We start from the raw sequence: 144179 nt of genomic DNA, 5'->3' as shown, positions 1-144179 counted from the left end.
TGTCCTTCCTCCGACAAGTTTCCCTCCAGCCCTCCACCAGCCGCCACTCTCTCTCCCTCAAGTGTAAGTTGTCTCAGCTTCCCCTTGACACTTGAGTGTTAAGTCATTAGCATAGATGCAGTATACCATGTCACTGCCATCCCACAGAGTCAGAGTGTTGACATACAAAGAAAGGAGACTGTGTACACAGAGTGACTAAATGAACACATCACCATCATCACTGGCGAGAGCAACAGTGACTTCCTCCGACAATTATCACTTTCTATTCATATCTCTCAAGTTTATCACTTTCGGATAAGCTGTGATTACTTTTGCAACCATAGCCTCGACAATCTTTTTTTTCTCTCTGTCTTTTCTTTTTTAGTGTGAATTTTTTTTCAAGTACAAAATGGTTATTGGTTTTGTGAATACAGTCAAAATTAAGTTCATAAAAAGTATTTTCTCATAAAAATCAATACTTGTGACTTTTTGAGCAAGGAACACACATACAAAATAGGTTTCTAATATTTATGTCACTACTGAAATAAACAAGAAAAGACACAAATTCAACAAAAACAAATATCTCCAATTGGGAACAGAACTTTTCTAAATCATAAATGCCAGTCGTTAACTGGTAAGTCCTCCATGTATCTTGTAAAGATGAGTTCCTCATAAATGTACCTAGATAAGTTTTTCAATGTTTTTCTTTGTTTTTTTTAAAAATAGATTTTAACTAATTTCTTCCCTTGGCATTTATGTCAACTGTCGCTTCAAGGAGACATCACTCTCCATACTTTAGAAAATGAAATACACCAGGAAAATACAGTCAAATAAACAATCAAATACAAATTCCAGGTAGTAATGCAACTTCTTCATGAGCAATACACAGGTAATATAACAAGAGATACCACACAAAAATCACAAAATAAAAAGCTTGAAGGTAACTTTCAGGGGATGATGTGTGATTTCAAAAAGAGAAATCTCACTGGCTGTATGGCAGTTCATACTTTATAATCTCTGATCTTGACATACACAATCCATCAGGGGCTTGTGTGAAATCTCAGGTCAATCTCCCTCCCAGAAGTTCCGAGGACCAGTGCATCTCTCATAATCTAAAAGCTAAGCCCCTTGTTGTCAAGGATACCAAGGCATTCTGAGTAATTACCATAGATGACAGGACTGGAAATGATAGGTGCAGAGGTGTTACAGACAGATTTTCACTAGCTCGATCATAAGTGGTATAACCGCATCACATGCAGTTCCCTGTTTACTCATGCCTCATTGCAATTCCATGCACAGTTGAACCTCTATTATCCGGCCTCCCTTTATCCGGATCTCTCTATTATACAGACGCAATCTCGCCATGATTTTTTAAAAAAAATATTATAATTACGGGAGGAAAGGGGGATTCCCAACTCCATGAGAACTCCTACACAAACACACATGAATTACATATACTTGATACATTTCTTAATAATTATTTAGGTAAATCATCCCAAGAATTTATAAAAGAAAATAATTTCATTCTTGCAAACACAAACCTCTATTTTGGGGTCTGTTACTGAGTGTAACAATGAAAAGGTTGCAGTATACACATTACTACATGTGGTACTACAATGGGCTACATCAGTACATGTGTATGTATATGTACATGTATAAAGCATTGAGTATCCCATATCCGGCCAAATCCCTTATCCGGATGAGCCCCGGCCCCGACTTGTCCGGATACGAGAGGTTCAACTGTACCTTCATACAGCTTGTCATAGTGCACTGCAGGACAAGTTCACCTATGTGGATTGAAAGAGTGTAGCAACATAAATAGAACAACATATTGTTGAAATTTTGAGGAAAATAAGACAATCCGTTCAAATATTATGAATTTTTGAAGTTTTACTGCTGCTGGATGTGAAGACTGATACAGTTTGTGATGTCACATGCGTAGAACAATACAAAGAAAATATGAAGAGAATTCCACAAAACTTCAATACAGTAGCTTTGATAGGTACACGTTCCCTCAAGTTGTTATAGAAGTATGTTAAGGTTAATATCATTCCCCTGCCTTCTGAAGGAGACAAGTCAAGGGCTCTTTGATTACATGAGAAAAGTGAAAAAATATTGAATTTTTTATATATTTTTTCCTTTATGAACAATATGTCAAGGTGAACTTGTCCCTGAAGGCAAAATTAGCCATGGCATGGTGGGAAGATGCTGATATTTACGCAAATTTGGGTGAATCACCAAAACATCTGTCCATCATATGCCTCATACTTCTGAATTTGATCATCCCTTGTATGCCCAATCATTTAACATTATGATTTATTCCAATGAAGTTGTTACAGCTTCCTAAAGTCATTATATTCACAAACCAGAAAATGGGACATTTATATCACATTAGTGGGACTATACTTCAAGTGAAGGCTCAGTTGAGTCGCAATGGATAATGCAAATCCCCTCCCTGAAATTCAAGCAACACTCTCCCCACTCCTTTTCCTCATTGTCCCATTCCTGTATGAAATCTTGCTCAAGTTACACAGCTCAAAACAGTGATAATTCTGGAAATAGCAAATACTGCAGCTACAAGGCATCGTATCATTTTATGTGACACAGACAAGGCATGAATCATGAAGCTATCGATTTTGCACTGGCACTTGCCGCAGGCATGCATGGTGAAGGCTTGGAATACGTAACTTCACATTCCCCTTTGTCTAGCAACATTTCTTCTTATCACTCGACATCGATGATGGAGATAATGACATCGACTGGCTCTTGCAGAATTGAAAATTTGGTTCTGATTTGTTCTTCCTGTGCCATTTTTTCTTCTATACGGTATTGTGCCATGTTCCTTATTCAAGTTTCACTTGGTGAAATGTTTGCAAATCTAAAGCACTTTTAGAAAGGTTACATTTATCTTCCCTCCCCGATGAGAATTTATAACTAGAGTTACAGAAAGTATTTGGAATAGCCATCACTGGACACATTGAGGGTCTCTTGCTGGTCTGTTGAGAGTTTAGTCATTTTTTTTTTTTTTAAATAGAAATGCTGACTGTTTTGCAAGCAACTGTGGCTTTGCCAGTTCTGTTTTTAATTCATCCACTGCATTTTGCAAAACTAGTAGCATTAAAGTGTGCCAATACTCTGAGTATTATGTTTGCTATATTTGTAGAACATACTTGAGACATGCCCTATGGAAAGTATTAGAATTTTATGTCGCTCCAATTTTTATTTAAAGGGTATACAAAAAATTTGACTTAAAATTCTTTAAATCAAATGATCGCGCTATTGATGTTTTTTTCCATATGTCTTGAATAACAGTGGTGTGTGATGTTTGCGCGCAATGAGCTAACTGATTGTACATATAATCTTGATACGCGTATAGCTAGAACGCGCACACATCAGTAATGGCGCTTTTGGAGCAGAACTTAAATGCTCAGAGCACAAGTGCTAAATTGTTATAGAGATATGATCTGATTTATCGAAATATGTATACTTTCAGGGGCTATCACAGGTGAATTATGGCTGTTTTTTAATTTAATCTAATTTCATTTATTTTTTTAATTCTCATTTTTCTTCCAACAAAACATACCAAAGAATAAATCAGGAATTATATCATAAGCATATTATACATATTAGAACGTGCAAAAAATAAATGACAGTTGACACATAGAGATATTCATACCGGCAAAATACAAAGTTTTGTTTAGAGGGGGAAAAGTATTCGAGCTGTACAACAATTTGATTTCCAGCACATTGCTACACTTTAATTTCTCTGGTTGAAATGCCAAGGGAAAGTGGTTTAAATGCTTGCAGAAACATCGAAAGAGGGTTAGCAGACAAAATGACTGCTCTACAGTGAGCAGTGAGAAGTGAAATTCAATTCAACACAGAGTCATCCTGTCTGGTAAACGCTTTAAACTGAATTGCAAGATATGATTGTTTGAAGGTCATTGCATGCACACAAGACTTTGTCAAATTGAATCCATTTCCCTCAGGATGATTCCAACAGGGTGAGGAAGCTGTGAATACAGACAATGATCTCTGAGCTTGTTTGGGATTTTGTGAGGCTTCAGTAATATCCATGTAATTAGAATATATATACTCAAAAAATCTTATGTCTCTAAGTTTCTTTTCCCTTGATTTGAATGGAAAATACACACCACACACTCAAAAAGATAACATATAACGTTACACTGGTTAGTCCAGAACTAGCTCACCCGAGTATCGCAAATTCACCTTCCATGCATTCTTGCAGACTCTTACCATGGAGCTACCAAAAAGATGGAGTAACAACGAAGGCCACCAATATTACGTAACCCAACTACGAGCGGTCAGTTCTGACAGACTTCAAAGCACCGCACTCGCTGGGACGGCTTAACTCGTCCCGCAGGGGATACTTTGGCAAACGATGCTCCGAGCCGCAAAAATGACGTCATACTCACCGACATTGCACATACAATATAGTGCTGTATCGAGTCGAAAACTCGACTTGCAACAACATATGGCTGCGCAAAACTTTGCTGAAGACCACGCGCATGCGCATAATATCCACAGGCAAAACAGAGGAGATACCGAGTGCAGTGCACTTTGAACGAACTGAATTGGCCCATGAACAGCGAAGGTACTGTGCAGTGTATTGTCGTCATGCTTTGTGACTGTGGCGAGTACATACCTTAAGAATAAAATTCTTAATAAAAATCCCTCACATTTCTCCACATATTTCAATATCTGTCCGTAAAGCTGACATTTGAAACTACAATCTTACGTAAGTGTTGACTGCGTACAATTGCGTACATTTTATCTATACCGTTGTGAAGCCAGCTGTTATTTGTCTTTGTGTTTGTTCGGGACAGCGTGACGGCCATTATTGATCGTGTCGAGAGTGCAGTGTTTGTTTACATGCCGGTCGTATCATATCGTGATTTACATACTAAACGACGGTATGACATGTTAAAAAATTTGTTACACTGCAGATTCACTATTTGTAGCTATAATTAATTCAGAATCATGTTAAATCGACTATCCTCGAAGTCGACGGGGCAGTTGCAGTTTGTGTAGTCCCATGCATTGACGTTCCATGGTGGAACCATGGAGCTAGGTAGCTCCATGGTAAGAACCAGTTTGCGAACGCGCTGCGGATGACGTCATTGTGCGTACGCACTGTCTCATCTGTCATCGCTCTCGCTCACGGGGGCTTAGCGAGGATTACTTTTTACGAGTCGGCTTCGAGCATCACTTCAAAAGGACCCCAACCGTTGTTACTCCATCTTTTTGGTAGCTCCATGCTCTTACCTTAGAACATTACAAACTTGGAGGGTGGGGGGGGGGGCCAGCTTTGAGAGCTGGGGGCATGGCGACCATTTGCATATTCTACCACACTGGTATAAATACCTCCCATGTACACTTTATTGAGAAAGCTTGGCAACACAGTTTGAAAAAAAGCAAGACTTTAATAAAGCACTATCATTTTCTGGGGGCATTTCATGAACATTTTGTGCGACGACTTTGTCTGACAAATTTGCTCTTAGCCAATCAGATGCAAGTATTTCGGTAGCTTTTAACAGTTTGTCAGACAAAATATCTGACAAAATGCTTCATGAAATGCCCCCCCCCCCCCCCCCCCCCGATTCTAGAGAAAATATTTTTGAGTATTCCTTAATTTGGAGGATTTGGGCCCCCTGGGGTCTCTAACCCCGCGTTCACATTGGTCCCCGCGACGCGGGGACAGCCACAAGAGATCTTATCTTTTTTACGACTGACCGTTCACATTGGTATCTCATCTGTCCCCGAGCTGTGGGGGCATTTTGGGGCTTGGAGCGAGCTCTGCCACTTGAATCCAGGCATAGCGCATGCGCACATTTGATGACCACAGCTGGACGCTATAAATTTCGCCCCAAGGTCACTCTCCCCTCCAAATCTTGTCCCCGTACCCGACTTGCTTCGCGGGGATGAGGGGACAAGTCCCAGCGAGCGTTCACATTATGGTTTTTGAGGAGAAAGTCCCACAGCTCGGGACTTTCCCCGCGTCGCGGGGACCAATGTGAACGCGGGGTATGGGGAGCAATGGTGCCCATTCAAACTAGAATTATCACTGAAGGTGATTAATACCCCCACCCCTAGTGTTGCTTTATAGTATGTGATGTCATGAGGGCAATGACGTTAATACCAAGTTTGTGCATTTGTCGAATTGGAAACAGAATAATTTTAGTTTACTGTACAATTACAGAGTTGACACTGAGTATAAAACTTACAGGAAATGGAAACATGCTTTCCCCCAGCATCACTACACTTACAGACCATCATACACACCAAATTTGACCTTCATAGCTTGAATGGTTTATTTTAATACAAAAATGAGTGGTTACCATGGCAACACATTTTCCTTAAACTAACACACTGGTGTCTTGCAAAACTACACTTCTAGATCATGATACATACTAAATTTGACTTTAATTGCTTGAATGATAGAAAAGTTATTCGATCTGCAAGGTTTTGGTAAAATTATGGTTACCATGGCAATGCTTTGTCCAACAAACACAAAAATCATGTGTTCCACATCTATGCCTCAAGGCCATAATGCCTACCAAATTTGATTTCAATTGCTTCAAAACTGTGGAAGTTGTTCACTCCACAAGATTTCGAAGAAAACATGCGGTTACCATGGCAACGCTTTGTCAAGTACAAACACAAAGAGTGTCTTGCATAACTACACCTATAGATCATCATAGATACCAATTTTGAAATTGATTGCTTAACTACTATGGAAGTTATTCAATCCACAAGGTTTTGGTAAAATTATGGTTACCATGGCAACGCATTGTCCGACAAACACAAAAAACATGTCTTGCACATCTATACCTCAATATCATCATTTACCCTAAGTTTCATTTAAATTGCTTCAAAACTGTAAGAGGAGTTCGCGACGCAAGATTTTGCAACAGACCGCCCGCCCGACCGACCAACATCACGGTGATTCCTATATACCCCCTTCACACTATGTGTGGCGGGGGTATAACAAATTGAGATCCTGTCACCCTAGGAATGCTACCCATCAAGTTTGGTGAAAATCAATCTTTCAATTTTTTTTTTTTTTTTCAAGACGAAGATGAAAATGTACAATTTAGGCCTGTGTTTAGATCCCTCGCCCTTAGGCTTGGGGGGGGGGGGTCTGCAACGAACAACTTGAAACTACTGTAATCAGTGTACTAACTCGATAGTACAAACTTTATATAATAGCTCTATCACTTCTGGTTCTAGAGGAGAAGATTTTTAAAGATTCCTTAATTTGGGGGTTGCCCAGCAGTAGCACTCTCACAAATACTATTTGTACAGAAGGAAACAAATCTCCAAAAAATCATACCCTACAACTTGGATTGTTTGCAAACTGTTAATTGCACTTTACACATAAATATACTGTATTCATGGTTGAACAAGCTTTGTATGAATGAAGACATACAGGGTACTTGATCGAAGACATGGTAAATGGCACGAATTAGCAAAACTTACCTGCAGTGAATGAGAGTAACATCTATAGTCCCACATCTTCACCAAAAGGCTGACAGAGCGGTAACATAGTCCCATAATGATCAAGGATATTAAACGTTAAAGCTGAAAATCTTCTTCTTCTTCTTCTTCCTCCAATGTTGCACATGAGGTCCTTGGAGTGTACTTGCACAACGTAAAAAAGGCTCTCGTTGATAAACACAGTCCCAGTGATACAAATTAAAAGAGGTTCAGGACTACATATTGTTTGAATTAAAGCCTGGTGGATGATCTTAAGTGAAGGTCAAAAATGATTCAAGAGTTGAGCAGTGATGGCATCAAGGCCTGCAGATATGTGTGGATCAAGTTTCTATAATAGCTTGGTAACATCATGGACAGATACTTGGATTGTGCTGCATTGGAGGAAATGAGCTGCACCCAAAATCTGGAAGGTTGTCAGAGTCTAGGCTACGGTCAAATACTTAGTAAAATTCATTGTTCAGTAAGTTGGCCCTGTCCTTGTCTCTAGAGAAGAAGAATCCTGCTGGTCCTAGAAGAGGAGCCACTCTATAGTTGTCACAACATGTGCAAAAGATTTCACTCATGCGCTACAGATGTTATGGCATATGCGACAGATGTCTCCACATGTGCTAAAGATGTTGAGCATGCGCTAGACATTTCACGGCATATGCTAGATATTTCACGACACAGGCTAGAGATTTCACAGCATGCGCTAGAGATGTCTTGGCATATACTAGACATGTCTCAGCATGTGATAGAGATGTCACGCATGCGCTAGAGATGTCACGGCATTTGCTATAGATGTCACGGCATGTGCTAGAGATGTCACGGCATGTGCTGCAAGTGTCACACCAAGTGCTACAACTAGATGATGTCACGGCATGTTCTAGAGATGTCAAGCTATGAGCTAGAGATGTCAAGGCACGTGTTAGAGATGTCTCGTATGTGCTAGAGATGTCACTGCATGTTACAAAGATGTCACAACATGTGTTAGAGATGTCAAGGCATGTGCTAGAAATGGAACTCCAGAATCGTGTTGGATCAGATTCAAGGTCAGGACATATGAATCTACTGATGTAAGTTTCAAAGGCTTGTGACCGACTGGTCAGTTCATTTTGAACTGATCCTAGAGAACATAGGGGACGGGATTCAAGTGAATTCCCTATTTCATTGATGCATAATGAAGATTCCCTGGGATAAACTTTCCGTTTGACTGGTGTTTGATCCTTTGGTTGGACATCTGAATTAATAAACACAATATCATGATCACTGATTCCTGGAATTGGATAGCATTTGTTGATGTATGAAGGATGATTTGTCAAGAAGAGATCAAGTGTGTTTTCAAAACAAGTTGGGAAGGTTACTACTTGATCTAGTCCAGTTTCGAACATGGAGGTAATCATTCTCCTGCTAATGGGCTGTAGGTCATATTGGCACTGATCTCTAGAGGTGTAGACAGAACGCCAGTCAATGTCCGGGAGGTTAAAGTCACCACCAATCCACAAAACAGACTTCCTGTGGTCCCTACAGATTTGCTCGATATTCTTGCAGAGACAGTCTGCATAGACTTTATTTGACTTCGGTGGACGGTAAGCACTTCCCACGATGAGCGATTCTTGAGAGTGAGGCCTTTGCTGGTTAGTTGTGGTAAATTTGATCTCAACAAATATAATCTCGCAATCTTCAGCTGACAGAAGGAGCTCTGCTTCAAGACTTGAGGATACAGCAATCGCAACTCCTCCATGAGTGTCTGTTGTCCTATCCCTCCGAAACAGTACATAATTTAGGTTTGGAGGAAAAATTTGTTGACTTGTGACATAAGGATTAAGCCATGTTTCTGTAAGGATGACGACACTTGGCTTAGCAGTTTCAAGAATGATTCCAAGTTCCTTCAGCTTATTCCTGATACTACAGCAGTTAATAATCAGAATATTAATGCCAGTCTGCTGGAGGGGTGGTCTGCATCTCTGCTCTGCATTCGTAGAGGGAGCAGTTTCCTCATTTGGAGATGAATAGGCCAAGGGTTGGCAAACTGGACTTTCTGCACTGGAGCTACATGTATCTGGGTTCCTTGAGTCATTGTCAGAGCTGCCAACATAGGTTGATTCAAAGAGACCTGATGAACGGTGTGGGATACCACATGAGGGACACTGCCAAGACACATTTGAATTGCATGGAGCACTGGAGACTGGAGAGCAAATGTTCAAACAACTCTTGTGAAACCAAGTATCACATTCATCACAAGCTAGGAGTGGGCTTTTCCATGTTGCAACCTCCTTGCAGCTACCACAATGATAGCTGTAGTCAGCTAGTGTTAGCATGGTGACTTTGTGTCAGCCTTTGATGGGTCAATGTTCATACTATTACTAAGAAATCCAATATGGCTGCCAGCACTATCTTTTAACAAAATCTTATTTTCCAGCATATCATGTCAATATCACCAACGCATGTAGTATATTAGTATCACCAACGCATGAAGTATGCACGATGCAAAACACAAATGCTGAAGGATTGAATGTGGATGACAATGCATAGCATATTCATGTTGCATGAACTCCACACACTGACGTATCACTTTCACTTTTAACGTACCAGGAACAATCCATGCACAGGACAGGGCGTGATTCTTGGCATACAATGATGGTAAGATAAGGCTCTAAATGCTGTTAGAAAGTACCAGAATTCCACATTACCAAAGATAAATCCCACCACTCTCAATGTTGAAAAGTGTCAATCCAGCACTCTCAAATGTTGCAATGTGTAAAAATCTACCAAACCAGTGAGCAAATGCAATATCCATACCATAATTCACAAAGTTTAAAAAAGGCTACATCCCCAGGTAGACACGAGTCTGCTTTTCATGTTAAGCCCCTTGACTCGATGCTGCCCCCCTACGTAGCAGGGTCCAAAGTTCATTTGTGTGGCGCTCCGACAAAATGAGTCATAAGTCGCACGGGGAGTTTTCCCGTAATGAGCCGAAAATGAAGGGGAAGCACTACTCGGGTCGAAATTTTTTTATGACGGATTTTGATTCCTTTATGTTTTATCTGTTTGCACAGAAAATTTCAGCGTGTGAAAATGAGTACAAGTGTCCCAAATCACCGTTTTTCTGAGACAATTTTTTTCGGTTACATTTTTTTCGAACGCTCGCCTTTGCGTTGCGTTTCGCACCTATTGTTCTTGCCAGATCGAGACTCCGCCTCCGTTGCTAGGGTGTATGCTAATGAGGCATTGCTCTTGACTCCTTTGAAGACAAAACAAAGCATGGTGCGCGCGGCGGCGTCGGCGGCCAAGCGGCGAGGGCTATAGAATTACGCAATAATAGTGAGCTGACCAAGGCTATTGATTGCATGACCAGCGAGTTTCGTTTGATACATGCACTCCATTTCAATGAGTGGTGATTGACATGACGCACAAATCGCACTGAAAAAAAATAATTCCAACGAACGATCACGCAAAATTTATGATACTTTATCTATGAGCTAATACAATGATCACATATCGAACTCGAAACCTTTTTTATGCGTGTGTGTACTTTTACAACGGTTATTAATTGGCCTCATTAATGAATTTGTTCAAATAATCATAACTTTCGTTCCCTGGTATGTGACTTGCTGTTTAAAGTTCATCTCTGGAGATATAGTAGGGCCTAAGTTGTCAATTATTCTCGTTTTTATAAAGTCGACAATTTGTGTGCAATTCGCCAAATGTATGTAATGCGTACTATTATTTCCCTGGTTAATGAAACTTATTGCCTTATTACTTATGATGGTTTGGGCCGTGACGGCATGGAGAGAAATAGGAAGACAAACATTATTAATGCCCAGATAGCTCGTGTTCCCTTTGGAGGATATTCTGACTCTAGTCATCTGTGTATTTTTTTAGAAGTAGGACCTATTTGAGAAAGGGACAGAAAGCTGTGTCGCTACTCAAAAGTGTGCTTCTTCATTTTGTTTTGTTTTTTTTTAATCAGAATGTTTGTAATGAAAGCTGTTTGCCGTGTATTGCGTGTAGCTGACATGTGAGAGGTCAAGTCTGCAAAGAATTGGGACAATTGAGTTGGCTAACAGCTTTGCCAAGTAGCAGCGCTAATTGCCCATTGAATTGCGTATTCTGAGGAATTTCGAATGAAAGAACTCGGACGGCAATGTTCACGCCTTGTATCCGAGTAAACCCCGCATCAACGAAGCCTTAAACAATGAAAGGTAAACTTCCTGCTATCAAGGGGTGGATAATCATGCAACTAGTATTCTTTCTTCGCCATTGATAGCAGAATCAATGACGGAATGGAGCAACAGTGTTGGAGGATCGGCATTATGTCTGCTAATTTGTAAAGGAATTTTTCAGTCTCCTTTTGTGTTCAGAACCACAGTCAGTGACGCTAACTTACTCTATCTCCTACAAGCTATCGTTACCATCTTAAAACGTGAATTTTATGAAAGGCTAAAAGTGATCACGGAATCAGTTCTTCCGCGTGACACATGCAGGCTTTTATAATAGCATACCAAGCTTAAATCGTTTACCTGTATAGAAAGGGCGGGGATACACACTTATCGCAATCATCCGGATTTGAGAGTGATACACTCTACTACTTTTCTTCATCTTTCCCCCGACAAAGACCATGGTAATTCAAAACAAACAAACAAATAAACAAACAAACAAACAAGCAGTTGATTTATATCAGAACGTAGAGATTTTTTTTTTTGTGTTTCATGTATGTATAGGTCATCTCTTGATGTATAGTAGGCATTTGTTGTCGTTTTTACAGCGTTTCCTAATAAATGCCTATAGCGAAAACCCAACAAAACTTCTATCAAGGAGGGAAGGGAACTTAAATTTAAATATCACATAGTTTACAGAAATCAGACATGTAAATAAGGCAATCATATACATCCGCACGGCCGGTTGTAATCTCTTACTATGATTATCAAACATGATCGCCTGCATTTACGTGCTTTTTTCTAATTTCTTGAACTTTGCCTCATTTTCTCTCTCTTTTTTTAAACAATTGCTCGAAACATTTAAAAATCGTAACACAGTCTGCTATCCCACAACATAATATTCCATTTGATTTGTCACTTATTGTTGGTCGGGTGACGCCAAATGTTGGAATCTCGAGCGATGATACACGGCATTTTGTTTGTTGGTTTTCGTCTCATCGCTCAAAAGAATTTTGACTACGATTACAAGACATAACTGATGGTTTACAGAAGTGATCATCAATTCAGTAAGGATTAGTCAAGTCATGAATTCACTTTACCCATCATGACTGTCTAATCGAACTACGACATTGTTTGGGTAACCGCGCCTTTTTATTCTCATAGTTCAAACTAATTCTTGACATAATCAAAACAAATAATTCTTTATTAAATTTCTCAAAATACTCAATAGACGGCCTAAGTCAAAACTTTCTACAAAGATTGCCTATACGGCAATCTTTACTAGCCTAAACAAGTTTTCTAGAGCTATCAGTTCCCCCTATGACAATGATTTCGATCGCGTTTTGAACTTGTATCGAACTACTTTCAAAACAGCTATTACCTTTGTAGTTCGATTAATAAACCAGTCTTTTGAATTCATAACCAACATTCGTAATCGTAACAATACAGTAACATAGTACTGCATGTCAATAAAAGTTGGAAAATGTAAATGCTATAATAGTAGCGCAAAAAAAAAAATGAGTAACGATTATCTTCATACATTCTAATTCCTAGTGATGTCGCTACGAAAATGACACATGGTTTGGTTCAAGCAAATAAAAGTAAAAAGGAATGGGATATACTTCTAATGATAGTACCACGCCGTACAATGCATTTCACTGTATTTTGTAACATTTGGTTACGTTTCTGTGCGCTTTACGTATACGGAAAATAAAAGGCAGATTGGTGCTATTAACATGCTAACACGCAACGCATTCAAAATGTTTTTTGAAATACACCGTATACAATATAATGTTTTAGTATACGGTTTGAAACTTTGAGTTTGCGAGTCCTTTATGAAATTATGAGCAGGGTTATTACATTATCAAGCAAAAATTAAAGTATTTAGGGATTCGGATTTGCGCAGGAGACTAACAGTGCTATATTTGGCGATCGTTCGCAACAGAGACAATCCTCTTCAATAGATATACAATGTAATTCTGTTTTCATGAATTGAAAGAGAAACGAAAAGAAGTCAACTTTTTAACTTCATTTAGCTTTCTCACCAATTGAACTTGATTTGATCTGCCATGCATGATATCGCTGTGTGCTCTATTAATTATATTAAATCATTTAATCGGCGTGCTTGTTTTTTATGCAGAATATCACAGGTAAGTTTAATTCATTGAAGTTCATAATGTTTGTACATATGGCGTGTTCGTTGTTTTCTATTTTCATTTTTATAATATATCACGTGTCCATTATCTGATTCTGACCACGAAAATATGGCGACTGTTTAAATGCGGAGCATGTACTGGAAAACTGTAATGTCTCCTGCCAGTATAGACAAACTGATTTCTAGTCTATCCCCGCTTAAAATTGAAATGAAATTGAACAAAAAAAAAAAAAAAAAACAACAAAACGAAGTTCGACTTTCAGTAGATTTCAACCGTTTTGTATAGTGCCTGATTCATGTAATGGACACAATTCTTTAGCACATAAGCAATCACACAACTTTCGTGAATAGATGTGTCTTAATGATTGCATCTCATGGAAGAAAACTCGTCTCCTTGCCTGAATTTTAGCTTCTTCCTGTTCAAGCTCGCGTGAAAGAAATAGTTGAACATCAATCGCAATCATTAAGAGAGGCACATCCTTAGAAATAAGCACAGGAGTACTGAGACACACTACGAAATAAAAACGGGCCTTTTATCGCTATTGACAACGCATGACATTGAAATGCTTTTTTTTTTCCCTTGGGGGAGGGGGGTAATACAATTGATTATTCTGAAGGTTCGTTAATCACACAATGAAATATGGTTTGCCATTAGCTTAGGTTCGTTAACAAGAAAATTAAATGCGGTTCCTTTCCGGTAGTTCCTTTACCCGAAAGTAATCAAGCAATCATTTTTTTCTTCTGATAAGGTTTGTGAATACAAAACGAAGTGAAGAAGGCCTAAGTATTAATTCCGAATATTTTTCAGTATTATTATTTATGATCCACTTCTCAAACGCAGAAAGATTGTAACTGCGCATGTGATGTAAAAAAAAAAAAATCCGCTTAAGCTACAAGTTAATTGTTTTTTTATATGCTATGCTATTAGAAAAGTGACTGAGAATCATTGTAAACCCAACGTGAAGCTGTCAAGCCTACATCAACCTTTGCTTCTGATACTTCTGATAAGCGATAATTGCTGTGCACGCAACGCCTATTAAAAGGAAATGTGCCTTTGATATGGCGGGAAATCATAATGTTACGGCTGTATACAGCTGCAGCAGAAAAAACGCGAAAGCAGTTTTTGATGCTCTGCAACATTACGACCATGTGCGTAATTTGAGGGTTTTAAGTACACGCAAAGAACACGATCTCAAAAGACGACTATCGTTAATCAACTTCATTGACTTTTTCTACCGATGCTGTCTTTTGAACCCCCGCTTAGAATAGGTTCTCAGGTTCTATTTAATAGGTATTGGTACTTGCTAAACGCATCCTCTTTAGTTTCCATTGACAACAACATGGGAGGAGAATGGAAGCGATGAACGCCCTCGCTAAAAGACGCTTCTCGTAAGACGCATTGCGTGCCCGCCTACAATAGGTTCTCAGGTTCTATTTAGGTATTGGTACTTGCTAAACGCATCCTCTTTAGTTTCCATTGACAACAACATGTATGGGAGGAGAATGGAAGCGATCAACGCCCTCCCTAAAAGACGCTTCTCGTAAGACGCATTGCGTGCCTTCTTTTCTTTCTACTGTTTCCTATTGTTTGTGAGTTAAAAATTGCGGCAAACCACAACGCAGCCGACACACAACGCGTACCGACTCATTCATGCGGCGGCAGCGGCACGGACACAAACGCGCCGAAGTTTACATTCGGGCTGCCGTATTGGTCAGAATCGTTAATGATAGACCTGTCCTGCGATTGGTTGATTATCTTACATACCCAAGCTATCGCCTTATACGGTAGTGCGTGCGATGGAGCGTAAACGCCGTCGCTAAGCAGGACAGTTGTATTGTTTCGTCCCGTGAAAGAAACAGGTTGTGAGCATGAACATAGCCTGAACTTTGAGAGCGATTTTCTCCGTTATTTAGAAAATCAACTGACGTAACAAACGTGGTTAATATTCGTTTTTATGATCTATAGGGATGTCGAAATGAGTTGTATTACATATCAGTGTAAAGCTTAGAGTCTGTAGAATTCACTTATAGGCATAACTACGATTTCATTTTTTGCGACTTTTGACTCATTCCGACGGAGCGCCACACATTTTAAGTCGAGCAATGATTCGACAAAGAGTTCCTACTCACACTGTGACTCTTCGGATCATTCATTCTTTACATTATACAGCAGTCATTTAGAATCACTCAGCAAGACTTTTATGCAGTACACACATAAATCTGACATTGACATAGTGAAGGAAGGGCTGACGGCAGATTGCAGGACAAATATGAAAATGATTTGTGGTGAATGGCCACTGTTGAAACCTGACATACCTTATGATGTACACAGCATGATAAGTGACATTACATATCATATATATATCCACAAAGAATACAGCATTTTATTGTTTAAGCATTTTTAAAACTGACAGGAGTGTGTAAGTCTCACACCATTGTAAAATTGACCATAGACATTATCATGGGGTGACATGTTGGGTTACTCCACAAGAAATGAACCAGCAGCCAGCAGCATTACATCACAAAACAAAACAAAACAAAACAAAACCAACATAACAAAACAAACCAACAAAGAAGATGAGAATAACCTTTTACCCCATCATCCATGCCCCACCCCAGAGCGACAACACACTTGCACTTCTGCTAAGATGGCGTCCCGAATCGCAGGCACAACGCCTCCGGCTCGCGTCCACCATTCATAATTCAGAGATACACTGATTGTGATCTCCTTGATAACTCATTCCGGCGACGAGCCAGCCCCCTCGAGAATCTACCCAATCATTTCCATGTATTGATTGATTCCTCGCCTTGGCGTTGCGGATGTACCCTTCCTCATAAAACCTCCAATAAAGGAGAACAACATCTCCTTCCCCCCTCCCAATTGTTAGGCATCTTATCTCCAGATGTTTATCTATTGTGGCAGAAAGAACAAAGAATCAGAGTGCATCATCTACATATATACCACTGAGGGTGAATGCATTTATGCACATTGTACTTATATAATATACATATATATATATATATATATATATATATATATATATATATATATATATATATATATTCATATCAAATGTATTGTAGGTTTACTTACGGGAAAACATACCCAATTTGATATGGGTATATTCTGAGAATGCACTGAGACAGAAATGGTTTGATGAAAATTCGAGCAACAGGGAAAGCTTACCCCCAAAATATTCAAGCACATAGTCTTGACCTCCCCTAAAGATGGCATAAGTTGTCCAAAGTGGGAGATTATTTGCTACCTCAACAGAGTGGTCTGGATTATAATGTGACTTTCACATTAATTGTGTATAACACTCCTCAATGCCTGCATGATGAAAATTATATGAAAATCAACATTGCTCGAAAGCAATGCATTCTCCATAACTGTACTGAAGATACATATGTGATATCAATTGCTATTTTTTTTCTCCATAGCAACAAAGTTGATTTCTGCAGACAAATTATGTCAGTATTCCCACCCACACAACAAGTATGATTGGGTTTAGACACATAGCAATTTAGGATTTTGTTCTTCCCTTTGAACTTATGCTCACTGCATTGCAACAAATGTTTTTCTTTGGCTGCGTTTATCATCTTTCCCCTGTTTAATGGCTTCCAAAAGCCGTTTCCAAAGCCCTTTCGAAAGCTGTTTCCAAAGCCCTTTAGAAACAGCTTCCAAAATATTTGCGTTTATCAACTCTTCGTGAACACGATAACTGGCCTGTCACTGCACAGCTGCATTGCGCAATTTGACCCGAGGAGAAGAGGTCATATAAGGCGTGCATGGTTCATAACTGCAGTACAAAGCCGTTTCAAAACAGCTTTGCATTTATCTCGCTTCAAAAGGCTTTTAGAAGCAGGTTTCTGAAAACCTGTTTAGGAAACCTGTTTCGGAAAGCACAAATTTGCGGCTTTCGAAAAGGCTTTCCGAAAGGGCTTTCAAAACAGCTTTGCGTTTATCAACTCTTAAAAGCTGTTTGAAAAACCTGTTTCTGCCAAGAAAAAGAGTTGATAAATGCACCCTTTGAGAAATATGAGCATAACAAATGTGAGTAAAAATAAAAAAATACACTGAAATTGCCACATGAAAACATTCAAATTATGTTATGGTTATGCAAAGAAAATAGTCTGATTAGTTTCAATACAATTTCCTTGCATTCTACAGGCATTTTCATAAACTATTGGAAAAGAATTTGCTTTCCTGTAGAAATGTTTCACTTCATGGTCATTAATATAAATACCATTAACCATACGATAGTGTCATGTAACTTGACAATAGTGTGATTTTCAATCACAAACTTGTGGTGATGGTCTATAGAGAGTCGGGCTTCTACTCACATACCATACCAAGGATGCTGTATATGCCCAGTTTCTGTTGAGTTTAGTCACATGAGACAAGAAACAAGAATCCCCAAAGGTGTGGCTCCAAAAAAAAAAAAAGTATCTTACTGCCAAACAAACTCTGGAGACATTACCATATAAAAAGGAGAGAAGAGAATAAAAAAAAAAAAAAATGCCTGTTGTAATCTACAATGCTCTTTGCATTTCTGTGATTTTTAGGACATGTACGAAAACATGACTTCTACCTTTAAGAAATTTACATTCTCAATTATGCTCAGTTGTGCCTACTGCATGAAAAGAAATAGATACAACACTCTTGGCAGTCTGATGTAACTGCTCCTGCAGTTGACACTGCCACTAAGCACATACAGATATAAAGTCACCCACCAGATGACAGGATATGTTGATATACTGCACTCTTTGTAATAATTTGATATTTCTGCAGGCCACTGACCCACTACGGTTTAAATGACATCATTTTAGTCGCCGTCCCGCCCACGCTGTGCCCAGTTCTCATTACGAATTCAGCTGGGCGCATCTGAAGTATATCCAGTCTGCGACGACGGGCTGCGGTGGGGGGGGGGATGTTAGCACAGGCGTTAACTTGTGACAGTGCATACATCAATATCAATAGTTGGGACTGAAGAGGAGCAGCAGGAGGAGTAGGTTGCTCCATCCTGCTGTCTGTACAATCATGGCTGCCACAAACTGGTCATAACCACTGTCAAGACAGAAGCTTACATTTTGCAGTCTTCTTCTCATCTGTCACAGATGCAATACTCAAAGTAGCTAAAATAAATGACTGCACGAGGAGTATCCTTTATTGTCATGCAGGGAAACTGAATGAAAACACTTCCTTCCATGCTACTTGGAAATTGAACCACTGCATGAGGCTGATGTGTACTCTCATGACAGTCATAAGCTCGTATCACTACAACAACCACAAAATCCTTGCATACACGTACAAGAGGTTGGATTCACAAACTATGCACAGCCTAAATATAATTAGGTGATCCGAATATCCTTCGGATCACCTTCTGTATCTGTACTGATTGTTTATTTCTGGACAAAAGTTGTGCAGAGGTTAGCTCAGAAAGTCCGGAGCCTATCAATTTCAAAATTATACCATATATGTATCATGTCGCAAAGACGACAGATCTTATAAAATCATAGTGATCAGTCGACCGTGACGTCACTATGACGTCATTATATGAAAACACATTTTCATGCATATCTCATTAATGGAATGGAATATTTCAATGAAATTTACGTCACATATATTATAAATCAAGTGAATTCTACTCATATTCTCAAAATTCATTTTAATCTCAAAACGCGCGCGTACGCGCGCGTTGAAATATTTGCATGCTCAAATCGAGCTCAAATTTTTTTTGCACACGTTTCAGACCATTTTGAGCATTTTTTGAAAAATTGCAAAAATTGGACGGACGCGTACGCGCGCGCGCATATACGCACGCACAGCTCATATGCAATAGAAATTTCCCGTTTCTTCACTTTGATCGGATGGCTGAAATGACAAGGAATATTTCTACCAAGTTTCAAGTCAATCCGACTCAATATGACGTCATACGGGCCCGTCAAAGTTGAAATTCCGCGCGCGCGTCAATGGCGATATACAGTGCAACTATGCCAAAAAACCGCCAATTTTAAATCGGATTTTACTCGTCAGGATGGACGGTGACCCCCCGTTTTCTTGACATATTCTGAAAGCTGATGAGTTGTACATGTCATTTCATGGGCTGGCTATGCTGACAAAATGATTAAAAGATATCAAATTTCTTAATAAAGTAAAAAAAGTAAATTTTCAAAATGACGTCATCAAATTTCAAGTTTACTCGAGCGTATCTCACTTATCCTTTGCCAGTTTTAACCCAAATTGGAATATGTTGTAGCTTATAAAATGTTCTTTCATAAATGTAATTACACAATTTTTATTAGATATTGACATCACCTCGAAAAAATGGATTGAAGGTAACCTTGTCAAATTTGACCAGTTTACGTGTAATCTCTATGGGAGTGCAATTTTTATGGAAATGAAAATTGACATGACTATCTTTATCGAGCACTAGCTCACTTATGCTTCGGTGAATTTCGCTAAGATTTTAATATGTTGTAGCTGAGACATAGGGCTATCGTAAGTGTGCCCTTTGTTTTTTCATACGTTGTCGGGATCACGTGAAAAAACTTGGTTGAAATTAAAGCTTATCTTCGATGTATTGAAATATTTCTTTCTTTCTGCAACTTTCTGTGCAATAACTCAAGAAAAACATACCCTATCACCACCATATTTTGCACATGTTCAGTTCATGTCACAAACATTTTTTCATAAAATAACAACTACTTGATCAGACACCATCTTGGGTATGTAAATCAGGGTCAAAGGTCATACATGTTTCATCCTGTATCTTGGTGAATACATGTCCTATCTTTCCAATATTTTGCACACGTAAAGACCATGTTACAGGGATCATTTAATAAAATAACAACATTTTGCTCAGATGCCATCTTGTCTGTGCAAAGTGGGGTCAAAGGTCATATGTACTTCTTTTTCTATCTTCGCTATGACGTGTTATCTCTATGGGAGGGAATTTTTTAGATGTGAAAATTGATATGACTCTCTTTATCGAGCACTATCTTACTTATGCTTCTGTGAATTTCTCTCAGATTTTAATATGTTGTAGCTGAGACTTTGGGCTATCGTCGGTATTCGCTCCATCTTTTCATACGACGCCGAAATCACGTCAAAAAACTTGGTTGAAATTAAAGCTTATCTTCGATGTATTGAAATATTTCTTTCTTTCTGCAACTTTCTGTGCAATAACTCAAGAAAAACATACCCTATCACCACCATATTTTGCACATGTTCAGTTCATGTCACAAACATTTTTTCATAAAATAACAACTACTTGATCAGACACCATCTTGGGTATGTAAATCAGGGTCAAAGGTCATACATGTTTCATCCTGTATCTTGGTGAATACATGTCCTATCTTTCCAATATTTTGCACACGTAAAGACCATGTTACAGGGATCATTTAATAAAATAACAACATTTTGCTCAGATGCCATCTTGTCTGTGCAAAGTGGGGTCAAAGGTCATATGTACTTCTTTTTCTATCTTCGCTATGACGTGTTATCTCTATGGGAGGGAATTTTTTAGATGTGAAAATTGATATGACTCTCTTTATCGAGCACTATCTTACTTATGCTTCTGTGAATTTCTCTCAGATTTTAATATGTTGTAGCTGAGACTTTGCAGTATCAGGACTCGTATCATTGATTAAAAAAAATCGGATCACCTTAATTTGTCAGTGATGACAAATTACAATCTCTAGTTGTAATTGAGGTGTTTCTGATTAAAACAATCAATGCTTCATCCTCAATTCTAAGGACTCGGTTAAAGCACAGATACGCAGAAATTGGCAGTCAACGATGGGGGACATCTTAATTTCTTTAACCCGTTGAGGACGAGTCCCGAGTATACTCGGGCAGGTGTCTATGGGAAATGCGTGCTGTAGCAAAATCAAACCGTCCTCAATGGGTTAAGGTCACGTACTGACTCTCGTGATAACAGTTCATGAGCAGACAATCACTAAATGCCTGTCAGGCAGGTGACACATCATATCAAAGGAGAATAAACCGAATGTCAAATAAATACAAACATTGAAGTGACCACAAAGGTCCCATAATGGTTAATAATTTCTGGCTTACTGTCGCGGTTACAATTAATCATGAATACAATGACAGCATCCTTTCCTCATGATAACAATCATTCAGTGTTGCTTTACTTTAAATATATGTTGCTATGGCACAGGGAAAAACCAATAACTAAAGCTCTGACTCAGTCAGACACATGCAAGATTAACATTCTGTAAGTACATTTCTTATCATAGTGGCCAAAATCAAGCATATTGTTCTGTCCACACCAGCTAAATCCATGACCCCCCCCCCCTCCCTGTGACTAATACTTTTTATGCACATTGGCCTGAAGCATTACTGAGACTCGTCTTGAGGTGTGAGTCAGTAAAGCGACATTCAAATCACATGAGCTCTTCTCGATATTCATGCCTCATTTTGTACTATTTTCTCTACGTTTATATTTTTGTACCTTTATATATTTCTGCACCTCACATGCAGAGAGAACAATGTACATATTTGATATTCATATTAATGTGCAAATACAAATTATATTCATAACCAGTTTCTGTTTATCCATCCTACACACCCCTTACATACAGGCTGGTGTGTTTTTCTTCAAGACATGAATATAAGGCCTTGGCAAAAATGACTTCTATTTGTGAATGTGGGTATGAGTGTGTATATGTGTGTGTGTGTGTGTGTGTGTGTGTGATAGACTTATACTTCTACCTGGGACTGATGCTGTAACAGACTAATAAGAAAGCTTGGAATGATAAAGTTGATTTCAAATATCATCTGACCTATATCAATTTACAGAAGACAATCACTAATTTGATATCTTGAGTAGACCACTATTCCAATCAAAGAGAACTGTTTGAATCTCCTTCTTTCCAACATGAAAAAATTAATTCATTAGAAGAGACTCTTTTTACATCTTCATATTAAGGTCCCATCACACTAGAGCATATCGAGCCACCGAATGCCGAACAAATTAAAAAATTTCAAGTTACATTCGCATTTGTTGCTAATACTCAAATAGTTCCTAACATGTTTGACATTGATATGCTCTAGCATGACGCTACCTTTACGGATAACTTCGGAATGGCAGCTGAGCTGACCACACATGTATCTTGACAATTTCTTGCTATTTTGGTTGTTTTCATTTCGATTGGTATACTGTGTAAATCAAAATGAAACAAGCATAATGAATGCCTGAAAGGGGTGGAAAGAAAGATGTGAAAATTACAAAAAAAAACCAACATACATGAAGCAATGCTGTTACTAATCTCAAAACAAAACAGTTGCTCTTTGAAATCCGTGGTGCCAGGAGAAAGCTTGTTGACAGTGTAGGAAACTCTAGGTATGTTTTACCACCTTCCCAAAGCAGCAAGAGAAAGCACATCATAGCTTTTCTAATACTTTCTTGGTTAGTATGCACTAACCTAGAACATATAAGGAAATGTTGCTAAAAAACAAAACAAAACAAAACAAAAAACAGGAGGGTGAAGAAATGTTAGGTGCGCTTAAATAAACAGAAGGCATTTATTTTTAAAATCAAGGATAAAAGAGTGGGAAAGGAAATGAAAAACAAAAAACAAAACCCAAGGACTTGTCTTTTCCCATACAGTGCTAAACTTGACATGTTAGATGGACCTCCTGCAGTTGGAATATTCTTCTTATAACTCAGTTTCTGATCACTGATCAAATCTGATCTCCCTGCTGTCATTTTCTACCGATCCAAAATTCATATCATTACGATCACAGTGCACAATATGTTTTAATACCAGTGATACAATCCACACTGATCTATGCTTCCAGTAGGTCCGCTTCATCGGTAAAGACAGAATCGAGTCTGAGACAAATATTACTTTAAAAAATAACAACAACAACAAACAGTTGTGACAACCACTGGAGTGCAAGAATTAATATCAAGCTTGGCTAACACCAAACACTGTCATTCATGACTTCAGCACCTCCTAGAGAGAGGGCTCTTCAACTGGATATAGTTGCATCCTCATAGCGAATGCCTCCCAGGCAGCAGCATCACCAGTAAAACACAAGCCCCAGTGGTCGCACAGCCGTCACAACCGGGCTTAATTCGCACTTAGCTCTTCCTCTCGGCTCAAGACAGGCCCGATATTGTGTTACGAACGTAACATCTTTGGTGTATGTGGGCGCAGCGTTCCGTAATCGAGATGGCTTGGGGGGGGGGGGGGGGGGAGTCTTCTCTCTTTCACTCTCTCCTTCCCCATTGGCTGTTGCCATGTAGCTGTAAAAAGTAGGGAAGTTATTTCCACGATGCTCGGCGGTAATTGAAAATGACTTGCTAAATGTGGCATGTAGGCCTAATGTGTGGGCGAGTGTGCTGATGGAACATGTACATTGTTGAGAGCGGAGGGGAAAGAATGAAGCGGACTCGAAGGGCTGCTTACAGGGAGGCCATTTCTTCTGCTGATAGCCCTCTGGAGGACGACTTGGTATGTTCTTGGAATGCACAAATTGACAAGTCTAACTTTTTACTTTCTTCAACTTTTTAAAGGGATATGCAGCTTCGGCAAGATGAGACTTACATGACATCATTATGCCAAGAGGATGACTGTGACAAAAATAATCAAAGGCGAACGTCCAGAGGACAAGTTTTACTAATGATGAAACAAAAGACCTGTTCTCACACACCAATGCTACTGCCAGGCTGTAACATATGGCTGCCCCACAGCTCTTAAAATGACCAAGGCAAAATGCAAAGTAGTGACTGTCTGAAATAGGCAAAATGGACAAGTTTTATACTTCCCTTCCTAAACTCACAACCAAAGAATGGCATACATATTATAGAAATTACAATGAATTCCCAATAACCTTCTGCAATGCTAAAAATAAAAACCAAATAAACACCAGTAGTGCATCTTGAATCCATTGAAGAGATTAAAATTTCCTCTGAAAGATTTCCTGCGGATTATGAAAGACATCAGTGTGATCACCTGGATTTATGATTGGCTTGGTCTTTCTCCCAACAAATCTATATGCAATCCATTTCTTAACACCGCAAAAGGCATGGCGTCTGCTCACACATGTACTTTTACAAATATGCAGTCCTCTTTACAAGCCATCCCACTCATCAACTGTTTACAATACCAATTTCCTTTCACTTGCAGTTAGATCTGTGAAACAATGGGATTGAAACAGGATGTATGATAAAAATGACAAGAGGAGACTAAGGCAGCTAATATAAGAAAAGATGAACTCAATAAAGATAGACACATATTTACTTATTGACGGCCAGGTATACTTATAATGTAGATTGGAAGAGAATGGAAAAATACGAACACATTACACACGAGTGACTTTTTATAAAGCTTCACATCTGATGCAGGCAGAAAAAGTCTCATGTGGCATTTGATGCCCAGCAATAATATACCAGAGAACAGTACTTCACCTATTTCTTCTGGCGACTCTTACACATGCCAGGAATGCACTCATAGCTCTCATAAAAAGCACTGTGCAAATTTATCTATTTATTTCTTTTACCGATCAATGGTCATGAAGAGAAAGATTAGAACAGAGAGGGGTATGAGGATTTGAGAGTCTACTTACAAGGTGTGGCAGTGTGTTTCTTGGCTCTCTGTGAATTTACAATATGGTGAGATCACGAGGGTATGCTTTCGATCGTCCAGTTTCGACTTGATGTACACTTCTGTGTTGCGCAGGCATCATAAACTGTTGTGTATTACAGCACCTGGTTTGCCAACTGTAGTGCATGGAAAGTCACTGCTCTGTCTCCAAAATCATGTTCTGGAGGTCAATGTGTACGTGCCAATGAAAACGTGCCATGATTTGTAAAAACTGTGACTGGAAAACATAAGTTTCGGGATCACGATCTTAAACAGGCCATCTCATTTGCATGCAATTATGATTCTAGTTGGAGTCCACATGGACTAAACCCTGCTCCCCCCCCCCCCCCAACATTTGAGATGAGCATGTTTGAGATTCTCTGCTCTTGTATGTAATGCTACACAAATCTACTGAAGAATGTAAAACTGCTAATATGGGAAGTTACAATCTCATTAAGCACATCAGTTTGACATACCACAAACCTCAGAATACTCCAGATATGGATTTCTCACTCTGGGTATCAACCAAAAGCTTTTAGACAATAATTGTCATCATTATAAGGTGCTACAATCCCAATTTGCCTTGGGCAGCTAGACTTCCTGTTGGGCTATCAAAGTGGACAGGTGCTTGCCTGCATTAAGTATGGGGTTCTAGCCCAAGTGTCCATTCAGTCAAAGTGGTAGAAATATTTTGTGCAATGCCTTGCATGATTTTAAAACAGTAAGATCTTGGTTGATTACAGTGGAAACACAAAAAAATTATTGCCTCAATCAAAGTTGTCCATGCAAATAGGTTTCATGGACTACAAAAGATTTGCAGGAAGTGCAGGAAAGGGTTCACTCCATCAAACACTTTCTCTTAAATAAATGCAGTGCTGTAAAATTACACCATTATCCATGAATAAAAAGTCATGACACAGAGCGTTATGACTAATCGATAGCTCTCATTTTAGGAATTTCTTTTTTTTTTATTTCTTTTTTTTTTTTGCGGGGGGGGGGGGGGGTAGCTACTAATTATTGCAAGGCTTCCTAAAGGCAAATCCATACTGCATGTGAATAGACAGAGGAGAAAAGTAGAATCTCCGTATGTTTTCTTAGATGCTTTCCCCTTTGAATGAGCTCTGTCGTAATGCCGCTCACGACAGCCCAACTTCACAAAAGCAAAATCATAAATGGGCTCCATGGGCATCAATACAAATTGACATTTACTCTTCCTTCGGCACAGCAGCTGTTGATGCATTCATGTTAACCTCCATAAAGACCAATTCCTAACACTGCTACTGACATTTCATGCAGCGGAGCTGAAACAGTAATAAAAGAGTTAATGGGCTTGACTGTTGAATGATGGTTGTCAGTAAGTGGAGCTGGTGCAGAAATTTAATGCTCATTATAAATCTCTCACAGGAATAAATATCCTAAAAATGCGACTGGGTTATATTATCCTGACTTGCTATACAGCTTCCACAGTGGAAAGAAACAGACCCATAATGTAACATCAAGCCAGGCAAAATCCAAACCAGCATCAACTTTTGCATTTGTATGCAGTTCTCTAGGTAATCAATCTCCGAACACAGCATGTGCACAGCTCAGTATTTCACAATCACACCAAGTGTCAGAAAGGGAGTATGAGCTTGTGTGATAACATAAATGTGTGTTTGTGTCTATGTTTGTATCTGTGTGTACTCACATGCACATAAGGTACTACACATGAACATGTTCACTTGAGTACACACTGGCCAATCACATGACACATGGATAATTGGAGCATACAATGTACGTTGCATGCAGAACAGGTTCGCTTGTCCTAGTCTCAACAAAAATGTCACTGCACAGAGCAGTGCCACTCTACAAATACAGCACTTGGTTGAAGTTTCATCAGAATTAGAAATGAATAAAGGATACTGTAAAAGTGGATATTTTCATGCGATTAACTTTTTAGCGCTCGGCTTGGTAAAAAGAGTTTCGCGTGTTTTTAATTCCGCGGAATCAAGACATTAACTACTGGAGCATACGGCAAACAAAAATATCTATTTTTGCGCCAGTTTCTGGTGTAGTGAAATGCATGAAAATTTACAGCATAGTGAACGCTATGGAATCTTAATGTTTCTATGTTTCTTGAAACAGTGATATAGGTCACAACATGCAAATTAAAAGAGGCAATGTCCTTGCCTCACTATTCTCCCATTGGTTTGAGAACACAATACATTGTATAGCTAGAAATGTCGCTATGGCGACTGGTATGCCTCCGTCATAATGCATGGTTCTCCTAATATGTGTATAGTACAATGTCTTGACAATGTGTGATGACAGTTTCACATAAATGGCAAAATATTATAATGACAGGTTTGTCACAAATGTGTTAAATGTTCACTTTCCTTGAACCAGGCTTAATTGGATTAATGGCTATATTGTCTAAGAGTGCAGGCATTTGGGGATTTGAGGATTTTTACTTAACTTTTGACCATTTCATAAGTTTAAGGATGAAGTGAAATTAAGCACTTTCACTTGACCTTTGACCTTTTGACCTATGACCTTATGGCAAGGAACTTCCAAGAGAATCTCTATTGGGTAATACATGCATACACTAAGTTTCAAGAAAAATCCTACTGGCATTGCAAAGGTAAAAGGGAAAAAGTGAAATTTTGAGGAGTTGACCTTGACCTTTGAGCCATGACCCTTACATTCCCTAGATGATCACTGCCAATCAATGCATGCATATGTACCAAGTTCCATGAAGATACCTTAAACCATTTGTGAGATTTGAAGAAAAACATGATATTTTAACATTTTCACTTGACCTCACAACCTGAAACTTTCTCTGGAGAATCTTTATTTGGTAGTTCATGTATACACTAAGTTTCAAGACAATACCTTCTGGCATTGCACAGATATGGGGGAAATAGTGAAATTTTGAGTATTTGACCTCGACCTTTTGACCTTTGACCTTGAGCATGTGTGCCCAAAACTCTGTCCACTCATACATATACATACCAAGTGTCATTAGGCTACCTCAAACAGTTTTTTAGTTACGCTGTCCACAAAATTGATTACAGACGGAAGAATGGCCAACCCGAAAACATAATGCCTCTGGCGACACTTTGTGGCGGAGGCATAAAAATCATGCTTTTGGGCAATCACCGAGCAACTTCAACTGCTTCTGTCGTGCCCTGTTTTTAGTGATTCTCTTCATGTACATTATGTCAGTTGGGAAAATCCCAGAACAGAAATTCGCAGCCAAAATTGCACAAAGAGAACTTCAGGCAATCTCATAATACATCTCCCACGGATTGCAAGGGACATTTTGAATGGAAATGTAATCTGAAAACAAACAAAATAAATCAAACCTAACCATAACACGCTAAAGGTGTGTCATTTGATATTTCACAAATGTCTTGAGGAAAATGTCATAACTCCATATCTGCTAAGACCCACAATGCATCATTTGTCTCCCCCAGAAAGACATACCCAAGGTCGTATCACCGTACCATAGCACAAACCCATTTTAGGACCTGATGATAAATCCTCATTTTATTTATTTTTTCTGGGATGGAGGGTATCAGATTTGTGCATTGCAATGTGAAGAATTCTCGTCTGGGATACGATATTCTTCCTGACATTTTCAGAAGACAAAAAGACATTTGTTGGCAGACTGGATAAAGATCCTTGTGACAGCCATATAACTTTAGATGGTACAAAATTACAGAGGAAGGCAACATTAAACACAAAACAAAAACAGACCAGAGGACACAAAACACAAACATGAACAAAAAGTCACAGATATGCATTGCACCATCCAGATACTCCACCTACACACTGTTCTGTAACTGTTATCATATTCAACAGAATTCCATTCTTGTCAAATTACACAAAAGGATCAAATTGAGTAGCTAAACCTTTAAAGTACAATTCCAAACTAAGTTTCAGGTTGGTTGTAACAATAAATAGAATAAAATCAGCTGCACTGCATGGTAGAAATTTTATCACAATCATACATGGGTCCTGTTTTATGATGAGTTATAATTGATTATATAATTGATTTCTATCATAAGTCTATGACAGCCTGTGTGGTAAGGGAATTTACAATCGATTATATCTTTTGATGAAATGGGGCCATGATATGAATTTTAAAAGTTGCATATGTTTTTGGAGAAGAGTGACACAGATCACAACCACACACATAAATCAAAAGAGGCAATCATATGTCATAACCTCACACTCTCACATTTAGTTTGTGCATACAGATGTTTAATAAAATCATGTGGTAGTCTTTAGTTCAGCAACTGGTATATCTTCTTCTCTTTAAGAAGTCATTAGTGAATGTTATTCGATGACTGCAATAATTTGATGTATGGCACACAGCATAATTCTATGATTTCACATTAAAACTAGAAATGTCGCTATGGCGACTGATGCCTCCGCCATAATGCATGATTCTCCCAATAGGCGTATAGTACAATGTCTTCACAATGTGTGATCCATGACAGTTTCACATAACTGGCAAAATATTGAAATGACAGGTTTGTCAGAAATGTCTTGAACTGGGTTTGCTTTAATTCTTTAAGAGTGCAGGTACACATATATGGGGAATTGAGAATTTTTACTTGAATTCTGACAGACCTTTTTATAAGTTTATGCATTGAGTAATTTCCAAGGTATGAAGAAAGAGTGTACTGACGGTACAAAATGGATTTTTTTATTTATTTATTTATTTATTTTTTTTGGGGGGATATAGAAACCTGGCCTTTGACGCTTAACCTTTGACCTTCTGGCTGGAAATTTCCCAGAGAATCTCCATTAGGTAATGCATAATACATGTATTAAGTTTTGAAACTAATAATGCAAGCATTGCATATACTAGTATATGAGGGAAATAGTAAAATTTTGAGGAGATGACCTTGACCTTTGACCCTGACTATTGACCCATGACCCCTAAATTCCCTAGATAATCCCTGCCAGTCAGTACACGCGTATGTACCAAGTTCCACGAAGATACATTGAACCATTTGCGAGAAAAGTGATATTGCAACATTTTCTCCTAACCTTTGACCTTTTGACCTTTGACCTTATGACATGAAACTCTCTCTGGAGAATCTCTACACAGTAGTACATGTCCACACCAAGTTTCAAGAAAATACCTTTGGGCATTGCATAGATATGGGGGAAATTGGAACATTTGTAGCATTTGACCTTGACCGTTTGACCTTTGACCTCTTGCCAATGTCACTAAAATCTATTCAACTAATTGTCCTATCATACATCATCCTTGGACCAAGTTTGGTGAAAGCTGCTTCATCCAGTTTTGAGTTATCACGTAAAAAGATAAATTTTAGGATTTGACCTTCATCTTTGACCTTTGACCTCTGTTCGATTTCACTGAAAAACTAATCAAGTAATTGTCCCATTATACATCATCCTCCAACAAAGTTTGGTGAAATTTGCTCTATCCAATCTTGAGTTATCGCGTAAACGGATACAATTTCATGATTTGACCTTGACCTTTGACCTTTAGCCGAGTTCACCCAAAATCTAATCAAATAATTGCCCCATCATACTTCATACTTGGACCAAGTTTGGTAAAATTCCAGTAAGTTATCGCGTAAACGAAAGCGGACGGACGGACGTACGGACGGACGGACAACCCGAAAACATAATGCCTCCGGCACCACTTCGTGGCGGAGGCATAAAAAGGAAATGAAGTAAAGATCAAAGCATAGGTCAATTGGAGGTTTTTTTTTAATGACATGATGACATCATAACACCACCTCTTTCAAATCAATTTGCATACTCATGTGATTTGAGATTCATATTACTAAAATATGTAAAACTTTAAAATTCCTTAACTTCCAAATTTGATGTCAGATGAAGATCAAACCTCTTTCATTCTGTTTATCTGATTTGATCATATTCAAAGCCAACTTGACTCTGGTGTGAAATTGCACTTAAGTTGACTGTGCAGGGAATGACAAACAAAGGATCTATGCAAGTATGATGATATCTATTAGATTCCTTGCTTAAAGTTTCTGAGACAATATTTAAAGGTGGGATGCCTTTAACTCAGCATACAAGTATTTGTTCAAAAACTGTTGAAATCATATCGGGTACATATTATCTGTTTGCGCCTACATATTTACTCTTGACGCTGTCTAAATCCACAGGTTTGCTGATCAAACAGTCCTGGTGGATTGTGTAACATCCGTGTGGGAGTAAGCATTACTGTTTTGGTGAAGAGGTGTGAAAGTTGAACGTACACTGCCTCTTGCCATCAAGGACTATCTAACTTACAGGAAAGTTCGTTTGAAATTAGGTTTTTTTCAAGGCATTTCTAGATGTGTTAAGAGTTGTGGAGTGTTCAGACACTAAATTAAGTCTCCTCACTCACTAGACTATCTGCAAAAGACATTCTATAAAACATCCATGTCACAAACTTGTCTTTCAGACTTCATAAGATTATGTGCTTGGTATGAAACATGTTTCTGAACACATTTACAAGTGAGCTCTCAGCCAAGTCCCAAACCCTGCACAGATCCTAAAATAGAGATCAATATACAGTGATTGAATACAGTGATGGAGAAAGAGAAAAAGAAAATATACATCGAGAGATATATATGGAAATTGGGAGATGGGGAAAGAGACAGGGAGAAAGACAGACAGACGGACATACATGTGAGTATACCTTCAGGGCATTCCAGCTCAAAAGTATTAAAGGGCTCTATCTCTTCATCGCCAGAGTGCATAATCAACATTCATCACGCTCAGTGTATGTCACTGTGGAAAGCAACAGATGTACATACAAATCACATTTATGGAGGTTGCCGTAAGACAAAAATAGAAATAAATGGATAAGGTCACTCCCATCTCCTCTGGCTAATCTGGGTATCAATGCAATGCAAACACACGTATGTCTTTCATGTTTTGATCAAGAGAAACTATATCATAACAAAAGTTGCGTCACTGAGATTTGTCAATGAATGATCACAAGATTGCAAATCATTAGCATTAAGAGCATCTCATAAATGCTTGGCTCAGATGGAGTAGTATCAACTAAAGGGCAAAACAGCCCATCCCCCCCCCCCCCACTTCCTGGAATCTGTGTTGAGGTGATGTACATGCATTTGATTCAAGAAAAATGGACAACCAGACTGACACGAAACAGGGGAATTGATTCAATTAGCAGGGCGCTGTGAACGATTCCTGCGTAATCCCAACCAACTGCTCTCCCGTACCTTTCTTTCTGCCGAATTACTACGCTGTCAGAGTACGTGCGCCGCTGCCTGCTCAACCTGTCACGAGCATTTACGGTTTAACGACTCGGCACCAACCGTAACATGATTACTAAAACATTCACGGGCTTCCACATGAATTACTGGTATGTCTTCCAAAAACCCGAGCATGCCTGGGCACAGTTTCCATGTCCATGTCTGCATTACGCCTCTCTAGCTGGATTGCTCTTTTATTCTCACGATATCAACAAATGGCAAGTATCCTTTATATCCACTCTGCTGTGTTTATGATAATCATTAGCTAATGAAGAAAATGCAAAAATGTCTTTTTCAAAAATCTGATTTCCCTGCTTGCACAGCAGGCTGGCAAAGGAGTGTATCACTCCAATTTTGCCCCTGGGCAAATTTCATACCCCACACGGCTTTTTGAAACCTTGTTCTGACAATAGGCCCGTTCACACACAAGGGAAAAAGTGCGATTTAAAAATCGATTTTCTTATCGCGATCAAAATTTCGAAATTTTTTCCAGTGTGGACAGAAAAATCTCACTAATTACCGCGATCCTTATTGCGATCCAACTCGCACTATTAGTGCGATTTTTCAGAATAATCGCGATTATTTTGCCAAGTGTCGTGTGTGTGAGCGCGATCGAGATTCGGAAATCGGTATTTTTAATCCCATCGTTCGTAGCGCGTGCGAAACTCTATTGGGACTGCGGGGTCAGTCTTCGGTCATGCAAGATTCGCGCATGCGCAGTTTGGCCACTGATCGTTCTTTCCTTGCTGCGAAGCGCGATTTTTCCCTGTGTATGAACGGTTGAAAAAAAAAATCGAAATTTGGATCGCGATTGAAATTTCGATTTTCGTTGTTTGTGAACGGGCCTAATGTCCGAACAACCTCCAGAGAACAAAATTCCTTGCCTTGGGCTATAAAACTGCAGGAGAGTGCAGAGGTATTGTCTTCACAGACATACGCCAAAAATCTTCTCCAGGTAGGTTTCTATGACAACCTACCTGTTCATGCAAGATCCAACCCAAGCGCTGGAAAGCGGATCATGTTGGCCGTGCCATTTTCTTCAGTGGTAGTGCCATGGTAGGATCCCGCATCTGAACATCTTTATTCCAGAAATGCATTTAATTGATTATCCCGATGAGTGTTTTTGGACATGGATTTGCAGTGGATGACTTTGCCTGCACTCTTCATGAAACAGTAGACGTGTTGGTTGTTATAGGTACTGCCCATCCGTTCCTGCACCTTTTCTTCTGCCTGAATTTCAATGAGTGGTTCTTCCTCTTCCCTGCTCCCATAGCCTGAAGCCATTTTCATCAAATGCTTGAGAATGTAATGCATAAAGTCCACATATCACATGCTTGGAGACTCAAAAAACACAACATCCCGCAGCACTTGTATGCACGTATTTTGCACATAGTGTACTAGTATCATTCTGCCTGGACTACTGCGCATGCATGTTGTGTGTATCAGCGAAATCTTACCTCAGAGGTGCCCTAACAGGAGGGCGGTCTGAATGTTGTCTGAGTAATGTCGGGGTAATTACTCTACGACAGCATCTTAACAGAAGTATTGTCGGGATAATGTCATGGTAATGTCAGGGTGACTACCCTAGTCAGCCTTGGGTAGAATTTTAGCATAAGTTACCATGACAACATCCAAACAACAATCAGTGTTAAGCATCAAAACAGGCAGGGTAGAAAAAAAAATTGTCCAGATGTTATTAGCGTAACTCTGGTTTGAGAAGCTCAATGAACTTTGTCTGTTAAGAAATTATGGTTGAGAGTATTTCTGTGTAGAATTTAACATCTCTCCCAAAAAAATTATCTGTCATTTTTATGCTAGTGAAGTCAAGCTTGAAATTTGCACAGACACACATACACAAACTCATTGGCTCACACACACAAAAAAAATGAATGAATAATGAATGTTTACTAGCACTCAATGCAAGGAATGAAGAGTTGTATGTTGCATTAGGCAAATGCTCCCTACCCTTACCCTCCCCACCCTCCTTTGAGTAAATGATACAGAAAACGGGAAACATGAAACCAAGAATAAAAAAAAAAAAAAAAATCGCCCATGTTCTCTTCATAGTAATACACAACAATAACGAGGTGAATTGCTGTCATGTTAACAAGGGTATGAGTGTAGGCAGATATTTTCTGCAGTGATAGTAACTATCTTAGCCATGACTTGTCTTTCCAATATGTTGCTTGCCTCACGTGCAGGCAGCATTTGACATTTGAGGTCATTAGGAAGATGATTCTCTTTAGTTTGACATCAAATAATCAGAACATAACATTCATTACATGGTAATCTGTCTGGATGCTGACACGACTACTGACACAATTTCATCACAAAATACTCTCGCCACTTACAAAGGAATAATGATAATAAAAGAGGGACTAGCATTTATCATATTTCTATCTCATCACTGCGCAAGAAAGCAAATTGATCCAACTCTGAGCCATGTAAACCTCAGGTCCCCCATTACCCCACTGATACAATTTTTTTTTTTTTAAAAGAATAATGAGGGCTTCAAAATCAGAGTAAATGTCATTCAAAGGGGGGGGGGGGGGGAGAGGAAGATATTATCAAGGACCCTGCGACATGATTACTTCAGAATAATCAGTTATTTAGAAAGTCATTCCGCCTCCTTAGGCAGGGCAATTATCGTACTCGTGAGAAGGTGGAGCGTAACAGGAGGCAAAATGCACATAATGCCCAGACATCTGACACATAAAGAAAGAGATAGAAGAGAGAATGAACAACAACTACAACAACAACAAAGAATGCTTCTCGACCAGTCGATTATGACATATGTATGGCTGATAGACGATTGTCTAATGGAACATCTACTGCCAACATGCCTCACTTCTACTGTTCACCATATTGCCCACAGACAGTTTCTCCTCAGCTCAAGCAGCAAATGTAACTAACTACAGACAGAGGAGAGTATAATGCAAATAGACCGAGGATGCAAGTACTAGTATGTACATCAAGAGGGGGCGCTGTCAATGTTCCCAGACTGTACCATGGGCCAAAAAGTAAGCTGCATCATGGGTGTAACCTCAATATCCCACAGTGTAGCCCCTCTGTTGCTCACAATCTATCAAACACACAGTGAAAATGTATTTCATCGTAATTACACTGTAAACATGAACACCTTACACCACACCACACTAGGATGGAAGAATATGTATTTTTGAAGACCTTCAAGAAATCATGGAATCACATCAAATATGAGACCACATCGCATCAAAATCGACACCAAGATCACAAAGAAGCATTCCGAGTGGTGGTTACACAGAGTAGAACTGAGCATCCGATTCTGCTTGGACGTGTTGTGAGAGTGATATCCTGTAAACCTCAGAAATATTCACAGCACGAAAATTTCATGAATTGCAGCTAGCATTTAATACACTGTGTAGACAGGTAACTTATGCCTGTATTTTACTCTCATTCATTTTTATTGTCTAACACTGTAGCAGACGAAAAACACACACACACACACACACACACACACACACACACACACACAAATAAAATGGCTGTGCGGAGTGCTGAGCCAGTTGCAAAATCCATTACCGGTAATTTAAGCCTTCATGTGCCCTATCTGTTCAACTGCTTCACCTACCAATGGACGAGACAAACCCATTGTGTTAAATGCATTGCGTAACGCCCCAGTAACATAATGCTTTGTGTCCGTTGCTGCATCCGAAAAATGGACAGGAGGTAAAATTTTTCCCAGGTGATCTGTGTCAGAGCTACAGAAAGTTACATTTAGTTACAATTCCTTGTGCAAGTCTGCATCCGTGGCGAATCCCAGCAAAATTGTGACAATTTCAAAATTACGCAGGTTTGGTGCAATATCTTGCATTTCACTACAGATCAATTATGGACAGTTACGTCTACTTTCCTGCAGATGCCTGCGTCTGTGCTGCATCCACTTATCCTTATCTATCTGTGGTGGACGTAACTCAAAGTAAGAGACTGTGTGACAAGGGCTCAACCACCATGGCCTTCTTCTTCTACTACTGTAGAAGTGAAAATTTTTGCGACGCGGAAATTTTTGTACATTTCGCGTGACCAGAAACTAGCGCGAAAACAACAGCATGAAAATATTTTTGCTTGTTATACATATTACTATGCAATATCTTGATTCTGCAGAATTCAAAACACGCGAAATTAATCTTACTTGGCAGAGCGCAAAAAAAAATATCCACTTCTACAGAAGGCATATTTCATGTGGCACAAATGTGCCAAAATGATACACTGGGCTCACTACTGCTAGTCACCTGGGACGAACCATGAGAGGTCATCAGCATCATTCATCTGTTTTCTGGTGTTGGTATGTGGGGCATACTACTACTTCATGTTTGCATCCTGCTCTTTGCAAGGAAGTAAAGTGTGATCTTTTTATGTGCACGAGATGTGACTCCCTCACACACAAGACCTCCATTCTTTATATCCCTTCCTAGGGACAGGGGTATTTTGCCTCTTACTGGAGGGGATGATATGATTACACACAACATTGCTCAGCTTGACTCCCTGGGACTCACACCTATGCCATTTGATTAGGAGGCAGATGCGCTACAAACTCAGCCACCTCACCGTCTTTAACCATCATGGCACAGTGAGGGATCACAGCCTGTGCACAAGGGGTTAAACAATGAGATGATGACTTGGGAGACATCTTCATCCAAGAAAGAATGATAAATTACTTTGAGATGGATGGAATGGGAGTGGTGTTGTTTTTGTTGTGGTCAAAAATAGAGAGACATGCATGGTGCATTTTACCAGCTTTGATATGACTTCCTAAAAACTTGGTGGTAGTTTCATTCTGAATCTAAAAGGATACAACCATCGAGACTACTGCAGAAGAAAATACCTGTAGGCTATACTCTCTTTTTATAAAGTTGCAATCATTGCTTGTTACCCAGACAACAACTACCATTGCACCAGCTGAAACACTTGAAGTTGATTTGTTGCTACTCTGTTGTGATTATAGGAATCGCTCAATAATGTTGAAATAGTCATAGAATGGATAAAAGAAACAATGTTAATGCTGACGGATGAAGATGGTGCTTTGACTTTTCATCAATTGCCACCCTCTGTACGAATGTACAGTGTATTTGAAAGAGTATAACTGGTGATCTACATTTTTCAAACATCCTGGAAAAGGAACTAGTAGGATTTGAACCTGTCATCTACTGCTTTAAAAAAAAAAAAAAAATCATGAGATACCTTACAACAATGGGTGATATAAACTAGAAAGTTTGCCTGGAGCTTGCCGGACATAGCAACAGCTAATGCATACAACATGGATTATGAGAGAAAAAAATGTATCAAGCAGGAACACATGAACCAAAATGCTCTTTTCAAGGTTGGTGGGGAAAACTGTCCAAACAACTTGAAAAGCAAATAAGCCTATTGCTCATTTTTTAATAAAAAAAAAAGAAATATAATTTCCTTTAGGGAAGGGTAAGCAAGAGTGCCTCACCTGTAGATGAAATGACAGTCTCCCTGCCTCGGTATGCTCTGGACGGTAGTACCATAGCAGGCTGGTCATCAGGTCACCTGTAAGCGACAAAACAGGAGAAAATTGCATCAGTGATACCATGTCACACTTTTCTGTGAATTCCAACCTCAGCGCCATGTTTTAGGAGAGTTTATATTCCGCAGAGCAACGGTACTTTGACACAACATTGGTTGAGGGCATCTGTTTCACTCAGTCCTGCATTGCAAAAATGAAAGAACATTTACAGGCAATCTTTCATAGCTTTGCAAAGGCTGACACAGCTTGCCCGATACCATGACATATCATTAGTGTGGTATATATGACACATTACTTCCGGATCACATTTGATAACAAAAGACAGGGGACGTACCGCACTCACCTGAGTATCGCAAATTAACTTTCGGACACTGAACAATGAATAATGATCACAATAGCTCACTTAAACCTCAGCCTCAGGTGAGCTAAAATCAGAATGGGGTAGGGGGGTTGGCTGTCAATGAGGACTTTTTCTTGGAAATGTTAAGTGAAGTTCAATATTATATTTATTTGGTTGATCATCATTTCAAACTACCAGGCCTACTCCCCATCATAACCCCATCCCCCTCCCTACCGCACCCATGAGTCAGGATACTAACAATGCTTTACAAAAGTAGGTTTAAAGGCATAATTCATCATTTCCATATGAAACAAAAAGCCAACATTAGCGCTTCAAAATAGTTCTAAAATGTGAGTTAGAGATAGAAACAACCACTGTAAAACTTTGAGTCTGTATAATCGATGTTAAGTGTTAAGTGTTGTTAAATACACAAAATGTGAACAATGGTTATAATAAAAATGCTTCCAGACTAGACTGTCTACAGTTACGGTTTATTGAGAAAAAACACTGATATCTCCTTATATTTTAGGCTTTATAGCAAAAATGTTATATGGGTCAATCCACGTCAAATCATCCAATTTTCAGAAAAGTTGTCACCCGACCCCCTCCGATTTTCTTAAAAATCGCACCAAATGTTCCCCAAAGTGTCTGACGGAAAATCCCAAAATATTTTGCCCCAAGGTCAATTGGTTGCTAAGATACAGCCTCACATAGCAACCGGTGCGCATTCCAAAAAATTAGTTAAAAGAAAATTGGGCATTTTTGATTGACTGTTTTAGCTTGGATATTTATGCAAAAGTGTTCATTATCTGGAAATTGAGAGAACTTTACAGTCTTTGCAAGAAAAACTGACTGTGACGCGAAATTGACTTTTCGTTAACGTGCACGAGGTCACCGAAAATGGTGTTAAATGTTAATTTTGAAAATTTGAATGCATATTTAGAAGCTAATATCTTCCACATTTCATCACCTTAGGTTCTAAAATATTATGCTGTTGAAGGCTTTGACTTGCTGAGTAATTTTGAAAAAAATCGGCGCATTCATGATCACCGTTTTTACGGAGAGCGCCCTCAAAGTTGACAAAAATGAAAAATGTGCCAAATTCAAGGTCACGGATCACCCTTCGTCCCACCTTGGAATAGCATCAATTTTTGTATATTGATAGACATTTACCTATATTATCTTGGGTTACCAAAGAAATTTTGCTCCCGAAATGTTCAATGGCAAATTTACCCTACCGAAAATGGTCGTAAACGGCCAAATTCCCACGTAATATCACATATTGGGTTTAGAGGACATTTCAAATGTCCACGCTTTCAAAATGAAAAGCACTAGTCCTGTGATATTTGCAGTAGGGATAGTCTGTTATACATATTTTAGTAATGTATACCACAAAACACTTTTATTACATAATAATGACCTTGAAATTTAACCCAAAATTTGATAAAAAAACAATAAATCGCTCCATTTTCCTCATTGCACTGCATGTAAATGTGTTTTGAAAAACTTTTCACAGAGCTATATTTCAAGAATTATGAAAGCTGACAGCCTACAATATTAAGGTTCTAAAGTATTTGTGCTCTTCTTTCAGATTTTGTGTCAATTTGATCATGAATGTTATACCCTTGACCTTGAAGTACTTCTAAAAATAGCTGTAAATTTGTAAACTACAAAGTACACACACGACAGGTGTTTTATGGCATGATACACTTGTGATTCTTCCACAAACACAAAAGCTATTTATAGTGTAAATGTTATATACTGGAATTAATCTATACATGCTTGCAAGATATGTTCCAATCAATTGTTTTGTTCTGACAATGACCCTCAATTTATGACCTTCAAAATCATGAGAAATGCCTATTCCTCTCCATAAAGACCTGTATTAAAGTACGTAATAATAATTGATAATTATGGACATTAAAAAATTTGTATTCTAGCCTGTGAAACACACATTAAAAGGACTGAGAGTCTTCTTTTTCGGGGAATTTGTTCTGTACCTAATGAAAACTTTCAAAATCATTTCAATTCTTATGTTTTTTCTTGTTTTTGGAATTTCTTATGTATTTCTTTGTTTTTATTTTCTGCAGCATAACCATGTTTTTTTTTTATTGGAAATTGTCACAGCCCACTTTTCTACCATAACTAGAATAGAATTAACCAATCAAAGTGAAAGATAGTAAAAATGGTCAAGTTTTTATGAGTTTCACCACAAAAAGCACTGTTTTCCATAGGAAATGCACACAAAATCACAAAATATTACCATCCCCATTTTTGATTGAAATTGAGGGTCATTGTCAGAACAGAGTAATTAATTGTAACATATCTCGCAAACACGTATAGATTAATTCCAGTATATAACATTTACATCATAAAAAGCTTCTGTGTTTGTGGAAGAATAACAAGTATATCATGCCATAAAACACCTGTTGTGTGTGTAATTTGTAGTTAACAAATTTACAGCTATTTTTAGAAGCACTTCAAGGTCAAAGATATAACATTCATGATCAAATTGACACTAAATCTGGAAGATGAGCAGAAATAGTTTAGCACCCTAATATGGTAGAATGTCAGCTTTCATAATTCTTGAAATATTGCTCTGTGAAAAGTCTTTCAAAACACATTTACATGCAGTGCAATGAGGAAAATGGAGCGATTTATTGGTTTTTATCAAATTTTGGATTAAATTTCAAGGTCATTATTATGTTATAAAAGTGTTTTGTGGTATATATTACTAAAATATGTATAACAGACTATCCCTACTGCAAATATCACAGGGCTAGTGCTTTTCATTTTGAAAGCGTGGACATTTGAAATGTCCTCTAAACCCAATATGTGATATTACGTGGGAATTTGGCCATTTACGACCATTTTCGGTGGGGTAAATTTGCCATTGAACATTTCGGGAGCAAAATTTCTTTGGTAACCCAAGATAATATAGGTAAATGTCTATCAATATACAAAAATTGATGCTATTCCTAGGTGGGACGAAGGGTGATCCGTGACCTTGAATTTGGCACATTTTTCATTTTTGTCAACTTTGAGGGCGCTCTCCGTAAAAACGGTGATCATGAATGCGCCGATTTTTTTCAAAATTACTCAGCAAGTCAAAGCCTTCAACAGCATAATATTTTAGAACCTAAGGTGATGAAATGTGGAAGATATTAGCTTCTAAATATGCATTCAAATTTTCAAAATTAACATTTAACACCATTTTCGGTGACCACGTGCACGTTAACGAAAAGTCAATTTCGCGTCACAGTCAGTTTTTCTTGCAAAGACTATAAAGTTCTCTCAATTTCCAGATAATGAACACTTTTGCATAAATATCCAAGCTAAAACAGTCAATCAAAAATGCCTAATTTTCTTTTAACTAATTTTTTGGAATGCGCACCGGTTGCTATGTGAGGCTGTATCTTAGCAACCAATTGACCTTGGGGCAAAATATTTTGGGATTTTCCGTCAGACACTTTGGGGAACATTTGGTGCGATTTTTAAGAAAATCGGAGGGGGTCGGGTGACAAGCACTGGATGATTTGACATGGATTGACCCATATGACAAGATGTTCTGTGATACAACAGACCTACACATATGCATCAAATGCGATATCTTGAACATTTTTGAAATCACTGCTCCCAAAGGTAAACTGAACCTTAAAGACACTAATGTCAAAGTCACACTGCTAGCCGACTGTTACGTCTGTCCATCCTTACAGGACAAAAGTGCCAGGTCCAAGCTGACAATACACTTATGGACGGCTAAATAAAATGCCGTATTACTTATTTCTGTACTATTCTCAATTTGGAAAGTACAACGTTCTGGCTGGATCCTGAATTATATTGTAAGCAGCTTGCATGTGACAGAGGTCACAGGAGTAATACGCCATGATATTTGCATTTTTTATTCTGCTGCATGAAATGTTACTCTAGCCCCTTTAACACACACTTAGATATGCCATTCTTACGAAGCACTGATAGTAATAGCCACAGGGCCATGTATGTCTGTGCTGTGAAAAGCTTAATAAAGAGGAATTTTAGTCTAGTTATAATTTAGTCTCATAAGAAAGAGTAAAATCATTTGAGTACAACAGTGAAAAGTTCATCACAATCAAATAAAAAATTGGGAAATTTATGAAATTGTCAGGCTTTGCTCACTTCTGCTGAAGATTTTGTACAGTTGATACGAACATGCAAATAAGTGAGCTGTAATGAGCATGTAGTGAGCAATAAATGCAGGTATGCTGCGCACAATCAAACACATCTTGTGCTGATCACTTCCACTGACATGCCTCATTGTGAACACTTTGTAGCTTGATTTACTCCCCATTTTCTTCTTGATTTACTAGAAAATGATATTCAAGCACAAACATACAAGACCAGCTGGAAATATTCATACTGACATGCCTTTCTTTGAAGCATTGATTTGCATAGATACAGCATTATCAATCTACAGTAATGTTTAAGTACAATACTCTTTTCATAACACACAAAGATATATTGTGGGATTACATGTTGTTGTGAGGCATGGGATCTGATTCTTATGATCTTTGATTAATATTAGGATGCTCTGCTGTTGCATCTGTTTGTTTGTTTGTTCGATAATTATACATATTCCCATTCACTGTAGGTTGAATGGATTAGCAAAAAGGAAACAGAATCACAAGAAATGGCTCAAAACCACGTTTAGGGGTAGACAAATAATGTGGGTGGTGATTGACCGGACAGAATAGATCAGACAAAAGACACTGCCTGTCTGCTTTAACCTTTCAAAGACTACCATCCTAGATTTCTATTGACATTGTATATCTAAACATTTTGCAAATAGGACTGGGACAGCTACTGGCAATTATCACCTACTGGTCTTGTGACTGTAAAGGTCTGTGCCCTATCCTAACCTAACTCTCTCACACTTGTATGCTTCCTTTCTTCCGAATTCTGAAGTGAGGCAAAGCAAAACACTAAACCTTTTTATTTGTTTGTTTTTCCCTGGTAGTTTTACAAAACTACCAAAGGCTGTCACAACAAAGAAGCTTAACATCATCCAGCAGCATGACTGCACTGAAAATATTTAATCAGAAGCCAAACACAAAGGTCTGAAATGAAAGATTAATTTCCTATAGTGATAAACAAGCCGGGTCATGAATAACACAGCCGAACAAAACACTGTCAATGCTGCAAACCCTCCGCCGCAGCGTGTAGCCTCCCGCTGTACGGCGGCGGCCCGTGGGGCTTTGCATATATTCATGCGACACACATCACACGGTCTGCCTACTCGAGTGAATTTTCCTGGCTGCCGACCGTGAAAATATGATGTCTCTCATCCCCAGTGGAAGCCGAGTGCATCACAGTAATGCAGCAACTCATCCTATTGTCTCTTCAATGACACCACCCTCCTCCCCCCCCCCACCCCACTGAAGGAGATTCATACTCTCCACTCAGACGACTTACTGGTTTACTGACTTCTTTTTTAGCAACAGCTGGGGATTCTCTAATTCTATGTAAGCTCTCTATACAGGCAAACTCTATTTAGTTCCCTTTCCCTCTCTTTTTTTTTTTCTTCACCAGGATTTCTAGGACAGTAATGACCTGATCTGCTAGAAACCCTCAACAATATCATCAAGGACATGAGCAACCAATGAGCTTTCATGAATTCCCCATTGTTACCATGGTGTTTACTTCTGAGGTAGCAAGGAGGCTACTAGTATTGCAGAAATCGTATTTGCTTTGGGGATTTGAATGCAAAGACAGTGATTCATGGAATACCAAAGAAAATTGATGAAGAAAGAGATCAAAATTATTGAAAGATCATGGATGAAAAACAAATCTAAAACAACAGATAACAAAAACCTTGATCAAATTCCAACAGAATTTTTTAAAGGGATGGTGCAGTTTTGGTTGAGATGGGGCTTCTGGGGGGTGTTTCACCAACGCTTGTCAGCGCTGACAACTGTCGGTGCTGACAAATTTCAGCAAAATCCTTGGTTTTGATTGGCTGAGATGCTCTGGTCACTGACTGTTACTATGGTGATTCAAGTTGTCAGCGCTGACAAACATTGATGAAACACCCCCCAGGTTTTTATTTGTGTGTGTGTGTGAGATCGAGAAACTTCTTATGAAATATGAAAAGGCATACAAATCTTTGACGTGTTTGATGAAAATTGGTCTTGAAATGGCTGAGATATCTCGAAACAAACTTCCATTTTTTATCTTTGGATATCTCCACCATCTCCAAATCAATTTGATCAATTAAACTTTGAGTTGCTCTTAGAATTGTACACTCTCTCATATTTCATAAGTGGTTTCTAATTATCTTGCAAGAAGTTAAAATCTGAATCCCCCATCTCAACTATACCATCCCTTTAAAGTTTTAGATAATCTCCTGTGAGTCTCAAATGAATTCCAGTGCCTTCCTATGGATACCTCAAAAAAAGGTAGCATTGATACATGACTGATATGGCTGGAATAACTCTTTCTCCGTATGCATATACAGTTGAACCTCTCGTATCCGGACAAGTCTGGACCGGGGCTCATCCGGATAAGGGATTTGGCCGGATATGGGAGACTCAATGCTGTATACATGTACATATACATACACATGTACTGATGTAGCCCATTGTAGTACCACATGCAGAGACTCCAACCCAAAGCACCTTCTGATCTGGAGATTCTCCCACCTGAAACCCCTAGCAAACGGGAGACTCAAAGTTGATGTTTGCGAAGCGCGAAATTCCCAGGGTGCGTTCTAGATGCTCTGTGGTGCTATCTAAGGCTTATTTTTCCAACATACGATAGAAATAAGTAAGAAATCCTATCCAACGGGAGACAGAGAGCCAGGGAGGGAGAAATTAAATTTCAAGCGGGAGAACGGGATATTCTGCAAAAATGGGTTTTCGGCGGGAGATCTCCCGTCGAAAACGTGAGAGTTGGAGTCTCTGCCACATGTAGTAATGTGTATACTGCAACCTTTTCATTGTTACACTCAGTAACAGACCCCAAAATAGAGGTTTGTGTTTGCAAGAATGAAATCATTTTCTTTTATAAATTCTTGGGACGATTTACCTAAATAATTATTAAGAAATGTATCAAGTATATGTAATTCATGTGTGTTTGTGTAGGAGTTCTCATGGAGTTGGAAATCCCAATTTCCTCCCGTAATTATAATATAAAAAAAAAAATAAAATCATGGCGGGATTGCATCCGTATAATAGAGAGATCCGGATAAAGGGAGGCCGGATAATAGAGGTTCAACTGTAACTGATTTCCCAAGTCTTTTAACGATAACTTTCTTCCACAACTCTTGTTTAAGGCATTTGAGTTATTGCCTTGCTGACTCTTCCTCCAAGAAAGAAGTCAGTTGATTTCTAATTCTTCCATGCACTGTAAAAACATCGGTGTTAGATTTAACACCATGGGTGTTAAATCTAACACTGGTCAAACTTCAATAGAGGACCACACCCACAGGTGTAGAAAATGTATTGTGATGGTGTTAAAAAGTGTTCACCTGGCACTTCGTGGTGTTAATTTGACACTGTGGCTGGTGATATTTTTGACACTGCGCTAGAGTTAATTCAATAATGACACCGCATGGTATTGATTCAATATTGGTGGTATTAATTTCAATGGTATAACACCCGACCACACCACCTGGTGTTACTGTGGTGTAAATGTGTTTTCACATTTTTTCGAAAATCAAGTACTTTATCAGAAATTCTTTATCGTCTTGTTGAAGTTCAAAATTAACAAGAAGTGCAGTAACTTAGAAACTGTTAAAAAAACAATCTTATATTTTGAAATGACACCCGGAGGTGTTAATTTAACACCAGCTCGGTGTTTCATATTTTACACTGGACTTTTTGCAGTGTGAAAAGTTACGATTATAATCATTTTGCCTGCAATGCCAATTTTGTGATTTTGAAGCTGTACGACGATCACATGGAATGTGGTCATTGACAATAGACAATTTCCGTAATGTATCCAAATTCTATGCATGCTGCATTCACAGAAGTTGCCCATAACAACAACAAAGCTTACAGGAGGCTTGCCCTGCCTAGGAACTAAGTGAATTCTTGCCTAAGGAACTTAATTGGAAGGAGCAGGTGAATGAAATGCTTCGTTACTGGACTGTATGACAAGAAGCATTATGAAATGTAATACATTACAGAAACAGTCTATTTGGCGACAGTCAGCAATTATATTTTTAATTTGTATGTCTGTTTTTCATCACAGAGTGTTCTGCATCTTTTACATTTACAATTCATTTAGAACTTTTCTTTTAATTCAAAGATGCAAATACAAATGTAAAAATCTATATCAGAGAAGCTCATAAGCTTTGGTGTTTTTTTTTTTTTTTTTTTTTTTTGGGGGGGGGGGCATTAAACCTCTAGACTTTCAAACATATCACAAATTGCATGCCAAGCAGACATGACGAACTGCTTACTGTCAGTCCAACATATCTTGTGCTGATCACTTTAAGGCAAATAAAAAATCCCCCCCCCCCAGATTTCTTCTCTCCTATCATACAAAAATTACCCCAAAAATAGCAACGAGCAATGAATGCGAGCTGGTACAAAGACATCAGTACACCCAGCTTATACTCTTCTAAAGTAGTGTCACCTATATATTGACAATTCTTTGTATGTACAGGTGTTCGTCATGCTTCCTGGCCTGTGTGAGCTGCAAAACAGGCACACGACTGAATCGCTCTCCCAACTGCGTGACATATACTTGGCTTGGATTAGCATTCACATCGCAATTGTCTTGGGGGGAGCCAGCACATGGATCAATGACGTCTTTTGGGAGGAGAGGAATAGGCAATGTTTTGAAGGAGATTTCCTCCGGTGCATTTCTCAAACAACAAAATGCCAGTTGTCTTCCTCAGCTTCAACTTCTCATTTTTCACTAACTTTGTCACAACATGTTTTTTCGTCAAGACAGCAGCAGGTGTCAACTTTGGGCTCAAACCAGCGTAAGATGCCCCCCCCCCCCCAAAAAAAAAAGAAGAAGAAAAAGAAAAGAAAGAAATTACAGCATTCCTAAACTGTATTAAAAAAAACAATGAAAATGTGACATTTCTATGCTACCTTATGCATTATTACATTTCGAATGTTTCAGTCATCTCAACTGGCATAGATCATTTTGAAATCTTGTTTTGTATATCTAACCATCAAAGACAAATATCGGCTTAATAATGATAGAAATAAAGAAAGAAATTACAGCATTCCTAAACTGTATAAAAAAAAAACAATGAAAATGTGACATTTCTATGCTACCTTATGCATTATTACATTTTGAATGTTTCAGTCATCTCAAGTGGCATAGATCATTTTGAAATCTTGTTTTGTATATCTAACCATCAAAGACAAATTTTGGTACCAAAATACCTTAAATAAAGGCTTACCATACAAAATGAAAGGATTAGATGTCATGCGGACATGCATCATACTATAGCGTACAACTGCAAGTTAATCACTGAAGTTTGAAACTTGTAAGATTACAGATGTGGTGTGAACATAACTTATGACATGTGTTACTGCTACATGAAGAATCATAAACAATATTTTCAACTAAACACTGTTCCGAGTGATGTTCATAGATTAATCTCCTGTCCACAAAGAGCATGCAAGGGGTGGAGGCAGAGGATAGGGATGCTCTCCACAGCTCTCCACCAACATCTTTGATGTATGAATGAGTGTTGGTGTGTTCTCGTTACCCCCAAGGTGGATACACATATAAATCATTCCCAAAATATTTTTTAGCCCTGTATTGGAGTGTCGTGAGTAAAAAGAGCATAAGAGTCTGGGGAAGAGATAATGAGGTCAAATTCCATTAAAACTGAGCATGGGGATGGATGGATGGACATCCAGGATGAAAGGATGGAAAAAGAGTATGAGAGAGGGAGGGAGGGCTCGTATGGTGTTTGTGCTTAATCTATTTACTGTAAAACCAGGAACATTCATGGCATGAAATTTCGGGGGGGGGGGGGGGGGAATTGTAGGGACCTACAAAGCTGCAATGTGAAACATGCAAATAACCAATTATACATCCTATGATTTTTGTGCACACAGTACGAGTAGATACTCATCACTTAAAGGCATAATTTACCATTTGCAGATGAAACAAAAACCCAGCATTAGTGCTTTAAAATAGTTCCAAAATGTGAGTTTGGGATAGAAACAACCACTGCAAAAATTTGAATTCGTATAGTCAATGTTAAGTATTGTTAAGTAGACAAAATGTAAACAATAGTTTTAATAAAAATGTTTTCACACTAAACCGTCTACAGTTATGGTTTAATGAGAAAAATACTGATATCTCCTTATATTTTAGGCTTTATTGCGAAAATTTTATATGGTAGGATGTTTTGTGATACAACAGACCTAAACATATGCATCAAATGTGATATCTTGAAAATTTTTAAAATCACTGTTCCCAAAGGTAAACAGGACCTTTAAACCAGGGAGGTGGCTTCCATCTCCTTGCTGAAACCTACAGACTGCATACTTTTGTTCAGAGTATGGATTACTTTCTGAAAAGAAAGAAGCATGATAACATGTCTACAATGTAACTAAATTCCATGTAACATGCTTACGGTTATCTGATTCTGTGACATCAGGTTTTCTTGAGAGCACAAGCTCTAAAATAACATGCCGTGCAAACAAAGAGTTGTTTTTTCACAAGAAACCAGGTTCTCACTGCACCGCAAGTGCAATTTGTCTAAAATCTTTCCTAATATAGCCCAGAAAATCTGGCAATTGATGAGAAAGGCGTGCACAACATAAACAACCTGACATGCACACTACAAATTCACTGCGTTTTAAACTCAGCTGGATGCCAGCAACAAGCTTGGAAAGAAATGCGAGACCACACAATGCAACAAAATTTTGAATAAAGTCCTCTCCATAAGCCTGATTCTGTGATCAATAAAACTGTTCACGATTTGTGCAATAGTGGGTTTCAATAATACATTAGTATTCTCTAAAAATCTTGAGGGAGTCAATAGGAATAGATTCATTTGCTTTATGAATAGCTACATGTCATTATATTCTTGGAGAAAGTTTCATGATGCACCTTACTTCTCCAAGGACATTATTTGGCTGACACTGATATTGGCTGCCATTCTGTTATGATTGGGGAGGGGACCAGTCCACAATATTACTTCTTTCCAATGTAAACAACAAAGCTTGAAACCAAAAAGGCAATGGACCTTGCTTTAACATGTACCAGTAGTGCTTAATTTGAATGCTGTATTAAAAACATGATTGCAATTATGATTCAAATCATCGTTCCTTCACACGCCTGAGGAAGGCTTTGCGGATTCTGCGGTTTTTTGAGTTTCAGAGCGAGGAAGGGGGGTTTGGTGCTTTTCAAAGTTCCAATTGATCACTCTTGAGCTGTAAGTAATGCACGCTTTTACTGCAATGCGAGTATTTGAAGAGTGCGGTCTTTCTGCGGAAATGGTTGAAAGGTCACCGTAACCTCCACCCCAAAACCCCCAAAAACATGTTTGGAGGACAATGACATTGACAAAGTCATTTCGCTACTTAATTCTGGCAAAACGTGTTTGAAAAACACCTCCATTTGAAACATAATTGGAATAATGATTCAAATCACCCTCCATTATTCCAGTTTTCATTCATACGGCAAGAATGCTTGATTTGAAATACAATTAGTAATGCCTCATTACAATCGTGTCTAAAATTAAGAACTATTGGTACATGCATGTGTGAAAACTAGGTACGAAGTCAAGTCATGCACATGCTAAAGCAATCACTCGATTGCGTTTGACACGTCAATGCCTTGCCAAGAGCATTGTTAGACAAAGGACTTACAGGTTATCTGTAGTGGATTTGCCAAAAAAATTGTCAATCATATCCAATTCATGAAAGCGCCCCCTAGATCATACTGACTAGGCAACTTTAAATGCCACTCTAAGTAGATAAGTATCCCCCACCCCCTTATGACTACTACCTCACAACTGCGTCATAAATTACACAATACCATTCAAAATAAAGTCTCAATAATTTTATGGAATTACCGGTACAAGAAATTTTATTGACATTCTTCTGTATTCTTTGACCAAGATTTAGACTTGCCTAGATCTACAAGCCTTGCCCTTTCATTCTCATTATACCTTCCCTCAATAAATATAGTAATGGTCAAATTGAATTTAACTGAGTGAGTTATCCTAAGTTGCGTTATTTTGCACAAAATCTTATTTGTAGGGAAATATCTCTCTTTCTAAACATGATAGATAGCAACTGTTGTATGTGAAACCTCTTGAACGACATCGAAATAAGGGGCACAACGATGTATGTAAATGTAGCATATTGTGACCGTCTGCCTGCGTGTCTCTTTCTGTCTGTCTGTTGGGAGCTGGTATGATGCTCTGAGAACAGAATCTTATCTCTTCCCTTTCATGTTCATCCATTATGACTACGAGGGAAAGAGGACAAGGAGTCTGACAATCCAATCACATGGTCCGCCCACTACCTCAATCTCAGCCAAGAGAATCTGGTTGGATTTGGTCCTGTGCTGGCCTACAGTGCCTCATTACCAGCAGGGCTGGGGAAAGAAAATAGGCTGATTAATGCTAATATCACACGGGCGAACCCTAAAAAAAAACAAAAACAAAACAAAACAACAACAACAACAACAACAACAACAAAAAACTAAGTCAAGTTGTAATGCAGAAAGGGCCATGTTACAATTTTAGGAAATGCAGCAGCATTTGCCATTAGGCTTCACAGAAATCCACCTTGAAAATAAGTTTGTGTGAACAGAAGGAGAAAAATTAGAGGAACAGGACAAAAAATGTTGAACAAATTCTGATGAAACTAAGAAAGTTAGGATTTTTTTTAAAGTTGTGATCTTTCAACACAAATGGGCAATTCTGTGATGTCACATATGAATTCTTCTCTCATTTGCTTTGTACTTTAAAATAAGAAATTTAATTTTCCCATCAAGTGCATTTTCAATCATACATGCATCATTAATACTTGTAAGCATTGTAAATATTTTTCTACACAACCAATCAATGATGAAATAAAAAAGAAGAAGAAATTTTAAGGAATGTTAGGGACAGGCCAAATGGAAGGTACATGCTACATCACGGAGTTGCCACTAGATACTGAATGATCACAACTTCAGAAAATCCCAACTTTCTCCATTTTGACCAGAATTTGCTCAAACTTCCATTGTCCAGCTCTCATTTCACAGCTTCTATTGACACAAACTAATTTTCAGGGTGAACTGTCAAGGCTGGGACCAAACACAAAAGTGTACTCATTAGTAACAATCACAAAAGTGTACAATATAGCACAAAAATCCTGATAGATCATCTGACTGTGTTGACCAAACAAATAAATCTTATGCATGTACAGGGAAGAGGTTTTAGCTAAAGTCAAGGAGGGAAAAAAAATAGATTGAGTCTACGAATATGAATGAATTGCTACTGGTATTAAGATAACACTCCTTCCACATCACCCCTTTCCTGTCAACACAAGGTGATGCCATAGATTCAAACCATTAATCCTGCCATTACCATCAACAATCTGTTTGTACACAATGAAGATGACATTTTTAAGCGGTGGTTCACAGATGGTTAAAGGGGAATGAAACCCAAATGCACATGAGTTTATGGAATGCAGCAACATTGCATTAGTGGAATGCATCAGCAAAGTTTAAAAAAAAAGTGGACAATCTGTTCAAAAGTCCTGAATTCTTATAATTTTGGAGCTGCCATCTCTGGATTAAAAGACTAACTACAGTTTGTGATGTTATTGCAGGACAACCATATGAACAAAATATAAAGAGGATTCCACAAAATTTCATTACAAAAAAAAAAATGAAAGTATACATTCTCTCAACTTGTTAAGCACTGACATATGTTATGGATAATATTGTTCCCCCTGCTTTCTGAAAGAGGTAGGTCCAGTGCTTTGTACTATGCTATTGAAAAAAGTTAAAATATGATGAATTTTGTTTATATTTTCTTTATGTTGTTGTCCCATGTGTGGTATCACAATGCTGTAGTCTTCTCATCTAGTGATGGTGGTACCAAAACTGTAAAAATTCATCTATTTTCAATGGATTATCCAGTTTTCTTAAAAACTCTGCTGATTGTAATGTATTCTACAAATATATTGCTGTATTCCCTCAATCAACATTTATTTTGGTTTCATTCGCCTTTAAATGCAAAAGAGTGGAGATGAAACAATACAGTTCCGGCCACAAAGCCACACACACGCCACATGGAGAATACTCATGACATGTGGTTGCATCCAAGGCAAACAAACATGATCATGTGGGGAACTGGGGGGGGGGGGTGGCTATGATGTACACTGTAGTCTAATTATCCATACGCACTCAATAACCCACTCATCTCTAAGACATATATTCTTAAGGACACCGTGGCATCGAGCACGCGACACGGTCTCATCAGCCTAGTTGCGGTCAGCAGGGCTACGGGGCAAATGGGACACTTAACTGCTCATTCAACGGGGTAAACCAGTGGAATGATTAGGTGACTGTTTTTCTTGGCTGCTATCTGGCTCGCTTTACTTCTCCCCCAGTTCCTCTCGGCTTGTGTGAATAGGGCACAGATCATTCCATGTTGCAGTGAAAATGGGCAGGGACTCCGTGCCAAAGTATATACCATGGTTTTGCTTCACAAGCTCATATCTGTTCACACAGAGCACTGAGGTTGTAACAACAGCATTGCAGTTTATTAAAAACAACTTAGACAAATATTTCACTTGAGGATATACACACAAGAGAATATCTATTCATTATTAAAGTGACATGATGCCGGAATACGCTTTAGTCTGATAACGTACAACTGTATGTTGATAAACTATCGTATCAAATGTTTGGCTTCTAGTATACAAATATACTTGGCCTTGAGAGTTTCTTGTTAAAACTATGGGCAGAGGTGACTCCAAACTAGTACTATTCACTGAGGGGCGCAGCCCCGAAGTGAATAGTACTAGTTTGGAGTCACCGAGGCCCATAATTTTAACAAGAAACTCGAAACTAGGCAAAGTATATTTGTTTTATATTTTGGATCAAAAATTTGAATAAAAAGTGAAAATCATTATAGGCTTAGCCTAACCCCGGGACGCTCCGTGTACACATTTACACTGCAACACTGCGTGTTGGGGCTGGTCGCAGTTAGGCTTAGCCGCACTGCGGCGGCAGCGCAGCGCCTGCAATACGCAACAGTGCGAGAGACCAGAAATTGAAAAACGTAGCAGCCGTGGCACCGCCAGAGTTGCCCGTCGCAATGTATCCAAGCGCTCGTATGGCCGCTGCAAACCTGAACACTAGAATTCCGGGACCGGACGTGGACGGACCACGTACACTTGATTGTAAAGAAGGGTGATTGTGACATCATTTTGCAAATAGTATATACTATTTGCAAAATGTCGTCATAAAAGTGACATCATTTTGCAAATAGTACTTCATGGAGTGTCAAACACACCAACACTCTAAAATAGTTCAAAATACCTATAATCACGTGAAGCTCTTTTAACCAATCAATGGAAGACAAATTTTTGATCCAAAATATAATAAAGAATAATAATAATGAACTGATTCCTTGTGAAGACAACAATATAGGCCTACATTGAAATTATGACAGTTATATGCACTAAATATTCCATAAGAACCTCATCAGGCATGCCACATTGGGATCACGGACAGTTGATAAATATGCAGTGATTTAGAAATGCGTTCATGATATATTGGGGACATGACACTTTATACAACCCCCACACAAATGATGCTGATAACCTTACTTGTAACTTGAGGAAGTTTTACAGGTCTACAAAGCTTACTGCCAATGCACTGCCATATGGCCAAAATATTAAAAGGCCATGTCATATCAGCCATGGACATATGACTTTCTTGACACTTGTCTGACTTCACTTAAACTGTCCCTTGTCTATCGCTGGGATATATATCATTCTGAACAACTCTCTCCCCATGGGGTGAATTCGTCTGTAAGCAACCACTGAACTGCCAACTCTTTCAAAAAACAGCACCTTCTCGACAGACTGAAATTTCAAAAACAGCAACCGTCTTTGATCTCCTGACCCAACTGCAGATCACATCTCAATCCAATTCAGACACAGCTTCAACAAGGTACAGTCCCGAATGTTCAAATCTCTACAGCAGTGACCTTTGACCTTTGTCAGGGTTGCTGATATTCACACTGTATCAGAAACCGCGAGGTTCAAAAGAGTGATGAGGGAGACATGCCTTGTGTGTTACAGATTCTCATTAGGCAATGATGATTATCAAATCAGTGAGGCTTTCATATTCTGTTTCCAGACCATGAAGAGATGATTGAAGTTTGCAAGGAGAGTTCTGCAGACTACGTGGAAACTTTGCAGTTCTACTTTGATCTACAACACAAGGTGTGATCTGCCTGTCTAGTCTTATTTCAAGAAGTAGCATAATTTTAGTTTCGATATGGCCTACAAAAGATGCATGAGAATAGATTCAAAATTTGAGCCAAAAATTTGAAACAAGGAGTGTACATCTGCAGCACTATCCGAAAGCTTCCTGTACAGACTTATCCTGACACACAAGGTCAACTAATTTGTTCATACTTTAGCGACGAGACTACATAACCAGCTACAGCAGGAATCATTCTTGATTCAGTTCAAAACAGAGTGATTTCACTATCGCCCTACAGCTGAGCAGGGAGGCCACCTCCCTGAGCTGAGCGAGTGATAAGGTAATTTGGCAATGGGTGAGAGCCAATACCACGGTCTCCACAAGATGGAAGGCAAGGCAGGGGGTTGGGGTGAACTTTCACTGAGATAGGGCCTCCTCCTTCCTTGGGAGGGGATGCTTTGAGACGTGTTGCTGTTGTCTGCCGAGACGAGAGAGCGCCAAGCTCTCTGCTCGCCAGACCCGTGATTGATTGTCGCCAATAACGATCTGGACGATGCATTTCGAGACTCGTTCAATTTTGGCCAGATTGCCGCTATATTTACAGACGACTATCGGCACTCGATGCCACAGCATGCATACACATACCCAGGTGGGTGTATGCCCTGCACGAGCATGCTGCAGCCCGACACGGGTCGGGTCGGTCACCAGTGAGTGGATGTGTTTTCCTTTCTGACAATGTTTACTTTTACAACAGGAAATTATTTGTTTAGGAGACTGACTCTCATTGGTGAATTATACAATTGTCTTTATTCAGACATAGAATCTGTTCATATCGCACAGATAACCTTTCATGAGGCAGATCCAGCCAAAAAGGAATACAGGCTCAGAAATCTATCTATCAACTATTATTATATTTTTCCCCCATGGAACTGTGGAAGGCACTTATAGAATGATTCTTTTTTTCTTTTTTTTTGAAGGGTTGATGTTGCTATTCTGTTAGCCACATGTATTTAAAGGGATGGTATAGTATTGAAGAGGACTGGGCTTTTAATTTTTTGCAAGATACCAAGAAATCATTTCTGAAATAGTATAGAGCATACCATTCTAAGATGAACTCAAAGTTTATTAGATGAAAATTGGGTTTGGAATGGCAGAGACATCTGAAAACAAAGTAAAGCAAAGCCACTGTAATAAAAGATGGGTCCCACCTTTTATTAGGATTGCTCTTATTTGGATATCTCAGTCATTTCAAACCAATTTTCATTAAATAAAAGTTGAATTCCTCTTGGAATTACATGCTTTTTCATACTACATAAGAGGTTTCTCAACAAAAAATGTTAGAAAAATGCCATTTGGTCTCAACCAAAACTATATGATTCCTTTAAAGTCATATGCATAAAGCTGATCTGCATACAATAGCACCTAACTCAGCATTTTCTAAACTGCAAAACTAGAAATCTTTCTGTTTGGTCAAATAAGATTAAATATTTGTTATACTTTTGCTGAATGCGGACACAATACTGGGTTAAAACTATTGCATAATTTCTGTTACCGAGATGTTACTGTCATGAATAAGTCTCCTCTATAAAATGATATGTATACTGTACGAGCTGAAATTTTCGTGGTGATTTTATTTTCGCGAATTTCGCGAATCGCCTTTGAACCACGAAAATAACAACACGCGAAAATAACAACGCGCTAATAGCTAAGTTCAGTTAGACCCTCGCAACCGCGAAATTAACAACACGCCAAAATGTCCTCCAAGTAGCAATTCGCGAAAATATCTGTACGCGAAAATTTCAGCTCGTACAGTATACTGTAAATGTTTGTATGGCAAACACACACTATCAATCTGTGCTACCTGCAGCAATGGCATTATAGCCTCATCTAATTTGCATCTATAATCAATCAATGCAATCATAACTGATGTTTCTAAATGTGGAAACAAAAGAAGCTTTAACAGACTTTAAACTTTCTCATCTCTCTTATTAAAAAAAAAATCTATCTGAATTAATGAAACTGTAAGTCTACTGCATTTAAAACAGTCATTTTTAAGCTAGACAGCTCTCTTTGGTCCACGATGCTACATTCCGTGACTCACTGATCTGAAATAACCCCCGATTATCTAACACATGTCCAATCCCATCAATGGGGTACTAATCCCTTTTGACCGTTCTGTGTGATTGATTGAAGAAATTTTTCATCTGAATTACATTGCCCTGTCACAGACTGATGCAACCCTTTAAAGTAAGCATGCATAGTTAAAATATCAAGCTCCTTTTTTTTTTCATTCTGTGATTTCTAAGAGAAGGCTGTGTCATCAGCAGCTATCCATGTTCCACACTATGTATCGCCGGTCACCTTAATGAACTGTGCTTTAATTACCTAGTGGGCTCATTAAGAACAATCTATGGATAAAGGGGCTATTTATTGACAGAGCGATCATAATGCTCTACTAGTCTTGTTCATCAGACCTCTTGCTGTCATGTGTAACGTTCACATTTCATCATTACAATCTTTCGCGACAGATAGTTAAAAATTTCTATTGATGCTCAACCGCAAAGGGATGATTTCCAACAAATATATTTCCTACAAAATATTAAAAGTACTTCTGCAGACGATTACTTTGGAATGCTCCTGAATGCAGTGATCAACTTGTCGCATTTGCATTGACACCCCATCAGGCGATCTGCACTCCAATATTTTGCTTGATGCCAACATAATGTGGGTGATTAATTCTGATTACTCAGGAATGATAAACCTAAACTGACATCAATGACAGAAATGAGGCATCATCAGAGACACAGCGATTCCCCCCCCCCCCCCCCCCCCGACAGTACAAACATGAGATTCAGCACTTGATGATGCTTACATGTGTGTGGTTATTTCATTACTGGTATACAGTGCTTTGCAGATGCTGTGTCCATTCTGAAAGGGCAATGTCGGAGTTAATTAGTGCTTGGACAGAAATGTTCACTCCCAGTCATCCCCATCAGTGTGTGAAGTCATGTGATTAATTACAGCTTACAGGGCTTAATTTTGCAGTTGACAGGAATCAATGTCAACTTGAGTCCTCCCCAGTGGATGAACAGGGCAAGCGAGGGCTAAACTTCTTTCCATATTAAGGTTTCTGAACCAAAACTTGGGAGTCCATGTACTCTGCATTGGGCCGTATTGCAATACAGACAAATGCGCCTAATGTCACTCTCTCAAATGTCAGCTGCATAGTCCTCTGCCCTACTGTTTGCATGCAGAGGCATGCTCAATCAATACTGAGCAGACCAGTTTTTTATACACCCTCAATCTGTCATGACGACCCTTCTTCAAATAAATGCTACGAGTGCATACTTCCTCGACACACATTAAAGAAAAAAATTACTCAAAGACGAGATGAGAATCAAAGTATTTGGATAAAGAACACAGCTGCCTTTTTTAGCAGCATGTTCTTCAGTAGTATGTATTGATGGTGAGATGTTCCAATTAGCAGGTAATAGAGGCCTATTGATGAGAACCACAAGGCAAGTTCTTTCACCTTTCAGCCCGAGTACCCATCTCTTGGAGTGAAAATCTTACACCATGATGTGAATGATGTACGGAGCAATATCACGCACATGAAATGGCATGGGGAGTTCCATCAAAATCTGACATAAAACAAACAAGTTTAATGGAAACAAAGTGTCACCATTTGTCTTAACCTGATATATGCAAATTAGATTACATAATGATATTGAGGTCTCAAATGCCTTCCACCAACCTGCAAACTAAACCTCTCGGGATTTCTTTTTTTTTCTAAATAAAAATAGTGATCTGTATCCCTTTTACCAAAATTCTAATGTCCTGCGATAAATACCCTAGCACTGATGGAGATAGTGTTGTGGCTACTAGATTATTGATTAAAGTTATGATTTTATGATGTTAGAGTTCATGACTTCACTACCTATAAAAGCCAATTTGCACAGCATTGGTATCACTATTTGGCAACGCATGTGAATTCGAAAAATTCCACAACCCTTGTTTTCTTTGTCCACTTGTGATGAAACTGCCACTATTTGTTTGAGGCAGTTCTCAATGTACCACAACAGTGTAATTTGAATCACGATTCTAATGACGAATCTCTAGAATCATGACGAATCACTAGAATTATGATTCAAATGACGCATTTTGGCCGTGTGTATGCAAACTGAAATAGTGGAGGGTGATTTGACTCGTAATTCAAATCATGATTCAAATGACAGTCTGGAGGTATTTTTCTATCACAATTCTCCAGAATTAAAGGGGATGGCTAGTAACTGATCAGTGGGAATGCTGGAGGATGATTGTTCCAATTCTTGTGGGATTAATTTAAGAGTACATTATATATTATATATTGTTGTGTGAATATCATTTGCTTCAGAATGGTCTCATATTCAAGTAATGTGCAGTTTAATTATGGTTCCAGGCTAGCATGCCTGTACAGTGACGGGGCATTAAATTGCACATTACTTGAATATGAGACCGTTCTGAAGCAAACAATTTTCACACAACAATAGATACATCATGTACTCTTAAATGAATCCCACAAGGATTGGAACAATCATCCCCCAGCATTCCCACTGATTCCCATTGATCAGTTACTAGCCATCCCCTTTAACGAAAGAGACAGTCTTCGATCTTGTGCACGGATTGACCTCCAAATCATGTTTTGGAAGGTGGAACTTATGGTGACCTTTCAACCACTTCTGCAGAAAAACCATGCTCTTCGAATGCTCACAAAAATTTCTGGTTTTACAGAAATTTGAATCGTAATTTGTATCAAAACTGTAATCAAGCATTGTAATTATGTTTCTCAACCTATATGAAAACGGCCTGAGTTGATTTGTATTGTATCCATTCAAGTCAACCAGAACAGAGGAACACATGGTGATTTGCACTTTATCCGCATGCATACACATATATGAGCTAATGCACAATTTCTTTCATCTTTGCAGGCAACTAGTACAACTGCGTAGACCCAGTGAGCACACAATCTTGAGTACTAGTACTAAGAATGACAAGCCAACTGAACTGATTTCATTCAGAGTAAAACTGAAGTGCCAACAGCCACTAAAAGGAGAATACGCCCAAAGGGGGAACATGTACTCTGAGGAGAAATTTCATTTAGTATAACATGAGCAGCAGGTGCAGGGGAAATATATGAGTACACTGAGACAAGTTTTGGGAAAATCAGGTCTAATCAAATGACTATAAATCAACGAATTGTCCTGTGGGATATCACAATACACCCATATATTCAGTGAGTGAAATGATGTCGTTAATTTTACTTTTTCTAATAAAAATATACTGCTTTTTTGTTTTTGTTTCTACCTCATAACTTCTCGCGAAACTTCCTACTCCAACAAGGGATATTTCCCTCACCCCCGACAAACTTCTTGATCTGTTTGCGGGCCGTGTCTCCGAAGCACGAGGCCATTGTCATGTACAGATGTACATTGTTAAATCACAATCACTAGCCATCAGACGGCGCGCTCTTTCTTCTTTTTTTGCGTGCGCGTATCAATGACCTAAACTTCTTGATCCAAGTTTGGCTGCCAGTGTGACCGCACGACAAAAGATCGCAAAGACTTTGTGATATTGAACTTCTCAATCTTTTGCCAGTCTGATGACGCCTAATGTTACAACTTGGCTTATGTATCATGCAATCAGAATGGAACTTGAATCATAACAAAATGGGACATAAAAAGAGAATTTTATGATATCGTAAAGTTTACCATGTAGGCCTATTCAAAATGAGGTAATATTGATTCAAACCACATATAATGCAAAAAAAAAAACCAAAACAAAACCAACAACAACATATGGTGATGTCATCAACTAAGAAGTCTCACATCGGTTTTGACACACACAAAAATAATTAAAATCAGACTTTCATGTCAATGAATTAACTACAATCTCATTAATGACAGGTTATTGCAACAAACGTACAATGTAATGCAGAAAAAGTATTTATTTTTTCCTTCTTGGTTTAATGTTAGAGTATTTAGTGAAGATTTGTTGGTCAATCATTATTTGACCAATCAGTTTTGGTCAACTGGAGTATAATGGTCAACTTAGAGATGCAAGGCCATAATATCCTTATCTTATCTCATTTAAATTGGGGTCATCTCATCTTAATGTGGCTGCTAGTGATCTCACTTTTATATGAAGATAATCTGAAACTTAAACAAGAGACCCGCGGGTCTAGCGCTCACCTGAGTATCGCAAGTTCACCTTTCACGCAGTCACTAATCTAAATTATTCACAGCTCTACTAAAATTTGACCAGGCATTCTCAAGTAGAAGATGAAAATGTACAATAAAAAAAAAGGCCCAGATCTTTTTAAGATTCCTTAATTTGGGGCCCCCTGGGGCCCCCTGGGGCCCCCTGGGTGGGGCATGGTGCCCATTTTGATAAATTGAGATCCTGACCCCATAGGGATGCTACCTGCCAAGTTTGACAAAAATCCATCATGAGGTTTTCAGGAAGAAGATGAAAATGTACAATTCAGGCCCCCATTCAGACCTTCCTCCCCCCCCCCCCCCCCCCCACCACCTCCAAGAGGGGCACCCCTGGATCTGCTATGAACGAACTTGAAACTACAGTCATTAATGTACTCACTCATAGTATTATCTTAGCTCTATAACTTCTGATTCTAGAGAAGATTTTTAAAGATTTCTTCATTTTGGGGGTTTTGGGGCCCCCTGGGGGCCTCCTGGGTGGGGCATGGTGCCCATTTTAACAGATTGAGATCCTAACCCCCTAGGGATGCTACCTGCCAAGTTTGGTGAAAATGGGTCATGGGGTTCTCAAGAAGAATATGAAAATGTACAATTTAGGCCCCATTAGGACCGCTCCCCACCCCCTCCCCTGGGTCCCAAGGGGGGCACCCCTGATTCTGCCATGAACAAACTTGAAACTACAGTCATCAATGTACTAACTCATAGTATTAACTTAGCTCTATCACTTCTGGTTCTAGAGAAGAAGATTTTTACAGATTCCTTAATTTTGGGGGGTTTGGGCCCCCCTGGGGGCCCCCTGGGTGGGGCATGGTGCCCATTTTAACAAATTGAGTTCCTAACCCCCTAGGGATGCTACCTGCCAAGTTTGATGGAAATCGGTCTTGGGTTTTCAAGAAGAAGATGAAAATGTAAAAAGTTTACGCACGACGGACGACGCACGACGGACGACGCGCGACGGACGCCGGACGAAGGGCGATCGCAATAGCTCACTTGAGCCTTTGGCTCAGGTGAGCTAAAAATGCCATAGCTTTCTTGAATATGTCTGATTATAACAAAATTTTCACTTGCTCTATCTTTTCTACCAAAATTCAACTGAACAAAGTGTGTAATTAGGTTTTAAAGTTGTGTATCACCATCTCCCAGGGAGGGGGTGCTAAAATAAAAGAAAAAAAGTCTGGATTATTTCTTTCCCAAGTCAATGTGGAGTACAAGCTTTACCACAATGACACTACAAATTGTAACTCCATTGAAATATATCTGATTATGATGCCATGTTAGATGAAATACTGGCATTCAAGCAGCCTGATCATCTTTATTGTCCAATAACTTTGATACAGATCTTTTTTTTCTTTTAAACTTCCTTCCTTTGTAATGTTGCTTCAGTATTAAAGCTTCTATTTCAAACTATCTTCACTCTGGGGTAACATTTCCTTCATAAGAAATGCTTGTTTGAGGAGAAAATTGTCTGAGATGAGGCATGGTTACCTTGATTATGAGATCTCCTTAAAAACTCAGCAAAGTTTTCTGCCACAAAACACACCCTCCCACCTCCCAAAAATAAAAACAACAATAAACCAAACCAAACCAAACAATTAAACTGTCTTGCCAACAACTTCCTCACCACCATAAACATGATAAAACCACCACAACATAACAACAACAGCCATGGGGGGTAGGGAGGGGGGTGGCGATCAAGGCCAAGTCAGATGAATATTGATGCCACCGCTCGACAAAGGGCGTTTTAAGGGCGATCAATACCCTGACCACGAGGCTGGTTTCTCTGGCCCATCAGCAACAGAAGCAGCTGCTGACACTCCTCACTACAGACACATAAAAGTCAATACTGTTTGGGGGTTTCCACATCTTCCTTAACAGTTTGATAGAAAACAGGAGACAACACAACAAAGTGAAAAACGAAACTGAATACCTCCTTCATTCATGAGGGAACTGAGGTTTGACCCACTACTCTGTTGATATACTGCTTCCATTGAAAAACCAAACGAACATCAAGCCAGCAATTAATCATTCATGTTTGAATGTAGTGCAGCACACTTAGTGAAAACACACAGGGTGTTCAGACGCAAAAAAAAATTTATACTAGAATGGTATAGCTATACAATGATATGTCTGAATGCTGACTAATGAAACGAAGTATAACGAAACTATGTATAGTGAAACGATGGTCAGAGCATCGTTTCAAATGAGAACTTGATAACGAATCAGCATTCCATCATGTCCATTATGCGTCTAAACGTATGGTGACCATAGAACATAGAAAGTGGGCAGGGCTTAATGGGAGCTCACATGAAAGGTGACCTTCATATCTTAACTTGCTTGCCGAAAACTTTTTAAGTAAGAATAAAAAACACACTTGCCACATCATTTTCTCACTCTATATACAATCCTTTTTATGGCATTTGAAGATTGTTTTCTTGAATCTAGGGCTGAAAGACCTATGATTTACTATGAATTTGAACATTTTCGCAATACAGTGGAGTAGAACAGACAGGTAGGAACCAAGATCATTTTTATGGACTTCTCTTAAAAATATTGATATTTTTTCCCCCTTTTTAAATATCTGTAATAGGAATATGCTGAAGAGAAGGGAGTCCTGGTTCTGAGCTCCATGATTTCATGGTTGAAGTCATGTAATAATCCTTGAGGAGAAGCGTTTATCTCTAGGCCTGTCTTCATCAGCCCGACGTTTCAAAATAGTGCGCTATTTTGCAGCTACGAAACTAGCCTGACGTAAAAATAGTGCACTATCTGTGCAATGAAGACACAAATAGCGCTTTTTTGACTGGGAAAATTTTCCCCAGATCTTGGGCTAATTCATAAACAAGCATGCTAATTTGTGAACTACTGCGCTATTTGGGTGCATCTCCATCAGCCTGAAATTTTCTTGATCCCATCATACGGTCCGGGGAAACAACAGCACTGGCTGGTGCAGGTAAGCAACAGATGTTACAAACTGCCTGACATATATTGCTTCTCCGATGAAGCCTCCCTTTACTTGTCAAGGATACGGTGTCCCGTAAGCTGTCCATGTTGATACAATTTGCACACAAATGTGCCACCAGAATGGTTCAAAATAGACCTGAAAGCTGATTACATGTGTACACAATCGAGATCGACGCAACAAATATATAACTCAATCGAGCTTGTTACTTGTGATACCCACTGTACTTGCTACACACATATGTGCTGGTCTGCTGTAGTATCATACTGCGCGGGGAAATCCATTTACAAACAGTGCGCTAAGCGGAGTAATGATGCAAAGTACAAATGAGTCAAATTTCAGGCTAATTTTCCAAAGCGAGCTGTTTCGAGTTCATGAAGACGCACATTTGCAATAACGGGCTATTTTCCCAAACCGCAAAATATCTCACGAGTCTGAACTTCGGGCTGATGAAGACACACCTTATGTCAACCAATTATACTAAATCAAAGGGACTGTACAGTTCTGGTTGAGGTGAGGACTTAGCTTAAACGTTTTGCGAGATATTCAGAAACCACTCTGTGAGATGTCAAAGAACATGCAATTCTAAGGGGTATCAAAAGTTTATTTGATGAAAATCGGTTTTGAAATGGCTGAGATATCAAAAAACAAGGTGAAACAAAGAGATCCTAATAAAAGGTGTGGCCTGCCACCTTTTATTATTATCACCTTTTTGGATATCACGGCCATTTGAACACCAATTTTCATCAAATAAAAGTTGAATCCTTCTTAAAATTACATGCTCTTTCATATTTCATAAGATGTTTCTCATTATCTCACTTAGGAATGTTATAAACCTGAATCCCTACCTCAACCAGAACTGTACAGTCCCTTTAACTTAAAGATTATAAAGAGATCCAAATCATGGGTGGTACCGCTACCAGGGAGGGGAGAGGGGCACAGGGAAAGGGGAAGATCACAAAAATATACACTCTCTGTGAGCACCAGACAGAAGACAAACTGATGCATGAAACTGAATGATTTGAATTAAATGTCTACTCGTAATTCTACGTGTAACTGGTTCGCTTTTACAAAGATTTTATTTTTTCCCCTCAACTTACAACAGAAATTTTATTCATTTTTTTGCCCTCATTTTACAGTAGAAATTTGATTTGTCCTATTGGGCAAGCACTAGAGTTTGAGCCCTGGTTAAGATATATAAGAATACTTCTGCTGTTAATCCACAAGACTGTCCAGCTATGCCATAATTGATTTGCACCACTGTAAGCTTCCCAATAATGAAATATATATTGAATCATGAAAATAAATCAACCAAAATAGTTACCGTCCTTGGTTCAAGCAATATTAATATCACATTACTGTCACGGTGACTGACAAATATGAGTGAATTAATTATACCGATTCATTACCATGGCAAGATATTCCATATCTGGCCTAGTGCATTACCTTGAGTTTGTGAATTATAGGAAATTAGGTGTGTGTATATGTGTGTGTGTGTGTTTTCTTTTAAGGTACAATGTAAAAGGGGGGGGGGCTATGATGAGCTATGATAGTCTACAACAGCACACACACACAAGAGGTTGATGCTTCTGCTCTATATTACAGATATAACAATGGAATAATGTGACATTAATCAGCCACTAAAGGCAATTACCTACCTAGATAGATCTTGTCATTAACACTGTCAACGGCTGGTTCTACTCCATTGTTCAAGAAAAGATGAAATAAGCACATTCTACACATATGCAAACTGCTTTCTTGTATTCAGAAGGCATAGCTTCTGGTCATCTTGGTTTATACCTGGGAACAATACTGGATAAACAAAATATGAAGCTTCCATATTACACACAATATGAATTTCCAAAATAGGGGATTTATGTGTTTGTTATTATTTTCATTTATATGGTTGATGTGATTCAAAGAGGGTTAATTGTTAGGCTATTCTTTTTGTCTTCTTCAATTTTGGAATGTATAAGTGACTGTGTCAAAGACACTGAGAAAAGAGCTTAAACCACATGACAATCAAAGATCACATTCAATGTAAACAACAACATAAAATAAAGTCCAAAGAGCAATTATACAGTTCTAGTAATCTCACAACTAGCAGAATTACCATTATCATTATTTAGCACACAGAAATTTTAACAGCGCTTTTCAGAAATTTGGAATTGTGTATCTATCATTATTATCATTATCACCATCATTATTACTAACAAAATTACTGCCTATGACAAAAAATACATCATCAATATTATGAGCAGCATCATCAATATGAAATTGCCATCTTTTCATCTCACAAAATCATAATCATTTTTATCGCGCTGTAATTCCCTTCATCACCGTTGCTAATGAGAGTCTTATGTCAGTAATTGAAGACCAGAGCATCGCAATCCTGTGAAGAGTTTCAAATCCTCTCTTGGCATTTAATCAAGCCTTCTTTCAAGGAAGACAGCTAAAAAAAAGACAAAATGCAAAAGAAATCCAGTCCCATCCGGCTGGTAACGTGGGGGAAAAAAAGGAGAGGGAGAGAGGATACGGGAAGAGAAATCGAAGGCAGTGCTTTCACTTCGCTGGGGTGAGTCGGCCTGATTTGAATGTATCAAATTCCATCAAAGCAATCCCCCCTTGTTCCCTACGGCCGCTGATCAATAGAGCCAGATGGGTGGCTGTGACAGCGGAATACATGAATGCCAACTACAGCCCGATATACCCCCTTGTTTACAGACACCGAGTTGTGATTTATGTCAGCCAATGATTGCTTGTAAATGTCCAGGATGCAACGGAGGCTGACAACGGAGGCAAGCGGACACCCCCTTGCTGACAATTAGGGCGAAACTCGCCTGGAAATAGCGGCGATCAATCAAAATACCACCGTATCCAGCTGGATATTTACACACAACCTCTTTTTTGAAAAAAAAAAAATCATATTCATACAATTTGTTTACCACAAATACGAATCATTCTGGCATATTGGAGGAGATGCACAAAGGAGCTCTGATCGTACATTCCAGTCAACAGTCATCATGTAAAGTGTAATTCAACACCATATTGAAGCTGGCTCTAATAATCACAGAAAAAACAACAACAACAACAACAACATATGGTCAAGGTTTCATCTAAATCAGACCTGACACTGGAATGCCACAGAATGCGAAGTTTTACAATTTTCCAAGAAACAGTGTTATCAGTAGCAATACCATAAATGCACAGTTACATACGTGTGTCCCACTGACATAATGTACACAGTAATCACTTCCTTTTTGTTTTTGGCATGGAATCAAAAAATAATAAAGGAAATTGGCATGGAATTAAAAAATAATAAAGGAAAAACACAGTTTTGTTAGAAATGACTCCTATTTCAGGATAAAGGGCTACAGATGTTAAACTATCAACAACAAAATATCTAATTCTTTCATGATTTTGTGTATAAATTAGCAGAAGAGTACTGAGTTAATGTCATGATCACTTCATCTAATTTCAATTAACATTATTTATACATCCTTAATACATTAATTCTCTTATGGACTAATATTTCTGATGAGTAGGCCCTATATAATACAAAATTATACTGATTTATATTAATTTTCCTCTTATTATTTTGTGGAAAGTAAGTGTAATTTTAAAAGTTTGTGAATTCCTTAACCCACTGAAGATGAGTCCCAAGTATACTCGGGCAGGTGTCCATGGGAAATGCCTGTTGTAGTAATATCAGCCTATCCTCCACAGGTTAACATTTTATGGCTGTTAGATTTTGGTGAAACTTCTTTCATTCTCTCCATCTGATTTTATTCTACCAACTGGTGTCGATGTAAGGTGTGGAATTGAACTTTGACCTACGATGCAACCATTCTCCTTCTATACTTTGTAAACTGGCATTACAGTTGGTCCTACAGTTATAGCTATATACATATTTGGAGATTGCACTGCATACATAGATTCAGACTATTCTCTGCATTTTCCACGGACTCCACCATGATGATGCTCCACCAGGTATCTATTTCAGTGCACCACAAAATGAACAGTCTTCATCATGACAATTCAATTCTCTCACTTGATGTATCCTATAAAGGCTGCCTTTAACAATATTTCCAGTTTAAAATCTGAACTGCATGGTCCTACATGCTCCTCTAATCATTGATATGGTGTAAATAATCAAATATTTAGATCTCCTCTTAGCCATAGTATAATTCTTAATTCTCATAACATTTGTCTGCTGGGGTGTTCTTCATCTTTTATGCATTTGAACTTCATAACACAGCTCAGACAGGAAAATTCTAGAATCTGAAGTTGAGCCACCACAACATTAAACAGTTCTTTGCTATTAAAACAAAGAATACAACTTCGCTCTGCTCACTAATGCAGGATTGACACATCACAGTGAATGTATTTCTCTGCACAGTATAAGAGATATCAACATTTTTAAAGCTTTAATAATGTTATCTGTCAGCCAATATCCTGCCTGATTTCGACTCCCCATACAAGGCAGAGTTTTCCAAGGACCCTTACAGTAGTACATTATGATACATGTAGATTGAGACAATTGCAGAAATGATTTGAAATGACAACGAATGTAAGCCCATTATATTGAGAGTTTGCTATTTGCAGTCAATTCATTAATGTGCCATCTACTCAATAAGATACATTTACAGCTGTTTTCTTCTTCTTTTTTTTTACCATTGCATCGGTTTCTAATAAATTGTATGAACTCTCACAGAAAAGGGTATTAACAACCTTTTAATATCACAGGATCACAAATTTACAAGGAATGATTCCACGCATGAATATGTAAATCATACACTAAGATAGAAAAGAAAATATCAGATATATTCAATGATGCATATGAATGTGAAATAACTTCAACATCCACATTAGCTTCTATTCTTCCTTTACAAAAATAACATGTCACTCTCTCACAGGACCTCACAAGTAGCACCAAATTACATCATTCTCAAAGTCAGTCTTGCCAACTTTAAGCTCAAACCATCTCCCTCTGCGGCTGGTGATGAGAAATAATGAGAAGTTTGACGAACACATTTCTCATCGCATACTTTAAACCATTCATCGTGCTGCGGTCATGAAGAGAGTGTGGTTTTTGCTTGATGAATGGCTATCATGTTGAGCGAACAATGTTAACTGCTAAGGGGCGGAAAATGGAGATGGGAAGGAGACGTGTGCTGGAAAATGAGTGATATATAGAGGGACATTCCATATGGACTGTTGGCATAAAACATTTCAGAATGAACAACTCGGTAGCGACCATCGATCACAGTTTTCAGCACTTGACTCGACAATTCAACTTTACTGAAATTGGATATCTTTTCCTGAAAAAAGGGTGATCTATTATCTCTGGGCTTATGACTCTATCTTTACAGACGCCAAACAACAACAACAATATAACAATTATTCAAAGTCAAGACATGGTACTGTCAGCTAAAGTCTGTGTACAACAGCAGGAAAATAATGAAAAGGCAATTTTAGGAAGTGGTGACAACAACTAGGGTGATAAATCCTATAATCAATCTACCAAATGATGCATCCTTATTTCTTTTTTTAAAAAAGAGAGAAAAAAAAAAGGAAAACAGTACTTTCTTGATTAATACATGTACGTACCTGTGTCTGGATCCTCGTAAATGGCTGCTACCTTGGCAACGTACGGCAAGTCTCTCTTTCTGGTTCCAGCGCGGAGCAAGACGCAGTCACGAATCCTGATGACATCATCCTTCCGTCGGATGGACTCGTAGCAGTAGCGCACCTCGTGGATCGCCTCGTTCTGCGGTGGGCGGGGACAAGAGGGAATTCAATCAGCAACATGGGAGGATATTCAGCTACGACGTGAGCACCGTCAGTCACAGAGGTAGGAGACGATGCCCTCGTACAGGTACACTTGAAAAATCCTTATCACATCTCAGTTCCTGGCTTGTAAAAGGACTGACCTTTACAAGAGAGGAGGTTGGGATTGGCAGTGAACATTTTCTATTTGCACATACAGTTCTACCAACAAAGAAACCACATCAAGCACATGCCCAGGTATACAACAACTGAATACAAGGTATCTGTCACTCATTTTTTCCCCAGTTGCCACAGAAATTTCCCCCTGGTAGAATTATGAACCAACACTTAATTCAGTCTGGCCCAATCAAGATGATTCATCACAAGTGAATACCCAAATCTGATCAATACATCTGCCCATGATTCCTCTGCATCTTCACAAAGATTAATCATCAAGGACCTCTTTATGATTTTTTTCCCCAAGTTTTCTTCTTCTTTTTTTTTCGGGGGGGGGGGGGGTGGTGGTGGTGAGAACATGGATATAATTAAAAAAAAAATCAGTGGTCGTCTTGTGAGGCATTCAATAGTTTTGAGCATTCAGTGTTTGGGATTGTTGATATTTTTGTGTTTTATACTGTCTTGCAGGGTGCTTCTAATCGACTTGCCTACTTGTCCAGAGCAACTAAACTTCAATGTTGGACAACTAAAACAATTTTTTTTGATGTCTTGTTGTTTTGTCATTGAATGCCCTGCACTTTATCTCAGGAAGGTCAAAGGTATACATCACCTGTCTTTCTGCTCTGGTTGTAATGACCTTGTTGGAAGAGTATTATTGATGGATCAAATTAAAATGGTATAGAGTATGAATAAATGAATGAAATACGCTGTACGAACAATGAATAAATAAATGAACATTAATGAATTTGATTCCAGCACTCAAATGTGGGAATCATTTCCTCATATCACATTCTAACTGCAACATTATTTGTAACACATCACCAGTCACATGTGCACGGTGGAAATCTGTTGCACACCTCAGCTCATTTTCCAAATGACTGATTGACCCTGTTGATTTCTTCTACCACATACATTCCTTATACTACATATACCTATAATCATACCCCTCCCACCCCCCCCCCCCCCAAAAAAAAAGACAATCAATCATCTTTTATCCAGCCTGGGCTCAGCTCTTTGCCAAAAAGTTAGAGGACCAATGACTGAAGCTTCAGCAGCAACATTTCAGTTTTTGCTTTCATTCATTCATTCACTCATTCATTCGTTCATTCATTCATTCATTCATTCACTCACTTTCCATTTCCAACATGAACATGAAAACATGAAGTTTTCATGCGTTCCTCCTCGTGGGGGCAAGTCTGCATGCTGCACTTCCCAGGTTCTTTGAGTGTGCATACAATGTATACCAATGAGTGCATCACTTATCATATCTGATCCAAATCTCACTATTATGGTGACTGCACACAGTATGTACAGCAAATTGGCATTAATTTGTGGTATGCTCAACTGTATCACACATGAGTGCACTTGGCCTTGTCAATTTGCCAAATAAATTTATTAGCTTTTGTTGTTGTTTTTTCAAGGTCAGGTGACCGATGTGGAATTAATGACATCCAGGAATGATGTCTATTAACTTTCATGATAGCATACAAATAATCTATATGGGGCTTTCACTCTGCAATTGCAGAATGCAACAACAACATTGGAAGGACTTACATTGGAGAGATAATATATCAGAGAGTTTTTCAAAGTGAGTTGCAGAAGTTGGGTAGGTCCTACAACATTGCTTGAACCCCAACCAGGTTTGGGGGGGGGGGGGGAGAAAACTTTAGAAGGAAAGGCCTGTTACTTAACACAAACCCAGGATCAGCATTTTTTATTATCATTTTTTCAACATGATGTGAAAACCATTAATTCTGGCACTTGTATACAAAAATAAATTGGTAAACTCTGGCAACAATGATGCAAATGTAATGTCAGTTCTACTTGATAAAGTGCCCTTCACAGCATGTGTGAACGGCAAGTGGAGGAACCATCAATTTTTAATCCCATAACGGAACTCTCCACACTAGGTCCGCACACTCGGAGTGCCCCAGGTCATGATCTGGTCATTGTTTAGGCATGCAAAGCCTGGTGATTACATGTAAATGCACTTCATTTGCAGGTAAGTGACGTTTGGGGAGCATGTGTGAACGGAAGTAAATAAAACTGATTTTCATATCGTAATGCAAAACCCATAACTCTTGTGTGTGAATGCAGCTAGAGATAACATGGCAGAAGTTGCTTTGTAGATCCGATCACTCACTGTGTTTACAACAACAACATAACAATTGGGATTATGAAGGGAACATAGTTCATAGCACTTGACCAAGAGTTTGAAGACATCTGCGCTAATTGGCAAGGAAAACAAAGCAAGGCAAAGGATTGATAAAATCAGGTTTACTGAAAAGTAACACTGATGCAGAGGGGCTGAAAAGGAATAAAAAAAAATAAAAACAAGAAACCAAAAAGAAAACAAACAAACAAACAAAAACAACACCCCTCAAGACTTCCCTTGCATGTTGTAAGCAGTGTTATGATCACATAAACTACCGGCTTGGCATCATATCAAAGGAAGACGGATGCTCGCAACACAGCTTCATGTCAAGTCAGACTCTGCTTCTATGTTTAGGTCCAAAGCTGATGAAAGCAATACAGGATTCTTATAGCTGCTCCACTTGAACCTGCATTCTGACTTTCAGTTCTGATTTACACTACCTGTTATTTATCACTGGTAGTCCTAAAATGGACAACCATATTCATCCAAAACCATGAGAACCTATGGAGGTTACTGAGATCAGAACTTTTCTCCTTTTTTCTTTTTTGAACCTGCTAATGGCTAAGTACCAAAGATAATTTTTCAATGACTATCATTTCATATATATGCAAGAGTTGGCAAGATCTGATACAGTAAGATCTTTGATTCAAGATCCTTGTTGCTTTTGTTTTAGGCTCAAGTGTCCACTGTCGGTGAAACACTATCTATCGCTATATGGGAAATTTCACTGTGCATTTTTTTTTTCGCACGATGTGAAGGTGTGAAAATATAAAACCACACTTTGTTTGCTTTGCTTGATTTTGTTCCAAGTGATGTTACACTCCAGTGTCATCCACACTGACACAAATTAGCAGGATCCATAATCTTGAGGTTTGCATGGCAATCCCTATCTTTAGAGTTTTGCCAGCGATCCAAACTGCAAGAATGGAGTTATCATTTTTTTTTCAGAATTGTCACAATTATTTGAGAAATTGTATAGTAATTTGCACTGCAGCGAGTGTCTCAATGCCAGAGCAGATAATCTCAAGATTTTTATGCTACGATTAAAAATACACAACATGATAGTGCACAAGCAAGGGCAAGGGTCATCATTTCGGTAGACTTCAGGCATGCACAATCTGGTCCACAAAATATCACCATTGGCAATTAGCAAGATATTTTTGTCTGTCTGAACCGGCATAGAAAATCTTGGTATTTGGATCGCAATCGAAATCCCGCTATTTTTTGTTTTGTTTTGTTTACGTCCGCCTTACAATATCTAGTATTGTGTCAATTTATAATCAAAGTCATCTTACTGGACCAGCACTGGGAAAAAAAATTAAATTGTGCAAAAATGTGTAGTTTGACATTGCATATATGGCTGCGTTCATGCGAAACTAGAATTGCGTTTCTAAACACGTTTAGTCGCTAAACATGTTTAGTTGCGTTGCGTTCATGCGATTTTTCCATTTAAACGCGTTTCAAAACGCCGATCTGAAATGCGGAAAAAAGGGCGTTTTGAATCATGATTCTGCCAGAATCACGATCGCAGAAACCGCATGAACGCAACCGTGATTTCAATCATGATTCTATGACGTCATTGTGCGCTGTGCGCATGCGTGTCTCATGGGGTATCCCACAGCTTCTAGTTCTGTTCGCGCGCTTGTGTACGTCTTAAGAATCGTGTGTTTTGGTACCATACTTGCACTTGTTTGTTTACATCAACGCCATACACCGATTCTATGCTAGTATCTAACGTTAACTGTTTATTAATATAATAATACATGTAATTACTCTCCGATTGAGTTGATAAAAGTAATGGCTGCAGCACTGTGTCTACCAAGGGAAACAATTGGAGAGACGAAGAATTAGGATTATTCCTCGATCTGTTCCTCGATCTGTGGGCAGAGCCTGAATGCCACAGCTTATCGGAAAGTATTCACCGAATTAAAACGTAAAGGCCTGTATATACAGTTGGAATAAGGAGGTCTGGCTCGAGTTGCAGAGACGTAGACAAGGTCAAACTGCGCAGTGCGCTGCGCAATGGCAAAGGATGAGCTGAGCCAAAATCAGCGTTGCGAAAGCCCACATGAACGCTCTTCCGCCGAGACCGTGATTTGAAACGCCGTTTTGAATCATGATTCATGTTTGTGATTCTGGCTACGAAATTCGCATGAACGCGGCCTATATCTGCTGCAATTGTAAACCGAGCCTCATCTAAACTCTTAAATTACATTCACAGAGTCAACACACTTCAATAAGAAAATATGGCATATACTTAAAGCCACACAACCAGAAAAAGAAAAACACACTTTGGAAAAAGGATCCCTCAGGAATGCAGCAAGGCTAATTACAGAAATCCCTCCTGTCACTTTTTTTAACATCCTGTTTGGAGAGGAGAGTAGCCTTGCTCTTTAATACATGTACCGAGAGTTTTTAATTTGAATGCTAAATTATAAACAAGATTGCAATTACGACTCAAATCACTGTTCTTTCACACGACCAAGGAAGGCTTCACGGATTCTGCAGTTTTGAATTTCAGAGCGAGGAGGGGAGGTTTGGCTTCTTTCCGAGTTCCCATCAATAACTCTTGAGCCATCTTTCTGCGGGAGTGATTGGAAGGTCACCATAAATTATGCGTCCAAAACACAATTGGAGTTCAGTTACGTTCACACAGGGTTTCATTCCTAAATTCTGGTATTTTTTAAATTCTAGCTAAATCAAATAATGGGCATAAACATCTGTAATGAAAATGTTCCAACTGAAATTAACTGGAATTTCTTCACATGCTGAGGTCACATCTTCTGCTCATTCCTTGGAACTATAGCCGACGAGGTGTAATGTTTAGCAATTTTAGAGTCAGGATAATGCAGCTGTCATTTGTATGACACACCTCTTGACCCCCGGGATAGGTGCGTCAAAGTACCAATGTGCGTCATACCTTTTAGGTACCATGACGTACCCTCCGTCACAAAAAGTGACCCACCTCTATGAGACATTGACGCATTAACCAGTCAAAATGGTGACGCACCTCTTCGTGAAAATGACTGACCCTTGACGCACATGTTATTCGCAGTACGTGCCAGACTGGAATGCTGCAGAGCTCTGTGTGCGCTCACGCAATTCGCTGCCTGCGAACTGTGTACACCGAACGGAACTTCGCCCGCGTGAATCCCTGTCGCCTACGGACCCTGGATGTTTACTTCGATCGCCGTGGTACTGTATCCCCATGTTGTGGGCGGCTGGGGAGTGTTAGTATAGTAGCTTAGCTGCACACTGTAGCCAGCTGCCACTACACTCCAGTGCCCTGTTTCGATTCGAATCGGGGTAGAAGCATTCCGTTGTGCAATGTCTGCTTCTTTTTCTCTTCTTCTTCATCCGCTTGTCCCTTGCCTCCCAAGTATGAAATGATTTTTAGAGTGTTGTGTGTGTTTTTTGTAACGTTATTGCATCATTTTTCTGCAAGGAAGAGGTGAGTTTTTGTTCGTGTATTGATGTGCACTGCAGTATGTGCAGGTGAAAAGCGTTCGAACTGTCTTTCCCGAGTATCGTGGAAGCTCGATGTATTTCTCGGCCTATCAAAGGAGATCTCATACAACAGAATACTTATAACAAACTATTTTCCGGTCAAAATGAATTGATTTCCTTTGTTTTGTATCGTTTATTGACTTGATCCTAAGGATCTTGTCGCAATACCGAGTTTCCAATGTGTATTTATTTTCACCTTATTTTCGCGTAGCTTTCGGTGCTGTAAACTGTTGCTAGGGCCTAAGCCTACTACTAAACTTGCCGTTCTCCACTGTCGTTTCTCACACATCGTTTGGTACGATTTCTTCCATTTTATATCACTTTATCCGTTCCCTTTATACTTTGAAGTATTTGACGTAATTCTTTCAAGTGTCTCGCACTGCTATTTTCGTAACGGCGATTTCTCCGCTTTGCTGCAATACTTTTTCGAATCGAAGCGACGAAGTTTGATACCAGCCGCTGTAGTGTGCCGTGTGTTGTCTTTTCTAAATATTTGTGTTGTTGGGAGGTGTTGATACTTTGTATTTGTTATTTATTTTTCTTAATGTTGATAGGAAAAGGCTAAAATGGTCTGAGTGATGTCTGATGGTGATGATGATAACTATGCTGGTGTAAAAAGACGGCTTACTGTGAATGCTGAGCGTACGTGCCGTTCGTTCCATTTTACTTTCCCTCTTATTCTTCTTTCCCCCTTACTCTTCTTTTCCTTTCCAAGAATGATAAAAAAAAAAGAAATTACATACACCTCACAACAAAATAGAACCACGTGCTACCAACCTTCGTAAAGTTAAATCTAAATGTTCAATATCAGCAAAGAATAAGGGGAAAGCACGAATGACAATAAATTAGAGCGAAGAGATTGTTTTACATGCAGTCTCTTCGGCTCGAAGAAACTTGACACCCCACCCCTCTCCCCTTGTGGAAATTTCCACAAAAGCATGTGCCACACCCAGGTGCGTGCCAGACGGAAGAATGCGCGCACTGGAATAAACAGCGTGTAAATATCATGGAAATATCGATCGAAGAACCAGCTCATTAGTTGAATTAAAGGAATCATTGCAAAGATATCGTGATTCTATAGCCTTTCTTTTGGCGCATAGTAGGAAACATCAAACAGTCGAATATAATGTACTTGATCGAATATCTTATGTTCCCTGAACAATAAAAAAAAAGATCGATTAATCAGTCAATTAAAAATGCAACTGAGCCAGAAATACTTAAAAGGTCTCGTATGCCCAGAGAAATTCACTACGAGTAGGTTCAATGAGATGCAGTCATCACCTGGTTAGACCACAAAATCATGACAATTAATTTCAGTTCACGCTCATGATAACTTCTTATTACTTATCAAAGTTTTGGCTATCAACATTCGTTCGTAGGTGTTTTTTGTTTGTTTTGTATGTTTTTCCTCGTGAAAGACGTAATGATTTCTTCGTATCGAACGTAGACTGCATGTTTACCGTTTATCCAAACAGTAGGCGCCTCTAGGCATACTTTCTGAATATATTCAGAAATTTCTATCAACATTTTAAATATATTACAAGACTCCCAAATACCAGTTGAAAAAAATTAAGAAATCGATTTTTTTTTTAGATATGAACAACAACAACAACAAAAAAAAAAATGCGTAGGAAAAAACCACTTCAACCTCGAATGACTTCGAATTTCTCTAAACCGTTCCCTAGTTCATGGACATCCCATAGAAACGCGTGTTTTGATATACACGTTGCTATGGCAAACTATCTAGTTTCGCGAAACTACGGCCTGGCCACAGTAATTTTTTTCCGTAACCTCCCGCCTCCCCTTCCCCGATTCGAAAACAGCTTGATTGAAGCCCCTGCCTATTTAAACACGAACCTTATTAAACCCAAGTTAGGTACATGGTTTATATGGCTAGTGTTTAAATAGAATTTACTATTTTAAGTTAATGCAGGTTTTAATAGACTCTCAGTAATGTTAGTTCCATAATCGTTTGTATGTGTTTTGGGGCCTGGCCTCTGCCATGCCTCGCCTTCTGTATACGTATGTACGCGTGTACTGTATGTATACAATACCGTCATGTACCACATGGTCGACATCACGCACGTGGTTTTGCTCGCTGCAGGTTCCACGGTCGACGGTCGATGCTACACTACAGTGAATGCGATTGAAGGATAGCGAGCTTCGCGATGCCGCGGGCTGTATGTGATGATTTTAATCACAAATCGTGTTTGGTAGTGTGGTTTTGGAGCAAATTTGTACTCAAACTTTCTGAAAAGACCTTTAGTCTGACATCAGATAGAAAAAGAAGACATACGAGAATGAAGTGAGTATCAGTATGTTATAATAAAACTGATTGAAAATTGTGTCATTTTCGCGTTTCCAGGAGCCGGTGAATTCGGCCGACTCGCGATCGCGAGTTTGTTTTATTCTGTTACGGAGGGATACCATGCCCCATGTAAGAAGCCTCGCAAAATTACATGACGGTCCCATTAACGAACCTTTTGACACACTCTGGTTAAATGACCGACTATGACGCACATAATGGGTCAGTATTGTGACGGACATTTTGCTCCCGTGACGGCACCACGCGTCATCAAATTGGTGGTACTTGACGCGACCATGACGCACATTTCCCGGGGGTCAAGAGGTGCGTCATACAAATGACAGCTGCATAAGGAGTACTTCCTTTCAGCCATTGCTTCTGGTTGCAACCACAGCAAACTGGATATTATGTTTTATGAATTTGGAGTCAGGGCTGGGTAGCATTCCCTCATGTTCTATCCCCTTCCCCTACCCTATCCCTCTCGCTACCCGAACTCATAACCCTACCCCAACCATTCCTCAAACACTATCCTATTCCATACCCTAGCTCCTACTCCATACCCTAACCCCAACCCCTATCCCTACCCTCATCCAAACCCCATCACTATCCAAACTCTACCTTTATCTCACCCCCTACTGATGTCCCAATCCCAATTCCAACCTGAACCCCTACTTTATGCCCCCCTCCACTGACCCTCAGAGGCTCATCAGGGGGGCGTTTCATCAACGAGTTCGTCGGAGGTTTTCACCGACAAATTTGCTATCAGCCAATCAGACGCAAGGATTTCAGTAGCTTGTAACAGTTGTCAGTGTAAATCACTGACAAAAAGTTTCATGAAACGGTCCCCTGATCCTCAAAATGCAGGAATTTAAGTGTTGCGATATGTAAAGTTCTATGAATCTGAGCCAATAAAAATATTTTTGGGGCCCTGTTTTCTGGCAAATCCTATGAAGATCGGACATTGATTGGAGCAATCAGATGAAAGGCTGGTGGCTGCCTGACATCTGCCAGTTGTTTTCATCAGCAGAATCTGATCCATCTGATTGTGGCCGGAGGATAATTTGAGACTGATCTGACACTAACCCTACACTGTTGACAAACGACAGACACCAGTCCGACTACCATGGTAATTGGTAAGTAATCAGAGGGTAAGTGGATCTGACCAGAGTACTTCGGAATCAGAAATTATGTATTAAAATCAGGTCAAATGGACTGCCAAAAAAAAAAAAAAAAAAAGCACACCTCCTGACTAGCCATGGATCAACTTCCTTGCCATGCTGCAGCCTTGGGCTGTGTCTTCATGCTACAGCAATGAGTTATGCAACAAAAAGCAATGGCACATGAGGTTATTTTAGACAGAGACTGAGGAAGAGGCAGAGAAGTATGTCACTAAAGGGGTTTGGCCATGGCTGCATGCAGACAGAAGGCTGTTGTATGGGCACTACACATTGCACACCAAACTTATAAAATGAACTGAAGATGGAGGATGAATCATTCTTCAATTTCTGAAGTCAGGCCAAATATTCTTTTGATGAACTGCTCCAGAGACTCCCATCAGGGCTCAACCATGGTGATACCAATGCCAGAGGAGCCATAGAACCTGGACCCACGTTGGCCTGCACTGTAAGGCACCTTTCAACTACAAGGGGGGCCCATTACTACTGCTTCAGGGTTGGTCAAGAAACCATCTGCAAGTTTATCGCTAAAGTATGTTGAGCCACGTGGATGAGTAGCATCTGATAACTGTTAATCATTGGACACTCAACAGACTCATCGGATGTCAGCTGGACGTGTTGTGCTGGACGTAGCCGCACAACACAAATCTGACACACAATCGACTGACTGAACCTAACTTGACACTGACTTGACTTGCAACCATAAATGGTGTCCGGTGACCGACTAAGCTGTGGCAAACTAAGCTCTGAGCTTAGTTCCTTCATTGGACAATCTTGCTTCATTGGATTCATTCCTTACCACTAACTCCACCCCAACGCTGAACCTCCACTACCCTATAACCCTTACTCAAAGGTCTGCTGCTACCGAACACCTTACCTAACTAACTGTTCCCCTAACCAAACCCTACCCCATCCCACACCCCTTCCCCCCATTCACAGAGCCAACAGATGCATTAGAGGGGCCGAGCCGAGAGAGTGAAGGCAGAAAGGGCGACGCTACTGCTCACCGAGTTATTTACCTTCAACTTATCGTTTGGCACATCGGGAGTGACAGCCTGATGTGGCTAGCTGCCACGGTGACTTTGTACCACCACTCTTCTTCTAAGCTCCCATGTTTGCTAGGCACTTTTACCGGCATAGCCAGAAATGAAATATGATAATCATGGATTCTTGTTTGTGCGGAACCACACATGGTGTCTCAATGCATTTCCTTTCTCCCATATATACCCCCTCTTCCCCCCCCCCCCAAAAAAAAAAATATTGTACATTTATATTCTATATATTTTTGAGAGGGAGAAGGAGGGAAGCTAAGTACAAAGCACTGTAGTTTTCATAATTGAATGTATAGGGGACATCACTGGAACTAATTAAACAGAGCTTGTGTTTTTGAAGAAGAACAGTCCATCCTGTTTTTGGACTGTGTGCACAAAGCATGTTGCGACTGGGAGATGGAGGGTCCAATGTAAACAAAATATTTCTCAAATGGATGAGCGGCAGAGGTGAGGGATTTTTCTTTTCTTTCAAAATCTTTGTTTAGAAAGCATTGCTCACCGCCTAAGGTGGCTGACTGCGGGCAAATCAATTTGTTAAGCCTCATTTGCAATCAATAAATGTATTTGCGGAAAACGGGATGAGACGAAAAAACAGAAAAATAATCAAAGACAGCAAACTTGTGCCTTCTGGCTTTGTGTATAGAGGGGGGAAAACATGAAGGATGGATTTTGAATGTATGACCATGCTTGAATAAAGCACCAGGAATAACCATTTGTATTTGAAATGAATGCAATTTTTTTTTTTTTTTTTTTTTTTTTTTTTTTTTTTTTTTACAATTGTTGGTACTAAATATCCTGCCAGGGATTAATATTCATGTCATCATAGGTTGATATCTCATTGACATTTCATTACTCATGCATACTAATGCCTTTTATGAAAGAAGACTGTCTTGCGCTTCTTTATTTTCCTAGCATCTTTGCATAGCTACAGACAGATCCATTACCTGTGTTAACATGTTCATGTTATATTTCATAATTGTACATGATATCATATTTTGTGCACCAGAGATACCTTTCACAATATGTATAAAGATATGAATATAAAGTATAAAGATATGAATCACAAACTTTTATATCTCTCTTAATTTTTTCCTATCTTTCTATTTTTCCCAATCTGTCGATATACACCTATCTGATGTATATACGAAGAGATAGGACAAAAAAGAGAGAAAGATAGAAAGAACGTGAGAGATATAAAAGCTGGTGATTCATTGCAATCTGTGTTGAGGTGACATGACAGGATATTAAAAGTTATGTACCTTTCAACGCTAGGTTTGTTCTTTGATCTCTGCTGTTGATAAAGCAGAAAATCTGTTAGCTTCACAAGGGCAGATTGATCCAACCTTTTGTCATTTCCCAGTCACCAATCTGGTCACAGAAATGCCCATCAAACAAGTGCTCTGCAAGATTCCAGTTCAAATTAAAACTTCACCACCAGTGACCAACTTTGCTCATGCGATGGACTAAATTTCTGCGTTAATTTGTCGACTGCCGTAGCCGGTATGATTAACCCAGATTAAAAACATCACTCGATACTGTAACCATGACAATCACAAATAGGATGGGGACTACGAAATCACTTGAGAAGCAGTCATTCATATCATCATCATATCGATGACCTTATGCCAAAAGGGCCTGAAAGAACTTCCCCCGTTATGCCAAAAGGGCACTAATAGTGTACAAAGTCTATAGTGTTAAGGGCCTTTTGGCATAACAGTGGAAGAGGTTTAAGGCCCTTTTGGCATAAGACTGATGATATTATCTGACATAGGCAAAGAAGCACTTGGAGATATTTGCTCACTTCCCTTTTTAGTCTGATAATGTTCCAGTCGTTCAGTTGATCTATGTGACAATTAAAATCTGTCTCTATCTGAAAGTGATGATAGAAAACTTTTGCAAAAAAACAAAACAAAAACAAAAACCCAAAGTGTGACATTCCATTTTGCACTGATAAGTACAGGACACAATCCTTTGTAACTAAATACATTTATGACGTAACTAAATGTTACAATTTCACTACGATGGATAACTAATTTCTACATTTTTAGTTTTATTAATTTCTAAATTTAGTAAGTAAATTTTGTATATGTTTTATTCCCATTGGGTTGAGAAAAGAAAAGTTTCATTCATCTACTTGTTTTGTGGCCTCTTGGAAATGGCATATTTCAAACATACTATCACATCCACACTACAGAGAAAATGAAATAATTCTTGCATGCTACTAAATGGGGCAAACACCCGCCATTATCAACAATCCAGGTACCATCATCAATACAACTATGTGGTTAGTTACATTGAGTATTCATACTAATAGATTTTAATTAATATTTAGTTTTGATTATCTCTCCCCCCCCCCAAATAAAAAAGAAGCCAAAAGTGCTTACCTTGCCATTCAACTAAAAAATATATATATTGCAATGTTACCATCGACAGAAAACAGCCCTGCTCTTTGCAATTTACTGAACCAATTATTCCAAATATACAGAAAGCCACCTGAAGATCGATGGGGAAGTTAATGTTGCCTTGAACTACTGACTTTTCCTATTTGAAAGAGAATTCAAATCTTTGTTTTTGTTTAGGAACAAGACCATTTTTTTCATGATATAAACTGAAATCATGATTATGCTTTCAAGTTTGCATTTAGTATTCTAAAAAGAAAATGGTGAAAAAACAGGTGGTATTCCATAAGCATAGACAGATGAGCACCAAGTGGTTTTGTGAACAAAGCTGAAAATGATATTGGGCTAGAGAAGATTTCTCCCTTACGTTGATGATGACTGGTTTCTGGGTAGGTTCGCCCTCTCCCCTCCAACCATTGGTAGCCTTCCGGCGCTGGAAGGGCTTCAGGTTGGGCCTAGTGACCACCTTTCGTACCGTCTTGGACTTGGTCGTCACAGACTCTGTTACCGTGCTGTTGCCTCCGTTGGCAGGTGGGATGCTACTGATGAGGCCTCGCCCGTTGGGAGTTGCACCGTTAGATGGTAGATTACCTGTGATCAACATAGACATAGGAATATTGTCATATACTCATTCATTCATCCAGAAAACTTAACAATGTGTTTGATATTTGGATTTTATGATTTGACCTGCTCAGCTGTAATAAGCCAACTCTTGCATATCCATTCCGTGAGTTTTTTGTTTCTCTGTTTAATGGTAATCACACATTGATACTGCTTTGGTATATATTATGACTGTTATATCCATAAAATGCTTGAGAATATAGGAAAACTTGGAAGAGAGAACAGAATGAATAAAGTTTTATAGACTACATGTTGACATGCACATTGTGATTATAAAATAATTTCATGTCTACCAATGGAGATGCAAGCAATACTGTGTATGCATGAATTCTACATCTACTTTTGATCTTGAATGGGCTTGGTTTCAAGTAATTGCATATCGATAAAAATAACACAAATTGTGGCACCTGTGACAATTCAACACCCAGTGATTGGCATAACAGAGCTACACTGCAGTCAGTATTGTCTTCAAAATTTTAGTCGTATTTAATGTAATATAACACATGTACATTTTTTTTTTTTTTGGGGGGGGGGGGGGAGTGGAGGGGGGCGAATCAGGATGTACCGAAAATTTGCAAATGGTTGAATTCTTGATCATGGAGTATACAGCAAATGGACAGATAAATGTGTGCTTGCAAGTTTAATGTTGAGAACACAAATAATTCCATGTGGTGTAAAATTTGTGAACACCACCCAACTTGTGAAAGTCACAAAAAACTAAACTAGAAATGTCGCTACGGCGACTGATGCCTCCGCCATAATGCATGATTCTCCCAATAGGTGTATAGTACAATGTCTTGACAATGTGTGATGACAGTTTCACATAACTGACAAAATATTGAAATAACAGGTTTGTCAGAAATATCTTGAATGTTCACTTTCCACGAACTGGGTTTGCTATAATTGTCTATTAAAGAGTGCAGGTACACATATTTGGGGAATTGAAAATTTTTACTTGACTTCTGACCGACCTCATTATAAGTTTATGCATTGAGTATAATTTTCACGGTATGAAGAAAGAGTGTAATTACAGTACAAAATATTTTTTTTTTTCATTTAAACTTGACCTTTGACCCTTAACCTTTGACCTTTGACCTTCTGGCTGGAAATTTCCAAGAGAATCTCCATCAAGTAATACATGTACATATATTAAACACTTTTAAAACTAATAATGCAATCATTGCATATACTAGCATGAGGGAAATACAGAAGTAACATTTTGAGGAGTTGACCTTGACCTTTGAACCCCTGACTATTGACCCATGACCCCTAAATTCCCTAGATAATCCCTGCCAGTCAGTACATGCATATGTACCATGTTCCATGAAGATACATTGAACCATTTGCGAGAAAAGTGATATTGCAACATTTTCACCTAACCTTTGACCTTTTGACCTTTGACCTTATGACATGAAACTCTCTCTGGAGAATCCTTATGCAGTAGTACATGTCTACACTAAGTTTCAAGAAAATAACTGCGGGCATTGCATAGATATGGGGGAAATAGCAACATTTTTAGCATTTGACCTTGACCTTTTGACCTTTGACCTCTTGTCAATGTCACTAGAATCTACTCAACTAATTGTCCCATCATACATCATCCTTGGACCAAGTTTGGTGAAAGCTGCTTCATCCAGTTTTGAGTTATCACATAAACAGATAAATTTTAGGATTTGACCTTGATCTTTGACCTTTGACCTCTGTCCGATTTCACTGAAAAACTAATCAAGTAATTGTCCCATCATACATCATCCTCCAACAAAGTTTGGTGAAATTTGCTCCATACAGTCTTGAGTTATCGCGTAAACGGATACAATTTCATGATTTGACCTTGACCTTTGACCTTTGACCTTTAGCCGATTTCACCCAAAATCTTATCAAATCGTTGCCCCATCATACTTCATACTTGGACCAAGTTTGGTAAAATTCCAGTAAATATTACTCAAGTTATCGCGTAAACGAAAGCGGACGGACGTACGGACGTACAGACGTACGGACGTACGTACGGACGTACGTACGTACGGACGTACGTACGGACGGACGGACAACCCGAAAACATAATGCCTCCGGCACCACTTCGTGGCGGAGGCATAAAAACCTGCGAAATATATGGCATACAGAGTATAGTGAGAATAAATAGTGCCCACGTCGCCTTGGCCATGAGTATATTTCTCCTTGCTCAATGGGCATGCATAATGTATTCACATAAGACGGGGTTGGGTGGGGGGGGGGGGGAAACATGCACAGGCTATGTCCTGTTCAAAGCGTAACAAAAGCCTGCAGATGCAATACCTTTCTGAGAGAATAACTGAATTTTACAACTGCTCTTGCCGAGTTGAAAAGTATACCATGAGATCATGAACCAGAAAGGGAGAGGGTGAAATGCACATTTCCTGCTCTTTTTAAAAAGTAAAACAGGTGTCTTTTGCCCTGGCTCTATACAGGGTCCATGGTGCCCAGGAAAACAATTACTTTGCTCTTTGGTCTTGTCACCTTCAATAAAATACAAATGGTGGAGGATGTGATGGAGAAAGATATCCATGTAGCGGGGCAATTCACCGACGGGGTATTCCAAATGGCCAAGAGAAATCCTCTGACGGGTATTACTGGTGAGCGGCGTGATTCCCACACGAGGCAGGCAGCGGAGACTGCGCACATGGAAGCCCGAGGTTGGAAAATAATGATTTGTTCAGGAAATTGGATGCGAGTTGTTAGGTCTACAATCTTCCTGTGTCACTTGGCAATTTCTGCCTCTAGCCTAAAGGTCTGAAAACACTTCTTCCCTCATCAATTTGGATAAAGTGCTGGGAAGCAAACATATTCTTTGTGAAGAAGCCCCACAATTTTTTTTTTCTTCTCTCAGACGGCACTCGCTCACTTTGTCCGTCTGTCTGTCTGTCTACAGACATGTACATGTGTATATTTCTCCATATTTCCTTATATTTCTCCCTACTTCTTGCCCATTCTCTTTCTTACTATCTCTCTTTCTTCTTTCTTTCTTTTATTTTTTTTTTTGAAGTTCTAATCCCAACTCTAATGTCAGAAAGTGACACCATTTCCAGTATGTGGGAGTCATGATTTGTTAAAAAAGATTCAATTCGATTGAAATATACAATCAATTTGTTGCACTGGAAAGCATTTTTTTCTGACCATATTCCACCAACAAAATGAAACATGAGCTAGTCTTTCCCCAAAATTTCCATCCAATATGCATGCAAATCTTGACTCTTCATACAAGAGATTGGGGGTGTAAAAGTAAAGATCTTCTTTTCTCTCAAGTACTACCATTGACATGGTCTTTTGTTGGCTCAATATAGCAACCCATGGGGAATGACACAGGTGTATGTGGAATGATATATAGGCATGCCTTCATCAGACTGAAGTTCAAACTAGCAGGCTATTTTGCAGTTTGCAAAAACAGCCCGATATTACAAAAGTGCATCTTCATCGGCTCAAAACCAGCCTGTTTGGGAAATCAGCCCACAGTTGATGTACTTTGCATCATTACTCGGCTTGCTCACTCAGCCACAGAACTCTACAAACAGTTCTGTGCAGCCAGACGGCAGTTTCTATGGGCTCTAGTGTGATTCGATCAGAAGTACGTGATTGAGAAAATTTCAGGCTGATGAAGAAGCAATCCAAATAGCACGCTAATTCACAAATTAGCGCATATTTCACCAACTAGATCAAGACTTTGGGGGAAAATTTCCCAATCAAATAGCCCGCTATTTTGTTCAAATAGCGGGTTTTTTTGACATTTGACTAATTTCCTAATCACAAAATAGTGTGCTATTTTACTGCAGTTGATCACCAAATCCAAAGTACACATCTGTGGTCGTTTGTTCATCTACTCTTGTTTTAATAACGCAAAAGTGTCACCTTGACTATATAGACGAACAATCATGATGGCTATATACAGGTAATGATGAGATCTCACTCTAGCTGAACAATCAAATGATAATATATATTGATCTGATTTTGCTCAGTTTTTACCACTTTCTTGCTTTTGTTTTAGTGTCAGTGCTGTGTGGAGTGCCCAACGACTAATTTTATTCATATAGAGATTCTACCCATAAAATAATATTAAAAAAAAATAATAGGGGATGGACACATATAGGTAACAAACAAGTATTAATGCAAACCTGAGTGAACTAAAAGAATGTGGAATAATGACTTTGAGATTTATCAAATTGTATCAGAATAATATTAGGGTAATATGCCTCCATCCCTGGAAACACCCATTTTTTTTTTTTTACATGATTGTATTGTATTCTGCATACTGTATAAGCTGTTATTTTCACATGGGTTTAATTTTCCCGAAGAAACCTTGAACTGGCAGGCAATGTGCTTTGCAATAATGAAAAGACCAACGAATGTAAGTCTCTTGCTGAGATAATTGGTACAAATGAAAACACTTTTCTGCTCTGATCAATGCTTATAAAAAATGAAAATATTATTAATTATATTCCACATACTAAGAATCTGTCTACAGGATTGGTCGAGAGCTGATCATGTGATAAAGCGTAGTTTTTCCCATCACATCACCTGAGAAGAAAAGTTTGTTTCACTCTATGATGATAGTCATTTTGTTTCGCTGATCTCTTAGTCCACACAGTCATAACACATGATATAACTTACAATTTTGAGTACGCGTGAAATGAAAGTGCATTGCACTGTGGTCTATCATTTGACCTGGGTCAAGTGATAGACCACAGTGCAATGCACTTTTATTTCGGTGTCTGCCACACGCGAGGCACGGAGCAAATTTGTTGTTTTGTCATCTACGCGCATACATCTAAAGTAAACTACGTAGCCTAAGCCCTGAGGATACCTAAAGACAGCTAAAACGGTTTCAGATGTGGAACAAAATGGGAATATCTAGGACCCTAGATGTGGAATATAAAGCAAATAATCAACTTTTAGTTTCAGGCAATGAGACAAACTATCACTTCCTCGGCGATCTGAATGTGTACGCTATCTTTCCTCAGCTGCGCTTCGGAAAGATAGCTACATCCAAATCACCTCGGAAGTGATAGTTTGTCCCATCACCTTCACCAATGTTGATTATTTGCTTACTATATCTTGAGTAGAGTCATTAAGAAAATATCTCATATACTGAGGAATTTACTACAAGAGTAATGCCACAGTCCGGTCTTTTTTCTTATGAATATTGTGCTTGTTTGATATAATCACCACCTCATAGTGATGTTCCAGTGAATCCAGTTGGTGCCTGATTGTTGCATCAACCCAAAACGGAAATAATTCCCACTGTTGAGCATTTACATACGTAAGAAACCAAAAACAGACCAGAACTTTAAAGAATGTACTTTGGGGTTGGTTTCTCAGTTGCCTAGCAGATTCAAGCGAAAGTCTATAGTGTGTGAAAATCCAGGTTTTTCGCTGCTGAGTACCCTTGAGAATGACCATCACACAAAAGTTTTCCTCAGGTCAGCTTCATTGAACAACTCTGATGTTTAGTGAAAATGCATCAGTCACGAAAGATACAAATCATCAAGTACATAAGAAATAGTTTAAAAGTTTAGTCTTGACAGAGTTTAGAGCAAAAAAAAAAAAAAAAAAAAAAAAAGATTGAAAGAAGGTGAAAGAAGTAGGAAACCCCTCAAAATGTCAGGCATTTATGCTTATCTGTAAAAGAATCACAATGTTGCTCAATATCATTACCTTGTCTCTTGTGCGAACAACTTGATATACAATAGCCATAATCATAAATCACTGGCAGGGCTGGTCATCATGTAAAAAGTTTTTCTGAAGTGTGTGTGTAGGGGGGGGGGGGGAGAAGGGGGAGGGGGGGAGGGGGGGGGAGGAGAGGATGATGAGAAAATATTTCCCTTGCCACAATTCAGTTTGTGCTCATTTTTCAACTCTTATTATAGGTTCCTGGATCAGCCAATATCTTCCACTTTCTGCTTACAATCCATTACTTAACTTCACTGAAGTGTATCCTTCATCCTCCTTCTTGGAAGTAAATGCCATGACACCACATCGCCATTCTCTTCTCCCCTCAGCTGGAATAATCCCTCTTGAAAAATTGATCCTGACCTCACCCTTTAAATAATAAGACTCCAATCATTCAACCCGGCATTTCCCTCGCCATGTGGAGTATGCATTCATACATCACATACCCTGACTAACTACTTACATCCACTAGCACAAATACACACCCACACACATACACACATACACATGCACGCCTGGGTATCACTGCCCAGCCCGGCTTTTACCCCGTGCCTATTTGCACTTGAATTGAATCCCCCTAGAGACGGCGTTTTGTGCTGATTTAACACTTGGGGAGCGTGTTGACCCCCGACATTTGTCAGCGCCTCCTGCACTGCCGCAAATTTCTTCACAATACTCTCTGTACACAGTGCGGCAGGTAGGCCGGAGTGGTACAGGCTGCAGGGACCCTGATAGAGCAAATGTTCGGGTCTGTCTGGCAGAGTGGTTAGATATCAACGGATACTCAGGATGGAGGTGTTTTTAAAGTGGGACACAGGTATCGTAATTATGAAGAGTGCATTGTTTCTCACCACGTTGCGCTGAGTAAATGTCGTAACTGAGTCTATACAGTATTTATGGCTTTATGACAACAATCTGTTTGATGGTAAGCATTTATATACCAAAGGGTGCTACAGGTGTTAAACAAACAATGGTTGATTGATGGCCTACTTGACATAAAAAGCCGAAATTCTGAGACACACACACATGCACAACACAAAAAGAGGATATCTCTGATCAGAAAATCTCTCAGAACACCAAATGATTGACAATGAGATCTTTAAGGACAAGTTCACCTTAAAGGGGAGGTAAACCCAAAGAGCAATGTGGATTGAGTGAAAGCAGCAACATTAGTAGAACACATCAGTGAAAGTTTGAGAAAAATCGGACAATCCATGCAAAAGTTATGAATTTGTAAAGTTTTGGTGTTGGAACCGCTGGATGAGGAGACTACTAGAGGATATGACATATGAGTGGACAACAATACAAAGGAAATATAAAGGATATTCAACAAAAATTCACTTTTCTAGAATTATGAAAGAGCAGTGGACCAACCGCTTTCAGAAAGCAGGGGGGAATAATTGCTACCCTTAACATATGTCAATATCAAGTTGATGAATTTGTAATTTTCATGAAAAATGGATTTTTGTAGTATTTTCTTCATATTTTCTTGATATTGTAGTCCACTCATACGTCATAACCTCTAGTAGTCTCCTCATCCAGCGGTTCCGACACCAAAACTTTAAAAATTCATAACTTTTGCATCGATTGTCCGATTTTCTTCAAACTTTCACTGATGTGTTCTACTAATGTTGCTGCTTTCACTCAATCCACATTGTTCTTGGGGTTTATCTTCCCTTTAATATAATGTGTGTGGATTGAGTACAAGCAGTCTAAATATTATTAGAACAAGAAAGATAAAGTTAGAGGAAAACCGGACAATCTGTTTAAAAATTATGAATTTTTGAAGTTTCAGTACTGCCATCACTGGATGAGAAGCATACTACAGTTTGTGATATATATTACATGATGCATAAAACGATAATAAAGGAAATATAGGCCTAAAGATATTTCCACAAAATTTCATTATTTTTTTTTTTTAAAGTATGCATTCCCTCAATTCGTTACTGACATATGTTGACGTAATATCATTCCTCCTGTTTTCTGAAATAGGCAGGTCAAGTGCTCTTTTATTATGCAAGAAAAGTGAAAATGAAAATGTAACTCCGGAGTAGCAACATGCCCGAGTCCAACAGGAAGTCTATGTTGACACAATGGGGATTAGGGGTATTAGGTAATCTCTGTTCAATGACAATTAGTTTGAAGCATATATGGAAATCAATGAAAAAAATAGTACAGAGTAAAAAAAAAAAAAATATTAAAGGGATGGTATACTACTGGTTGAGGTGATAATTCAGCCTTTAACTTTTTGCAAGATACTTAGAAACCACTTTATGAAATGTTAAAGAGCATACAATTCTAGAAGACTTCAAAGTTCATTTGATGAAAATCAGTTTTGAAATGGCTGAGATATATCAAAAAACAAAGAAAAACAGAGCGATTCTAATAAAAGGTCCCACCTTTTATCAGGATTGCTTTGTTTTAGATATCTCGGCCAATTCAAAACCAATTTTCATCAAATAACCTTTGAATTCCTCTTCGAATTATGTGCTCTTTCATATTTCTTAAGAGGTTTCTCATTATCTAAACAAAAAAAAAAAAAACAGAAAAAAATCGCCAAAAAACATTGGAAACCTGTTAGCCCCATCTCAACTGAAATTGTACCATCTCTCTTTTAGTGTAGATAATATTCAATTGCAGCATCTCAGGCAGTTATAAAGATTACATCTTCACAGACTTCTGATTAAAGTTCCTGTTTACCTTTGGGAGCAGTGATTTCAAAAATGTTCACGATATCACATTTGATGCACATGTAAAGGTCTGTTGTATCACAAAACATCCTACCATATAAAATTTTCTCACAATAAAGCCTAAAATATAAGGAGAAATCAGCATTTTTCTCAATAAACCATAACTGTAGATGGTTTAGTCTGGAAGCATTCTTATTATAACTATTGTTCACATTTTGTGTATTTAACAATACTTAACATCGATTATACGAATTCAAATTTTTACAGTGGTTGTTTCTATCCCTAACTCACATTTTAGAACTATTTTAAAGCACTAATGCTGGGTTTTTGTTTCATCTGCAAATGGTAAATTATGCCTTAAAAGCAGATGCTGTCATGGTATAAAACCATTATATGCATTCATAGATCTCCTTATGAGTCTGATGACCAACGCTGAAACTCAAGAAACTTGACAGCAATTAACCCGTTCCATACAAGTCTGATGGTCTGTGTTTTAACTCTATGGGGATTTCGGAATTCAGTATGGAATGGGAAAAAACAGAAAAATTTTAAACGAAACACTCTAGAATTAGAAGCTGGAATCAGAGCATATACCAAATACAACACATTCCATCCAGTTAACATCAGTGCATTCTGTGCTTTGCTAATATCCTTCCTTAAGTTTGGCACAGGATGGGAGAAAAAAAAAAAAGAGAATAGTGAACACTTGCACTGCATGTCAGGAAATCAGTGACATCATTGGGTTACGGGGTAAGCATGGAGTGATATCAACTTGTTTTGCTACATTGAAGAGAGACTTCAAGCATTCTGGCTCAGAGCTCAGAGCACAAATGAAATGTGGTAGGCGCAAGTAGGCAGGAAATGGGAATTGATACATGAGATACATCTCCAGAGTGTTGCGGATGTTTCACCACGAATTAGGCCTATATTCTGCAAGCAATCGTGAAGTGGTCTTGATTGCTGTAACAAATACCTGATCATCAAACTGCTGCAGATACTTTTGATAAGAAGAGAAGCCTTGTGCAAACGATATAAACAGCACACGTTTAGGAATGTACACAATCAAATAAAAAATGTCTGATATACATATATGGGGCATGCATACCATACCATTCAACCTGCCTCAAGTACTCTAATCTGCATCGTATTTGCCGCTGTTGACTGCGTGCTGCACAGAAGGCGAACACATACATTTAGTTGGCAGCTAAGAATAGCCTGAGATTAGCAGGTACTGCTTGTCTGTCCGCGAATAGCTCACACAGGTGTATGCTGCTCCTTTCTCCCTACTCCTAGCCCTGCAGCAGTGTTAAACTAGATACATCTGTCAGGGTGCTATATTGAGGGGCTTCACGCAAGGTACCTTAGAAACCAAGAAGGCCTTTTGGTGCAATATGCCTGTGGACATGTGGGGAAAAATTTGGTCAGAGCCTTTGAATGGACATGAGCCTTTCATATTTTGTTTGTCAATATAAAGACAGTGAGTCTGTTCGAGTGTGTGCCACAAGCAACTTTGTGTGCATGCCTGTGTGAATTCATGTTGGACTTACAATAGAATCACAGCTGTGCAATCACGTTTCCAAAATCAGTTTTTTTTTATTTTATATTATAGCAAATACTGTGGTCTAGAAGTGTTTGCAATTTGGGTTTTTCATGATTCTCGACGAGTGTTTGTCATATGGACTACTTGACCTCTAAAACACATTTGAAGGAGCAGCACATATAATGTATAGCGTGATCATTATCTTCCTCTATCCAAGTTTGCTCTTATTACCCATATATACATGGTGCTTGCATACATGCACAGCAAAATTTAGCATCATGAATATGTTATGAAAGCTGCATTTTTGATTGAGAGGCCATAGTGAAGTTAACGACACATTTTGTAGCAAGCAACATCTTTGGCATTATGTAATCAGCACAGAGATTCAATACTCTTGGTGTCTCTACAATAGCTTTATATACTAGCTCTGATTTATGAACATAACCATGAAACACATTTCAAACACACAATTACATCCAAGTCTCTTTGCCATGACAAAGCATCTGTGAGAGGTACTGTAAAAGTGGTTTCTTTCGCGTACAGATACTTTCGCGGTTTCCATCGGTGCCGACTTTTTCGAGTGTGTTTAAATTCGCGGTGATAAAAATCTGTGAATTCACAGTCGGCAAAAACTGTTTTATTTTGCACATGAAAACCCAAACTATAATCCAATTATTCTTTTATTTATCAAACAGAAATTAAAATTAAATGCAGGCTTACCTGAAATCCCGTCTCTCGAGTACTTAATAACATGCTTGACCTACATTGCGCGGTATCGCTGTGTGTGTGTTGACCATCAATACACTCAATACACTCAATACACGCAATAGCGTTGTAACAAGCGGCGAGTTCAAAACATTTCCTTGCGTGGTTAATTTTGCGCAACTTTTCAAAACATTTTTGAGTGATGTTAAATTCGCGGTTCGACCTCAAAGCGCGAAAATAAAACCACCATGAAAGAAACCACTTTTACAGTATTATGATCTCCCCAACCCCTTTTCACACGATGTGAATGCCATGGTGTGATCATGGGGGTAGAACTACCTCCATGGTGTGATCTTGAGCATCTTTCCACCCAGCAACAGTCGAGTAAAGAAGGGCATTGTTTGTAGCAGGGCTGAGTACAACCAAGGAGGTATTGGTAGAGCCAGGTACACACCGGTACAAGTTTGTCTGGCATTGTATACCAACTTCCTGTGCGACCAGTGTGAGAAGTTGATAATTAATATCTTTATTATACTGGTAGTCATCTATTAAGTTGCTTAGCATATCACGAGTGGAAACACTACTTAAAGGAAGCAGACAGCATCATTATTGGTAAACATCAACATGCAAGTGAGCTGTTCTCTAACACTGAAATCATTTCAGTTTTTCATGATGGTTTACACTTTGTTAGATACTACTGATGTTAGATACTATTGATGAGCAATTTTCATGACAATGCATTTCCCAGCATACGATATACAATGTACTTCAAAATTAAGATGGAATGGTCACATGACCAACATAAATGGCATCGAGGTCAGGTCATTCAAAAATGAAAAAGAAGAAGGAAAAAAAACACATTTCTGACCAAATCGTTATGTGGGCAAGGGCCCCATACTTTGAACAGGCAAGTGCCTATTCATTGTACTTGCCCAGCCATGATTTTTAGTTGTCTTAGTAGTTGTTCTAGTAGTCAAGCAGACACATTATAACACCCTTGTAAGATACAGGTACATGATGGCACACTAGATGAGTCACTGACATCCATGATGTCCTCATATTTGTTGTGCTTGTCAAAATGTGCTCAATCTTCAATGCAGCAAAATCAGTTCTCTTTGAGCCTCCTTTACTTAGAAAGAACTGCAATGATTTCCAGGCATCCTGCAATATTATGCAACATGCACTATGACCCAAGCATGGCCAACAAACTTATAACCCTCACAACTCTTGTCAAAATGGGACAAATAAAAAATTAAGTACTGATGGAATTCAGGAACAATGACATAAATGTGAGTTCCACACATAATCTCTGGGTCTGATAACGACATGGATAGCCACAATTTATCATAAATTCTGCATCAGCAGGAGATACTTGGCTACATTCTGCTTTGCATTCAAAAAAAAAGAAAGAAATAATTTTCAGTCTTCAAACACACAGATGCAGACACACAGAGAGAAATATTTTTTAGGAGCTGACATTTACAATGCCCTGAAAGTCATGTCCCTCTATTGGCTGGTAACATGTACTTTGCCGAAAGTGCAAAGTGATATTAAGTGATGGTAGGACCCCTTGAAATGCTTGAACAACACATTCAAAGGTCATCAGTGGCAGTGATAATATTACGCTCTAGGATTTGGGGCATGGAAGACTTGTGAGGGAAAAAACAACAACAACAAAAAACATTAAAAAGGGAGCCGCTTGTTGGTGGTGTCTTGACTTTATCAAATGTTTCTAACGTTGCTGTAACTTGACTAAAAATGTCACATCCACATTATGTATTTTTCCTATATAGAAAAAGAAAGCAAACCCTCTTCTGAGAGTATTTTTCACAAGGAATATCCTTAATCTCCCACACAATAATCTATTTCACCAACCCTTACCCTGCCACAGCTTTTGTGATTTTTATTTTTAATCATGTGGTTTTCTGCATTCATGCATAATTTTATGATGCCAAAGAACTGCAAACACTATGGCCCGAATTCACAAAGGTGGTACAAATGAAACCATGGTTTAAACCATGGACAAAAACCATGGAGCGCCAGGTGTCGCATGGAATATTTCGTTACGAAATCAGTCATTTCGTCGATGAAATGATTATCTTGTAACGAAATAACAACATTTTGTAACTAAATGAAAATTTCGTCCACGAAATGATAATTTCGTTAACGAAGTGATCATTTTGTCGACGAAATGACCAATTTTGTAGCGAAATATTCCGTGCGACACTTGGCGCTCCATGGTTTTTGTCCATGGTTTAAACCATGGTTTCATTTGTACCACCTTCGTGAATTCGGGCCTATGAGTACAGTATACAAGCTCCATGGACAATAGACATGTCATAGTTGTATCAACAGTCATAACATTTATCTAATAAGCAAACAGAGCATGAATGCTCACACTTCTAACAGAGGACTGGCTTTATTGACCCAGTAGCTTTCTAATGTGCTCTGAAAACTGTGAAGGGCATTATATTTCTTACTCATCTTGTGCATATTTGAAGGAAGTAGTTCGGTTTTGATTAGGTTACTTGAAAGAGTGAGTAGTTCATAAAGGTCCTACAACACAATGCACTGTGATGACATCCAACATCACCAATTCACAGTTTCCGGCCTAGATGACCCTGGAAATGGAGCCCTCACAGATCTGTGTAGGATGATACCTGTCATGCCCAATTTCCATGTGAGTGAGTTGGCCCTTCATACTGATGTACAAGTCACTGTTGGAATTACATTTTTGTTGTTATTGTTGCAATTTAACAGCAACAAAGCAGAACTGTTAGAGGGCAACTGTCAAAAAAAAATCAAACCAGCACACAGACTAATGCCCTCACATTTCACTTACCCTATAACAATGGGTATAGTTTCCTTAGGCTTGCCAGTATATGTTGTGGCATTCTGGCATTCACACAAAACAACAATAATTTTGTAAGTAGAAACCACCTCCTGAATATCCAAACTCCCATGAAAATATTAACCTGCAGATTTAAGGACCAGTAAGAGTATGTTAAGGCCATGGAATATTTCAGACTTGTGACTGAACTTAACTGAAAAAAAAAAAATATTGCTGATGATAACTACCAATATTTGAAGAACAGTCAAATAGTACTTTACACTGGAACACTTGTAAACATATAGGACTATCAAGTCTCAAATAAACTTGCATCATCTGATGTATTTCTGCTCACAGATGCAAAAGGCCCATTTCTTAACCCGTTGAGGACGAGTCCCGAGTATACTCGGGCAGGTGTCTATGGGAAATGCATGTTGTAGCAAAATCAGTCCTCAATGGGTTGAAGTAAGATCTTCAAGCCTGGACAACCTTATAGCTACATATATCTCATCTGATAAAAACAGAATACTCTTTCTTTTTTCTTTTTCTTTTTTTTTTTTTGGAGGGGGGGGGGGGGACAGAGCCCTCATTTGAGAGTGAGCTTGATTATTAAAGCATTATTTAGGATGGGGGCATCATACGCATCCTTCACTCTTGAATAAGGAAAAATAATGTAAGTTACAGAAATAACAATGCACTATAACGAAACATGCTTTCTTCAGTCAACAACAACAAAGACAGAAAACAAAACAACAACAACAGAAGTATTAGATTCACAAGCTTACCTGGTTGTAGCAACCCAAGTTGTTGAATCAACTCCAGATCAAGTTGGCTGGCAAGGGCAATTGGTGCGTCGATGGAATGTCTTGACATTCGGATCAGAAAGGCATTTTTCAGCGAGGCATTGAGTTTCTCACACTCAGCAGCGTCGACAGAGGCCCTCCTTGGCTGGCCAAGAAGAGGGATCACCTTGTCCACAATGGTATTGTCCGAAGCAGGCTCCGAGATGCTCCGCTGTGCCGCTGGACAGCTGCACTGCAACTGGTCAGCCGAAGGCTGGACAGAGTTCACTCTCTTCACATCATCTTTGATGCTCTTTGTCTGAAGGGACGATTGTACAGCTTTGACACTGCTGAGGCCTGTTGCGTAGTGGCCTGTCTTCTGTCCTCTTATTGGCTTGCCACAACGGTCACATAAAGCTTGACGATCTTTGGCACATGTCTTTCCTTCACCTAGTGGTGTGGGACTCTGAGTACCACTTGCACTTTTCTTTGGCTTAACCACTTCATTCTCCTCTTTGAAATGACCATTGGTAATACACTTCTCAACTGTTCCCTCTAACTTCACTTTGGGTTCACTCTCTGCATTAGCAGATGCACGATGCTCCTTGTTTCCATCATTTGGAGGATCATTTGGCAAATCCTTAGGCACTGTCCCATTATCGCTTTGACTGATCCTAGGTTTCTTGGCAGCTGGCTTCTTGAGAGGCATTTTATCCATGTCATCCCGTTCGTAGAGGAGGTGGACTTTGGTTTCTGCCGTCAGGCTGGCTTCTCGCCGCGCGCGAGGGGCACGAGGGAGTATGTCCGCATACTTGTTTCTCCGCTTCCGTGGCTTCCTGTCCTCGGGGGAGGTACGTCCAACAACGCTGCTATCGTCCGTGAAGGAATCCTCTGTGCAACTACTCACAATGGATTCACTCCCAATGCTCTCAGACACCGATTCCTTTCTCTTCCTCTTGTTGTCATTGCCAATCTCCACTGACACACTGGGCGATCTCCTCGCGAGTTCCTTTTCCTGCCTCAATGCAACCCTTGGAGACATCCTCCCTGTTGCGGCCTTTCCCTTCCCCTGTCCCACCAAGGTGCCATTCTTCAACCCTGATGTCCTGTTGAAGGCAACCTCACTATCCACTTTCTCAAACCTATCTTCACTGTCCATCACCTCCATGCCATCCTCAAACACAGAATCATTTGAAATGCTATGTGAGTAACTTGGTCGCTGCTTGTGGTCTCCGTTTGAGGTAGGAGAGCCTGAGAGGCATCCATTTTGAATCTGCGTGTTGGTGGGTAGGATGCCCGGTATGTGCATCTCTACATTTTGCGATTGTTTGTGGTTGTTTTGCCCTTTGGGGCTATTAGGTGAAAGCTCCTTCCAATTGGCCGCTACAGATTGTTCCGAGTACCTGGGTACCTTGGTGGCTGCCTTGCGGCTACCTATACTGTGCAAACTTTTATAGCTATCGGCTGATATCTCTGACCAACTGGCTCTCCTCTTTCCTATCGAGTCATTCTCAAAGTTTTTCTCATTCTGATTCCAGTCCACTTTAAGAGCCTTTTGGGATTGGGGTAGACTGGAGAGGTGTGAGTTGAACAGAGGCTGAATACAGGATTTCCTTCTCTTGGTCTGTGGCTCTGCGGACACCATTGGCTCATCCACCAGCCCTGCTTCCTCCAAGTTGATTTTCCTCTTGTGACTGTTCGATACTGGAATGTTCCGCGAAGGCCTTACTGAGAGCTTGGAATCTGACATGCAGTGCCGTCCTGGTGAGACACTGTTCATTGTTCTGTCCATATTGAGGTTCAGCAAGCCACTGCTGCTGCCAGTGCTGATTGAAGCGTTGGATACTGGTGAATGTCCCTTCTTTCCTGAGGGGCTTCCTTGCTGAGTAGGCATTGCACTTCCCGGTTTTGGAGACGCTCGTGATTTACCATTCTCTACATTCTGTTCAGTGCTGGTTCTTTGGCAGGTTGTCCTGGCTTGGCTCTGTATTGTCAGAAATAATATGAATAGAAATAGAGGATGTGACCTGTGTACACAGAACTGACACTTTCTGATACAATTTTCAACTAGAATATATTCTCATCACAACATGTAGAAGGCATATTCAGAACACCATCCACTTTTACTGTATGAGTTTTTTTTTTTTTTCATTCTCCCAATTCAAATTCACACTTGTTTAACTCTCAGTCCATGCTCATTTAACCTCAACTAATATCATTGCATTGTCAATATGCCCATTGTATGCATGTATACATAGAAACTTGTACACTCATGAATTTATTGCAACATTAGCAAGCCAGAAATCATACAGTATGAATCCCAAGTAGGTATCCCACATTAGCTGTGGATTAACTGTCATTTGGAGAAATACATTGTATCTTTCCTTTGGATTGTTGCCATTTGAGAAGTGAGATGTACAGCATGTACAGTACTATAGCATAGTCCACTTGCTGTAACACTAAAGCAGTCACATTGACATTACATACAAAGAAAAAGGAATACAATATTGTTAGCTGCAAAAGGATACGACGTCAACACTTGACATTAACACCCCTTTGGATTCTCAAGTGATGCTACTAATGATCCTGTACAGTGTACAAGCTTGTGATCCTTTCATCTTATTCTTCTCTCTCTCTCTCCCCCTAGCGTTTCTTGTATACAAAATTTCTTTCATCTCTTTTCTTGCCATTTTTTGTCTTGGTTCCAACATTGCCACAAGACTTTCTGACTTTATGGCATGGAGGTTGAGGGGTCAGTCTACATCAGAAGTGCTGAGACTCGCCTCAGGGAAGAAACAATCACAGCATATTTTGTCAACACAAGTGAGCCGGCCAGCTTCAGAATGTCAACAGCAACCCTATCAATTCCTGGCTTGCATAACGAACAGATTTTCACCACAGACATCTCAAATGATTGTTTATTTGTTTGTTTTTCTACAAAAGATTAAAAACATTATTGAAACAACGACATCATCAATGCTAAAAAATATGATAAACACAACACACAAAGCATTGATAATAATGATGATGATAATGATAATAAAACTAATGATCATGATGATAATGATGATAATAATAAACCTCCATAGGTCAATTCCATTGTGACTTATGGGACAAAGTGACAATTTTCAGCAATTTCAAACCAGTATTTTGAGAAAATAGTTGCATTAAATGCATTTTTCTCAGTTCATGGTTAGATCCATCATATCACAGTTTATGATAGCACCATACTTAGTTTGAAAAGTATCATTGCATTACGTACAGCAACGAAAAATTGCTGTCGTGACTTATGGGACATCTGAGGACCACCGTTTTTCACATGGGAAAGTAAGTTCTGAAATATTCTTACACAGAGAGTTTCTGGAAAGATATTTTCTTTCCTGAATGTAGCAAAGGGTTGGTGCTTACCCTGAGCCAAGTGGTATGAATATCTACTCATTGGTACAGTAGCAGGATAGGGAAAACCAGTGTGACTGATGGGACACAAAAACGTGACTTATGGGACGCTATCAACTACCACATTTTGAGATTGACAGAATAATATTTACTCATGCCGGAACAAGTTCTAGAACATCCTAAAACCAATCTATGACCAAAGAACATTCAGAAAATAAGCCATCTGAGAATTACACGAGCTGTATTATGGTCATAATAGTGTATCAGAAATGATATATAAATTCTGCAAAAATTGGCAATTTTCATGAAAAATGAAGGTTTTTCGGACATAACTCCACTCCACGTTCACCGATGTTCACAAATGAGGTATCAAAATATCCGTTGTGAAAGGCTGCTTTGAGTAAACAATACCAGATCATCTAATTAAGCTTCATTAATCATCTATACTCAATAGTTTGATTTTCATAAAATGCAACCTTTCGGTGGAATTGACCCATACTGCTCTGAGAGACTGACCAGTGCTCTTATTGAATGAGCTATGGAAAGCCCCAGTATGGTGTTCATCAAAAAACAAACAAACAAACAAACAAAAACCCCAACAACATAAAAAAACACCCTTAATTCTCAATGCTCGTATGGTCAGCAGCTTACTTAAACTGGACATAAATCTGAAGGATAGAAATAAACTAGAGGATTGCTGAAGTGTGACGCACTGTGTCATTATCTACTGGTAGGTAATTGATGAGCTCATTGACAAGCTTGTCATTATAATGCTGTCTTCAAATGAAGCATGCAGATGCAGGCATGCTACCAGACAGAATCAAATGGCAATCAATAAAGGTTTCACGTTCAATGGTAGCGAGCAATGCCTTGATGTAGATTGAATTTCACTTCCCGCTATTAAAATCCATTCATAATGCACTAGACATTGGACTGCTGGTGGTAGCTACATGGACATTGAAGGCATCAATACATGTACATATCAAGCACAAAATTGGATGTTTGTTATGGTATGGATTTTGTATAAGACATTGAACAGTATCTTCCATTCGTAAGATGAGGATAAGTATAACAACAAAGAGGCACATATTGATTCAGGAACAAGTTGGAAGTCTACAAAGTTGAAGACCAACGGAGACCAAGGAAGTATCGTATGTGATACCTCCTCGCAGAGACTAAAGAATGCATGATGTAGATTACAGGCTTATAGGTGCATGCATCCTTCCCGTCTCGCATGCGTCGCACAGCTTCGGTCGCATGGTGCTTCTAGACTATTGCACGCATGATGATTGTTGCTCAATGACTCTTCCTCTCTCTCTTTCTGTCCCCCCCCCCCCCCACATACACACAAACACAGACACACACCCACACACACACACACTTAGTGTGAGCAAGCCTTGTGTGATTGACCCTGCTATCTGCTCTACAGATCTGCGGAGTGAGAAATTGAGCCTGCGGAGTCTTACTCAGCCATTACCAGGCTATCAAGGAGGCTACGGCGCGCCCATCTTCGCTCGTCACAAATCTCGCCCAAAGTATAAAGCCAGAGATATCAAATGTTAATAACCCCTCATTGGAACGCACTGTAACAGCATCTCAAGCTGGATATTGACTGGCAGTAGCCTAATTTGATGACTCAAGAGTGTAAAGAAAGACATTTCATTCAAAATAATTGAGCGATATCATTCAGAGAAATGAAATGACTGACTGGTACACTGCAGAAGTCCTATTTACAGAAACAAATAAAAGAACTGAGAGGAATACTTTAATTTCCTTACTGGAGATTCGGCAGGTAACATAACATTGTACTCACTTATGTATTGAAGCAAATCAGTCAAGCACAGAACACTACGACTGGACACTGAATCACAGTTCAACTGCACCCATCTCAGCTAAACCTATCATTCTTATGAGATGGTCATCTGCTCCTATGTACTGTATGACACATAGCCATCCAGCCACCAGACCAGGAGCAGGCAATCTGTGTATTGATGATCCCACCCAACCCGGTGGATTTCCTGCATAATTCTAATTGCGCATGCAAATCTTTGGCTTCTCCACATCAGTCCATCATTGCCTAGTCCCTCCCAGTGTCAAACTCCTCTTTTGATGACCAATCCCTTTAACATAATTTGTTTGCTCAATCTCTGCGAGGGAGATTTTCATTTACTCGGCCCACTTTGGCAGGACGGGCAAAGGCATCGGGTGTGTGCTATCCCATTCTAGAGAGCACATTCTGATATGTTTTTGTTACACCACTGCATTACACTTGAAATACTGATACCAAGTTTCCACTGTATCCATCATTGAAGCAGGTAGATTTATTAGAATAGGGAGCTAGAACTACAATGACACAGATTCTTTTGGTTTTATATTAATGGACACAAAGGAAATCTGGCAAAACAAATGTCTCTTCAAGTATATCAATCTTAGAAACACTTGATATCAAGGTCTATAGGTGATGCAAAGAATATAATTGGGAGTATCTTGCTGCATAATTTTGATGTGAAACTATTTAAAACTGAATGCTGCATACACAATGTACAATACAGTGCATATCAAAGTCACAAAAGGCAACATTTCTATTACGCTAAAACAATTTCTCACATCAAAACCAAATGTATGTATAGTGTGCGTTAATGAAGCAAGTCAAACACTGCCTACATATACATATGTTGAAGCTTAGAGGTGACTACCTGTATGCTTCGCTTTCCCCCTGTATGCAGCATAAAGTTCCCAGGGCACTTCACTATGTACAGTACTTTGCATACAAGTACTGTGTCTTATCAATGAGGTATGAGTTCTCTCATACCTCCTAGGTCTTATTTGATAAAAACATGCACGCAAGGTTTTGAGCACAACGCATTTTCTTTGTCACGCCACTTTTTTAATGCAGTCGGGTTTGCTTATTCCCTGCTCATTTGTGAAGAGCAGAATTCTGGAGTCAGTGTGCAACCAGTCATGATATGATTCTACCCTTTTCAGCACACTCTTTGGTGCATCCATGGAACACGCACCTGGAGTCAAGCAATAATCTCATTACTAGGACATTCAACAGCATTTCAAATTCAATTTCTTGGCCACAACCATAGTGTCATTTTGATGGTATGACCAACAAGTCTCTTATTATGCAGCTGTCATTTGTATGACGCACCTCTTGACCCCCGGGATAGGTGCGTCAAAGTACCAATGTGCGTCATACCTTTTAGGTACCATGACGTACCCTCAGTCACAAAAAGTGACCCACCTCTATGAGACATTGACGCATTAACCAGTCAAAATGGTGACGCACCTCTTCGTGAAAATGACTGACCCTTGACGCACATGTTATTCGCAGTACGTGCCAGACTGGAATGCTGCAGAGCTCTGTGTGCGCTCACGCAATTCGGTGCCTGCGAACTGTGTACACCGAACGGAACTTCGCCCGCGTGAATCCCTGTCGCCTACGGACCCTGGATGTTTACTTCGATCGCCGTGGTACTGTATCCCCATGTTGTGGGCGGCTGGGGAGCGTTAGTATAGTAGCTTAGCTGCACACTGTAGCCAGCTGCCACTACACTCCAGTACCCTGTTTCGATTCGAATCGGGGTAGAAGCGTTCCGTTGTGCAATGTCTGCTTCTTTTTCTCTTCTTCTTCATCCGCTTGTCCCTTGCCTCCCAAGTATGAAATGATTTTTAGAGTGTTGTGTGTGTTTTTTGTAACGTTATTGCATCATTTTTCTGCAAGGAAGAGGTGAGTTTCTGTTCGTGTATTGATGTGCACTGCAGTATGTGCAGGTGAAAAGCGTTCGAACTGTCTTTCCCGAGTATCGTGGAAGCTCGATGTATTTCTCGGCCTATCAAAGGAGATCTCATACAACAGAATACTTATAACAAACTATTTTCCAGTCAAAATGAATCGATTTCCTTTGTTTTGTATCGTTTATTGACTTGATCCTAAGGATCTTGTCGCAATACCGAGTTTCCAATGTGTATTTATTTTCACCTTATTTTCGCGTAGCTTTCGGTGCTGTAAACTGTTGCTAGGGCCTAAGCCTACTACTAAACTTACCGTTCTCCACTGTCGTTTTTCACACATCGTTTGGTACGATTTCTTCCATTTTATATCACTTTATCCGTTCCCTTTATACTTTGAAGTATTTGACGTAATTCTTTCAAGTGTCTCGCACTGCTATTTTCGTAACGGCGATTTCTCCGCTTTGCTGCAATACTTTTTCGAATCGAAGCGACGAAGTTTGATACCAGCCGCTGTAGTGTGCCGTGTGTTGTCTTTTCTAAATATTTGTGTTGTTGGGAGGTGTTGATACTTTGTATTTGTTATTTATTTTTCTTAATGTTGATAGGAAAAGGCTAAAATGGTCTGAGTGATGTCTGATGGTGATGATGATAACTATGCTGGTGTAAAAAGACGGCTTACTGTGAATGCTGAGCGTACGTGCCGTTCGTTCCATTTTACTTTCCCTCTTATTCTTCTTTCCCCCTTACTCTTCTTTTCCTTTCCAAGAATGATAAAAAAAAAGAAATTACATACACCTCACAACAAAATAGAACCACGTGCTACCAACCTTCGTAAAGTTAAATCTAAATGTTCAATATCAGCAAAGAATAAGGGGAAAGCACGAATGACAATAAATTAGAGCGAAGAGATTGTTTTACATGCAGTCTCTTCGGCTCGAAGAAACTTGACACCCCACCCCTCTCCCCTTGTGGAAATTTCCACAAAAGCATGTGCCACACCCAGGTGCGTGCCAGACGGAAGAATGCGCGCACTGGAATAAACAGCGTGTAAATATCATGGAAATATCGATCGAAGAACCAGCTCATTAGTTGAATTAAAGGAATCATTGCAAAGATATCGTGATTCTATAGCCTTTCTTTTGGCGCATAGTAAGAAACATCAAACAGTCCAATATAATGTACTTGATCGAATATCTTATGTTCCCTGAACAATAAAATGAGATGCAGTCATCACCTGGTTAGACAACAAAATCGTGACAATCAATTTCAGTTCACGCTCATGAACTGCTTATTACTTATCAAAGTTTTGGCTATCAACATTCGTTCGTAGGTGTTTTTTGTTTGTTTTGTATGTTTTTCCTCGTGAAAGACGTAATGATTTCTTCGTATCGAACGTAGACTGCATGTTTACCGTTTATCCAAACAGTAGGCGCCTAGGCGTACTTTCTGAATATATTCAGAAATTTCTATCAACATTTTGAATATATTACAAGACTCCCAAATACCAGTTGAAAAAAATTAAGAAATCGAATTTTTTAGATATGAACAACAACAACAACAACAACAACAAAAAAAATGCGTAGGAAAAAACCATTTCAACCTCGAATGACTTCGAATTTCTCTAAACCGTTCCCTAGTTCATGGACATCCCATAGAAACGCGTGTTTTGATATACATGTTGCTATGGCAAACTATCTAAGAGTTTCGCGAAACTACGGCCTGGCCACAGTAATTTTTTCCGTAACCTCCCGCCTCCCCTTCCCCGATTCGAAAACAGCTTGATTGAAGCCCCTGCCTATTTAAACACGAACCTTATTAAACCCAAGTTAGGTACATGGTTTATATGGCTAGTGTTTAAATAGAATTTACTATTTTAAGTTAATGCAGGTTTTAATAGACTCTCAGTAATGTTAGTTCCATAATCGTTTGTACAGTGTATGTGTTTTGGGGCCTGGCCTCTGCCATGCCTCGCCTTCTGTATACGTATGTACGCGTGTACTGTATGTATACATGTACCACATGGTCGACATCACGCACGTGGTTTTGCTGCAGGTTCCACGGTCGACGGTCGATGCTACACTACAGTGAATGCGATTGAAGGATAGCGAGCTTCGCGATGCCGCGGGCTGTATGTGATGATTTTAATCACAAATCGTGTTTGGTAGTGTGGTTTTGGAGCAAATTTGTACTCAAACTTTCTGAAAAGACCTTTAGTCTGACATCAGATAGAAAAAGAAGACATACGAGAATGAAGTGAGTATCAGTATGTTATAATAAAACTGATTGAAAATTGTGTCATTTTCGCGTTTCCAGGAGCCGGTGAATTCGGCCGACTCGCGATCGCGAGTTTGTTTTATTCTGTTACGGAGGGATACAATGCCCCATGCAAGAAGCCTCGCAAAATTACATGACGGTCCCATTAACGAACCTTTTGACACACTCTGGTTAAATGACCGACTATGACGCACATAATGGGTCAGTATTGTGACGGACATTTTGCTCCCGTGACGGCACCACGCGTCATCAAATTGGTGGTACTTGACGCGACCATGACGCACATTTCCCGGGGGTCAAGAGGTGCGTCATACAAATGACAGCTGCATTAGAATGTAATTTCAATGAAGCTTACAATCCACAATGAGTGAAAACTTATGAACCTTTCTATTTTTTCTCATAGTTAACAATGAAGTCTTGATACAATTTTGCACAATGTCTTTTTTTTTTATGCATCACTGTCATGAGCATCAAGACTTAAAAACTTAATTCAAACAATGTACAAACACCCATTACCTTTCGAAGCAAAAGCTACATGCATGTACAACTCTTTATTGCTTTGTGATACCGTGATAAGAATCAAAACCTTCAAAGCTACTTTACATTATCATTAAAAAGAACTGTTAAAAGGGGGGGGGGGGGTGAAGAAACATAGACAAAGCTATTACCGTATACACTACCGTGTACTAATACCTACTGAGTACTAATACACTGTAGCAAGTCTAATTTTTTGCTGCGACCATGGAGCCCAGTAATGATCAGAGAAGTGTATGCATGCAATGCACATTGCATTTTATGTCAGGATCAGAGTTGATATTTTGTGTTTTTACATTTGTGAATAGCACCCAACTGCCAAAAATAAAAACCCTGCAAAATTTATGGCGTATACTGTTCATCTTGTAGTCATTATATAAATTCATACACTAAATTTCTTTGTGCCTACATTTGTAAATTGTGTAATCAAGTTCAGATCAATTACTGTGCAATGAAAAAAAAATTGTGACCTCCATCTCACTGCATCGTTTTGCCAAAATATTTTTATAAGTTGTAATCTATCACATTTGATACTGAGCAATCATTTAACTGTGATCTAATGTGATTGCTTACAGTTGCACTTAATATCGGGTTAAAGGGATCTTCAGGCAGAACTGAATAGAGACTGAAAAAAAAAGGAAATTCTTTATCATTTTGTCAGGAGCTCCACTTCTGTTCAGCCCTAAAGACAAGTCAATGACATTATTCAGAGTGCTCTAGAAATTGACTTTCAAAAGGCATATATCATGGTAGCAGAATGTGTTGACATATTGATTTCTTGTAGTGAATTGGTGCTTTGGATTAGTGTGCAAAAGGGCAGAAGAGGGAGAGGAGAGAGAGAGAGAGAGAGAGAGAGGGCGGGGGGGGGGGGGGGGGTAGCGGGAGAGATTTGGCTTGTGCAATAAATTGCTATTAGTATTGGGGGAGATAAAGATTGGTCTTTTAACTTTTTGCGAGATACCGAGAAAGCTTATGAAATGATAAGGAGAGTATATCATTCTAAGAGGAACTAAAAGTTTGGAAAAATATTAGATGATAATCAGTTTTGAAATTGCAGAGACATCCAAAAACAAAGTAAAACAAAGCGATCCTAATAAAAGGTGGGCACCTTTTATTACAAATGCTCTGTTTTGGACATCTCAGTCATTTCAGAACCAATTTTCATCAAATAAACATTGAATCACTCTTGGAATTACATTGCTCTTTCATATTTCCTAAGAGGTTTCTTTTTATCTCACCAAAAAATGCTAGAAACATTAAGTTAAGTCTGGCAACCAAACCTATACAACCCCTTTAAGAGAACAGCTTCCTGCAGTTGTACCGGTACATGTACAAATGTACTCACTACACCAACTGAAGTTCAGGACCTCTTTTGCCAGTGCAGGGGACATCTTACTTTTTATACTGTACACCTGCACAATAATCTGTACATATACAAGTAGAGCTTGTAAAATTCATGAAATTTTGAACTTAGATTGCATTATCATGTCATGATCTTCATCTCATTGCAAAATTCATAATGGACAACATTAAAATAAGTGATATTTATGATGCTCTTTGAATCAAATCAATATGGTAATTTGGTAGGGTTAAGAATAGAATATAAAAGATCTACAAAGTGACATCTTTTGAAAGTACGTATGTATTTGTACTATGCATTCATATCTTTAAAGGAGTAAAGGGTGTAAAAGAAGATGTCATGATTATACTGCATATCCAATGCAATTTTATACAGATACATAGAACAACCAATAACAATATCTAAGTCAGAAAGCTCACTCACAGCACCAAACATGCAGTTTGTGTCCAGATATAAAGTGTTTTACATGAAAAAAAAAACAGTTTTTCTGAACTTGTATCCCTGAAAGATATCAATTTCATCACAGCTGTTCAATTCATTTTGAAGAACATATTTCCCACATCGTGATAGGTAAAATTACATAAAATAAACTAGTGCGGACACTTTGGATTAAGAAGTTCTCCTGACAAACCTTGACCGACCATGCTAAATGAAACAAAGGCTCAAACCCCTAAAGTTCACTGACAGAGATTAAAAACGGAGTACACATGGATCGGTGATCACTGCCATCTGACATTAATCTAAATTGGACTGTCCCGTGATCATAAAGCTGTACAAATACTGCTGAAGATTGACAAAGAGAGCGTGAAACAACAGGGCAGCAGCGGTTTGTTCAACACTTGCAGTATTACAGTAAAATATCATCAACTAACTGTGATGCATGAGTGTACCTGGTCTTCATCCCACAACCTACAGGTAGTCTATTTCAGTCCGTTGTATCCATCTAACTTTGATGAGGATCCTGTTGCCATTTGCAGAATATGAAAATGAAGGTCTAAAATCACTTGCCGCTGAGCTATAGTTACGTATTTTGCTGGAGAAAATCAGGGGACTTGATGCAACTCATAAAGGCATTATTTACCATTTGCACATAAAACAAAAACCCAGCGTTAGTGCTTCAAAATAGTTTCAAAATGTGAGTTAGGAATAGAAACAACCAATGTAAACATTTCAATCAGGATACGTAAAATATACAAAATGTGAACAATAGTTATAATAAAAGTGTTTCTAGACTAAACCATCTACACTTATGGTTTAGTGAGAAAATATTGATATCTCCTTATATTTTAGGTTTTATTGCAGGATGTTTTGTGATACAACTGACCTACATATATGCATCAAATATGATAACTTGGAACATTTTTAAAATCACTGCTCCCAATAGTAAACTGTACCTTTAATAAAATCACCTTCAGAGTTGCTGCACACTTTTTCTTTTTTTTTTTCTTTTTTTTTTCTGGCCACCACAACTGTGACCTGTCACATTGCCCTTGGCAAGATCACTTGGGACGATTGGATCTTGTGCCGACACTACCCCTCTTTCACACATGCAAAAAGCTCTTCTGTGGGAAAGGCACCACACACACCACAAATTTGTCACAAACTTCCCCATCAACAATCCGTGGAATATCCCTAGTGTCACGGTTTTCGCCAGGAGACGCATCAACCCCCCCCCCCCCCATATTAAATTGAGCAACATGGCAGATCCGAGTATGTTCCCACCCATGTGAATTCTCAGCCAGTGGAGAGCCAGGTCTTAGGACAATCCACAGTCAGATGAGATGAGCTTTAAAGGAAACATCCCTCCATGTCTAAGATTACTCTAATAGTTTAGAGCAGCACAGTCGAGGTTTCATCAAAATTGCAGAAAAAAGAATAAGTTGCGAAACTGAAAATTTTCCACACATTTTTTTTTTTTACAGCAGAGTACAATCTGTCATAATCACACACACTCACAAAAAACAAACAAACAAACAAACAAGATGAGGAAATTATGTTATGGTATCAAAATTCATCTTTGGGTTTGGACTGGAAAAGAAAAGTATTTTTCTTGTCTATTTTACAAGTCTCTCTTTTAAAAAGTAATTAATGCTTAATCATTTAAAATCCACTATGATCATGATGCTCAGGATTTTACTTCTTCATTTTCACTTCATTTCAAAGATGGACATTTTGGAAAATCATTTTGCACACCATGTCAATGGAAGACCTCAAAATGATGACATCACCTTTAATAGATGTTTTCAGCATTAGATGTCACTATGACCAGTATTACTCTCGCATTAAAATACGCAAAATTCGAGAATGCTCTCAGCTTGTTTGTTTGATTTTACTCTTCATTGTACTCTTCATAGACGTGGAACATGGAGTATCACTTTAACGACCCTAATCCCAGTTGACCAAAGTCAAGTCTAATGGCTCAGGGCAAGCCTCAGTAGCAGCGCAAGGTGATAATGGAAATGGGAATAACACACGGAAACCCCATCCCACCTCCACATCGGCACTGCCTTGCCGTTTCCATGCGAGCACGTCAGCATCGATGCCATTTTCTCGTGGAGCAGTACTGATCAAATTCAAATTGGTAGCAGCTGCGAGTCTCGCGGCGGCACAGGAGCACAAATTTTGCCCATCCGCTGCGATCTGTGACTGATTCTGGAAATGACTCTGTTTACATTTGCAATGATTACCGTAACCACCTCCCTGTGTGATGCATGAACAGAATCCTTAAATAGTTCAATTCAAGCTGCCCTCATAGTTTCTGAAGAAATACATTTTCATCATACATGTATCAGTCAAGACGGTCAGTTGACCATCACTGTGAAATTCAATTTGTAAATTATATGTAAATTCTGAAAATTAGGTAAGCTGCATTCATGTAAGGAAATTACAATTTCTTTCAATTGACGGGGTCAATAAGACGAGCTTTCAAATTACTGAATATTTCTGTCAAAATGATTTGTGAAGACCTTTTCATCCAAAAGCTCTTTCTATTGAATACACTGTCTACAACAATTTGTAATGAAGTAACAGTAGTGAAATAAAAAAATAAAAAAAATGATCATATATAAAGACAACCATGTACCATACAAAGTACCATCCTCTGAAGGCAGGGGAATTAAATATTACCATTAACATTTGTATGTCAGTACTTATCAAGTCACAGGAATGTGTACTTTTCATAAGAATTAAATGTTGTCGAATTGCTTTATTTCCTTTACATCATCCTTGCTACTACCAAAGACATAACAAACTGCTGTAGTTTTTTAATCCAGCAATGAATTAGAAGGAATTGACCAAAATCCAGTAAATTCATTTATCTTAATGGTATTGTCTTATTTTTGTCAAACTTCATTGTGTTCTTCTAATTCTTCCACCATTCACTGAGTTCACGTGTTTGGGTTTAATTCCCCTAAAGTTATTCTTTGAAACATTTGTATAATTAAGCTTACTACGGCTTGAAACTCATACACAGTACAGTTCTTATATAAAGTTCTTCATGGAAAGTTTGTGCTTATCATCTTATATTAATATGCTAAAACATAGTACTGGGAAAGTTGCTGGCAATATATCAGAAAGCTCTACCACGAAACTGGTCTGCCTGATGCGACTTGCTGAGATAATGAGTAGATTTTAATTATCTTGAGATCAAAACTGTGAAATAATAGAAGCTAGACTTCTCTTCCTGATGTGCCCTCCCTGTTTAGTAATGGGTATGTAGAAAGGTGCTAGTACGCGATGATCGAATTGCGTCCACACAGCGGCATTGAATTGTATGCAGATTAGCATGGGATGGATACTGCTGTGGCCTGTAATATCTAAAATCATGTGGCAACCACATTCGGGTAAGCTCTGAGGTTGTAGCACTTCCAGCAAAGCTTTTTGGCTATTCTATATTTTGCAGTTTCCTCATTACCTAATTGATTTCACATCATATGATAGTGTTATCTAACACATTTCAGAATAAGCATCCCTTGTATATGTACATTTAAAGGGAAGATAAACCCCAAGAGCAATGTGGATTGAGTGAAAGCAGCAACATTAGTAGAACACATCAGTGAAAGTTTGAGGAAAATCGGACAATCGATGCAAAAGTTATGAATTTTTAAAGTTTTGGTGTTGGAACCACTGGATGAGGAGACTACTAGAGGATATGACGTATGAGTGGACAACAATACAAAGAAAATATAAAGGAAATTCAACAAAAATTCACTTTTCTAGAATCATGAAAGAGCAATGGACCAACCTCTTTCAGAAAACAGGGGGAATAATTGCTACCCTTAACATATGTCAATATCAAGTTGATGGAATTTGTAATTTTCATGAAAAATGGATTTTTGTAGAATTTTCTTTATATTTTCTTGGTATTGTTGTCCACTCATACGTCATAACCTCTAGTAGTCTCCTCATCCAGCGGTTCCAACACCAAAACTTTTAAAATTCATAACTTTTGCATCGATTGTCCGATTTTCTTCAAACTTTCACTGATGTGCTCTACTAATGTTGCTGCTTTCACTCAATCCACATTGCTCTTGGGGTTTATCTTCCCTTTAAGAGCAAAAATCTACAGTGATGCATGGCATACAAGAATACAATGGCATACAATGTTTTTGCTTTAAAGGTCCTGTTTACCTTTGGGAGCAGTGATTTCAAAAATGTTCCAGATATCACATTTGATGCATACAATATATGTGTAGGTCTGTTGAGTCACAAAACATCCTGCCATATAAAATTTTCGCAATAAAGGCTAAAATATAAGGAGATATCAGTGTTTTTCTCAATAAACCGTAACTGTACACGGTTTAGTCTGGAAACATTCTTATTATAACTATTGTTCACATTTTGTGTATTTAACAACACTTAACATCGATTATACGGATTCAAATTTCTACAGTGGTTGTTTCTATCCCTGACTCACATTTTAAAACTATTTTAAAACACTAATGCTGGGTTTTTGTTTCATCTGCAAATGGTAAATTATGCCTTTAAGCTATCGTCTAGCTAAACTTATAATGGCTGTACAACACAAATGCATCTACATTAGGCCCTTTCACACACAAGGGAAAAAGTGCGATTTAAAAATCGATTTTCTCATCGCGATCAGAATTTCGAAATTTTTTCCTGTGTGGACAGAAAAATTTCACTAATTTTCGCGATCCTAATCGCGATCCAACTCCCACTATTAGTGCGATTTTTCAGAATAATCGCAATTATTTTCCCAAGCATCGTGTGTGTGAGCGCGATCGAGATTCGGAAATCAGTATTTTTAATCCCATCATTCGTAGCGCGTGAACGTCAACATTATTGGGACCGCGGGGTCAGTCTTCGGTCATGCAAGTTTCGCGCATGCGCAATTTGGCCACTGATCGTTCTTTCCTCGCTGCGAAGTGCGATTTTTCCTTGTGTATGAACGGTCGGAAAAAAAAATCGAAATTTGGATTGCGATTGTAATTTCGATTTTCGTTGTGTGTGCACGGGCCTATTGTGAGCCTGCATTCTGTTCGAGTCAAATCAAGCCAAAGGCAGTCATTATATATTCTTGACATTACATGCACATTGATGAGATCATGTAAAATGATGACCAGGCAGCTAATCTAGTTCCTGAAGTGACCTGTAATTAGTTTATCATGCCAGCTTGCCCTGCCATGCCAAACGAAATTAGATTCTGCATAGCAACCGCAGGACCTGACCACATTACAAATGTGGGCTTCGCATTCCGCTAGACCATTTCAATCTTTTCTGTTCATACATTTTCAAGAGAGTTTGATACAATACTAGTCATGTGCAGTACTTGTTACACATTGCTTTTTTCACTATATTCACAACTTGTAGTAAATGAGGAAAAAAGACAGTGATTTGTGAGCTTTTGTATACACAAAATTAAGACAAAAACTCAGAGCACAGAATGGGAGGCAGCCACACAGGGTGCTCTAGTGATATCTCTCTCCCAGTTTGGTCATCATGAAATGAATAAATATTACTAAAATTTCAACATTTTAAAGCTCAACTTTGAAGTGCAATATACATTTGTATATCTACTTTTTTTGCCAATGCACCTACAACATGCAACAAGATACGTGTATGATGTGTACATGTACATGCATTATTTTTTTTTGTCACATGCATACATGTACTTACACATACAGTGTACATGTACAATAGATACACACATATACATACTGAAAGTACATTTATTAGAAAGACGACTCAGATGCAATGTCATGCTTACACATTGAAAACAGACTGGAAATCAACAGGCATGGCATGAGATACTAATTTGGCCTTTGAAAGAAGATCAAGAAAGATGTTTCCATTTGATAACTCCCTATTAAGTAGGACATATTTTGTCACCTGTTTGTGAAACGGCAGTATTTCACATTTTCTCGCCTATATCCTCAGCACATTTTAGCTTGTAAATTTCATTCACCCCTCCCCCACTGTGGTTGACATTTTGCACAAAAATCTCTTCCTAGCAGCGTGCAGCAGCTGGTAAATTTCACACTTCATTGTCATTGTCAAACTGTGAAGACATACAACTGTACGTGTGATTCTGTGATATTATGGCAAATGAGGCCAACAGATGCATGTGCCAGTCACATTTTCCACATGAATGTGGGGGGGGGGGGGGGGGGACAACACAGAAAATTTACACACAGTACTTCAAAAGCTAGGTGGACTACCCAAAATTTGCAGGGGGGGGGGGCAGCAAAAAAGAAAAGAAAAGAAAGAATGAATGAAAAAGAAATCTAACCACAATAGGACCTTGTTTCACAGCATTTCCAATCTTTACAGCATGGCTGAAGCTACATACTAGTGACTGCCGATAAAAACTATGAAACATCAGCATTCACATTACTGTAAGGGCTGCATTTCAAGAATTTTAAGGTGACATCTCTTGTTGATCATAAAAGGTAGCATCACGCCTGCCATGCAGATCCTCATATACTAGTAGAGCTTTGACATATAATATATGTCAATGTCAAAGCTCTACTAGTATATGATAATGGACATATTATGTCCATTATATTTTTTGCAAACCAAATTCTGGCTGATTCATCAAATCCAATCCTTTCTCTATTGTGAGGTGTCAGTGACATGGCACTGTGTAATCCCTATTCATGCATTAAATACAATGAAAAGGTTTCAAGCATACATTTATGTACGAGATGCATGTACAAAACAACAAGCAGGGTATAATACAACACAAACACAAACACAGCCAAGACAACTTTGTCTCGAACCATGTCCTATGGCACATTGTGTAACTCGTTCAAATTATGGAAGGAATGGGATGGCTTGACAAGACCTTAAAAGTAGGATTTACCATAACGATATTGCAGATGAAAAAAAAAAATCAGCTATAGTGCTTCAAAATAGCTATAAAATAAGTTAAAGACAGAAACAACCAATGTAAACATCAGTATGATCAATGTTAAGTATTGTTGAATATACACAATGTAAACAATAAAATTGTTTCCAGAATAAACCATCTCCAGTTATGTTTGTGTTTTTTTGTCTAATAGTGATATCTCCTTATATCTTAGGCTTTATTGCCAATCTTTTATATGTTAGGATGTTACGTGATACAACTGACCTACATATATGCACCAATTGTGATAACTCAAACATTAAAAAAAAATAATAACTTCTCCCAATGGTAACCAATACCTTAAACTACACAGTCAACAATTCCAAATGACTGGATGCTACACCCCTACCCCACTTGTGAAATGAGCCCAGGAATTGGATCCATTTGCGAGTTTTCCCTTTAAACGTGTTTAACATCCACTGAGCCGCAAGGACTTTGAACTTTCAGCTTATTGCTGTAAGGATTTTGGTTGTCCAAAATTCAATGACAAGCTCTCCACAGCAATGATTAAGCTGTACAGGTAATACTCGAACACTATTAATAAACAAGGTTGATACAATGCAGCATGCCGGTGGCTCACAAACTCGCTTTTTCAGCAGTTTTCATACAGAGCGTGGAAATTTAATGTGGAAACAAGATGGCAGTGCAGCTATACCCAATCAGCTCTAATTATTGCTCTGTTACTGGTAACTGTGATCATTATGGACTCGAATTTAAATTTCTTCACATAATGAGCTTTTCCACCTTTAAAGATATTTTAAGAAGGACAGACAGGCGTCAGAAATCTCATCAATCTTCTACTCCAGCCAATATCTACATGTACATAAAATTATTGCATGATAATAAATTCCAAAACATATAAATATGCCAAAACAAATGAGTGTGATATAAAATGAATGCCATTTTATTATTTTTTTTTCCACATTGAATTTTAGTTTTAAGAGTCAATGTGGTTGGCAAGGTATGGGCAGCCAACTGGCAGATCAAGTGCATGTGAACTGCACAACTGTTCCACACCTTTATGTGTGCAGGACGAAGATTTAGGAACAAATAACAAAGAGTACATGGGGATCAATGGTATCACTGCACTCATTAAAAATGCGGCAGGCACTGCTATTGGGGATGGACACGTGGATGATTTACAGGTCTACAGAGGGCTATCTTCCCCTCCCCTTCCATTTGCATCCAGTGCCATTGGCTTCCTGAACAGCAGCCAATCCAAGCCAGTGACTACACACCACTTTTGTAACCGATACCCCATTCCCATTACGAAAATAAGATCAATCTTGGCTGGTTCAGTCTTGATCAAAACTTGTGAGTGTCTGCAGACACATATCACGATAGAAGACCAGTCCTTAACTTGCAGAAGGCACACTGCTAAATTGATCCCCAAGTGTATGGTGGCACCAGTATGCTTTGACAACCACTCTTGCGTATATTTACAACAGGATGCATGCATGCACTGTAAACCATTAACCTCCACAAAGTCTGATAGACACACTGACTTCTACTGTCGTAGCAACAAGATCATGACCAGTATACAAGATCAATTGAACCATGGAGCTACTCCATGATTGAACTAAGAAAATCTATGGTGCAGAGGGAAGGCGAAAGAACTGTGAGCATCAAAAGGTGGACCTGTGTGCCCCATGTATGGGGGGGGGGGGGGGGGGCTACATGTAGCCATCGTTCTGTTGGACCTGTATGTACAATGTGGTCAATCCTTGTAGTGGAAATAAAGTCCTCAAATTTGTGTCTGGAAGGACACTATTAGACCAGGTTTACTTCTGGATGAAAAGAGTATGTGTTAAATGCAATCTGGAATGGTACGAACAGAGAAACGAAAGAAAAAGAGGAGCCTATTGATTGGGATTGAGTCATACATAGTTGTGTTCAATGTTTAAGAATGCCATATCAATAGTTGAGGCAAATTTTTGTTCACTTTTCACTGACTGAACAAAGATTTTAAATATCAAAGGAAAAAATGTGCCACAAGCAGATATTTCTATTTCAGAACTTATAAGACAAAAAAAAAAAAACAACAACAGCATGTCCTAGAATGCTGGAAAGAATACTGAGATTATAGACAAACATAGAAACTGTCTGTACCAAATGAATAGTGGTATTACCAACTCATCCTAAATAGCAATCAACAGGCTCTTTCCACCTGCAGTGGTCTTTTTACCGAGGCATAAATCTCCTGCATAATGCTCATATATGTATCTGGCTCATTTGCAAATTCTTATTTAAAAAAAAAAAATAGTTTCTTAACTTGAGGCTTGTCTATATTGGAAATAGAAAAAAAAAAGTCATTACAGATCAAAGAGCTGGAGTACACCTTGTAAATCCCAAAATATTGTACAAATTTAAGACAATATGTTGGTCTGCCAATCAGAGCTTATGATAATAAAGGTGTATTTTAGCCTACCAAATGCAGAAGAAACTGTAACTGCAAGCTGCATTGTGCTCATACAAATAAAATCACAGTAAACTGGAAAGTTTACTGAGTGTCAATAAATAGCACTTGGGGGAAGTCATTGAGGGTATTTGACACCGGTGGATGCTTGGTTGTTTGTTCCAATCATCTCAGAAGCACCTTGGGCTCAGGGGCTTGTTTACCCATGGCTCAGCACCGCTTCAGAGCATCACCTGGCACTGCGATTAAAGTTATCCGGGCGGTCGGTCGGTCCGGTCCGTGGCTCGCTTGCCAGTGGCATGCAAACAGGGGTGGGGCAAACTTGAGACAAAGTAAGCGTTACGGCTCTTGACTCTACCGGAGCGCTAGACACCCACACCAGCCCACACAGCAATAGCTTGCGGGCAAGTGAAATGTCAGCGCACTCACTACGGCCTGGAAACCAGGAATTTACATTTCACTTACTAAATATACTTTTTTTTTCTTCATAAATGCTTTGCACTAAACCAAAACATCTCAGTACTGCCTGACCAGCAGTACAAGCTTTAATAAGATAAACATTTTTTTTTCCCATTCTTTCTTTCTTTTTAGAACTGGAGTGTCTGCTGTTAGTGCTGCAGTATGTCTGCACAGATTTTTGTAGCACTTCTTGAACACATTATCTGTATCCTAATTTGGAACTCCTGGTCAGGTTCCGATTAGCAGTTCCTACATTTACATACAATTTGTATATAATCCATGATCTGAATAAGAAATAGGAGTAATTTTTGTGGCACCTTACATATCTAAATAGGCTAAGGCAGTCAATTCTGAACTTTGCTCATTCTCAGCATGTGGAGTCACGAAAATGTTCTTTTTTTCAAGAGGTGAAATCAATAACGATTTTATGCCCATTTCAGTTTGTGTATTGTGCATAAAATTGCAATATAAAGCAACTTTACAAACAATCTCTTCTGGATGGTTAATTCCAAATGGACATGTGAATTCTTTACATACTTGCAATAGTACAGCACTTAAATTACAACTGCAATAAATAAGAAAAAATAAACAGAGACATGGGAAACTGAATACAATGAAAACAGTTAAAGTTCGGGTGTGTCTGCTGGACGTTTCTGAGGTTTCCATTTGTTTGTTACAGATGAATGTTTTATGACATTGACAGCTTTTATGTTGGTCTCAATACCTTTTTCTTTTCTTTGAATTTGCATGTTGATAACAGGCATAAGATGTGTTCTGTATGAAATAGAATCAGTAATAAGTCTGAGATTTGTTTTGCAGAGGAATATCACAGCAGATGTGTTGCATTCTTTAAAGAGGAAATCCACTCCAAAAATGAATAAACATCAAAAGAATGTGAACAACAAATATTCCCTAACAGAACGATACAAAAATGACAAAAATCGAAAAGGAAAATAAGATATGAGATTTTGAAATTTCACATTGACCAGTTGTTAAGAATATTCAAATTAGCAAGTTGACGACGATATACTCTCACAATTTCTTATTCATTTTGTATTCAATTTCACTCTATTCCTCACTAGTCGACTGAAAGCTTTACAAAACATTATATAATGTGAGTAAGTGCAGTGCACACATTGGACATTAACCTATTTTTTCATTTTTGGAAACCACAAGCAGAAATCACTGTACTGAAACATTGTAACATGAGAGGGGGGGGGGGGGAGAGGGAGAGAGAGAGAGAGATAAAGATTAAGAAAATATGAGGATCTGGCCTTAGCATTTCAAAATATATTGTTAATACAGTGTCTTTAGACATGCTAAAGTAAAGAAGAAACATTTGAAGGATACTACAGAAGTCTATAAATACAACTGTACATTGTAGGTAAGCATGATACATGAATATATCGTCGCTGGGGCGACAAGACCTCGTATCTACAAAATGTCAAATGTTCAGGAGAGCCAAAAAACATGGCGGCCAAGGCACTGTGGTGAATGGGATAGCCTTTCCTTTGACATGCCGTGGTGACTTCATTTTTGGAGTAAGACAGTTGGGATTTGGACAGGACATCACTTAAAGGGACTGTACAGTACTGGTTGAGGTACGGATTCATGTTTTGAACATTCCTAAGTGAGATAATGAAAAGCCTCTTATGAAATATGAAAGAGCATGTAATTTTAAGAAGGATTCAACGTTTATTTGATGAAAATTGGTTTTCAAAAAATGGCTGAGATATCCCAAAAAGTGCTAATAATAAAAGGCGACATGCCACAACTTTATTAGGATCTCTTTGTTTCACCTTGTTTTGGATATCTCAGCCATTTCAAAACCGATTTTCATCGAATAAACTTTTGACTCCCCTTAGAACTGCATTCCCCCTTACATCTCATAGAGTGGTTTCTGAATATCTCGCAAAATCTTAAAAGCTAAATCTACACCTCGACCAGAACTGTACACACCTTTAACCCATTATTTGACCATTAATCCAAAAAAGTCATTTTCACAAAAATTGCAGATACAAGGTCTTGTCGCCCCAGCGACGATATGCTACATTGAAATATTTCCTTAAATCAATATTTTCATCAAAAAGCTAAGGCAATAGTATGCAGATGATGGATTGTTAAATTTAATGATATGACTGAAATAGAACACTGAAGGTTAAATTCATTCAAAAAGTTTCTTGAAGGACCAGCATTTCTGTAGGATATGGATATTTAAGTTTTCTAGATTACAAATCATTTTATATTTCAAGGCCAGCTGTTATGAGGTATAGTCATCTGAACTCCAATATGCCATGGACTTCATATGATTTTTTTTTTTTTTTTTGGGGGGGGGGGAGGGGTTCCACATAGTACAAGGAATTGTGTACATGTGTGTGTGTGTGTGTGCTCATGCATGCCTACATCTCTGATACATTGTAGTGACATAAATTCTTGCATTTAAACGGCTCTTTCATGCTATATCATGTCACAGGTGGTGACGCTACATTTGCTGACTGCAACAACTGCTCCGGTCTTATTTTCTCCAAGGACTTAGCGTTAGGGTTAGGGTTATGATAGGGTTGTAGGTTTAGGCCGTGTTTGTGCTTCCCCTTTTCGGGCCAGAATCAGCGTTTTGATATGCGTTTAGTTCAAAACACGGTTGCGTCCTTGCTCATTTCGATATAAACGCTGTTTCAAAATGTCGTTTCAAAACACACAAAATAGTGCATTTATGATCGGTGTTCGTACAGAAACGCTGTTCGAGGGGAAGTATAAACAGGCACCGAAATTTAAAGACGTTTAGAATGGTGTCATTAAAAAGGTGCTTCCGGTTCCGGCGAAAACTCCGCGCCGCTGGCCACATCACGTACCACATGTGTTATGGATGGAAGCATGCACACTGCATGCCGCTGACTCGCTACGACAACGGATAAGCTGAACAGCAAGGCCGTGTTTATGCTTCCCTTTTTACTTTGATTTTTTTTGAACTTCTATTTTTGTCAATTACTTGAGTTGGTGAAGATTTGCGGCTGGCCAGCAGGTCAATACACGTTGGACAATAGTTGCTAACCTCCATCCCATGGTCGAGTGGTAATTATGGCTTGCTCGAAGGGCTCGAATTATAGTGAGGAGGAACTCACGGCTCTCTTCCTTGCTTGGGCCGAGCCCGAAACACAGCAAGAACTGAACAGTTTTGCCATAAACAAGACCATGTTCGACAAAATAACTGATAAGATGGCAGCACGATCGAGTAATGAGCGAAAATGTAGCTAGAGGTACAAAAGAAAACGGTGTTATCACTGATTATCATCAAGCGCAAACGAGTGATACGTGATACGTGATCGGACATACATGAACGAACCATGCACGAGAGATGAGAGAGTATAGTAGCTAGCTTTGCTAGCATGTAGCAGCCAACTTTTTGATAATTAAAGCGCACGCCCGAGTTTGACCTACCTTCCCCAGGGTCAACGTACATGCGCAATCGAGCCTAGCAGATTCTGACTGAAGAGCGCGGAGTTCGAAGCGTTCGCCTCAGAAAGGAAGCATAAACAGTACCCCGTTGAAGCGCGTTTACGATCAGCGTTTCAAAACGCACATTCTGCCCTCGCAAAGGAAGCATAAACACACCCTTAGTTAGATGTGAGAATTAGGATTAGGGTTAGGATGTTTGGACTAGTTGTAGCGTGTAAATATTTCATGGGAGCATTTGTCGCAGGAGCAAATATCATGGAACCGTCACAGGTATTGTCCATGTCAGTTTTTCTACAGGAAGTACCATTTGTAGAAGGGAAAGAGTGACACGAAGCCTTTCATGCACGTCGAGGTTCAAATTAAAATTACATAAAAAAACAAAACACAAGATCAAATGATCGAACAGAGTACATGTACAACACACGTTAATAGAGGTGCGGCAGTGGAATTTATAATACCAGTATGCATGGTATAGTGTAGCCCTCAAAGTTCAGAGACTCCTTCCCAACAACCACATTCTTGTCCATTACAGGAAACAATTAATCTAACTTTGCCACACCGAAGTCAAATGATTACTTCCATCCGTTTTGCTGTAGAAATGTGCGGCATGCAAGCAAAAGAGGATTTATTAATTTGTGTCCACAGAAGGAGAATCTCTCCTACTTCAGGTTGCATTTGGAATAAACAGCTACTGTACACATTGTATGGTGTATTAGTACACTGTTTTTTTCCATCTTGAGATTCTCTCAAGACGACTGATAGTTGCACTATGAACTTGTGAACTCGAAAAAATACATAACCACTCTATATTACTGCTATTAATGTGGGAAATCACTAACTTTTCTTAAGAAAGGTATCTATGAATAATTTTTTCATCTAAGTGGTTGTTGATAGCAAATTCAATTGCTTGCTAAATTGTCTTCAAACATAACCACGTACCAAACCATAACATACAATATTATACTAAAGAAATATATGGTGTATACTAGAGAACTTCATACCAACTTTCATAGATATCATAAAATCAAAGACATTTACAGCTTTGAACATACATGTAAAACTTATTTATTGTTCCTGATCTCCTAACCAACAATTTACCATGAAAAGAGAATGACTACCAATCAGGAGAAATACCTTTATTTTCTTTTTAATCACTATTATGCCATCATTCTTTTAGGCTTATACATGTTCATTGACTTATCTCATTAAATCTTACATTGTTTGTATCATAGGTCCTTATCTACCATACACTTACATTCAATAACAGGCATGGTGTCACCTCTCAATTGAAATCAAAATCATCCATTTCCAAGCAAATGGTGCCATGAAAAAAACAACACACACATTTCAAAACCACATTCATTTCTCATGCTATAATAAACTGAAAGGAAAACTGATCCAAGATATTACAATATCGATTTCAAAGATCATTTGTAAATCTAGCTATAATGGAAAGAGGGAGAATGCACAAGAAGAGGCCACTATCTTTCAACAAAGGCTTAACTATATGTTTCTCTTTCTCTACCTCCATCCCCTTCTAGGAACAAAAATATTTGATATATTACACACACTGTGCACACTCACAATACAGGTCAGTGCGTGGGAATAGAGCTGCTAGGAATACACAATCAATAATCGATGCTTCCCCTATTTCCCTGCTAGCAGTTGACGCAAGTAAGGCAAGCATCCAAAGGAAACTAGAGCAAAAACTCCGGACAACATTTCACCATGATGAAGCAAGCAGTTCACTGGGAATATTGCCTTTACCTTGTACGAGCATTCCATGGCAGATCTGTAAATATCTCACGACAATGGAAAGGCACGTAAAACATTCCGTCCACTCAGAGTAGTTGCCTTGTCTCGGCTCGAGCTGTGAAAGATCACCGCATGTACCATTCAACTGGGTCCACAACAAACAGTCGACTTTGAGAGCGAAAGTGTGTGTGTGACAGAGACAGAAACCCACACAGACGGAAACATCATAACAACACAAACGACTCCGGTGCTGGCACGATCACCAGCCACTGTGCTTGTACAGCGTGTCTGGTGTGTGAGATACAATCACATGCAGGGGACTAAGGACAGCACATCACAGACGCTCACTCCACACAGGCTCGAATTGTATGGCATCCACACAGCGAAGCCCATTCAGACGGTTCCTCCTCCCCCCCCCCCATCCCTTCACTGCAGCCTGGATGATAGCTGATGGGGAGTTATAGTAGGCATGCATGCTCACTTGTCATTGATTTCAACTGCTGGACTAAGTGAATCTTTCTTCACTTTTGGAGTGTTGATTATGGGTACAATTGCATCAGCAGTGCGAACAATAATTTTATCTGTCATGTCACATTGAGTCAAAAGTCTCACAATTGTTATATCTGACACCACATTGTACCTTGTGGAGGAAAACATCCACAACTGCACAAGGTAATTCAGCATCCCTTCCACCCCCCCCCCCCACCCCACTACTACATTGTACAACGATGTAGGCCTACTTATGTACATGTAGGCCTACATACATGTACCTCCACAAACCATTGCACACCACTCAGGATACAATGTAGCAAAGGTCACTAAAAAACAATATTTTTATCTTGTAAAAATCTGCATAATCCTTTACATTTGTATGCTACCAGTCTGATATTGACTGACAAAAAAAAAAAACAACAACAAAAAAACCCAAATCAGAGGCAACTTGCCTCGCATTTTGTGACAACATGCTCATTAAACTGCATAGAAAACAATAGCATTCTGCTCTGACCTAGTGGCCCACAAAGCAGTATTTTATTAAAGGACTCAATATTCTCATGGTGGCAATAATTCCTACATTGTACATATACTTTATGCACTTTAATTTCACTAGATATAAATGCAATGCTTATACAGTATCTGAACAACATGCATACATTCTATTTTGTGGCTCTGATTACAATAATACCTCAGCATACAATTTAAGTAGTGAACCGCTGGAGGGAAAAATCAAGTGGGACTTGAAGACAATGATGCTCCTGAGGCTGAAAGAACAATCTGAACAATTTAACAACAATTTTCTTCTGATACAATTGTATGCTCAGTAGCACAGACATGTACTGTATCTTACCAGGTTTTCTGGCCGATTAGTGACCATACAGTCTGTTTTTGTTGTTATTACTGCTGTTGTTTTTGTTTTGTTTTAGAGCCCCTCTTTCTCCCTTTATCTCCTCTGCCTCTCTTTCTCAGTGACTTCTCTCCCACAGTTATATTTACATTGTAGATCTCTATTCTTTCTTTTCTTGCTTACACTAAGGAGTATACCTGGTAGACTGAATAAAGGGAGGGAGAGGGGTGCTGGAAGGGATTTAATTAATATATATTATATATGACATATTATATATGTAATACACATTATACATAATATAATTTATGGTTATATTATGAATGTATATTTATACACAATATATCTTTATTTCTATGCTCTGTTGATGTATTGTCAATGTACTATACAGTAATAGTTTGATATCAGTTGAACTATGTTTGCCAGTGGAGGGCAGATTTGTGTAGTTAACAGACAAATATTCTTGATTCTTAAAATCCATTTTTTATTTGACCATATAAAACAAAAACAAAAAATAACAGAATCAGGGTTTGTCTCTGAAAACTGTTGCTGTATCTCTTCTATTCCTGCAGAGGATATTTGTCACACGGGAGAATAAACTCTCAAGAACTGATTTTTTTTATTTCTTTTTTATTTTATTTTTTTTATTGTGCTGCTGTCCATAGGAAGCTTCAGTAGAGTAAGCCCTGCTCATTTTTGTTTTGGTTCTAAAATGTTTTAAAGACAATTTGGTAGAAAATGTTTCGTATTCACTGAACTTTAAATGTACATCAGCACTTTCAGCTCTGTTACAATCAGAGGAGCAAGTTTAAAAACAGGCAAAACTTGAAGCCATTAATGAGACAAACCTTACCATTATGAGCTCATACTACTACTTGTAATTAACCATCTGGTCAATGATTTGTATGTCTACCTTCAGATACAAATCATGCCACACTATGATTTATTGGTAATACTATCATCATGTCAAGTTGTTTTTGGTTAGTGCATTTTAATGAATAGGTAATTAAATCTGTGATTAATGCTTGTGCACAAATGCCTGTCTGCTCAAGATAATTTCATGTGTTTTAAATCGCAAAATTCTCGAAAATAACAGCTCTTACAGTATTGCATCACGCAACTACTGGTTTCAACTACTTGGCACTGATACAATAAGACATGAATCTTTTAATAGACTTAGAGAGAAAAAATGCATGAAAATCACAATACAAACAGTATCAGACACAAAATTATCATTAGACTGAAACCATCTTCTTGGAAATATTGGCAAATGGGAATAGATACAGTGTACATTGTATAGTGATACCCCATGAAAATGACCTTATACTGTATACGCTGAATATTTCGCGAGGTTTTTATTTTTGCGAATTTTGCGAATCAGGTGCTATTCGTGAAATTAAAGACACGCGAAAATATTGACTCTGATCCCGATGTGGATGTGACAGGTGCATGTGCATTTCTCTGTTCGGTGCAGGACTCCACGATCGCGAATTTAACCACTCGCGAAATCATTGGGAATTCCCGATTCGCAAAATATATGGCGTATACAGTACTCATGTTTCCATCCCAGGTGCTTCAACTTGATTTTCACGGAAAATTAAAACAGTTCAACAAACAAACTGCAACATTATTTTTCACACACATTTTCAGTTTCTCTACAATGTAGCTTGCAATACGTGTATCAATAAAAGACAGGTGTTAGGCTTCACACTGAAGCAGCAAGCAGGCCAGTTTCAACATTGGCTACGAACTTTAAGGCAGTGGCAACAGGCGATGACGATTTACTTGCATCTCTAGGGCTCGAATGTCCAATGTGCAAACTGACAAGCCTGGCCACAATGGGTCTGCAAACTTGAGTATTGATAGTGTTGACAGAAGAGCTATACAAATATGAAGTAGGGAGGCTGACAGGGGTATGATAAGTAACTCTAAATTAGACAGAGCAGTATGAGGATTGAAGGTACAACTTGCTGGCCACCCCCCCCCCCCCCCCCAAACAGAGGTCACTCCTTGTAATGTACTGTAAAGTGACTCTCGAAGTCAGTTATGAACAGTGAAACATAGTACATGCACTAAATCTGATCTTCTCCTCTTAAAGCGTAAATCTACTAAATTTACCTTTCAAAGTATAACCAAATTCATAACTGGCAAAACACTTCAAACAAATAAAAGACTGCTGCATATTCCATTGCACTGGTAAAGATAACTTGAACCATACATATGGAAAATCTATCAAAATGTAGACAACAATCAATGTGACATATGTACAGTATGTTTATTACGAGATGACTATAAAAACCAACGACATTTTATTCTCTGTCAAGGTTTACAGTATCAAATTTTACTGCACACTGTAACCACGACAGTGTAGCTTTTCAAAAACAAGGTTATTTTGGACCAGGATATCTTGTGCAAAACAAATCACCACACCCCGCATAATCACCCAGATACAAAATAACCACGGACCAAGCCAAGTTTATACTGCACAGTGTGATTTGGAAGCTTGTCAGAATAAAACAGAAATGAAAGGGACAACCCCAGTTGCCAATCTGCACAGAGGCCAAGACATACCATCCATAAATAACATTGGAACAGACATCTTCTGGCTATTACATCAAAGCAGGGGATACTAGTGTAGCTACCACCATGGACCTACTAGGTCCATGCTACCACACAGTGATCTTTCCACCTTGCCCATTTACTGTACTGGCTACTCCCCCTGATGACTGCTGCACCTGAGCCATATTTCACCAAAGCTCAGTCATGCCATGGAGCTCCATGATCACTCGGAGAGAAGGTGACTTGTTCAGGAAGAGGAGGGGGAGGTCTCATATTTAACTGCCTAGAGTGGGTATTATAAGTTTAGTCAGGACAAAATGGCAAGACTTGTTCATGACCTCAACAAGGTGCCTCACATACACATAGAACTTTTGAGAATATAGACTTTTTGACTTATTTAGAACTTGCAAGGATACCACACATTCTGTATCTTAGACAAGAAGGTGACTTGTTATAAGTGCAACTGCCAAGGGTGCATACATGTAGATAGAGCCAGATCACCAAGCAAGTCTCATCCAAGAGTAGCCTTCTTTGTCCTAAATAAAGGCACCTTGGTAAGATTAGAAAATCACCTTCATGCAATACTTTTAAATGTAGGTTAGCTTTCCTACCATACTGTTTGTTCCCTCATCACTTCCCTGTTGGTATTAATAAGCCTGACTAAAACTTCCGACATCCCATTCCACCTTGCAACCGAGTGGTCTACAATGCAATCTCACTTCAGTTCTCTAATCCTTCACCACCAAAAGTATCCAAGTCATTTCCCAATTACAATGTATTCACTAGCGAGTCAATTTTTTTATGAATCGGGACTTCCTGACAATTTCGGTAGTGGTTAAATTCGAGATCATGGAATACAGTGATGAACAGAGAAATGTCATACGTACAAATTTGGTAGGCCTACACGTCGCACTCATGTTGGGATCTGAGTAGATATTTTCGGGCACTGTTAAATTTGCGAATAGCACCAGATTTCCAAAATTTGCGATGAGAAAAACCTCGCAAAGTATGGCATAGTGTAACATCATAGTTCATACATGTAAGACTGGATAGACAAACAACAAGATAAATGGTACACCAATACATTCCTTCAGGAAACGGTTCCCCACACAGCAGAAGTGTTGTGCTACTAATGGTTTCTTCATAGTAATGCTTGTTAGTTTGCTCCAACATACAGCACCAGCACATGCAACCAAAAATTACTATTTTCATAAATACAGACTTTTCACACTAGTAGAACACCCCTACACAGTCGGACAATGCAACAGCTCAGGGCCACCAAGGCAGATGTGAGTTGGCACTTTGACAGAATCTGGATGCTGGCTGAAACCTAGGGAAATGGACATAGTCCAAACCTACAAGGTTCATTGAATAGGCCTATATTGTTTAATCATTAAAGGTGAAATCACTAAAAAACTGGTGTTTAATATAATGGGTATTCATGCTGGAGATGGATAAACTGAATATTTCTCATTAGCATATTCATATGTTGTCGTATTTCAGCTCAATACATTTGGCTGGATTTTGTGCTTGATCCGGGAATAAAATCTTCATTCCTACTGTATTGTAACAAAGAATTCTCATATTATTTTTATGTGCAGAATTTTCAGAATGTTGATAATTTTATTACCACAAGGGATAAGAAAAAGTACTGTAAAACTGAAAATTTGCGCGTGCATGAAATTTTCGCGAATTTCGCGAGGGGCCAAGATTCGCATATAATGTACACAAAAAATCTTGACTATACTATACATGTAGGCCTATGCCAGTGGGAAGTCACAAAATTTCAAACTGTGAAAATTTCATGCCGCAAATATTTCTGGTTTTACAGTAGCGGGTACCTGTTATTGCCTAAGCCAGGTGCCAAACTATCTTAATTTTCAGCCATTTGCAATGATAAATTATAGATCTTACATGTACAGTATATTTATATTTGTTTGTTTGCTTGCTTTTTGAGGAATAGAGGCATCTATTCACAATTTCATAACGTCTTTTCTTTTAATCTTTCTACCAAATACACATGAATATTCCTTGATGAATATTAGTATTTCTTGAACATTGATATTTTGTCCTTCTAGCACTAGCATAACTCCAATTTGTTTTTAAAAATATTATTACCTGACCCTTTCTTGAACCCTGGAAGTACAAGCATACATGTACATGGTTAGCAAAGGATTCATTTCTTCTCCCTACACCTTTTTATTAACTGTTTCTCTTGTCAGCATTTGACACCTGGACTATAAATTCCTTGTGCGCTCCTGGTTATACACGTAAGTGCACCTGCTCAGAAAGGCAATATTAAGTTTTCCTGATATGTTAGCCAAAGGAGAGTAGAGTCAAAGTACGGCAGCAAAGTTGAAACCTGATACACAGCTTCACTTTGTATTGCTAGTGGCAAACACGTGGGATTTCTGTGTTGGCAAGAATATTACTTGTACATGTACACTGATTTCCAATGAACTCTGTACTTCTTCCATTCTATCCAATTCATCACTCTATAATTTGCAAAGTAACAAATCATCCCTGTGCATATCATCTAGATTTACACATACATGGTGTACAGTCTGTATGCTATAATCATATTCTAATCAAGGTTTGCAAACATGACAATAAGATGGCTATTGCATAATATCCAATATCATTAGATTCTGCTTAGAAACTTTATATTGCTCTGCGCAACATACACTATATTACACAATTATCAGCATCTCGCACATTTTGTTCGAGCATGGCCATGATAGCAATCCAGATACTGTAAGACCAGATTTTTTTTTTTTTTTTTTTTTTTTGCATGTAAGAAACTTCTGCAAGGAGCCAAGATTCATAAAAGTGAAATATACACTATTAAAAGTATTTGACTATACAAAATTATAATGCACCAAATGCCAGTTTAATGCTCACCACGCTGCATGAGTACTCATACAAATTGTACAAGGTGTATTAAGCATACTGGTCATGCTTATAAATGTGTTTGTGTTTGTTGTTGCTTAGGCCAAAAAAAAAAAATTGTTGCATTGGCGTAACATGAGATTTTCAAATAGGGTCGGTCGGGCGGATTTTTTTTTTTTTTTTTGTTTTGCTACCTGCATTTTACGTGTAAAACTCGTGCTCAGCTCAGTAAACAGTTACAACTGCTGCACCGAATGTGCTGTGTTCATCTATTCTACAAATCATTTATGAGGCCGATATTACTGGAATTATACCCCTTCACAGAATTTAAAGATGTTGAAATCCCTATCCTGAATGTTTTCACTTCATATTTTACTATTTTGACTTAGATAAGATAGATGCAAATTGACCCATATGTACGATCTTTTCATCGCATACGGCGATCTCTATTACAGTCCCACATATACAGATTCGTGTAAGTTCTCTACACAAGAAACCTATGGCAAAACTGTGCACAATACATCGCAGTCTGAATGCTACGTATACACTGAATAAATCTTGTTAGAGTACATGTCCGTGTTGGAAACAGATGACGTACTGATCAAGGAAGGCTTCCGATATACATCCGATATCCCCAGAGCCGTTTCCACTTCCGGGTTTGTGCGATCGTGATCGCAATCAACAAGATATTTGATATCGATAGCAAAAAAAATAATAAAAAAAACATGGGGTCGGCGGAATTTTTAGGGTCGGGCGGGTTACGCCAATGCAACAATTTTTTTTTTTTGGCCTTATCTCTAGATTGTACATGGTGCATTCAACAAATTGCTGTATTACTGGTACGTGTGGCTGCAGTACATGTATACTCGTAATTGTTTCGTAGTTGCCAATTTTCCATGAAGTTTCATGCTGTGAAAAAGGTCGTTGGCTTTTTGTGGAATGTTTCTGGTTTTACAACTGGTAATTGTGATTCGTCCATGTCAAACTTTACAGTGGTAAATACATGTACAATGTAATCTACAGATTCCTATCATTTGTGTTGTAGCTGTTCTACTCAACATGACAGAAAATATTAATAAAATCATTCTCTACGTCCTCTCTTTCTGCAAGAATGTTCTACAAATGCCAGGAAGAAACTGGCTCTTATTTCACGTTTATAATGCACTAAAAATTTCTCCTACTGAGCATAGAACCTCAGCCATGACAGTTAATACAATGTGCGTCATCAGACCCAAGATGGACAATCACTGTACAATGTATGCACAGTCAGTCAAATTGTCCTGTCCAGTTCAATTTGTCTGGGGCGCAAATATTTAGGGAATGCCCTCAAATGTCAAAGCCAATCTGGCCCACTGATGAAAAAGCAATATCACGCCTGAAGTAAAAATGGCACAGTAATCAATAAGGGTATATCCTATGAAGGACTACATTGTGTAAACATGTACATTGTACTTTCAAGCATTCCATTTTGCTACCTTCTAGGGTGTATACAAGGCATAATGTATTATTAACACACACTGCCCAAGACTGCACTCTCATGACATCATCTGACAAAGAATTGTCAGGCAGCTTTGAAGGTTGAGTTGAGTTCTTTGTTCTCTATTACACTGTACCAACCAAACATTTCATTTTTGAGTGTGGTTTTTTTTTTTTTTTTTTTTTTTTTGTTATTTTTTTTTTTTTTTTTGGGTGGGGGGGTCTTTTTGTTTCAAGTGAAACAGGCATAGTAATGTACAGGGACAACCTGATGACCCCAAGCTGATGACATTAGCAACATCATGAAATTTGGTTTTCGATGAACATGCTTGCTGAAAGGTATTTCGTATTCTTCACGACTGAAATTAATACTTCCTCGCGACAGTTGACCTGTGTTACTCGGAATACTGAAACTGATTGTGCAACGATGGGGGAAAACCACCAAAACCAGGATTTGAAGGATCACATTGCAAATCCTGTGAATGCAGTTATCATCTCTACTGAAGTCTTTGAATACATCTGAACTGGATAAAGCAGGAGTAAATTACGAAAAAAAAAGAAAGGAGATAAACATGTACATGTACATGTATAGTGCTATAAAAAATTTATCAAAATGAATTCCATCAGATCAATATTATTCTATGTGACTGTTCAAAATGACGGCATTTTTTTTTTTTTTTTTTGTGGGGAATGAAATAATGGTACATCAATAGATTATTAAGGGCACTGTTACTGTATCTGAAAATTGTCTAATTTTGTCATCAAGTAATTACAAACAAAAATATTTTTCCCTCTTGCCTGAATGGGCATTTGGGGAAGGGCTCTACACTTTGAACTGTCATTTTCAAGTGCCTATTCATCTTATTTGCCTTATGAGGCAAAAAAAAAAGAAGAAATGACAGGCACGTGAAATTTTGATAAAATACTAATTTATGCCCAGGGCAAGTGAGTTTATACCATCCTGGTCAACTGGATAGGCCTACTATTTACTTGCAAACCACAGAACACTAAGTTAAGGTACAATATTCATAGGTCTACTGTAGGTATTGTAGGGACAAAAAAAAAAAATAATAACAAGCCGATTCATGACGATGGCAGTGGGTAGCTTCAATAGGATGCTAGTTGTATGCATTTGGCCACCAAATAACCTTCACCAGTTGCGCTTACAATACATTTGTACCTTGCATCTCTGGGCTCCACCGACATCCCTTCACTAAAGACCCATTGGTAATGAATCAATAAAGCCTACTGAATGTACAATGTATACAGCTGCAAACTCTCAATCCATCTGTCTCCTCTTTCAATGCAGATTGAAATCCGGGTAGATGTGGTTTTGATATCAGGCAAAGATCACTTCACCATTATGATTCCTCAGATGGACATGACTGTGATGACATGCAAACTCAGTCGAATACCACACTACGTTGTACATGTATGGCTTTTCTTTTTCCTCCCAGAATTTGTGCCACTAATATGATCACGAGTCATTACATGTAACTGAGGTGCCCCAAGTCAGAATCCTTTGTTCTTGATCCACTTGTCTGGGGCTTCCCTTCACAACCCGCCGCCCTTTTCAAGGGGTGTTCTCTCGTCCTCCCAAGGCATTGATTTTGTTTGGTTTACCTGTAAAGCAGCCCCATTGTATAAATCTTACCCGCTAGACAGCCACAAAAGGGAGATCATGTGTCGTCAAAGCCTCCTATTCTTCACACTACCAACACTTACCACCAAATTACATCTCCCATCACTTGCTTCACAAAAATAGAGCACACTTTCTGCGGTTAACCATTCCGGCCCCTGGGGTCTCAGTGAACACAACATGCTCCACTGACCCATTATGCTGTACGTAGGCAGTTTGAAACCCACCAGGATTTTAACAAATGATCAATTCAGCCCAGCAATGCAAAACTAAAGGAACAGGTAGTAAACTTACTGCCTACAATGCGCTGAGTGAAATGGTGATCAATAAAAGCCACCTACAACCTGTAGCCAATAGCTTAAAAATCTTTTGGCTGGTCACAATTCTGGCGGCCTTGCTATTTTCTTCACAATTCTACATACAGTGTACATTGTATCTGGCCAGTGATGCAAACTGTTACAGTGTGTAGTAAATTGAACTTTACATTGTACATACTGAGTGTATACATACATACATGTCCTTTTTACTATTCAAGTCAGCATTTTATATACATGTCCTGAATGTAATGTTCTGCATACTTTGATCCTGTCCTCATTCTGAAATCATTCAGTTCTCTTAGTACAATACTTAAAGTGAAAGTTCTTACACACACAGAAATAGAAACATGAAGCAGATCAACCTATGTTGAATCACAGAAATAGAAACATGAAGCAGATCAACCTATGTTGAACCAAGAAGTGCACACATACAGTACATTGTACATTGTAGGCCTATCTGTAAATTCATTTCAGGCTTATACCAACTTTTGACAAGATAACACAGCCTGCATTTGGCAGACTTTTGTTAAACTTTTACAATACAAATAAAACACATACTCATTGCGGGTACTTAATTTTTAGTCCTGAAGGAAAAAGAAAGGATAAACACCTTATCTCTCTGACATAACACTTATGAATGCCATGTACATGTACATACACAACTTTCAAGGTACTGTGTACCGGTACATTGTAAGTACCAAATTGGTTCTTCCAGCTCTGGTTTCTGTGAGAATCCAATACAAATGCAGAGGCAAAGAATACACTCAAAGAGCACTGTAAATTTTATATGGGGATACTCAGTAAATACAAGTAGATTAGTAGTACACAACACTCATTAATAGACCTTCAAATGATTGATGGAAAACATTTCCTATATTTTGCATCATGCAGCCAAAAATAGCAGAAGCCACTTACTGACCCAATAAACAATCATATGGCTTCATTCTTGTCAACACCACTGACAACTACAACTGTACACTGTCTGAGATGGCAATGGCACTTTCAAACACTTTGACTGGAGATGAGTGATTGACTGGAGATGAGTGAGCATAAAAATTAACACAGGAATATACAAAAGTGGGATACTGGCTGCATAATATATACCATATCACATGTATCAGCAATCTTGGAGTGGACTACATTGTACAGTGTACACACACACACACACACAGGTGCATACACAGAAGAATACAATTGTGTACATTTAAACATCCTCCTAGTGAAAAGGAAATATTTAAACACTGACAGACTATACTACATGTACACTGTAGTAATTAAATCAAGACTTCAGTATTATAAGTGAGAGAACCATTTAATACCAAAACATAAAAATTACAATGTATAGCCGTACTGTAGGTTGACAAAGACATACGTGTAATACACCACAGCTAGTGTGCTGGAACTAATGACCTGGAAGTGGTAGTTAAATTTGATAAGTATAGTACTGTATGCAGGGTTCCCACAGAAATTTGAAAACAGAATTCCACAACTTTTCCATGACTTTTCCATGACTACATACATGTATGTAAATTGCTGCTTTCCATGACTTCCTTTCTGGCACGGTTTCCAAAATCAGACACGTTATGATGGCCTCCACCTCCCCTCACAGCCATCCATTCCACCCACTATCTTACTCATGACATGTACAAATTGTACATCTATTATCATTAGTATATGTCCCAGGAATTATGTAGAATTTGGGATGTCACAAAACTGGGAAAAATTGAAATCATGAACACCAATTATAATAGCAGAGTATGATCACAGAGTATGAGAGTTGCGAGACACGACAAACTGGAAAGCTGCCATAGCCAAGAGGTAAATGCAATTCCATGACTTTTCCATGACTTTTCACAAATTTTCCAAATTCCCTGACTTTTCCCCGACTTTCCATGACCACAAATTTTTCCAGGATTTTCCATGACTGTGGGAACCCTGTGTATGTAAAGCAATAAGATGTCTTTTGGTACCCATGTGTATACAATGTACATGTACAAAATGTACATTTTTACAGGAGGATGCTCTTTAACACATTGAGACAGAGCATATATGGAGCCTTTGTGCAATAGCAATTCAAGTTGCCAGTATGATGCTCTAACCAGGTGCCCTGCATGCTTAAGATTAGAAGTCATCATTACTATCTTACTATCTACAGTGTTCAATGCCAGACATAAATAGAAACATGTGCATTTTACCAAAGTAGCATCATGGGTGTAGTTCAGGTACTAGAGGGTTAGAGACAAGACAACTTTTCATTATTTTTCCCAATGGAAAGATACTGTTTGCAGCCCACTAAATGTGCTTTGTAAACATTTTTTTTTTTTTTTTGGGGGGGGGGGGAGGGTATCAATAGGCATCTATTAACAGTTCATTATGTGTACAGAAGCTCACTGATCTCAATTTGTCATGCAATTCTAAAAAATTGAATAGTGCAACTTGAATATCAGTATTATATTACACACCTGTAAGTTGTAGATATGGTGTATAGGGCCTATCAAATAAAACAAAGAAAAACATGTGAGAAAGAGAGAAAGGTGTGTGTGTGTGTGTGTGTGTGTGTGTGTGTGTGTGTAGAGGGAGAAAGAAATGATGAGGTAACAGCCAACTCTTTTCAGGCACATCAGCCACTGATCACTAAGGGATCAAACCAGAAATAAAATATTTTGTATGACATCCTGCAGAGTATAAATGCCTAAAAATGGAACAAGATCCTGCGGAGGAAGCCTAAATGGAACAAGACTCTAACAAAGTTTTCATAAAAAGTAGGGACTTCTACGTAAATACAACCCTCAATATGGACAAGCAATTACTGTATACCAAGGTTTGATGACATTGTTTCAAATCATTAACTTGTACTGGACAGAGTAAATCAAGAGGATATTAGAGCACTTTATAAACCAATGCTTCTGACAGCCTTGAAGCATGTCAGCTGTGAGAAAAGAGAAAGTAGTACTGTTACTGAAAGCAGGAGAGCGAAGCCATATTACCAAACTTTCAGACTTCAGACATAAATGTCAGTAGACGCCTACTGCAACTCATTAAGGTTTCTCACTTCAACACACAACACATGGAATAAAAGATATCATAAGAAAATAACACTCTAACATTTGCCTTTATCTCTCCCACCCCACTATATCTCTCTCTTTCTCTCTCATTATTGGTTGAACTGAGCAGTGGAAAAGTGAGAGTAGTTGCTACTTTTAATGGGAAAAGCACAATAACAGCAACAAAAAACACTAGAATTCTATGAAGTAGGCCTACTGTACTCAGCACAAGATCACGTACCATGTGAGTGCAGTGAAGCAGTTTTGGACATTTTGCACAGGATTGTCTTCAGAAAAGCCTTTTATCAAGAGCATAATGGGGAAAAAAGATATTTACAATCCTTAACAAATTACTTTTCCACCTACTGTACCTTGATTCATCCCTATATTAGATTATTACTGTGTCCAAAACCATAATAATAGTAATAATAATAATAATAATAACAACAACAACAACAACAATAATAATAATAGCCCTAATAATAAAACAGTCTGATGCAAATGAATGGGGTGGGGGTGCTATGATTCATAACTAAGTGTGGGTGGAAGAGACACAAACAGGTGGATCTTTTTTAACACTTAAAAAGAAATATAAATGATAATGAAGCTACATGCATTTTATCAAGCGTAGAGTGACCTTTACAATGGCAAAAAGATATTCACAATTCTTGACAAATTAACTTTTTTCCTTCCTTTGATTCATCCCTATGTTAATAGATTTAATATAAAATACAGTAATACTTAAATAAAACCTTTTTGATAATGGTAATAAATGATGATAATGATAATGATAATAATAATGGCAATAATGATAATAATAAGAATAATAATGAACAGTCTGAAACAGATAAACGGGTGGTACTATGATCCATCAAAGTTGGGTGATAAAAACAAGCAAAAAGGAGAGAGCAAACGAAGGTGACAATATATCTTATTTTTTTCTCTTATAACGTGAAAAAAAATATGAGGCCCCGAGACCCGTGGATTCCCATGGGTGCCTGGACGCACCCGCAAAGGGTAATATCAAAGTCAAAGTGTCAAGGGTACAGTATCTCCCTGTTTTGACGGGAAGAATACAAGTGGGCAGAACTTTCGGGGAATCTCATAAGCGTTTTTAGTCATTTTTCCCTAAATTTTTGTTTTTGTTTTGTTTTGTATTCTCTGGGGTTGGAATATGGGTGGGATTTCTCGGAGAGATGAGGGACAACAAGACAACTGTTGAACTACAACGGGTGCTGCTAACCCCTCAAAACGTAAAACTCAAGTTCTATGATAAAAACAAGTGGCGGGAAGACCAACCGCAACCCATGGACCGGATCGCAGCACATAGGGAAAGGTGGTCATGGGTAGAAGAGAGCACAATTTAACAAAGGAATGAGAAAACATTTATCTTATTTCATCAATAAAAATGTGGAAAATCAAATGTGAAAAAAATAATAAAAGGCCCTCAGACCCGTAAATTTCCATGGATGCTGCATGTTCAAATGTCCAGAAAGGTAGAATAAAAATTTAGCTACGTCCAGCAGCTAGCAGTAGCACGCAGTCGTCAGCAGGCAACAGAACATCATCACTAAAAGTAAGAGTGAAATTGATTTCATTCACAATTTGAGACACCAGTTGGTTGGCAGTAGGATTACAATACATGAAGTCATTGAAAGCTATCTTCCAAAATGTCATTCGTCATTCGTGACCACATAATGATGTATTCCACGCGACTGATGTCTGCGAGCTGCCGCCGCGGGTCAGTTTGGCGACTAAATTGTGGTATTATTTGTATGAATTCATCCGTCTGCACCACATTAATCATGTTCATACTGGACTGTATAAACTGGAAACTGCAACTTGCAATATAGGATCCTAGACCCTATTGCGGTATGTGGCAGTGTGAGCTAGAGACGGAATAGCGAAGCTCCGCACAGCACAGCGAACACGTACACCCTCTCCCTCTAAATCCGAGCCATTTTTCCCTTGCACAATTATATCGTTACAGTGAAATGCCACTTACTTTCTCGGAAGGGCTGACAGATCCAGAAACCGTGGATTTTTGTACTCTGCAGGCACCTTTTGGAGAATATTTACTTGCCATATCTCCGACTTTTAGTATTCCAAAGAACGACGATATCGCAGTACACCCAGCGGACTACATACACAGTCAAATTACGGCGCAGCTGCACTAAACGCACGAGATATACTTTCATGCGGAGCTGGATATATTCCGGATAGCTATGGAAGTATACCATACGCGCGTCCGTGCGTACAGCTACTAGCTCGAGGAGAAAAAGTCGTCGTACACGGGATAACGACTGCTACGTTGATCGGTCAAGTAAAATGACGACAGTCGGGCGCGCGCGTGATCGATGTGGCTGTAATCTGGGAATGGGAGGATGGTGATACCCGTTGCTGTTGTTCCAATGCGCCTGTTCCCTGATTATCCAGGGAACTTTACCTCCAACGGATGGGCCTGGTATTAGTAACGTAAATGGAGCCAGCTACCATGGGTACAAAACAGTGCAAGGCCATGCATGCGAAACGTAAACTTTGATCCGCAGTTCATATTTGGCGGATAGTATACGGAGCACATGTTTCGGCGCGGCGCGTGCTGTAGGCTTTATGAAAAAGCATGTGTGGGAAATTGATATTTCAAGGACCAACTTCAGACCAGTATCATAATGACCTTATAGTAACATGTAACTTATTCCTCTAGTAAGACAATAACCCGATTTTCTGATACCACGTGTACAGTCAAACCTGTCTATAGCGACCACCCAAGGGAGATGAACGGGAGTGGCCGTTATAGACAGGTTATCCGATATTCAGTGTTTATTAAGGGTGATTCAATGGGTTTGTGACCCCTACAGTTAGGTTAAAATCTACCGAGGGTAATAAGATTGGTGACTGTCTTAGACAGGTGGCCGCTTTGCACAGGGTTTTTCACATGCTTTTTTTTTTGGGGGGGGGGGGGAGAGGGGTTGGGGTGGGGGAGGGGGACCAGTGGCCGTATACAGCTAAGGCAGGTTTGACTCAATTCATACGGACCCTGGTCAATTTTGTAAAAGCATTTTACAAATTTGGCACAATCGGAACCCAATGACGATTTATATAGAGCACGTTCACTCATACGGGATACATTTCCAGGACAGGACACATTAAAATTATCAAATCGAATTATTATTGTCCATGTTGCACTGAATGAATGAATGAATGAACGAACGAATACATTCATTATCTCACGCAATTACAAGTCTTGTACACGTTTACAGTCATATTCAGATACATAGAAAGGCAATGATAATAGGAACCAGAAAATACCACGAATGCTAGTCAAGTCTGTCATCTCTTCACAACTTCATACTTCGTATCTACAATTTTAAAACTGGCAGTTTTCTTTTAAATGCAATTACGCTCCAGTCTCAAATTCTGATACGGCCTATATCTGTGACTGATCATTATTTGAAAGTTATTTGACCAAACAATTAACAGAAATATTGAATTTTCGTCATTTTTGTTAACACGGTCAATGAAAATTGTGAGGTGATGTCATCATCAGCTCATTTATTTGCATATTCATATCAGCTGTACGAGAACTACTCTGCAGAAATCAGCAAAACTTCACAATATCATAACTTCCGTAGTAGTTACCCGTGATAACAGGGGCGGATCTAGCTTTTTATAAAGGAGGGGGTTGGGGGCGGTATGCGAGGGAGCGTAGCGACCGAGCCCGAGCGAGCGGAGCGAGCGAGGGGGGGGGGGGGGGAGGGTGTGGGAGGGGGGTGTCCCCCCTTCCCACAGTAGGGAGAATTTTTGAAAATCTGTGTGTGAAAATGGCGTTTTCTTGCATCTAAAACACCACTATTTTTGGTATAGAGGTCATTGCCATAAATAGAAAAAAATAAAATTACAAGTTAAAAAAAAAGATAAGATTACAAAAAAAAATGGTCCCCGGATCTTTTTATTTTTTTATTTATTTTTTTTATTTATTTATTTTTTTTTTTTGGGGGGGGGGGGGGGGGGGGTTGCAACCCCCCAACCCCCCCCCCCCCCCCTCTAGATCCGCTTCTGCCGATTTCGATCAGAATTATTTTCACTGTTGTGAGGTTTTTTTTACTCTTTCTTATCAGACCAGCTACTGGACTTGAATTGCTTAATAATTGGGTTAGAAAGGAGCAGGGAGGTGAGACTCACCCTCCCGGGTGCTGTTCGTTATTCCGAAAGTTCGTTATTCCGAAGGTTTGGTATCCGAAGGTTCGTTAATCCGAAACACACAAATTCCCTATATACAGGTGCCCTGTTGCATAAAACCCTTACCGCTGGACTTACCGCTCCTTTCTAGCGGTAAGTCTTCAAATTAGCGGTAAAGCTTATAATCCTTGATGCTGATTGGCTGTGACGCCTAATTTTGACGGTAGTTACCATTGAAATTCAACGGTAAGTTTTACGCAACGGGCCACTAGAGGTTCGTTAATCCGAAAATGAAAAAGGGTTCGTTAATCCGAACATTAATTGTGGCGTTATTCCGAAGGTTCGTAATTCCGAAGGATCGTTAATCCGAAAATGAAATAGGGTTCGCTATTCCTAAGGCTCATTTATCCGAAAATGAAATAGGGTTCGTTATTCCGAAGGTTCGTTAATCCGAAAATGAAATAGAATTCGTTATTCCGAAGGTTCGTTGATCCGAAGTGAAATAGGCTCCGTAACGAACCTTCGGAGTAACGAGCTTTGTTTCTTTTTCGTAACGAACCTTCGGAATGACGAACTTATTTCATTTTCGGATTAATGAACCTTCGGACTAACAAACCTTATCACATTTTCGGATTAACTTGAACCTTCGGGATAACGAATCTTCGGAATAACGTGACCTTCAGAATAACGAACCTTCGGACCAAAGATCCTTCGGAATAACGAACCTTCGGAATAACGAACTGTAACCACCCTCCCTGGAAGGAGGAAACATCACAAACGGTATGCACCAAATAATCACTTCAGGGCCTGTAAGATAATTTCAGTTTCAGTTTCAGTAAGTTCTCCACTCGTACATAACAGAAAATATAAGTAGGTACACGCACAGAAAAATAAAAGTTTGATCGTAAAATGAGTTAACTCCATGCATTCGTAAATTCAGAATTCGATATTTGCGTTTAAAGCTGCTAAAAACAAAGAAAATGATAAGAAAATGTTCGATTTTTTTTAAATCATGACTTCAAGATTATTCCTTGTGTAACAAGTGAGGTATCACTCTAGAAAGGTTTTATTTTGCTTTAGAATGATGACGAACTAATTGCTTCATTCTACTTCATAATTTATACTTTAATTTCAACATCATTTCATGACTACACATATATCATGCATCTATTTATAGCCTTCTCGATTTGTTTTTACATTATGTAATTCGATGTATATAGAATATGTATAGGCCCTATTGCTTTTGATGTTATTTTTTAGGCCTATACTGTGTACTCTTTGTTGAAAATGCAATCAAACTGTATCCATCATACGCGTACGGCTGTACAGTCAACAGGACAACTCTCCTCTGGATATGATAAAAGAGAATGAATCGACTCGATGAATGAAACGGTAACTGGGTAGGCCTACAATGAAAAAAAAAAGTACAGAAAAGCTCAGAAAGTCATTCAGCAAAGTGGATAATTACAATCATGTACTAATAATTATTTTACCACAACATTATGACTCTATATACTGGTAATGATCCCTATAAATATTAAACATTGTTAGCGTTTATGTAATAGTCCCTGTCATTATGGCTTTAGGAAACGATAATTAAGATTGAGTTGTCATATCAAAGGGTTTTTTTTGTTGTTGTTTTTTGCTGTTGTTGCCCTTTAAACTTACCAATTAGACCACTCCTGAATAATTTCTGTGTATATCAGTTATTTGTTTCATTAACCCTATAAAGCCCAAGATATTTTGACCCTTTCCAGGTCTAAGAGGGGGGGGGGGGGGGGGGGGTGTGTGCCCGGCCCGTCCCTTTCCTAATTTGTCACCGTCAATTTTGGCACATGGGTAAAGCAACTCATGCTCTATAATCCAACATTTGAAATTTCTCAAGGTCACCCATTGAGGGCGCTATTTACCAAAATATAAAGAAATGCATAGGAAATGATTATGCTAAGATCATGTTTTTCTTTATATTTCTTTATCCCCAGTATAACGGTATATATGTTTCCATTTCATACCAATCATTTTTATATTCGCCACAAAGGAAAAGCAAGTCAATTTCTCATGGTCAACACATGGGGTCGCTATTTATTAGAATATAAAGAAATATAAATGAGATCTATGATTGTTTGGGATAGGTAATTGGTATCACATTTCACATTTCCATAATGTTGGAATTTTTAGTTTGCAGATTGATAATATGATTAAAAAGTGATGCTACAAGCAAAACTAATTTTGTGAAAATGACACAAAATACAAAGGTAGTCTTTGAAAATACTGTATTTTCCATTCCTTCTATTATAGGGACCTAGCTATTGTTTGATGCCTATGTCATATAGTAAAAATAATAGCAAGAAGACCATTTAAGGGTTAATTCACAACAACATTTTCTTCACATTTTGGTCATTCAGCAAATTACAGCCAAGAAAACCTCCATTTCA

At 38.8% G+C, this 144179-nt stretch overlaps 1 protein-coding gene across 1 annotated transcript; it reads right to left on the bottom strand.

The window, feature by feature from the left end:
• Positions 1–37200: 37200 nt before the first annotated feature.
• LOC140238436 (uncharacterized) lies at positions 37201–139704 on the bottom strand. Its single transcript, XM_072318374.1, has 6 exons — positions 139571–139704; positions 97552–99532; positions 83051–83274; positions 69755–69914; positions 38140–38216; positions 37201–37287 (listed from the first exon to the last, which is right to left on the bottom strand). The coding sequence occupies exons 1-6, from the start codon at positions 139649–139651 to the stop codon at positions 37201–37203; spliced, it is 2610 nt and encodes an 869-aa protein (XP_072174475.1). The 5' UTR covers positions 139652–139704.
• Positions 139705–144179: the final 4475 nt, after the last annotated feature.

Source organism: Diadema setosum, chromosome 1 (genome assembly GCF_964275005.1).
Source record: "Diadema setosum chromosome 1, eeDiaSeto1, whole genome shotgun sequence".
Taxonomy (NCBI): Eukaryota; Metazoa; Echinodermata; class Echinoidea; order Diadematoida; family Diadematidae; genus Diadema; species Diadema setosum.
The sequence above is the reverse complement of the archived record's forward strand: the minus strand, read 5'-3'. Positions and strand labels throughout refer to the sequence as shown.

Bases quoted from the DNA above. Each gene is read 5' to 3' on its own strand.
- LOC140238436 (XM_072318374.1), bottom strand. From the start codon at position 139,651: ATGGCAAGTAAATATTCTCCAAAAGGTGCCTGCAGAGTACAAAAATCC. The intron at 83,275-97,551 runs GTAAGCTTGTGA...TGTTGATCACAG, and splicing joins ACTTGGGTTGCTACAACCAG to GTAATCTACCATCTAACGGT. The intron at 69,915-83,050 runs GTAAGGGAGAAA...CGCCCACCGCAG, and splicing joins AGAAACCAGTCATCATCAAC to AACGAGGCGATCCACGAGGT.